Source organism: Thunnus thynnus, chromosome 18 (assembly GCF_963924715.1).
Source record: "Thunnus thynnus chromosome 18, fThuThy2.1, whole genome shotgun sequence".
Classification (NCBI taxonomy): domain Eukaryota; kingdom Metazoa; phylum Chordata; class Actinopteri; order Scombriformes; family Scombridae; genus Thunnus; species Thunnus thynnus.
Window position 1 is genome coordinate 8,218,684 of NC_089534.1, and position 124,042 is coordinate 8,342,725.

The 124,042-nt window shown below is 38.8% G+C and overlaps 5 protein-coding genes across 11 annotated transcripts; 3 read left to right on the forward strand and 2 right to left on the reverse strand.

The window, feature by feature from the left end:
* The first annotated feature begins 6,904 nt into the window (after positions 1 to 6,904).
* Positions 6,905 to 43,916, forward strand: snap25a (synaptosome associated protein 25a). 2 transcript variants are annotated; one of them, XM_067572511.1, is made up of 8 exons: positions 6,905 to 7,060; positions 23,311 to 23,454; positions 25,416 to 25,457; positions 30,350 to 30,398; positions 33,780 to 33,897; positions 39,279 to 39,398; positions 40,707 to 40,851; positions 42,330 to 43,916. In XM_067572511.1, exons 2-8 carry the CDS (start codon positions 23,383 to 23,385, stop codon positions 42,396 to 42,398), a joined length of 615 nt encoding a protein of 204 aa, XP_067428612.1. In that variant the 5' UTR covers positions 6,905 to 7,060; positions 23,311 to 23,382; the 3' UTR covers positions 42,399 to 43,916. The 2 variants fall into 2 exon arrangements, with proteins under 2 accessions (XP_067428612.1, XP_067428611.1); XM_067572510.1 differs by lacking the exon at positions 33,780 to 33,897 and adding an exon at positions 34,122 to 34,239.
* A 2,572-nt stretch (positions 43,917 to 46,488) lies between these two features.
* Positions 46,489 to 51,685, forward strand: LOC137169664 (uncharacterized). Its single transcript, XM_067572964.1, has 2 exons — positions 46,489 to 46,667; positions 50,206 to 51,685. The coding sequence occupies exon 2, from the start codon at positions 50,215 to 50,217 to the stop codon at positions 51,109 to 51,111; it is 897 nt and encodes a 298-aa protein (XP_067429065.1). The 5' UTR covers positions 46,489 to 46,667; positions 50,206 to 50,214; the 3' UTR covers positions 51,112 to 51,685.
* Positions 51,686 to 55,851: 4,166 nt separating this feature from the next.
* On the forward strand, positions 55,852 to 79,151 carry LOC137169310 (uncharacterized). Of its 5 annotated transcripts, XR_010924437.1 has the most exons (4): positions 55,852 to 56,134; positions 71,707 to 72,782; positions 72,936 to 76,609; positions 77,908 to 79,151. XR_010924437.1 is itself a non-coding variant. In XM_067572397.1 (2 exons), exon 2 carries the CDS (start codon positions 77,917 to 77,919, stop codon positions 78,793 to 78,795), a length of 879 nt encoding a protein of 292 aa, XP_067428498.1. In that variant the 5' UTR covers positions 55,861 to 56,134; positions 77,908 to 77,916; the 3' UTR covers positions 78,796 to 79,122. The 5 variants fall into 5 exon arrangements, 4 of the variants coding, with proteins under 4 accessions (XP_067428498.1, XP_067428496.1, XP_067428497.1 ...); XM_067572397.1 differs by lacking the exons at positions 71,707 to 72,782; positions 72,936 to 76,609 and having other exon boundaries at positions 55,861 to 56,134; positions 77,908 to 79,122; XM_067572395.1 differs by lacking the exons at positions 71,707 to 72,782; positions 72,936 to 76,609; positions 77,908 to 79,151 and adding an exon at positions 58,967 to 60,254 and having other exon boundaries at positions 55,863 to 56,134.
* Positions 79,152 to 89,670: 10,519 nt separating this feature from the next.
* On the reverse strand, positions 89,671 to 98,742 carry LOC137169255 (saccharopine dehydrogenase-like oxidoreductase). The gene is made up of 12 exons (XM_067572333.1): positions 98,416 to 98,742; positions 97,699 to 97,811; positions 97,525 to 97,605; positions 97,199 to 97,328; positions 96,111 to 96,160; positions 95,408 to 95,538; positions 94,597 to 94,714; positions 91,813 to 91,932; positions 91,319 to 91,375; positions 90,816 to 90,927; positions 90,574 to 90,655; positions 89,671 to 90,415 (listed from the first exon to the last, which is right to left on the reverse strand). Exons 1-12 carry the CDS (start codon positions 98,603 to 98,605, stop codon positions 90,319 to 90,321), a joined length of 1,281 nt encoding a protein of 426 aa, XP_067428434.1. The 5' UTR covers positions 98,606 to 98,742; the 3' UTR covers positions 89,671 to 90,318.
* A 1,903-nt stretch (positions 98,743 to 100,645) lies between these two features.
* On the reverse strand, positions 100,646 to 121,505 carry cnstb (consortin, connexin sorting protein b). 2 transcript variants are annotated; one of them, XM_067572170.1, is made up of 11 exons: positions 121,273 to 121,505; positions 114,236 to 114,825; positions 112,567 to 112,676; positions 109,700 to 109,730; positions 108,234 to 108,320; positions 107,972 to 108,077; positions 107,073 to 107,094; positions 106,919 to 106,988; positions 106,217 to 106,485; positions 102,921 to 103,065; positions 100,646 to 102,784 (listed from the first exon to the last, which is right to left on the reverse strand). In XM_067572170.1, exons 2-11 carry the CDS (start codon positions 114,321 to 114,323, stop codon positions 102,576 to 102,578), a joined length of 1,137 nt encoding a protein of 378 aa, XP_067428271.1. In that variant the 5' UTR covers positions 114,324 to 114,825; positions 121,273 to 121,505; the 3' UTR covers positions 100,646 to 102,575. The 2 variants fall into 2 exon arrangements, with proteins under 2 accessions (XP_067428271.1, XP_067428272.1); XM_067572171.1 differs by lacking the exon at positions 121,273 to 121,505 and adding an exon at positions 116,563 to 116,635.
* Between the last annotated feature and the right edge of the window lie 2,537 nt (positions 121,506 to 124,042).

Here is a 124,042-nt window from a genome sequence, read left to right on the forward strand (position 1 = left end):
GCTGGATGAGACTGAGAGCTATTCTTCATGCATGTCTTTGTTGATGTGCATTTGTTCACGGCTCAGCACCCCTGTAAAGACAAAACCGCACAACAGGCCTGCAGGTAAACACGATGAGAAATGAAATACAGAATTGTAACAGGGGGAGATACAGAGACACAGTCAGTTACAGTTATGCTGTGAAATATTATTGTGTTTAAACACATAAATACACACCAATAATCAGTGCTACAGTGGTACATTTACTCATGTATTGTATTTAAATAAACATCTATATTATACTGCTTTAAACTTCTACTCCACTACATTTCAGAGGGAAATAATATACTTTTTACTGTATTGCATTTAAATGACAGCTGTAATCAAATTGCAGGTTATGCTTTGAAAAACCTATAATGAGTTTCTAAAATATGATGCATTGTTATACAGTAAATTAAACTACCAAACAGCACCGTTTGTAAAAATGAGCTGCAGCCTGATTAGCTGCCTCATTAAAGGAACCCTGTGGAGTTTTCTTGTAAACAAACAAAAGTTATATTTGCATTCAATGTTTCTCATCAGAAGACATTGTCTGTGTCCTTGAGGTCTAACAAACCTGTTGAGTGCGTTTCCTTACTCATGAAACATTTGTTAATGCCAGTTTTTCAATTATTTTTTAATTCTGCATTGTTCTATGTTTGCTGGCTTGCAGTCTCCTTCTTCCTCGCCTTCTTTTTCACTTTACTGCCACTAATGTCCAGTCAGTGGAATAGAGTGAAACCATCAGCAGGAATGTATATTGCATTTATTTATGTAAGATTATTGCTCCATAGCACTACTAGTGGTCAGAAACTCCACAGAGTCATTTTAAAATGTTGCTTAAATTCAATAATCTGTAATAACGTATGACATTCTGCCTGCATAATAGTTTTACTTTTGATAATTTAAGGGCATTTTTCAGATAACATTTATGCACATATTCTTATGTAAAGTTTTTAATGACTTTTAACTTTGAGATATTTATTGTACTATTGCTGCTTAAGTAAATGATCTCTTTCTCCCACAACTGCCAATAATCTGCTGATAATCAAGATACACACATTTACATTATTTTAGGTAGTACATGTGAACTTTATGTTGCAAAACTTAATTTTTTTATTATATTAAGCATACACAAGACATACACGGCTTTTTGTCAGTGAGATTTTACCAGCGGTGGAAGAAATATTTAGATTCTTTACATAATTAAGGTTGCAATACTACACTGTAAAACAATACTAAATTAAATAATAAATAAATATTATTGATTATTGCTGATGCATTGCTGTGTAAGCAGCATTTTAATGTTCTAGGTGGGCGGGATGGAGCTTATTTGAACAACTTCATATTCTGCTGGGAAGTTTATTCTATAACAAAAAATCATTTTTTTTAAATAGATAGAGTATATTTTGTGTGTAAAATCTTAATCAGCAACTAGTAAGTAGTGTTAGTTAAATGTAGTAATGTAAAAAGTACAATATTTCCCTCTAAAATGTAGTGAAGTTAAAGTACTTTACTCAGTGCTATTGTATTTTATACACGTGGGAAGAGCACCGAGAAATTCGTGCAAGCTTAATCAGATGGAACATGTCAACACGACAGCCAAATCATGTATGAGATGCACGGTCGTGACAAGCTCTCCAAAGTCTGATGAGAAAGAGGCCTAACAGTGTGTTTGGTAGGATGGCTGAGGACTGATATTTGAGGGAGAGGAGAGAGAGAGAGAGAGAGAGAGAGAGAGGGGCAGATTTTAGTGCTGAGTCACAGCAAGGCTGCTGCTGCAGCACCCTCCCCCACACCAAACCTCGCAGCCTGCCTTCATCTCTCATCCTGCCCTCTTTTTCTACACGCACACACACTTTTACACACTATCCCCTCTCTGTGCATCCTATGGAATATGTTCTCCCTCCGTCCATCCTTCTCTCTCTTCCTCTATCCTCATCTTTTATGTATACGTCTGTTTTGGCTAGGATTTTCTCCTCTCCGGATCTTCAACACCTCTTTTTTTCTGTTTTTAGTCTGTGCCTATTGTTTTTTTTTCGCCTCGTCACTCTTTCACAGCTCACCCCCATCCTCTCCTCCGCCCACGTTCCTCCAGCCTCCCACCTTCCCTGTGAAGTTTAATTAAGAATGAAATCAGTCAGAGAGAGAGAGAGAGAGAGAGATCAGAGTGCGCAAGCTTGTCTGCTACAGAGTTGATAATGCTGCAGCTAATCTTCTCCTCCACTTGCTGTGTTTTGCTCTTTGACCGAGACGGAGCACCGCTAAAGCCACGCTCTCCATCCACTGAGTTCCCCAGACACTTCACACACACACACACACACACACACACACACGCACACACACACCTCCTTGCAAATAACACTCTGACTTCAAAGGCCTCTTCTGAAAAGTTAGACATTCTCTTTAATCTCTGCAAAAAGTGAGCCAGCTTTAATGAATGAAAAGGAGCAGGAAAGTTAAGAAAGGACGAGTTGTTAAAGACATCACTCTCTTAATGACAGAGTTCGGTTTAGTTGTCTTCCTTTCACTAATCAACATTTTACCACAGTATATACATTGAAATGGGTAATGGGAAATTTTGGATTAGATGATGACTGAGGCTAGGACAAAATACTAAATGACACTTACACAATCTACAAGCCAGCGCACTACAAACGCAAAGTATTAAGACTTCATCAGATGGTTCAATCTGGAGCTGCTCTGTGGAGAATAAAATGTGACAGATAAGCAGCAGAAGTGCCGGGGGGATGTATCCGGCAACAAGCTGACAATGCCTGGTTCAGACGGCTGATAACCCTGTTAGACAAAAAATAATGTTCATTTAAAATTGTCACAGTATTAATAGAACGGTATTTAAAATGGGATTAATCTGAATCAACTCTGAGTAATATTTTCTTTCGAATCCGAAACCCTGGGAGGAAAAAAAAGTCGATATTTTTGGATTAACGTGCTGAGTCATTGGAGGACGTGTTTGGTGGTAAAAATGATCTATTTAAAATGATGAGCTTGAACCGCATTATGTAAAATGTAACAAAAAATGGGATAAATTATTTCATTCTGTTATTTTCTATGGATAGCATGACATTGCATGAATGTATGCACCCATGTACTGTAAAAATGAAAAAGTACTGTAAATGTTTACCTGTCATTATTTCAGTATTTGAGTATGTCAAATATTCAAGTATTCTTGGGGATGCCCTGGGGGCCCGGATCATCAGGGACCCTAAGAGTTCCAGATATGTGTCACTGAGCTTTTGTATGTTGATTATCTGCAAAACTGTTAAACATTTTTATATTAACAATGGGTCAAATGACTACTTGTGTATGACAGGGGTCACGCTCTTAGTGATTAATCCACAGGGAATTATCAGCCACCTCTGCAGTTCCCCTCAGCTGTACGGCGCTTTATAGCGTCTTTCAGCTCGTTGTTCTGGTTTTCCAGCCTGCAACTTTACCAGCAGCTGCTGTCAGTGAAAAAGTTCTGATAAACCTACTATACGGTACCAGCCAACCACTAACCAGCAGAGAGGCAAAGTTAGCAACTAGCTGGTGAACATAGCGGAGCATTTAGCCACTGAAAAGACAGATATTTCTCTCAGGAGTTGGTGGAGACCTAAACAGAGCTAAAAGGAGAGGGAATATTGGACTTCAAGATATAGTTAAAAACAACCAAGATTTAAAAAGTGTATTGTAAAAATGTGGCTTGAAACTGGATAAAAGGTCAATTTATGACAGCTTCTGGCAGACAACCACAACGCTGACACATACGCAAAAGGGATATGACACCATTGATTACCGACCAAATGAAACGGACCGTTACCTTGATTAAAATGACAGATTTCTCTGGGTTTGAACATTATCAGAAACATTTGGGATAATGTAAGTACACAACTCAACAAAATATATATAACACATCCAGTCATTTCTAGACATTTTAAAAGTTACATATTGTACCTTTAATTAGCTGTGGTGGGTCATCTTGACTTAAAGTGCTGCTAATTGTCTTGTCTGGATTTCAGAGAGATCATCACTGTTCATTATTACAGTATATTGACTATAGTGAATGACACTCATCAGGCATTAAAAAATACATTTTTGCTCTTAGCTGTGATTTAGTATCAATCAATGTGGGTAAAATCTGGCCTACGATCAGAACAGGCATCCTAATAAATTCTCTTACTCTTAAATAATAGTGAAATTAAATCATATATTGTTGCACGGGGCCCCCTGGGCCTGCTTCAGGGACCCCAAGAGGCCCACGAGCCTCAATTTGGAAACCCCTACTGCTCTAACCTGAGCCTGCACGGTCTCTGTTGCCTCCCTTCAAACAGAACCACAATGCTCCACTTCCATCCACTCCTAATTTGGTTCGTTATGCTCCTGTAATATTGTTTTAGGGGAGAGCGAATGAATGAAGGGACCTGTGGATTCATTCTCCTCACTTTCTCCACACACACAGATCTGAGCACACCCAGAACACAACACACACACACACACACACACACACCTCCCTCATTGACATACATGGAGTCAGTGCACACACACACACACACACACACACACAGACTTCCCCTCCTCGCTTTTCGTCTCCTCTGGCTCTCCTCTCCAAATGGATTTTTCATGCAGAGTTATCATTATCATTAATTTAGGAGACAGGTTCGCTTCAGAGCAATTGAAGACACATTTGTTACAGTGCCAGGCAGAGGCAGCGGCTAGAGGAGCAGAGAGGGGGGACATTCCCACACTGGTGAGTCCACAGACGATTCAGTGTGTTGAGAAAACATCAATCGGCCCCATTCTGTGTGTTTGTCTCAGTAATTGATCAGAAATACAAACCTCCAGTCATATTCCAAGTGCTTAGCATTTCACATTCTTCACCTCAGAGAGTATTTTGTGTGAGAATGAGAAAAAGATGAACATACATGTTCTTATAGCTACAAATAAATGATGGCTATATTGAAATCTGACATATATGTGTGTGTCTTTGTGTGTGTGCCTCTACATATATAAATGCCATGTTCACAGATTTGCTACCATGCAGGTTGAAGATGCAGAAAGAGGCAGCACTCTGTCAGCTGAGTGACAAACACAGCAGATTGCTTCTGGGTGAAGTCAGGCTGCCTTTGTTCTTCTCGATAACTGACAGAAAAAATGTGATGAATGGCACGTTTTGCTGATACGCAGGAGCTGCTGCTCATGTGGGTCGGCAAGGTCCAAAGAGTGAACTGTTTATCACACTGAGCTACACATAATCTTGACTTATAAAAGGTCTGGAGATGTATTTTATATTTTTGTTATTGTCAGCAAATCTAAATAATTTCCTATAACAGGAGTAGATTGTATATTTGCCGGGGACTATTTTCAGCCAGATATGGTGAGCTAGTGAATATTTACAGCAGTGGGGCAGTGTATGTGGGATTGACACAAAATAAACGACAGTGTCCATGTTCATCATAATGAAGGAATATGTCAGACAGAGCTAGTGTGGCTCGTTGATGTGTTTTTAATAGTTTTTGGACAATGGCTGAGCTCAATGGCACAGACCGATGAGAACGTCAGGCTTTGGCCACACAGACTTACAATACTTGTTAGTGGGTTAAATTTGCTGTTAGTTTGGGTCTTTTCATGGGATTTGTTGACAATAAGAAAAATACTGAATATCATCAGACTTATCCTTTAAAACCTTGGTGATGAAACATGTATCTGTGGAAGAATACGTACTTTACAGCAGCTCCTTAAATATATTTAATACATTTTCAACCTCATACTGTAAAGCTGAAAAAGGAAAAAGGACAACCCTTATTATGATTTGAGATACAGTGATGATACAGCAAAGTACCACACACAGCAGGGCACCCATAAGCCAAATAAATGTCCTCAAGGTCATTAGGACTGGAATACATTTGTCTAATATATGCAAGCTGTTTAATTTTCTTCAAGTTACTCTGCTTATTTGGGAAAGCAAAAGAATCAATGGTTACCACGGTGGCTGGATTTATTCTGAGGGGAGCAAAAATGAGCTGCTGGGCCTCTGTTAACCTCCTATTCCCATCTGTGCAGTGTATACAGTTTTATATGCTGGAATATACATGCATGCATCATTTAGGAATATGCACAATGAAAGTACAGTATCAACTGTAATAATAAAGGTTTTAAAACTGGATTTTGACATAAGGACCCTTGCAAGGTCAGCCCTCACAATCAGGATTATACGGGCATATTCCTAAACAAATTATAATTGATTAACTTACCACAAATTGATTGCACCACAGTGAGTATGGGTCTTTGCAAGGCCCCTTTGGGGGTCTGTGGACCCAAGCCAGTTGCACACTTTGCCTGATTGGTAATCCAGACTTGGTTACTGCAGGTGCTGAAGTATGATTAGTCATGCTGGTGGCAAACGTCTTTGACCAGTTGGATTGCTTTGATTTAAAATGATAGTTCCCATAAAATTCCCATTGATGCTGGATGTGAGACCAACTTTATGAACAGTGACAGTGCATAGTGTGACAGTGCATAGACTGATTTTGCAGAAAGACGCAGTTACATTGCAACAACTCAAATATCTTGTGAGAATTTGTGGGGTTAAATGGTGAGAGCTTCAAACCAAGATAACCTTGCATAAAGCACTAGACATGTATGAATGTATGTAAAACTAATGTGATCATGAATAATGCATATACAGTCTATATCTGTCTTGCCTGTAGTTGCATAAACATACACCAGCAACATTTCAAAACATCCGTGCAGCTGCCCAATATAACAAAGACTTTTTTTGAAGTCTCTCTCTCTCTCTTTGACAGATATCTATTAAAAGCTGCTGCTGACGTCAGAGGTGTCCGCCATCTTTGAGAGCTGCACTGCTTCCCCCCCACCCCCCACCCCCTCCCATTCAAGAAGAAGTGAAGAGGACTCAGCCGACGCACAGTGCCTTTGCAGCATCCCAGTTATATACAGAGACAGGCTGGTATCGGTTAGCTCGTGAAATACACAGATATTTCCTCCCTTACTGACTGCGGGGCACCGACAACAGGCTCAGGTAAGAGAGAAGACACTTTCTATTAGATTTACAATTCATGTTTTGTTTTTGTCTTTTTTTAAAAAATGGGATGCCTTTTGCGCATTGAAGCAGCAGATGTTTGTTATTTGTGAAACGTGCTCTGTGGATGTCTGCTTGTATCCCGCAATGCCAGCCTGAATGATGGTGATGCTTTTGGGTTTCATCTTGTTTGGGAATATATATCGCGGATAATTTGCAGCCCCTGTTAGAGGAAAGAGGAGGGTGAAGGATGGAAGGGGGGAAAAGAAGGCAGTGAAGGCAATGCGTGACCTCCTGGGTGATAAATCTCAAACGCGCAGTGGATTGCTGAGAGGATGGATGCAGTGCGCTATAATGCGTATATTGAATGTGGGCGTTTTCAGTGTTTCAGCACCTTGGACAGCACCAGAGCCTCGAAGCTTTCACCTACGTGAAGGAAAACACACCGAGGAGGCGAAATACATGTATCAGCATGTCGATTATGTGTCCAAACACCGCATTGTTAAGGGGTGCACGGTCTGTGCCACGCAGTCCTCCCAGCCATTTTTTTTTTTTTTTTTTAGAGGGAATTGTTTTCTTCACAATCAATGTCGCGGCTGACTGAGAGAATCATCTCCCACCTCAAAGCTGAGAGGCAGCAGGTAGACTGCTGATGTCGCAGCAAGATGGTGAATCATGAATCAATCTGTCGCACTCTTGTCAGACAGTTAAAAAAAAAAAAAAACAGCATCCCCGCTGACAGAGAGGGGTACATTCAGGGTGAATGCGGTGGATCTGGTGTGATTGAGAGAATGTCATTTAATAGTAAACTGCGCCATGGTGAAGTCGGTGGGAGGAGGGTAGCAGATATAAACAGGAGGGAGGAGGGATCCAGCTACAGGAACACGTCGCTTCCTTTTCTTTCTTTCTTTCTTTCTTTTTTTTTTTAACGCAATGTCTTTGCATCACACGCGGCAAGATGACTGTGACCCAGGCTTGAGGGGGACTTGAAAATATCCTTTACGAGGGGTTTCAGGCGAGAAAGTGGGGAGACGAGCGCCGAGGAGGACCGCGGTGAAACCCGCACTATGACACCAAATTCCCCCTCCTCCTCCTCCTCCTCTTCCTCCTCCTCCTCCTCGTCTTTCTCCCCCCTCAGTATCCCATACATCCATCCAGCAAGCCGTCTCCGTGGCGACGCACATCACTGTCAAAGAGCTGTCTGTCAACCTCGCATGGCGCACAATGTGCTAAATTGGTACCGGAGCACTCCACATGCGCAAATGCTAAACCTACCAGCTTGGATTGCTGCATAATATGATGCAGATAAAACACTTCATACACACTATATATTAGAAAATCATTATCTGTGTTACCTCAAATGACTTGCAAATTTAAGAAAAAACAATACCTGTCTGTAATCAGTAATTTCTCCAATCTGACCCTAGAAATTCACTCGATATCTGCAGGTATATGGAAGTTTGGGTGGCAAATAATAATCGGTGTCTAGGTTTTCAATGGTGAATTGACGCCCCTGTGCTGCCTACTGCCTGTCACGCACGGCGCACATTACCGTGCCTGCTACCAGGAGGAACCCGAGCCTCGTGATGCAGAAATCCGTTGCTCAAAAAACACTGACAGAGGAGACAGTTATTGTTGGGTTTGACAATGCGGCACATCAGATTTGGAAGTCGTGTTGATCTCTGGCGCACTTGGAATTATTGTAAATGACCACATGGGGCTGCAGGCTGGCTGGCTGATGCTTACTGACAGATGCTGTCACTTGAGGGTTGATTGAGTGTTTGCCACATCACTGGAAGTCATGCAGTTGACACTATGTCATGAGGATCATTGACCAAAATATAGTATGTTACTTATAATTATTTTATGATAACCTGTATTGTAAGGATAGAAGCAAACACATATGAGCTTATATCTAAAGGAAGAATACAAGTTTTGGACTCAGCTTTGTATTCATAACAATGGCAGATTATAGCCTACACTATATGGAGAGCACAGAAAAGCCCCTAAGGATGCTCTGGTTACCATGACCGCTATACCATATCACGTTATGCGGCTTGCACTGTTTGGACTGCAGAGAAGGAGAGAAACAGGGAGGGGGTGGTGGGAGAGGGGGGGTGGGGGGGGAGTGTGGGTGTCAGGCCTACTGCACACACTGTGGAGAGAGCTGCTATCTGGATAAATGGTGACTCACAACACCATCACCAGCCACTGATTGTTTCTCAGAAACACCCTGGCAGTTTTACGCTCACTTATTGTACTGTTCTGAAACGGAGCCAAAGCCGATGTGATCGATGCTGGTGAACATCGAGCCGGCTGGATGGCTGCGCATTGCGTGTTTTGGTGCAGGTCTTATTTGTTTCCCCTTTCTAGAAGCTCCTCTCTGATTCAGACTCTCAGCGTGGAGCTTCAAGTGATGATCAAGCCCCAGTTATGCAATAAGACAGAGAAATGGGAGACCAGCATCGTTTTTTTATGGTTTGAATTTTAAAAAAAGCCAAAGAAAAAACACATCAGAGAGGTGATTCCTTGAAAGGTCTTTAACAGGCCCAACACAAACATTCACCCATGAATTAGCAGCTATACATGTTAACCTCATACCATAGACATGAACCCTCTCACACTGGTCTTCAGTGAAATGAGACATATTTGAGAATCTTATTAAGGCTGTTTCACACTAAGCAGTCATGTGCAAAAATAGGTGTTTTTTTTTTCCCCCACATGGCAGGGGGAGTGAACGTCATGTTTCATTCATGACTGACAACGCAGCAGCAAGGCCAGGTGCAGAATCACAAGAAGCAGCTTACAGTACATTTGGGTCTGAGTTCAACTTGCAGCTGGAGATGCAAAATGACTGTATCTCTGGAAGTGAAAAGTATTCATAGTTCTTTGCTCAAGGGCATTGTTAAAAAATGCCCTTGAGCAAAGAACTAGACCACTGTCTGCTCCCTCCTTTCTAAAGTGTTCTGGTTGGGAATGTGAACTAAAAGCTGAACTGCTGCGGTTGTTTCTTGCTGTCAGAGTGCAGTTCAGGTTTTAGCTGCGTGACAAACAAAATCATCTTCATGGATTCAGCGGAGCTTGTTCTGTTGCTGTCGCATTAATAACTCTGAGATGTCCCGAATGATACCCTGTGGTGGTCAAGTATGCTGTGCTTTCTCTCTCTCTCGTCATCTTTTTTTTTTTTTTTTTTCGGAGTAGTGAAGCCTATTCTGGGTCCACAGTCTACAGCCAGAGGAGACATGGCTGTTGTCTGGGATTACCACGGGTTATTATGATTATGATTGTGAGGTTATTTTATGACTTTTGCTGGACGGTCAGCATGTCACAAGTCTCCCAGGTGGCTTAACCCTTAAGAAAGATGTTTTTTAGCCGCATACTCTTTATAAGCAACATACAATAATATGATTAAAAGGTTAAAGGGGCATTTTAAATGGTGCGCAAAACTGTAAAACAGATGACAGAAACATGCAGAGATAAATCTACTGACTACTAAGGACTAATGAAGTTAACAGAACACTGCTTTTCTCAATAGTCATAGTCAATAGTTAAAGATTTAGGGAAATGAGCTTTAGAGTTAGAGAGTTAGATGAAAGGTTTGATACCACTCTTACAGGCATGATTGATATCAATCTTCTCATATAAGCAAGAAAGGGAATAAACGTATTTCTCAAGATGTCAAACTTTTCCTTTAAAAGAAACAGGACTTAGAAGAGTTATTTGCAGAAAAAAATGTCGTTTTCTTACAAGTGAGTGTGACCTATATGAGAGCGATAGCTAAGTGGCAGCAAAAATGGCAAGTAAGGTTGAAAGGTAGGGTTGAGGTGTCGTTGTGTCCAGTCAGCCCCCGCGGGACAGGCTCTCACTTTCTCCGAGACACGTAAACAAAAACAGAGAAACAAAATGCACGGTGAGAGAATGCAGCAGCACATTTCTTCCCTCATCAAACCACATCATGTATAATTTTTTACATTCTCTTTTTCTGCGACACTTATATGTTAGCTTACTGTTTTAAGAGTAAGCTCACGAACCACTTCAGCTAATTATCGTGTACAGTAGAGACATAGTTCCAGGTTTTTATCTTTGTTCAGCATTTGAGATGTTGCCTTATAAAAACCAACCAGGTTGATACAACTGTCTCATTGCATTATGTTGAGTAGTTGGAGGTAAGTTGCAGAAATGAGCAACATAATTGTCAAAAAATCCTTTCAGAGCTTGCACCAAAGTCTCTAAATTTAGCTTTATTTACCTTAGTTTTACCCCAACTGCAAGTGATATGACAGCCACCAAAAAGTTAATATTATCTCCCAAATGATGCTCTTGCTTTTGAAGCATTTCTGGAAAGGAAAATCAAAAAAAATCCACCATCATTTTTTCCCCTTTAAAGCCACATTTATGAGACAGTTATCTGTGAGGCTGATCCACTGCGCTGTCAGGCACTGTCATCTTTCTGCCATCTGTCCCCGCTCCAGCTCTAACAGGGTTAGATTATTATTCTTTTGATTAATGAAAGGAATTTAAGGGGAGAAAATGAAAGCGATTAGAAGGAGAAGGAGTGGGAGAAGGGAGTGAGTCGGAGAGAGACAGAAAATAGAAACATGGAGAATAGAACTATGAGTGAGAGAAAATGGCAAAGTGAATGATCATATTATGAAATAGTATGAATGCTGTCTATTTGAGAAAACGGCATAAATGTCTCAAATAGAGATGGTTGTATCTAGAATATATGTACTATATATTGAAGACAAATACCAGATCCCAACCAGAAATCAGAAGTACCTTTATGTCTGAAGAATAAACTGTAGGTCTCAGTGTACACACTTGTATATGTGTGTGTGTATGGTGCAGACAGCTTCAGTTTCATATTGATCTGTAGCTTCCAACATATCATTTTCACCACAGAAATAGACACGACTTTAGAAGTATTGTATTGTAAACCATCTTGACACAACTAAAGCTTCCATTTCCAGAATCAAAGCATGTATAGACATCTTATCCCTGCATCAGTGAAGCATAAAGTCACCAATTAATCTGCTTGGGTCAACATGAATACGCCCTCCGCTCTCTAGATTACATGGCATTGTGTGCTCAGGTGCAGGGATAATACGACTGAGGACATATCAGTCTTCTGCAAACACTGTGCGGAGCGTGGAGACGGGTTTTCATTGAAGGATCAGTAAAGGGTTATGTGGTTGTTTTTTGGTGATATTGTTGCTGTAGGTCCGTCGGTTGGGTTGGGTAATTTATGATGCTGCAGTGCAGCTGACCGGGGTTGTCGGTGCAGGTTAGCCTCTGCAATGCTTTTACATAAACCTTAAACAGCAGGATATCTGCAGGATAGATGGTATTTATAGGATCTGTGATTGATTATTTCATGGGATATGAGATTTGTCTTATTTTAACGTCAATATATGTATGTACTATTACTGCATCATAAAGACTGCATCTATTATAGGGCATAATGGCATGCATGGTGTGATGTATTATGTATTCTCCATCTGGTGTGAGTTTGTAATGAATCTGGTAGCTACACAGTCACTGCACAACATCTCAAACCCTTCAGTTTTTACCAAACATTTGATCAGATTTTTGTTGTACTTGTCGTAATCATTCCATAACATGTTGGCATTAATGCCTACAATGTATAACATGTCTTACAATGCCATGTGAGCAATGCAGAGTATCAGTGTTATCAATTATTGATTATTTTAGATTGACCGGCACTGGAGGTCAACATTGCCCCCTGCAGCATTTATAGCAGGCTATTCAAATATGACAGTATTCACTTGATTTCACTTATCATTCACTGTAGTTACTAAATCATTTAAGTCATTTAAAGCAAAAAGGCCCAAATTTCACTGATTTAAATTTCTTAAATGTGAATATTTGCTGTTTCTTTTATAATATTAAGATGAATATCTTTCCGTTTTGGATCGCTGTTTGGAGATGTCACCTTGGACTATTTTCTGACATTTTATAGACCAAACAAATGAATTAGTAATGCAAATAATCATTAGTTCAAGCCCTTTATATGTTTGATGCATATACATAACATGTTTATTGAACATATCAGATAAACATAAGTTTTAAGTTTTAAGAAGGCAGCAGAGGTGTCATTTGATATTTTTATGATAGTGTATTCTGTCAGAAGGTATTTTTCATCCTCTGGGTGCACCTAATTGCTTTTTAATGTCTTTGTTTTTACGACTTCTCAAATATTTAATAGGGCCTTACATGACTCTGAAGTGGCCTGCCTACTAAGGCTCATGACCATGAATGAAGCAGAGACTCGTATTAAAGCGCTGAACGTATCCAGCTGGACTCTGAAATAAATGTCTGGGGATCACTGATTGGAATTCTTCCCTTTAGTCACCGGATGGAAATGCGCTATAATCCTATGTCGTTAAAAAACTGTGACCAAAAGGGTAATGAAAGTCATCAATATTGATTAGTGCATAACACAGTGTGATGGTCTGTTACTGGAGCATCACTAAAACTTCAGAAATTCTGTGTATGCAATCTGCTGCTGGCTTGAACGTTTCCTGCCTGGGATTCCATCAAACATGCAGATATAAAAAGGACATCTGCTGCATTTTTCACCCGGAGAGCCTTTGCATCTCTCTGCCCTGACGTTTATTACGTCGTAAAACACGAGAGGTTGTGCTTCTAATTCAAAACAGGCTGCAGAAGCCTGTACAGAAATTGCTTTGGTGATTGTTGGTCATATGTTCATCTGCCCCGTCGCTCTCTAAACCGCCCCCCTCCCCTCCCCCCAACACCCCATCTGAACACTTCCCACTTCTTCTCCTTTCAGCTTTACTGCCAACAACAGCCCCTGAGCACCCCTCCCTGTCATGTTTTGCTTGTCAAATGTCATATCTCCACGGCCCTCTAGCAGCCAAAACGTCATCTGTAATAGCCGCACGGTAATGAATGTGGCCCCGGGTGCTCCCGTGGGCGAGCAAATGTTGCAGCCAGAACCCCTTTTACCCGGGGAGACCACAGAGGTGACTGTAAGCACGACGCTGAAGGGCGTTGGCGAAGCTCATGTTTGGTGTAATATGCTTTGCATACTGAATTATGGCGTTAATATAGCATATTTTTCTCCTAGCTTAGAATAAACTCCTCAGTCTGTACCACTGAGATGTTCTTGTCTAGTCTACCCGTCTATTGTTCCTGCTGCTGCTGCTGCACTCGCCACTTGTTCCCAAGGAGCAGTGAGCTGGCTGATAAGGAGCCATGCAGCTAAGCATCAATGAGGAGAAGGATGGAAGGGGGGGGGGGAGTAAGCCTTAAAACACAAGGCAGGCTTGCCCTTTGCTTACCCTCAGTCTATCTGATCTCTATTAGCAAATGCAGCCGCAACGCCACCTTGACGAGACAATAAATAGGATGATGGAACTGTTTTTACGTCGGTGCTGTATGATAATGGATGAATTGACAGTTTTTACATTGACATACACGCAGGTCATCTCGTGGCTATCCTTCAAGCTGTTTACAGCGAGTAGCCACTCTGGAAGAATAGAGTGTATGAGAGTAGGTGTGTGACTGGAATACTAAGTGAGTAACCTGACATCAGCATCTCGCTTTCTGTAATTTTGCCCTCGACACTTCCAGAAAGCTGTAAACTGTTCTGGCATCCCAGAACCACACTCGCTATCCATAATGATGAGAAACTAAAAAAAGACTACGGACATACATGGCCTGCAACAGTTCATCTTAGAAAAATGCGGTGGGCATGTATGGAATATGTCTCGTAGGATTTATTTATGTGTTGTATAACAAGCCTTGTAGGATACTTTGACCAGATTGTGTTTGAGTGTTTGTATTTCTGTACATTGAAATGCAGTATGTGGGGTCTTCATCTACCCAGTGGTTGTGGTTTTTATGGTGATCACAGAACATGGTACAACAAGCAATTTATTCATACATTCCTCTATATTATAAAGCTGTCTCCCAGTGCGTCTACTACCCCTGTGTTGCTTGACAAACTGCTTTGGTATTTCTTCTCATTTCCCACTGAATCCTCAAAAACAGACAAAACCTCACTAGTAAAACATGTTTCAGGAAAAGGTTGTTGTCCTCGGCAACATGCTGTTGTCCTGCCATAGGCAGCCTCACAGCAAGGACTGATGAGTTAATGCTTAATACTGCAGCATTTAGCATAATTTCTAGACAGTATATTTTAAAAATGGATATAGGTCTGTATGCAGATTTGTTTTTGATGTGTAACATGACTTGATATGCCTGCTGGAATTTTTTTTTTATCAGTGGTGGAGTTTTGAAGCACTGTTTTTCCCAACCTTGTGTTACTTGTAGAGTTGCGACTAATAATTGTTTTCTTTATCGAATAATCTCATAATATGGTCCATAAAATGTAATAAAATAGTAGCAAATAGTAGAAAATGCCCGTCACAATTGCCCAGAGCCCAAGTTGACATATTCTAATTGCTTGCTTTGTCTGACCAGTGATCCAAAACCCCAAAATATTCAGTTTAATATCATAGAAGTCCAAGAGAAACAGCAAAAACCTCACATTTGAGAAGCAGGAACAAGTGTATTTTTGACTTTTTTCTTGCCTTAAATGACTTAAACAATTACTAAATTATTAAGATTGTTGCCAATTAATTTCCAGATGACCAAACAAATCAATTGAATGAATAATTGTTTAACTTTGTAATTCAAATGTCTAATGACCCCTAGAGGCTCCTCTCAGGGCCACAGTGGAGAAGAAAAGCTGCAGAAAGTCACCTGCCTCAGTGAAGCTGGAGCTTTTGAAGTGTTACCCTGCACTGTTACGTGCCTCCACCTCCTGGTCTTTAGCCATGTGTTTCTGAGATCTGGATGCTCACAGTGGGGCCAGATGAATAAGTGATGGGGTCTTGGACTTCTCAGGTCAATAATGCATGGCATTCTTTCTAGAGCGGGCCACTGGGATGTTGCTCTAACACTTAATGCTAGCTCTTCTGAGGAGAGAGAGCTCCAGCTGTAGTGACACTTGGGCTTGTTGTGTAATGTTACATCACTGTTGTTATTATTCAGGCTCGCTGCGGTTCCTGGTAGAGTAGTGTCATCTCATTGTCATGGTAATAATGTGTTGAAACGTCACCAGAGAGTTGGGAAAAAGAGGCATTTCAGGGTACTACTGTATATTATTGTTCTTTTGAGCCCTAAAAATGGCTGCCATAATTTTTATAGCATTATATATCTTTTTACATCATGGATGTCATCTGTAGCCAAATGACAACTCAACTAATTTTAAAGGAAACACCCACATGATCCATTTGAGTTCAGTGCTTTTGTCACTGCAGTCTTCTGTAAGGAGCGATAACAGCCAACGGAAGACCTTCGCAATTAAGTCGTTTTATGTGACAAAATTTATTTTCCCAAGGGTAATTCACATCAATCTCTCATCTGTTACTGTGCTAACTGGAGCCAGGTGGCTACTTTTAAACTACCAGAACTTTAAATTCAGTTATCGTAGTGTAAATGCAGCATTAAATTTGCTCTGAATATTTCTCTCTTTTTGAGTTTTGGCAGCAGAGCAGAAACAATGAAAACATGCAAAAAAAAATAAAAAATCAGACGCTATTTCATCTCATCTCTGTTAGCCTGAGAGATATTCTTAAAATCACCCAAATGTATTCATCCCACCTGAGAGATGGAGTGTATTTAATGTGTTTCAGCTCTTCATGTCCTCCGTCATTCGAAAAGATGGAGAGAAAGTGTGTGGTGTTGGGACAGAGACGGAGAGAGTCTGAAACTGAAACTGGAAAGCAAACAAAATGGCAGCCAACACACACACACACACACACACGCACACACATAGTGAGAAGAGAGAGACACACTCATCCAACTCTGTGTGCATGAAACAGTGAAAAACAGTGATCTATTGTCTCTCTTTGCCACAAACCACAACAAAGCTCCATCTATACCCTCACAACAATATTCTATCTCATATTCTTTGTCTATTTTTGTCTGACCTGTCTGTCTCGGTCACACAAGGCGGCGATAAAATAGGCCAGTAAAGCTCTGTTTTGTAGCAATAATAGCTCAAAATTCATAAAAATTTGCCTCAGTTTTCTGCATCATAAAAATAAGAATTAGCAGTAATTTTCTGCTTCGTGTAGCAGATTTACTGACAGAACCCAACTTATACTCAGCACAGATAACATATTACACTATAATACAGTGTTTGGTACCTTACTGATACACTACATGTCCAATCAAATGAATTTGACGAATGAAGGTTTAATCCAGTTGGTTTACTTTAATGCATCTAAGCTTGTGTGAGCTCTTTTTTGAGCTTCAACCAGATTCACTTAATACAGAGAAAAAAATACAGACAGATAAGCAGCAAGAGAGGAAAAATGGAAAGAGGGGAGAGAGAGAGAGAGAGAGAAAATGAAGGACAGAGGGGAGGAAAGATAGTAACAGCGACAGGAGAAAAAGAAATGAGAAAGTGTTGAGGTGGAGCAGCTGGTAATCTTCTCCAGGTAGAATGTGATTGGACAGGGTATGAAATATGCCGTCCTCCGGGGTTGGATGTGTGGGGAATGGAAATAAGGGCATCTTCATATCTTTGTTGTTTTTTCCCTCCATGGTGATCATACTGTAGTGTCGCTCCTGAGGTAGTAAACACGGTGATGGATGGATGGATGGTCAGCCAGATACATTATATGGATTTTCCATTAAACATTCATGGAAGTTATTTTGTGCTACAAAAAGTGTAGTACAGTATATAAATACAGGTGTTAGCCATGTTTTATTGCTCAGCCAATTATTCAAAATACTGTTGATGAATGTGCGGTGTTAGGCCTTACTCCAATAATTGCCTGTGAAAGCCTGTGATAACTGCCACAAAGTCATAAATCACGTTTTACAGCACCTTTTCTACTGCTATAAATTAAATCATGTTGCTAATCAGTAAACCTCACCCTGCTACAACCCCTGGGGCAACATGGATGTAATAAAGTGTGTGTGTGTGTGCATGCATAGACAATACTTGGACAGGTTTGTGTGTTTAGTGCACCGTTTGCCTAGCTGTGTCATTTTAATAACTGTGAGCATGATTTCTTCTCCCCATTCGAGCCTTTAAGTTCCAGTTCTTTATTGCCTCCCTGTAGGATCAGGGTCAGAAGGTCACGGTATAACACATGATGACAACAGGACAGGAAGATGACAGCCTGTCAACACAAAGACGCACAAATGAGATAGAAATGATAGTTGTTGATTCTCTACATATTTCCTTTCAATACTGTGTGTGTGTGTGTGTGTGTGCGTGCATGTTAGTATATTTACTGCATATGGAACAAGGTCATTTTGAGCCACCAGATGTTCGTTGTTAATTAGATTCAATCAGTATCTATAGCATTCACCACAATGACTGCACTGTCGCTTGGATTGTACCTCATTTGGACAAAAGTCTAATGAATACATATAAATGTACATTAATTAATTTAAGTGACAGTCACAAGTAATTAAATTTCATAAGCGAGGCAATACTGTAGTAGAGGCAGTTTCTAATTACCACATGACATTATTATGATTATAAAAACTTGAATCTTTTGCAGCTGCTAAAAACAAATCACTTCCGTTATATCGATTACTTGTGGAATTAGAGCAATGGGCATAAACTGTGAATGTCTGATTTATGTCTGCTTAATATCACAAATTTTATATTATGAGGACTGTTTTTCTGGTATAGTTATGATGACAATATGGAACATGCACATGACAGGGACTCACAACAGTGCAGATTTTCACTCAAACTGCTGACAGCCAAATATTTTTTTGTAATTAATTAAAAAAATGTAAAAGCTTGTCTCAGATGGGCAAGCCAACATGTAATCAGGTGGGAATGTCCAGACACATTTGTGTCATTTGAGAGGGAACAGTTCATGGATGACAGGGCAGCCTGTAACTCAAAGGTCATCATTTGATCCTTGTAATGTTATCTCTCTACGGCCATTTCATTCTGTCAGATTGTCTACCTGCTCAGTTACTGCAAGTTGCTCTGTGGACAAATGCTCGAAATGGCATTTTAGCTCTGCATGAGTACATGAACACGTTGTTACTCGTATTGCAGTAAAGGATCAGAATTGAACAACACCGTTAGTCTGGAGACAAAGTCAGAGCTGGTACCTCGTTTCTCACCTTTATGGCTGTTGATCGGCCAGAATTGATGAGTTCAATGAATGTCGATAAGATTTCTTGGTTTGTTTTGATAACAATAGATTGTGTATCGGAGATCTCCTGGGCAGCAAATTTACTAGATGAGAGAGCAATTCTTAGCATTATCCACGCAGCACAAGTTGCTGTACTGTAGATATCTGGAATTTAATGGGAAGAGTGGAGTAAAGGAAAAAAAACACTCAAAATTATGTCATTAAATATAATTTTTTGTTGAACTGTGTTGCTTTATTTGCATTTATTGATATCTTAAATACAAAATGAGCATCAATAGATATTAAACAAAGTCAGATTACCCATAAAAAGGGGCCAAATTTTAGAAATCTTATCTCATGGCTCCTTTGCCCCACAAAATAGTTAATGATAAACAAAAAAGCATGCTGTTTCCCTCAGCACATGGAACTTGCACAGGTATCATCACATGAACAAAGTACATAACTTTGGTCATTCACAAATGAAGGCTGTGAGATATGATTGAAAACTCATGGAAAAGTTAAGTAAATGAACCTTAAATTTTGAATATTTTCCAAAGATATATGTTCCCAAGGTTACGAATGAACCTCCGTGCTTAAAAACCAATGTGCTTCAAGCAAATTATGTAAAAATAATCAACAAGCTATATGAGATACTTCAGGAACAAGTTAACTGAATGTAATCTGTCACCCACCGTGTAATCTTGGCCTTTCTATCAGTGAGAACGTGTGCGCTGAGCCTACATGCGCTGGTGAACATTATCATAAATTTTCTACTTTAACTGTAATATAATCTGACCCCAAAACATGCGCACTGATTAATGCATTGATTATACAAGCATGTTATTACATAATGTCTGCTCCACCGTCTCATACTCCTGAAAACCTGATGATGAACTCGTTCCAGTGCCGAGACAGGCAGCGCTGGGGGGCAGCGAAGATGCAAAATGTGAAGCTTGTAATTGAGACGTAAAAGTAAAAGGTCAGTGCGGCCTGTTAAAACTTAATTGCCTGAATTTGGTTGCATAACGGGACAGGCAGGCGATGGCCTCTCTTCCTTCAGCGAGTCATTCTGAAGTGTGTTTTGAATCCGACTCGATTCAGACATTAAGCACTGCACTACACGGTCCACTTGGAGGTTTATATAAGCCAACATGGCCGCCGCTGTTGTGAAGAGGTGCACGAGAGTGAAAGGAGAGGAGAGAGGGAGAGAAATCAGAGTAGAGAGAGCTGGAATAAACATGATGTATGAAAAAAAGGACAGTTAATGTACTTTTACGATCTGCCGTAGTCTTTAAATGGATCATTTCTGATTCAATGTACAAATTGTATCCGCATCACAGTGGAAAGATCTTTGAGTATGTCAGCAGTTTTCTTACCAGAAGACCTTCAATTATGTAAACTGGCCTCTTTGATATAAAGGAGCCTGTACACAGAGCGGGTCTACATCATTATGATACAGCTGTTGATCTGAGGACGTCTACATGATTAAATGCATCCATGGAGATGAATGCAGATGGATACGTATACTGCCCAAGGAGGCTTTAATGATTCAGACCATGACGTGCTGTGATATTGCCGTGGCAGTAAAAAAAAATGGCTTCATATCCTGTGTATGTGCGCCGAGTGCATAGCCAGCAGATGTTGTTGTGAGCATTTCTGGACGCACAAGTGGGTGAAGCAAACACAGAAGGTTCAGCTGGACCTCTGAGACAGAATATCAACCAGACTGCTCGCTCAGTCACTAACATGAGACACGTCCAGGTGGGCGAAGCCGTCTGTCCAAGCTGATACACAGACTCTCACTCCTTACTCGACCAGTTCTTACCTGACATCTTGCTTTAGGATTTAGACTGTTTTGCCTTTGTATTAGTGATGATTGAGGATAATGATACTGTAGATTTCTTCATGTTAGTGTCATTTCTCAGTTTGCTTTTTGTAGCAAGAATGAGTGGCCTTATAAAGACGGTAGAGTTCTGTGTGTCTTCCATAATTTCTTTATGTAAATAGTCATTTATGAGTTAAGTACATTAGCGTTTCAAGTTCTGCAAGAAGTGACTGACACACTGTTGGTTTAGGTGTGTTGTTCGCCTATATTTATGAGCAATGTATATTCTATACTAGTAACCTTTATCAATGACAGAATTGGGGTTTTTTTAGGGTTGTCACCAGGCTAGAAACCTGTTCAAGCACACTTGGATCGCCTGTTTTGCAAATCAAGTTTGTACATTTGTTCCTTCAAATGTAGAACTATGTACCCCGAGTATCCAAAATTTACATTTAAACAAAACATGTCACATCATGCAATATAAAGAAAGTTTACATTTCCTCCTTTTTAATTACAGAATTTGTACTGTTCCCTTGAACCTGTTGTTAACTCTCATTCTTAGTAGTTTTCTTCTTGGTGGATGTTCTATTTAAACCCACTTTTACCTTTAGTTTAGGCTGAAGTTGTACCTGAAACTATGAGAAACTACTTATATATACATCTGAAGAGTGCTTATTATATGCCTGTTATGGTACATCTATGAAAATGAAGTGATGTGACACCAAATAAAATTTTGTATAAAACCTCCACTGACTAGGTCAGTCTAAAGCTGCATTAAGCAATGTTTGACCGTTAGGGGGCATAAAGACTCAACAGCGCTGTGAAGACAATTTGCTTATCAAGTTGTTAATAGTTATGCCATGACGCTACAAAAAAATGAGACAAACCTAGAGACTAAGACTAAAACCTTTGTGGAGCTGCAGTTTGGTGTTCATTCTCAGTGGGATTGGCACCACTAGTAATATTTCAGTCATTTTAATTCAGTGTTAATATAAAAAATATCTCTTAATGAAGCTTTATTTACACATATAGTCTTTTCAATTGCTTTAGACTATGCATAAAAAATATGTTGCTCCCTTTTTCAGCTGTCAGTGATTCATCATTATTCCCCCTGGGTAGCAAAGGCCATTATTTAAGTAGGATTAGCTGCTTAGCCAGAAAATGGTGGGAAAGAATTATATTTGATTTTTAAGAAGTTTAAATAATTTGTCATGTTAAACTTGGATGCTAGTTTGTAAAGATGTCTTGTAGCCAAATCCACTGATAATCTCTTACTCATCTGACACATGACAAGTCATTTCATGATCATTTTAGCGTTAGCTCCCAGTAATCAAGCATCTAGAAATGCCCTACTGTTTTACTTGTGATACTAACCTCTCATGACCTGCAGAGGGGAGGAAAGGATCATGGCTACAGGGATAAAGAGGGCTGTTTATGTCTCTGTGTGGCTAATCCTCCAAAATCCCAGTCAACCCTGTCTGAGACTAGCATTCCTCTGCAAACATCAGCCGCCTGTTCCCTTCCCATTCACTCCCAAACAAACAAACACCGGCTTCCTAATCCTCCATCATACCGCCTGCAACAGTAAACAGAGACTTAAGAGACAGCAGCTCCCAACTGGTTACCTTTTGGTTTTATTTGTCCATTTTGTTGCATGCCCCTTTCTTTTGTTCTATAATTTTTACATTTTACATCTTGTACTTCTGGCTGTTGTGGTTATCCAGAGTAACTTGATGCCAGTGGGTAGGGAGGAGGGTATCATCTTGCTCAAGGGCATCTTGACAGGACACGTGCCTGATGATGGATATATTTAAATTAAAAAAATAAACATGGATTTAAACGATCAGTCTCAGTTAGTCTAGTGTAAGTCATAAGCTAATTAGCAAATGTGAGTAAGTGTTCATAACATGTGCGTTCTCTTTGTGGCTAATCCTTTAAATTTCTGGTCAACATCGATCTGTCTGAGCCTGACATTCCTCGGCAAACATTGGCTTCCCACTACTGATGCTGCTGTCTAATCCTCCATTTACTGGCAACAACCGTTCAGAGAGCTCAGAGAGGTGTAGAGAGAACATCACGTATGATGTTGTGGGTTTGTGATCTCTGGTGCATGTCAGGGTAAAGGTACCCCCACCATTACTGAACAGTGATTTTGAGAGCTGTTTGAATTGTGAACTCAGGTATTTGCACTGCAGCATCCTGCAAACATCCAGCTATCTGTCCTGAAACCTTTGTTTTATGTTTTGTCTCTCTTCCAGTCCTCCTCGGATTACTACTAGGATCTTTTCTTCCCTGTTGGAGACCATCTCCACCCCCCACATCCAGCAGCCATGGCAGATGACGCAGACATGCGCAATGAGCTTTCAGACATGCAGCAACGCGCTGACCAGCTGGCCGATGAGGTGAGAACAGCACGCTCGCTTTGAGTTTTGATGGTGCACAGACATGATGGCTCACATGCACTTACTTATGCACATACTTATTCACAGGGAGCAGACTTGAGCACACTCCTATGCATACAAATAAGAAGCACACAGACATTACAGAGACATGCCTGACAAGTGACAGCTCCTAAAAGTCTTAAAAGGCAAATATAGGGTGTAAATTTAATTTCTGCATATAATGTCAACTGTTTGTAACAAAAAAACACCCCCTTTTCATCAATTTTTAGAACCTGAAAGCTATTTTATTAAAACAAAAGCCTCAGTTTTAACTCTGAGCAATCTCACAATATAAAAGATGTTTTCAAAATGTCTTACAAAACAGCTGCTAATGTAGTTCTTCAGTCCTTAAATGTATAATAATAGAAATTGCCTCGGGCTGTGACTGTCTACATGTTTGCGTGTGTGTATATGTGTGTGTGTGTGCAGGTGAGAGTCCACCTGCATTTGACTTTACATAACTCTGCACGGTCACATCTTGAGTGTGTGTGTGTTTGTATCTGATGTGTGAGTGCACATGACACAAGTGTGCACACTCACAGGCATGTTTCTGTACAGTGTGTCCCTGTTTATGTGTAGGAAGCTTGTGAGTGTGTGTGTGTGTGTGCGTGTGTGTGTGTCAGCAGCAGTCAGAGTGAGAAAGAGAGAGAAAGCCTCAGTCATGGCCCAAAGCAAAACTGCCCCTCCAGCTTCACATATGACTCACACTGGCACAGATGAGCAGAATATTAAACACACACACACACACACACACACAACATAGGGCATGCACAAAATGGCGGCATCAGAATAACAGTTTTTTTCGCTTCTGTTGCGTTGATTTACATGATCCTCTCAAATCCACAGAGAGGACAACAGCTCATGTAATGGCCATCAAAGAAGGCAAGTGCTGAAATGTCAGTGCAAGGGAATTCTGGTCCCTTGACTTAAGATGAGAAGAGAAAGATAAAGGTGAAAAACAGGAAAAAGGGGGTAAAAAAAGAAAGATGAATTTGTGGGCGAAGAGGCAGATGAGGAGTAAAAGAACTGGCTACTGCAAAAATGGCCGCTCAAATCAAGGCTGTGCCCCAAACCCCCCCCACCCCCCCATCTCATCCTTCCTCCTTTATTCGATTCCTTACCCAACCCCCTCCCTTCTCTATCCCCCACTGCTCCGGGGGATCAGCCGTGCTCGCAGCGAGCACAGCAAGGCGAAGCTGTGTCATTGTAAGAAGGACGAGATATCACAGAGCGCCGTCCCTGCCGAGTGGCTCTAGCTAGCAGGCTGTGCTCTGCAGCCTCACGCTTCTTAGAGAGGGAATTGGAACATGCAGCTACTTATCTATCACCACACAGGCTAATAATAGACATCCAACAGTCAAGAAAAAAGGGATAGAGAGGGGTGATCAAAGCGTGTAGTTATTTTTATTCACAAAGCTGCTGTATTCTTGAGTAAATTGCTGGTGGATTGCTAGATCTCAAACGTGCTTAAAAGCAATTTAATTTTCGATTATCATCCCAAATCCAAATCAGGGTCAGGAGACACTCAGTCGATTCACAATGTGGAAATAAGCTTCTCGCAGATCAGTCTGCTACCTTCAAAATTCCCTTCATAAAGTCGGGCATATTCAAAACTCACAGGGCAGACAGTGTGAGTTCATGTTCGGTTCATGTCGATAAACGTCAGATATTGATCCTTTTTGTGTCCCGCTGATTGTTCAAATTGACTGTGATACACGCTCACTTATACTCAATTCAATGAACATACAGTACCAGTCAAAAGTTTGGACACACTTTCTCATTCAAGTCAATGGGAAGGTGTGTTTTAGAACATTTGTGTCAAACAGAACAGTAAAAATGTTCCTTTTGTTGTGACTGCAGCTGTTTGAATCTGCCCTGTAATCTCAAATTGGAAACTAATTGTATTTTTTATGCTTCCACAGTCACTGGAGAGCACCCGTCGTATGCTGCAGCTGGTAGAAGAGGTAAGAGAAACTCATAACACTTTGAATTACGGCTCCTCATTGATGTAAAAGTTTAATTTACAGTTCACAATTATAGTAATAAAATCTGAGACAAAATATGACACAGCAGGAAAAAGAAATTAATGTAGTGAGACTGGAAGTCAGTCATGACTCAGATACGCTTTGGGGCAAAATCCGTCTGTGTGTAGATGGACTGAAAACAGCAGAAATAAGAATTTACTGCATTTGTTGTTTGGCATAATCAGGAAATTAACTGCTGAACAGAAAAAATGCAACACCCTGTTAAATTCTTACAGTTTAGTAATTTGAATGTTACAGCTATGAGGCTATTTAATTTTGTTCCTGTCTTATAATTTTGTCATCGTTATTAAAATGTTCATTTTAGAAATTTGTGAATATAGGGAGCACTGAGTAAGAACAAATGTTCATAATTTCTCAGTGTGTAGTTGGTTTCTCAAGTCCTTAGTTGCAAAATAATTATACATTAATTCTAATTGATGAATTTTACATAATAATAATTTTGGTGATGTACCCACACATCATTATGCAGCAAGTTATATTTTAATTTTGAACTTGAGGGAGCCAACATTACCAAGTTGCTACACAATGTCCCCATTATTCTCTGTTCCCAACAAAGAACACTATGCAATCCGTTAACAGACAACAATAACTGCTTGATAGAGGAGCGGAGCTGTAGGAACACACATGAAGCAAACCAAGAGGAAGACAGTGGGTTGTGTTGCTGGGCAGAGCTGAATCTGTCTTGGTACAGCGAGGACAGTAAGAAGCTCCAAGTCTTTAGTTTACATGGTTGCACTGTCGTCATCTGTAAGAGGAAGAAAAATAGCGGTGAACTGTTGTTCTCCTAAGACAGAAAGATGTATTTATTTATTCTTAAATTTTTCTATCTGATCATTCCTATCTGGTATTAGAGTATCTGGCTTGCAACAGGGCTGAATGCAAGGAAAGTGAATAAAGACTTGTGTGATTTTGTCTCACACATTGTTAAAATTAATGACTGACCTGGCTAATGGACAGTGCAATTTCTAATCATTTTTTGCAATTCAGAAAAGAATTGTTAGATATTTAAGGAAATATGCTCATTTGCCTCCTTGCCGAGCGTTACATGAGAGGATTGACGCCACTCTCATGACTTTATGCTAAATACGAGGCTCAAGCCAGTAGCCGGTTAGGTTAGCTTAAAATAAAGATTAGCGGCGGGAGGGAACAGCTAGCTTGGCTCTGTCCAAAGGTTTAAAAAAGAAACTCCTACCTGAATCTCTAAAGCTAATGATTTACATGGTCTATATTTTTTGTTTAATTCTTAAATGTAACCCAAAGTGTAAAAACAACAAGTTGTAGTTTTACAGGAGGTCAAGTGTCTCCAGCTAGCCTTTTCTTTAGACTAAGCTAACTAAACCATCTCCTGGTTGTAGCTTCATATTTAATGGACAGACATGAGAGTGGTATCGATCTTCTCATCCGACACTTGGCAAGACAGCAAATAAATGTATTTCTCAGAGGGTGGAACTGTTCCTTCCACATCTTTCCTGCTGTGTGTCATACCAAAAAACATAATTCTTATTAGTACAATATTTGTTAGATTCATTGATAATGGGTGACATCCGACACTCAAGTATAAATCAAAACCTATGTTGTAGATATCTGTGACTTGAGTGTTTTTCTGTTTTAACTGCTTGAGTGATTGCATGAATAGCACATTAAAGGAAATGAACTAACCATAGGGAGGATACACACACATGCACAGATACTGTAGATTGCTATTTGCTCATGTAACATTCATGCCGACAAAGAACGGTGTATTAAACTAACAGTAAAGGACAAGGAGTGACACACCAAAAGCAGATGGAAGGAAGGAAGGAATAAAAAGGGAGAGTGAAGGGTAAACGGAGAGAGGTAGAATGGATGAACAGCTGGGGGAGGGGGTATCTGACAAGCTCCCGGTGCAGATCTCAAGGTCATATTGATCATCAGTCGACATATCTCGCCAAGCAGCTCCACCCTACGACTGTACTGCAGGCAGGGAGGGGTTGAAGGCGAGGCAGAGGCAGACTGAGGAAGAGCGTGAGGATAAAGTGTACAGCTCCTCCAGTTTAATGGACAGCCAGAAAGATAAGGAGGGCACTGAGATATTTTTCTATATCTGGAGGGGAGGAGGGGGGGAGGTGGGGGTTGAATAAAAGTTTGATAAGAAAACAACAGCCGTGAGGTGAGAAAATGGTGGCGAGTGAAGAAGACACTGAGGAAAAGAAAGACAGAGGCATTCAACTCTGTGATTATAGTTTCATAGTTTAAATGATTCCTCTTGTTGCTCATTGCTATGAATATATGCTATTAACACTCAAATAGCTAATATAAAACTGGCATTCCTTTTAGATTTTGAATTTCTGATATCAAATACAAAAGCAGATTCTTATTAAATAAACTTCCACTTTTTCAAATCACTGCACACCCTGATTACGTTTGTTCTCTGAAGCTTTCACCTGGAAGGTTTACACTCGAAGCACTTCTAAGCAATCGATTAGTGCCTACATGGTCACGTCAAGCAACTCAGCTGTAAAAGAGTGTTTATCGCCATTAAATAGCCAACTACCGGAGCTTGGTTATTCCACAGTTTGCCCCGCAGCGGTTAGCTCGCTGTTTGCTTTGGCTCTTAAAAACAAAGATTGTTAAGAGAAATGCAGGATATTAAAAATTATCATTGTTTACTCCACCAAGTAGTGCTCTTTACTACAAGGATGTTTTTTAAAAGCAAAGATCCTTAAGAAAAATGCACAGAAACATTCTCATCTGATGATGGACAGTTGCCAACCTGGAAAATATTAACATTGGAGGAATCATTTAAGTTGCAGCAAACACCAAACACAAACCATGATCTCCTATCAAAAGCAAAAATCCATCATTTGACATATATGAAAATCTTGCAGCCCATCTGTACATAATGCTAAAATGTATAAATCCTTTATGGGATCATGGTTGATTATTCCTCGGAGTTTCCCCAGGGACACATTTCAACTACTTTGGGATTTCTCCTGGACGGAGGCGAGCACGAATTATAATTTATACACCAGAATTTCCTTATTACTCCCCTCTCGCCTCCTAAACTGCTGATGAGGCGCGTGTGTGTGTTGGTGTGCGTTTGTGCACGCTAGAGTACATGTGTATGTGTGTGAGCACACAGACACACTATAATCTTATTTATGCCTATCAGGCCGAGCCAGGTGCTACATCTTAGTGTGGCGGTGCTGCATTTCTAAGAGGCAGAGAGGAAGAAGAGTTGTGCATAAGCGAGTGTCGCTATCCGCTGCCTCCTCACACTCTTTTTTTTTTACCAGCATGAAAACCTGCAGCCAACCCAGCCTATCAGTGACTAATAGCTTTAGTGATGAATGCTCATGCAGGCTCAGCTGTTCGGATGTTTCACAGTCGGGGAGGAATTAAAATAAAATTCTGAAGGTTGAAGGAAAACTAACAGACAATCTACATTTTAAACGTGGGGAAAAAAGAGAACATGTCCTACTCACAGGTTACAAGCAATACTAATTAATGGTCCAGAGGTCTGACGGCTGCTGACGAAGGCTGACTCTCAGATGGAGGGGGTGTTGGGATCCTTTAATTAATTGTGTCATTTGTATACGAGGGAAATCCAATGGCAGGGGTTCTCATTTTAATGGGAACTCTCCTTTGCTGTCAGCGTTATTATTGTTAATCTCCTGAGGGCCATTTTCAGGTTTCCTGCTTAAGGTGTAACGGCCAAATGACCTTTGCCCGTTCTAATCAATAACCAGCCTACGTGCTGATGTTGGGGGAGCAAAATATTCTAATTTTTTTCCTTCAGGAGTATGGAGGACCACAAGTGTCATGGAAATAGTAATAAAGCATTTAATTAATTAGTAACTAATTGTACAATAAAAACAGGAATTAAATTGGTTTTATTGGTTTAATAAATTGGTGCCCAAAGTTAGAATTATGCCTACTAAAACCTATAAAGCTCAAAAGATACTTAACACATTATATCTGAATTGTTTAATCTGTATATATACGAAAATGTAAAAACAACAAATGTGGTTTTATGGATCATTGCATGCTAAAATGTTTTTTGTTTTCTGTTATTTTTTTCACCAGGCCAGTGACTAGCTGGGGCCATGTTATCTGTTTTCCTCAACTTGCAGTCGTTATGCTAAAATAAGCTAATTGTCTCCTACATATAAAGCATATAGACATAAACATGGTATGAATCTCCCCATCTAACAATTCAGTTCAATTCAATAGGCTTTATTGGCACGAGAGTTTCAAGAACAATGTTGCAAAAGCATCAAAATAGAATTTGTCCAAATATTTGGACAGTACAAAATAACAATAATATGAACATTAACACAACATTAAGATCGATATGTATTAATTATATATACATATATATAAATACACTAACTCTAACTAATTCACTAACTCTTAGCAAGGATATGAGTAAGTCCCAAAATATCACAGTCTTACTTAAATCGTGTGATGTATACAGTAACTCTTCTGCTATGATGCTTTGCTAGCCAGGTGGTTGCTAGCTGAGAGTTTAGTTGTCTTCAGGTTGTGTGTTTTATATCTATAGAAGAATTTAATATCATATAATGCAGAATAGAGAGAAAGAGCAGGGAAGAAATTAATAGTTTTCCAACTCTGCACAAAGAAAAGAGGAAAAGGAAAATGGTGAAAAGTGGAAAGGGGAAATGTGACATGGATATAGCTTATGGCAGCACATATTTTTCAGTCGCCACTAATTCTCTACGGTGTTATAGCCTCATTACTGACCTCTATTTCATTTTATTTCTCCTCTCTCCCTCACCCCTCCTTGCTACCTGCCTGTCTTTGGGGAGTAGAGCAAAGATGCCGGCATCAGGACTTTGGTTATGTTGGACGAGCAGGGAGGTAAGTCTGCAAGAGGAGAGATGGCGAGTTCAGTCATTAGCTACATACATATTAGTAACTAAGCTATTAACAGTCAAACTCTGGTATAATAATTATGTGTTTAATATAATTGATATATTTATTACATATGGTATGAAAACACTTGTGAATGGATGGATTGTTTCATATGCAGTTGCTTGTTTTCTTTGAAATGCATTTCCAAACTAATTCATTTTTTTCCCGTTTTTTTTTTTTTTTTTAAAGTAATATCTCCTTTGTTTTTTATTTAAAGCATGGTTTATTTAAATTGCTTTTGGTCAAGGGTGCCAGTTTAACTGTGGGGATTTTTTTCTTACTTTCAGCTTCCTTTAACCTTTGTTTCCTTTTGCTAACATTTTTCTTTTGTTTTGCTAACTGCTTTTTATTTGCGAGCGTCTTTTTAAAAAAAAAAAAAAAAAATCATTAGCTAACAAAGACAACGAAAGGAAATCTTGAAAGTGCCAAAAACATGAACAGGTCCAACGAAGAATAATTAAGCCAGCCTCTGCAGTGCCAAAACCCTACAGCTCAACATCAAGATAAATGATTTCTTGTCCAGAATCCAGTCGTGTTAACTTGTTTTGCAGCAGGTGGCAGGGTGACTTCTAGCCTGATCTTGGATCTGTTTGTGCAGTAATCATCTTCATTAACATTTTGGATGCTTTAGGCTCAGTAACCTTGAATTCAGTACTAACAGATGTTACATTTTAACACACCATTTACCGCTAATGAGTCTTATAAATAAATAAATGGCAGCAGAAATGCCACATCTCTATAAATATTATATGGTTTTGCTAAATTCTTATGATATTGCAATTTGGCCAACCTGTCTCTGGCCTGATCCTGTAAATATTACTGGTGGCCTACATGCTCAAACAGGTCTGAGAAGGAGGCCCTGCCACACTGCTGACAGTCCAGAGGTGTAAAAATGCAAGAGGTGGATAAGAGAAACGATCGATTTAGCTGGTAATGACAAAATATTCAATCACTCCTCAATCAACCTGTATACTGCTTTGTAAAATCCCTGGTTGCATGTAGTTTGTCAGTGAGTGAGCCAACATACAATACATGGTTTATAGTGTGCAACATCAAACAGTACATATTGGCAGTGTGAAGCTATGAAAAGGTACCTTATGCTTCACTCGGCTCTAGGGAGGAAATGGGCCCTCAGTTCTCCCATTTGCTGGATGGCATGTTAATCAATTCACCAGTCCTGTAAAAGAGCCTTAATTGCACCAACACAGTTGTTCACTCAGGGAGATGAAAGCTCCATCCCTCCTCTGGCCATCCATTTATCCCCTCATCCCTTGTGTCCACAGTGTTATTCTGCACCCTCAGGATTGCTACTTCAAAACCAATTGCAACGGCTGACTGGACACACAGGCAACTGTAAGCCTGAGCTGACCTCTGACCCTGCATTATTGACTTTTGTGCGGGCAGTAAAGCCTGTAGCTCTATAGCACTTGATACTGGAGACAGTTATTAAAGGGTGTAGAGGTTTGATTTTGGTGATAGAAAATATAAAACCTTTAGCCACTGACCATTTTTTCTTAACAATCGCCTTTTATTGAGCGAAACATGCTCAGTGCTGTTACTCTACTTAACTCTAATACCACTGACTGAACAAGGATCCTTTCTTGGTTGAATATATTTACATAAATGCATGCAAACCTGGGATTTTACAAATCTGAACAAGTCAATGAACTAGTTTCTGAATCCGCTCCATATTTGACTGTGCCTCACCCTTTCACACTCTGCCTGCACCGTATTTCCTTTTATAACAGTCAGAATGGAAATTCTTTGTGCTGTGGAAGAAAGCCACCAACACACCATCCACCACATCAGCATGACAAAGTCCCTGACGCTCATAAACCAGAATCCAATCATACTTAAAAATCCTCTCAGTTACCTTAATGTTTGCAAAGCCAGACAAAGCAACACGGGCAGTTTTCAGTTAGAGAGGCGAGTTTTAGTCATTTCATTGTGACAGGAATGTTGATCACTGTAATTAGTTGCCATTTTAGGGTGTCTTAACTTAAGGGTAAGCCCATAAAAGCCATGTATCTGAATGATTCTACTAACTATTACAGTTCGTAAAGTGCTGCTAGGGCTTGGTCAGACCTAAGCACATGTACCTAACAAAGACACATTTTGCCTTAAATTAGATGGATGTACGAACAGCAAAAATGAGCAGCTTCAGCTCAGCCTAATTCTTACTGGTTGTAGATCAGGAGAGAGTTGAAAAAAGACCTGTCAGTGTTACAGGATTGCCACAGTAAACAGCTCTCAAGGGAGGGATTTTTTTTTCCTTTGGACTGATGGAATATAAAAATATTTTCTCTGAACTCAGTTACAAGGATTTGAACTCCAAGGGAACAATTCCTACTCTCTCATTCTCTGACTTTGACACATAGCACGTGTTTCAAGGGACCGTTAAAGGAATAATTCAATATTTTGAGAAATATGCATATTTGTTGTCTTGCCACTAGTTAGATGAGAAAATGATAACACTGTCATGTCTATACAGTAAATATGAGGCTACAGACAGGAGCTAGTTAGGTTAGCTTAGCATAAAGACTGGTAACAGGGGGAAACGGCTAGTCTGGATCTGTCCAAAGGTAACAAAATCTGCCTACCAACACCTGTAAAGCATTACTACGTTATATCTAGTTTGTTTAATCTGTAGAAAGACTGAAGTGAAAGGTGTCTCCGCTGGTAAAACCACAACATGTCGTTTTCAAACTTTCTTTTTGTACAGATTAAACAAACAAGATATAAATAGAGCTTTAGAGGTGCTGGTGGGCAGATTTTGTTACCTTTGGACGCAGCCAGGCTAGTTTCCCCTGTTTCCAGTCTTTATGCTAAGCTAACACCTAAATTTTCCTTTGTGGGATCAATAAAGTTTCATTTTATCTCTTATCTTACATTAAGCTAACTAGCTGCTGGCTGTAGCTTCATATTTACCGCCCAAATATGAGAGAGAGTCATCAATATTCTCATCTAACTCTCAGCAAACAAGTGTATTTGCCAAAAGGTCAAACGGTTCCTTTAACATCAACGTTAAAAGATTTCTACTTTCTACTGAATTCCACAAGTATATTAAGAAATTATATTCATGTCATTATTTGAGTTTTTGTGCTTTTTATACCATTCTCTGGCCAAAAATTCAGTAAGTGCACATAATCTTATTTTTTCCCACCAAATCGATACACTCAATATAAACCCAGTTCAGTCTTAATCTCTCAGCCTGACACACACAAGCACATACACCCAGTTGATCAGTTGCTGCTCATCATAAGTCATATTTCTGTCAATCAGTCAATGAAATTCATTCCACTACTGTCATCCCTTTGTCCTGACCAGAGCAACTCGATCGTGTTGAAGATGGCATGAACCATATCAACCAAGACATGAAGGAAGCCGAGAAAAATTTAAAAGATTTAGGGAAATGCTGTGGGCTTTTCATATGTCCATGTAACAAGTAGGTACTGACAATGTGCCCCAAAGGTTCTTTACATATGTGGTGGCGTCCAGTTTTTCCTCTTTTGTTTTCTTTTTTGTTTTACTTTCTTTCGTCACAGTGAGTGTCTGAAGTTGTTGTCTTCTCTCCTTTGTCCTCTCTTTATCTCTCTCTTCCTCTCCTCTTCCTCCTTCTCTCTTCTCGTGCTTCGTTCTGTGGGGGATAAATGACTTGTGTTTAATCAGAGCAACTGGAGCGCATCGAGGAGGGAATGGACCAAATCAATAAGGACATGAAGGATGCAGAAAAGAATTTGAACGATCTAGGGAAATTCTGTGGTCTTTGCTCCTGTCCATGTAACAAGTAGGTGCTGCTTGCCTGCCTGCCTGCCTGCCATTCAAAAATTAGAATAAATATCTGAGAAACAAAAAAATAACCGAGGTAGAAGTGACATCATGATGGTGATCAGCCAATAGTCCGCTCTGCTCCTGCTCCAAATGAACACTGACTCTTCCCCTTTCACATCCATACGAGGTGGACACAGGAGGCCGTGATATGCTTTAAAATGAAGTCCTTCACACACACACGCACACACGCACACAAACAGTACACTTTAAGTCGAACTGAAATTTTGATTCTCTGCACTTTTTGCGTAAAGAAATATAACGTAAAATGAGACTGAATGATGTCTGAGAACTAGAAGATGCACTTTCAAGCTCCATTGTGCACAACTGACTGGAGGACATCATAGCCTACGGATGTTGATACAAGACATCCTTTTTCCCCCCTTTACCCCTCAACAAGCACCCAGAGCACTGGTTATGTACCCACAGTGATTTAAGACATCTGTCCCTTAATAACACTCTGAGGATCCATAGTGCTGTTAAGTTTGTATTCCACTCAGAAAGTGGAAGCTAGTTAGCTTAGCTTGCCAGCGTTTGCGCTAATTCCCACTGCACATTACTTTTTGTTCTCCTGCTGAGTCATCGACAGCTCCCACAGACTCCAACACACTCAGTAGTGTTTTTGTCTTGCATTATAGAAAGAGTTTAGCTAACGTTAGCTGTCTCTGTCATGGGTCCTAATGTGGCAAATGACCAGACTGTCTTGACGTTACTCTGTCAAGACACAGGGAGTGTCCACATCCCAGACAGGGGCTAAGCAACAGCTACAATGTCAGCCCCCCATCTGGTTAACTGCATTTGTGGACACAAACTATTTTTAGTGCCTGCCACAAAGATCTTACACCATTTAAATTACCAGTACTGACAATGTCAGTCGGAGCCAAAAATCCACGCCCTCTGGAGAACGCTAATGCAGGGGCGCTGTCACTGCAGGAAAAGAAATAAAGCTTGATTTGTTCGTTTTGGCGACGTACAACAATGATTTACACTGTGTATTGATTTCTAAGCAAAAACAAAATTTAATTTCAGTTCGACTTTAATGCAAATTCAGACAACATATGCAGACATATACTATGGATTATTGCGGGCACATGCAGCAGCCTTGGATTCTTATGGTCGCCATCTCCACTGGATCGGCCTCCAGACAAACAGTAGCTCCACGACTGGCAAGCATCTCGTAGTCCATCAGTCTGAGCCATCGCTACCTGATTGGCTTCTGAGAAGTAGCGCTAATACTTTTAGCTTACAAACCGTGTCATTAGACTCAAACTTCTTTATGTCTTTCTTGCTGCCTTGCACAGTCAAACCACATATGTGCAATCAGACTGCCGAGAACCAAATCTTATAAAGACAAGCTCAGAAAGTCCAGTCCTCAACATAAGCTCTCCTCCACTCAGCCAAGGCCATGGTTCATCAATAAGTGCCTCTATTAACACCCTTATACCAAGTGCTCTTCTCCAAGTGCCCTATACTCTAAGCTTCCACTTCTCCAAACACCTTTATAATGGGAGTCATCTACATGCGGGTGTAGCCATTATGGAAGTCCCACTCATAACATTTCTACAGATTCCTCTTGAAGAGGAATTCTTTTTTCAGTGTTGATGTTGGGTGATGGGACTTCTACAATGGTATCACCATAGCTGTTGGCCCTCCCAACTGTAAACCAACCTAGGTTCAACTAAAAGAGCAGGGCTAGGGCTCCCGAAGCATCTTGGCACTCAGATCATCTCATTGTGTTGACTCCGGCTGGAAATTCAGTGATCTTGGTCCCAAAATGCCTTTGGTCAGCCTGGTCCAGGACTGTTTGACACTTCTCCTCATCTGCATGATCTTTACCACCACCACACCGCTCTAACATCCAGTAGATCCTCACCTTTTTGCAGGCAACGAGACCTTTCTGTTTCCCCTGAACACCTCCCCTCCCCCACCACCATTTTTGAACCACCAAGTGCCAGTGACATGGAATGACTGGCGAGCATGACCCTTTGAATGCTCATGCATGCATGACAGTGCAAGTCATAACAGCAATGCTACACATGATGATGCTAAGATCATGATGCTGATATTAACAATGAAGGTGATGTTGATGATGTTGATGGTGATGATGATGATGATGATATGATGAACAAATACTTTTATGTGTCATTTATTATGAGCAGTACAAAGCCGGGAGGAAAGAAAAAGAAGAAAAACATTGTTGATCAATGAGGGAAAGTTGATTCAGCTTAAAACAGATATTTTAAAAAGATCATAAAGGTCCTGAAAAATCGATTTTGCATTATTATATCTTGTCAAAATGTCAAAGAAATACTTTCAGATATCTCACTGTAAAAACAGCGCAACAAAAGTCACTGTTAGGATGATTGGAGATGTATTTTTGGTGATTTTGTATATACAAAATATGTCAGTTGAAGTCCCAAAGGTATGAAAAATAAAGAAAGGAAAAAAAAGAATGCTACATGACCAAACTGTCAAGTGAAAGAAAGACAGTAAAGATGTCACAAGGAGGCAAAAATGACAGTATCACACATTCAAGGCAAAAGAGAAAAACAGGAGCGATGGGAGCTGGAAACTAGGTTAGGACACATGCGCGGAGAGACATTTTCAGGGATGTAGTCATGTTTCTCTGTACAAAGGGTACATCATGCCACTGCGCATGTACTGTGTGGTACCCTTGTCTTTACATGGCTCGGCATGGTGATACAGCTCACTGCTGCCTCGTATTTCCCTCTGGTTCTTCTGCAGTTTCTCTGCAGTGCCACCTCTCCTGCAGAGCGCTGTGCTAAATTAGCCTTTATCCTGCACTGGCTGTTCAACATTACTGCTCGCTATGTTCCCTCTCCCGCAGGGAACTCGCTCACATGTAGGTCAGCCACATCAGATAGTGGCATGATAGCCTGCTGGGAAGTTGACTCAAACTAAATGCACACATAGATAGATGCTAGAAAGACAAAAGAAACATTTATTTGTTGGATTTTTCCCCACTACTCAAAAAGTGAGACTTTATTCCATCATACGTGCTGCTCATTGTATTTCTGAATCCCTTCAGCAAACTGGCTGTCTATCAGAATAAGCTGACTTTGACTAGACTGCTTTTTTGGTGCTTAATGCCTTGGAATTCTGGCTGTCTGCATGCCACTGTTAGCGGATTTTGATTGGTGGACAGCTCAATTTGCAGGTCACTCAGGGAATGAATTAGATAGAAGGAGTTCACTTTTACCACAGGATCCGCACTACTCGTATGATCGAATCAGATCATCTCAGTTCAATCACAGCAAAGCTGATTAGAGCAGTGCATTACATCAATTCTGAGACTGCAGAAAGGCAAATTGTAAAGGGGAACAAAACTGGATATCAAATGGAAGGAAAGTGATGTGAGAGGAGAGGAGAAAAGAGGAGAGGAAGAGATAGAATGAAACTAACAAATGTATCAGGGAACAAAAGGACAAAAGGAAGAGAACAAGAAAGATGAAAATGACATACAAAAAGAAAGGACTCAGACAAGGGAAGCATGTGTGTTTACCACACTGGGGTGTGTCAGCAGGGACAGGGAGCTAAGCGAAGTCTTGCCTCAGTCCATTTCTATTAATAAAAGCTGAGTAGGAGGCTAAGCTATCGCCATCTCTGATACAGCTAGAATACATCCACACAGCACTCCAAGGTTATACAAAACTCAGCAACTGAGGCTAAATACAGACAAAGAACTGACAGAATATTGGTGAATGGATGGAGGAAAAATATGTTGAGATAAATTACTCAGAAACATCAGTGTTAAACTGATTCGAGAGGTGAAAGGTGTTTGGCTGCCTTGCCATCACAAGTGCCTTAAAATGACTATTATTGCTTTTGGAGATACAAAAATGCTAAAACTATAACTAAAGAAATAAAAATGAACCTCTAACTGTTACCTTCCCCTCTATCTCTGACTCTTTTGTGCCAAAACAGATGCTGAATCTGACGGTGTGAAGTTTGACAGGCAGAGTGAGGTGACATTTACAAAGCCACGCAGCGGAGCTGTGATTGCATATCGTGTTAGCGCAGTTGTATTTGTCAGTACACTTTTTCCTTATTGAGACAGAAGCAGATTTAGATGAATCCCATGGATTTACTAGTGTCGAAATCCTGATCACACTCTTCACTCCTCTGCCTCACCGCTACCTGACATCCCAGCTTGTCCAGAAAAGCAGTGACCTTTTATAAAAAAACACAAAGCGGGGATGAGGGGAGTGGCTGTCAGGACCAGGAATAGTTAACCATAGTGTTATTCTCTGTTAACTTCCTCCAGTTTCTTGTTTTGTTTTGTTTCCTTTTGTCGTTTCGCAGTTTGTTCTCCGCATTAATTGTCGTCCCTCCTAATGATGTGACAGTCCTGTACACTCTGTGTTGTTTGTCTGCCAAAAGCTCGTCTCTTCTCTGTTTTCTGTCACACTGGGACATTCAACTGTGGGAGTGGGGTGGGTTTATCCTTGCAACAACACAGAAGTGCCAGTAGGATGGTTAAAAGATTTAAAAAAAAAAAAAAAAAAGATTCCTAAATATAGCTATTGAAGTGCATGTCTACATTATACAAAACAGACAGATGTGACTTAGCATACAAGGCTTGCCTGATTCTGAACAGTATGTTATATACCTACAAGATATAACATCACACACATTACTATTGTGTTAAAACAGAATGAGCCTGTACCTACTAAACCCAATCTACCAACCAGTCCATGTCTGCTATGCTTTGCTTGACTTAGTCTAGTCCCCACTGTTACTCATATATTTATGTGCTGGATGCATGAAACCAAATAACACCTTTGTGTCAGCTGATCACGCTACATACTGATATATAAACATATACTGAATATGCTGCTGCAGTACCTCAAATCCAAGGCTCTCGTTGTAGATATTGACTAATGGGGAGCCAGCCTGGTTGAGGTAAATGATGAAGCGCTCAGTCAAACTGTTGAGTAACTGTCCCTCCTCGTCCTCCCCGTCCCTGCCGGCGGCCAGGATGAAGAGCGGTGCCAGCAAGGCCTGGGGGAACAATCAGGATGGGGTGGTGGCCAGCCAGCCCGCCCGCGTGGTGGACGAGCGTGAACAGATGGCCATCAGTGGAGGCTTCATCCGCAGGTAAGAGGGGGGAGCTTGAGTTTTACGCATCAAAACACCTAAAGCTTCAAGTGGATGGATATAAGGGAGAAGGAGATGGAGGGAATTAGAGGGTATGCGTTGAAAGAGAATGTATATCGTGTGTCCATGTGGAGGTGATGCAGACATTTCAGGCTGTAAGGGAACCATACCATAAAGGCACCAATGTGAAAGGGAAAGATGAAAGCAACGTTATACAAAATGATTAGAGAAAGAGTTTGATATCTTGGGAAATGCAGTTATTCACTCTCTTGCTGAGAGTTATATTTTACATTTGCTGAAAGTCCTCTAGAGGTCAGTAACAGCCAACGTACAGGTGCAAAGAACACCGGAAAACACTGGAGTTAAGTGGAAATGAGTAGGAGCATAAAGGAGGTCAAGAGATTAATTAATTCTCCCACCTCTTATTTCTTTGTCTTAATAGTGTACATCAGTGTTCCCCCTCTAACTGAACTCTTACTCAATAAGCTGCTAAAGCCTTTTTTTTATTATTCCACACTTAAATTACTTTTAATGTCAGAAAACCAGCTGGATGGTGATGTGAGTTTCCTGATAGTGGTACTTACTGGTGTTGTGCAGAGTAAACACAGCTAACCACCATTTTACTTGCGTCGTGAAAAGGGTTTACCCACATCGTTAGGTCTTACATAAGTCTGTCTCGTCTTAGATGTCATTGTGTTTTAAGTACTTCTATGGGAATAAAGGAATACATAAAGGAATAGTTTGAAATATTTACAGGATATAATTGATATTTTGCGTTTGTTGACAGGAGATTGTAGTTTACATTCTTCTTATTCACATACACCACTGTTAGTAATATAATTCTGTGTTGTCCATTCCAGACAAAGACCCATATTGAATCTCTGTAATATGTAAATGGATTTTTATCTCAATCTGTATTCTTCAAAATGGTATTTGTGCCACTGCAGTCCAATATGTGTTGTGTTATTTCTTATTCCATTTTTTCCCCAAATTAAGACTTCATATAGATCCTTTAAAGGCATTAAAAACAACATTTTAAAATAAGTATTATGAGTATGAATTAATTTAAACTAGAAGAATACAGCAGTAAAATAGAAGCCCAGGAGCCTCCTAGTGTCCAGATGTCTGGTCTGAGGTCAGACTCTGCTTTGCAGAGACAAGGAAAGGATCAGAGGTGAAATATGTATGAGGGGGCCACAGAGGGAGGTCAGCGTGGCAGTTTGTGGTGTGTGTGGCCTGGTGTTAATGCAGACAGCACAATATTTACATCTGCCCCTGCCCTGTGTGTGTGTGTGTGTGTGTGTTTAGGGTAACAGACGATGCCCGGGAAAATGAGATGGACGAGAACCTGGAGCAGGTGGGTGGCATCATCGGTAACCTGCGCCACATGGCCCTGGACATGGGCAACGAGATCGATACCCAGAATCGCCAGATCGACAGGATCATGGAGAAGGTACACACACACACACAAAATGAGATCGAGATTTATTGTACATTATACATATAAACAAAGCTCTATTTAATCAAGTCTTATTGCATTCTGTGGCTAAAGGTCATAAGCCTGAATATTTCCCTTTATTTTTCCTGATTTTCTGATTATTTTACCTGTAATTACTTATTTTATTTCCACTGATATTAAGATAATGTTTAATGATGATTCAGCTAAGACAAAAGTTTCCACACAAGAAACCTTTATTCATCTGCATAAGCCTCTGAGACCTCTTGTGACAGCGTGCAGCAATTTCAGAACTGGCATTCAGATCATATTACACTCCATTCAAAACAAGATGAACTAATATTATGCAGAATGGTACATTAGCACCTGTGGCCCACTACATCCACACAGTACTTTTGTCAACTTCAATATTAAGGAAAACAACAGAAGACTGAATTAAATTTGGAAACAGAAACATAAAAACAAGAAAACAAGCATTTCTCTCAGTGCAAATGAGAACATTTGGGCCAAGAATTTAAAATTCAAGTCATCACTCTTCAGCCCACTGTAGAGCAGTGATTACCAACCACAGGCACTTGTACCTTAGGGGGTCCATTTGTAGTTGCCAGGAGGTGCATGGAGAGAATGTGGCTCAACTTATTTGAAAAAATTGACATTACAATTTGATTATTTAAAATCTATAGGCTCACATGTTGAGTCAGCTTTAACACCTGAACATCACGTGTTGTGATTGTTAGCCAGTGGACACAGAAGTATAAACAGTAAGCTAACTGTAATGGATAAACAGTTATATTTAGCTCAAAATAATGGAAATGGTTTAAATAGTTAGCTAAAAGTGATGGATAAATGGTGAAAAATCGATGTTTGGAATGTTTAACTGAAAGTAATGGATAAATTATTGAAATAGTTGACCCTAGCTAAAACTAATGGGTAAATGGTTAAGCTAGTTTGCTAAAAGTAGTGGATAAATTGTTGAATGTAGAGCACAAGGCTGCTATAATTTAAACAGTAATTACAAATTGGTTAATGAACATTGACTCTGTTGATACAGTTGACTCTTTGCAAAGCTCAAAAGATTGACTGAGATTCTGATCTTATTTTGGGGTCAAGTGGACATGAGGGGCTGTTATGCAGGTCACATATAGCTGATGCCCAACAGAGCTACAGTATCTTCAGTACATATCTTTTCATTACAACTGCAAGAAATACTGATGTTATGAGTCCAAATCCTGCCATAACTACTTAGTTAGGTAGCTATAGACCTGTAATATCTTATTAGGACTACTTGGTTAGATAAAGATTGGTTAAAAACAAATCAACACCACATCTGTTAGGAATGATTGGCGTTTTCATGAGCAAGAGCAGCACATTGTCTTGGACACTGTAAAACTGTTTTCAATAACTCAGCTGAAAATACCAACTGATACAAGCAAACTTATATTCCTCTCTTCTTTCTCCCTTTTTCCTTCACCCAGGCTGATTCCAACAAGACCAGGATTGACGAGGCCAACCAGCGCGCCACAAAGATGCTGGGCAGTGGCTAAACGCCCTAATCCCAGATCTCGATCGTCCCGGTGTCCTGCGCCGCACATCGACAGGCGCTGACATGCTTTCATCATGGTATTGACCTTCTAGGTTTGCACACATGCACATATCACCTCCCCTCCCCATTGTAAATGTTGTTCTGTGTGTCGTCTGTCAAGCTTTTTCAAGATGATTGTCCTCGTAAAAAGATGATTTCTTATACTCCGTATATCATTCTTTCCAAAGGTTGTATATAGTGCTGACTTGATGGCTCTCTAGCTCACATGTGAAGTTTTTATTCTCTTTATCAAAATATATATATATCATATATTATTAAATATCATATATAATATATATATATATACACAAGTACACTGCTCTGGATGACAAGTATATAATAGGAATGCTATACAAGCTGTTTGTTTTGATTCTTTTTCCTTTTCAGTATCTCAGTATCGTCTTAGTAAAACTGTGTCATTCCATTTAGGCTACTGTCATGCCCCTTATTTTGGTGTTGTCACGACAAAAGGGAGAAGACTGACGGAAAAACATGAGTAAAGATTTACTAAGTGACAGTATAAATGAATGGGATCGCAAAGAGCACTTACAATCAAAAGGCAGTCGTTGGTACATTTTCCTTCATTGCAATCATACTGAGTTACTGTTTAGACAATGTGCAACTAGACTCTCTGTAGCTGTATTAGACATTGCATTCCAAGTGATGTGAATTGTGCGTTCTCTGCATGACAAATGGTAGATTTTAGTCTTATAAATAAAACCTGTCTGAAAAATATATATAAAAAATGATATCATGGCAGTAGCAAATTGACAAAACGCATGCTCAGTATTAGGACACAGTTGATCGTTCCATACTCCTGCAAGTTTGCAATAGTGCCACTCTTTCTGTCTTGATATATTTACCAACTGTGACCATCTCGTTGTAAAATAATGCAAAAGGGATCAAAAAAGTGAGATTACGACGAAAAAAACATGAGGACTTTGGGGTTGTATTGCAAAAAAAAATGACCTGTTTTCTAAATGATTATGCAGTTCAGTGATGAAGATGTTGATTATGTGCTGAAAGATGAGGACTGGTTGTGTACTGTAATATAGGTTTTGGATGCTCTGAAAAAAAAATAAACGTTTGCAATGTAAAGCAAAGACGCATATTTCTGAGAGACCTTACTTTTATAAGAAGACTGTATCTGTAAGTTTATTCTCCCCGTGTGGTTTGTTATTGGTAAAATAATGATAATATTGAATAACAATAACTATACTCTGAAACAAAAAAAAAAATACATACAAAAGGGTTTTTTGTTGCTTCTGTACTTTAGAGCTATGCACACCAAATCGCCAAAATGTCGAGTAGTTAGAGTAAGGTGATTAAATACCTAAACCTGAATGACACAATAGGTTAAACTGTGAGATTGATGTCCTCAACGCATGTAATATTAAAGACTCCCTCTCTGTATCCTGTCAGTGTGTGAAGTGGTGGACATTTTGTAGCTAGCTGAATTGATTAAAAGTAATAAACCCTAGTCGCACCCGTGTCTGTCTTTATTGCTCCTGCCAGTTGAGAGGCTTTTCCTGCTCTGTCTAAAGTCCAGGGTGATATTTGCAGAGAACACCACTCAGTTTAAGCATTAGTACATGTAGATTATCACTGATATGGCAGACAGTCCACCCAAAATCCCCTTTATTCCTAACTGCTCTGAGCAAGCATAATCTTTACTATAAATCATGATACACGGACAGTTAATAAGACGTGTGCAGCTGGAGTATTTTTTGGAAGAACAAAAGGACTAAAGGCTAATTTATGGTAGGTCAATCTACACCTCTGATATAAGTTGTTCTACAGAAATTAAAGAGTCGCACAACATTTTCAATTTATGCTTTGGTGAAAGGTTACAAGCTAGTTAAACTAATAAACTAATTAAACAAGGACATTACAAGTTATTTAAAGTTACAGACCAAATTATCAGTAAGGAAGTTCAGTGAAAACTACAATCTCCATGGCGATGTTAGTAACACTGCTCAATCATATTGCGCAACAAAATATGGCAAAACAAAATTCTCCAGGTGCACGACATGAAAGGAAAGTGCAGAGCGACACTTTTTTCTCTTGAAAATACGTCATTTCTGTCAGGCGACACTTATCAAAAGTGTCATGCAACCCACCATAAATCAGCCCTAAGATTCATTATCCATGATTTAGAGTCAATAAACACAAGGCCAACTACAAGTTATATATAATCCTTAAAGCCCCTGAAAACTTGTATTTCATTAAATATACATGACTAAATAAGCAACAATCAAAGTTAAAGTTTGGGAAAACTTGACTATTTGGAGTTAAGAGTTTAACAGTCAAAAACTCAGGTGTGTTTTGATCAGATTTGATGACAGTACAATTTCCTGAGCAACAACTGGCATCAAATTTAAATATTGCTAAGTCTCAATACATTTTCCACCTGTGTCCTACTTCTCTCAAACCACTGAGAGGAGCTCAGACAAAAACACATATACAGAAATCTCTAATGCGAAAGAACTAGTAAGAAACTGATTGATAAAATACGATTTCAGGGCGTTTATAAGTACCAAAATGTGTGCCATAATTTATCATTGACTGGAAAAAGGTTAACTTTACGCATGTGTTCAGCACTTACAGCATATTATGCTTAAAAAGTGAAATTTCACCTGGAATGAAGCAACATTCACCTTTTCCATTTCAATTCAATTTATTTATATATAGCACCAAATCATAACAAATGTTATCTCAGGGCACTTTTCACATAGAGCAGGTCTAGACTGCACTCTTTAATTTACAGAGACCCTTCTACGGGAAGAAACCCCCAGCAGAACCGGGCTCTAGGTGGGCAGCCATCTGCCTTGACTGGTTAGGTTGAGAGAGAAAGAAGCGGGGAGGAGAGGGGGGAGAGAGACACAGAGAAGCATAATAACAACAGTAATAACGATAAAGAAGATAATAATAATAGAGATCTGACTAGTAATAATAATAGCAGGCAACATTTTGCAGATAAATGATTAACTCTTATTTTTCATGTGTATTTTTGTTAGTTTTCCCACTTTGCACCCTCAAATGTTTCACTTCTTGATGATATCCTCACTACCGTATGATCTCAGTTTAATAACACTAACTGTGCCGTAGTTGAGCCAGTCAACACTGAGTAGAGGTCAGGATCACGTCATACGGGGGTAGCCAAAATTTGGCCTAATGGTGGTCCTGTGGAAAGGTCATTATGTATCCAAAATCAATGTTTTTTTTTCCTCTTGGGTGAATAAATGTACAAGCAAACATTGTGTTTTAATGACTAATGTGTCAGGAGACAACGCTGAAAATTGAAAGTCTGACAATACTCAAGGAAAGTCTATATGATCAACAAAATCAATATGTTCATTCTCTTTCGAGCAAATTTCATGCCAATACAGTTTTTGAGATATGATGGTTACACACAAAACACAAGAAAATACAGACGGATGTGGATGGACTGAAGAACAGAAGGCAGAAGGATGGATGAAGACAATCACACAATGTCATGGTCACTGGTGGAGGTAATTTTATAAGTTTATAAGCAATAAGGGCTAGTGGGATACAATTTGTATTGGTGTAGTTATAATCTCACAAACCATATTTAATCACACTGTACATATAGAGGCACAGTAGAAGAATCATAATCATACACTGGAGAAATTTGAGTGTGTTTGTATTACATGTCACTTTGCTTGGGTCTGCATTAAAGTCTTCACCTTTTAGAAAAAATACCCTCTGGAAGAGATCAAGAAATAAGGGTGTAAAATGACTAAGAATAACTTATAAAAATAAAAGGCCAGAAGACAACTGAGCAATAATGGTGTAAAATGATTCCCAATACTTATATATAAAAATTGGATATAATCAGGAAGAATTATGCCAGTACATATCCTGAAACAGCTCAAAAACCTGGTTTGAAGAGTTTTGACCAACAACAAGTGACAGAGATAAAAGTAACATAATAATTGGTCAAAAATTAGGGAGGGTGGATGATAAGGTGTGGCCTAAGCCCACCCAAGGATATAAAAACAGATGCCCCAAAGGAAAACCTTTGGAGCGATTTGGTTCTTTGTAAAAAGTGCTACTCGTTCCCCTTTTTTGCCGGCATTAAAGAACACTTTGCTGCTTGGACCTCTGACTCCCTTTTTATTAAGAGAGAGTTTTTTTTTTTTGCTCTGATACATTTTTCTGCAACAATTCGACACAACAGGATCAGGTACTGACAAAGCTCTCTGAGACAGTAAGTAGTTAAAATTTCATTGATGTGCTCTGTCCATGTAAAGCTTTATATGTAACTGATGGGATTTTAAAATCACTCTGTGTAGCTGGACTCTGCTGTGTTTAAGTAAGAGTTGTTACTTAGACATGCTGTTGCATGTGACTAATGGCTACTGGGTTTGACAGGCTTATTGAAAATAGATGTAAATGAATTAAATGATACCAACAATGAAATGTTGTTTAACTGACTCTCGAAAAAAAAATGAGAGAGAGAAAGGGGGAGCTTGGGTGATCAAGAGAGAGGGAGCGTGGGTAATCACTCATAATACATCCATGATATTCACAGAAGTGAAAAGTGAAAGTTTGTAAAGTTCTTGCACAGACAGTGAATGCACATGAGCCATTAAGTGTTTTCCATACATTGATTTATTTGTGGTGGCCTCCACAATATCAACATTGACTGCCACGTATGGATTTTGTATTTTTTTCTACTATTTAAAAGGGGTAAAATTTTACTTAATTGTCGAGCTGTGCGCACCACATTGGTTGGCTCAGCTCCCCTCTCCCTCTTTCTCTCTCACAAACGCTTTCACAACAGACCCGTCTGTCATTTATGGAGTCATAGGAGTGGCATAAAAAAGAATAAATCTATAAAAGAATAAGAAAATAAATGTGGAAATATTATATATATATTAAATATACCAATTCCAATTCAGTATGCTTTATTGGCATGAATGTCAGATGAACAATATTGCCAAAGCGTCAAAGATAATACAATTCATTAAATTAAATAAAAAAGAACAAGAAAAACAGCAGAAAACATTTAACATGTTTTGTGTATGTGTGTTTACACATGTTTTTTTGTTGTTGTTGTTTTTTGCGTGTGTGTGTTTATTTGACTGTGTTTGCTGACTGAAGATTGATTAGGCTACTCTAACTTTACAATTAGTCCTTTGACCACTCTGTATATGTGTGTGTGTAACTCTACTATATTGTCACATTTACTGTACAGTGCTTGCATTGGCAGGACTATGTAAAGTTGCAATGTGTTGTGGTGACACTTTATAATACAGCCCACGTTTTACAGTGTAATTCCCCATCACTTACCATGTTATTTACTGGAACGGTGTTACTTCCTCATATGAATATGTTCATATAAAATTCTTACCGTTTATTACTGATACTTAAATGAAGAACAAGAGAGTAACAATTGGAGATTTAGAGTGCAACTTCCTGACATTTACTATGTAATTTCCCACAACTTATTGTGTAACTTCCTCGTATGAATCAGTACATATCTATATGGGTGAAGTGCAATAAAATGTTTTTGCCCTTTGCTCATTGCAGTTATGGCAGCATTTTTTATCCATGTGTGTTTATTATGCTTATGTCTTCTACTTCGTTGTATGAATTTGAATAAGAACAAGTCGAGAAATGGGTCTATACTTTTGAAGATTAGCTCCTAGCAGCCATGTTGGTCCAGCACTGCAGCAGCTCATAACAGGCAAATTTACCTCTCTGAAGTGCACAGCTACAGAGGGCTTGTATTGTCATCTGAGGATGAAAAATAACAATTACAGTAATTTAATAATATACATGGTATATATTTAATTACACAATAATAAGGTATGCAGTTAGTTATCGAAATGATTTTATTCCTTAATTACACAGAAACTACAAGGTATGTGCTGTTTTCTGTTCTTACTCTGTAAATACAAACTACTTACTCTATAAGTACATAGCATCAATGGCACATAGTAACAACAGGGGGCGGCTGGATTATGAAGTTTACATTGTTCTCCCTTCCTTACTTAGTTGTTTGGTTTGGTTACCCTTCATGTCACAAACTAACAACATGCACCATGTCACTAACAACATACTGGACCTACATTTTGAACAGACAATGAGGAAACATGATTGAACATGATTAAATTGAATATGTTTCATTTATAACATCTTAACTATATATACTACTGCTCAGTTTCATGGTCATACTGTACCCTGTAAGAACATAACAGGTACCTTGTAGTTAAATAATAACTAGAGTATTAGTTCTCTCTAAATTCTTCCCAAATTTTCCAGATTATTGCCCATTAAGTCGCACATACTCTGTAATAATAGAATAGGTACCTGGTAGTTACAAAATAACTACAGTATAAGTAATTTGTAAGTTCCCAAATTGTTATCTCCTTGTTCCATAACTTCACATCTTGTTCCCTTGTATTGGTACGTACTGCACTAGTACGCCATTAGTATGAAAGATTACACCATAACCAAGGAGTAATTACACTGTACGCTGCAGGCTGTAATGTAAAGCGTTACCCAGATTCCAATAAATTGGTGTGTCCGTTTGATAAAAGACTTCCACCAAGTATGGTCTCTTGTGTCCTCACTCAAGCTTCCTCCAGGCAGCCTCCTCGCTCCTCCAAACAGTAAAAAGGGAAGTGAGACGTCCTTCATGACGGCGACTGAAACAATTTCTGTGTCACCCGAGGAGTGCAGAGATGTTAAATAAGGTCATGAGATGCACCCCTAGTTACCAGCTGCAAACTAGACTCAAGTAAAGTAAATTAGCCTAAGTTCTCCTAACTACAGTTCAATAAGTAGAGATCAGTTGGACATATATAACAATATTTATTGAGGTTAGCAGCAGAGAAAGATTTTTAGCAATTAGACTCAATGGATGTGAAGCATAAAGCGTAGACCTATATGAAGATAGGAGTTATGACAGGGTTCCCCGGAGTCTAGATGCTGGTGGTGGTGGAGCCAGCAGGTGGTTGTAAAACCTTTAGACAAGTCTCCCTGGATATCATGGAGGTAATGAGTTAAGCAACAGTAGATCTGAAAGACAGAATGGCAGAATTGCAACAATAATTAAAGAACGCATCTAGGGACTGGTTGACTGAAGGAACATGGGCAGAAATCTCATTGGTCAGGTACGGTGATGTTGGAATTGTGAATGTAGGGATTTTAACAGTGTGGGAAACAGAGGTGATGAGGCGAAATAAAACATGAGTAAATAGCATTTCCTGTAGTGAAATAAAGGCAGAACACAAGGAAAGAGATCTTCCTTATTGAACTTTCATCAAAGCTTCATTTAGGCGACGAGGACCTGGCTTGAAATTAGTCATGGACATTATTCGCACACAGAATAATGTCCATGACTTGGCTTGGCAGGCTTAGATAGTTTTTATGCTTGTTGTATGTGGTGAACATGATTTGGAAATAAATGCTTCATATAAACTACATGGTGGCAGAAGTTGAGTGTGAGAAAACTGAATTAATGTTAAATCTTTTTGGTTTGACAAGGTCTTTGAAAAAAAACACAGCTCACAGGTAGTGATTGCACAATGAGCCATAGAATCTGTTCTTTTTATAAAGACAGATGACTCTTGGTAAGAACAGTGAATTCAGTGGATCAATTGACTTTTTACTGTCTAACATTCAATGTGAGCAGACACACGGCTCTATGTGGAAAGTGCCCTGAGATTACTTTTGTTGTGATTTGGCGCTATATAAATAATTGAATTGAATTCATGATTTATCTTTCTTTGATGCAGTTATCCACAATGGCATCTACAATACATGGCAACTCCATCACACATCTGGATGTGTCCCTCAGTGTAACTGAGGGGCAAAATCTCCAAGCACAAGGCTACAGGAAAATAAATGTTGATCTGAACAAAGGGGCATTGGGAAAATACATCTACATTTGGTACAAAAAAGAGGATGGTGCTCCACCAATCACCAGGCTTCAAGTCGCATTCAACGATGACATGGCTGTTGGATTGAGAAAGGCAGGGTACACACCCATCAATAAAGATCTCAATGCTGGAGCTGCAGGTGATTACATCTACCTTTGGTACTTCAGAGGGCAGAGTGAGTATGATATTCCCATAATGGACATTGAGGTCACTACAGATGCAGAGGATGAAGGCTGGAAGTTTAAGTCTGGCTGGGAGAGACTGGCCTGTGATCTGAACCGTGGGAATGCAGGGAACTATATCCACGCCTGGGTGCAGAGAGAGAGACAAACATACATCTGTGACGTCACTGCCACTAATTCCTATGAATCAGACATGAAGCTCTTTAAAGATGGTTACACCCGTGTGGATGAAGATACCAATAAAGGTGCACTCGGAGAATATGTCTTCATATGGTACCGTAAGACCACTGACCCCGAACGTGCACTCAGTGATCTGCAAATCTCCACCAATGATTGTCAGTATCAGGAACTTCAGCAGAAAAATTACGAGAAAGTCAGTGTCGACCTCAATGAGGGGACCATAGGTGACGACGTGTACCTGTGGTACAAACAAGGGGGAATAAAACCCATTAAGGCCATCACCGTGCTTGTCAACTCAGCTGCTGTGCAGTGGTATAAGCAGGCTGGTGTGAATGTTATCCAAAGAGATCTCAACTCATTCAATCTAGGCAAAACTGAATACCTGTGTTATTATCGGTGAAGACCTGAGAAAGCCTCCATGGTAGCAGAGCAGAGCATTCTCAACACTCACTGAAGTGGAAAGTCCAACAATCATTTTTCATCTTTTTAAATTTTTTAAAAAATCTTTTTTGTCATCTATAAAACAACTTTTTATATCACTGTGATATTACTGATAATATAAGAAACTATCATTTGTTTACTCTTTAAATGGCAGTTTATTCAACATTGATTACAACATTAATGAAAGATTGAATGTTATGAAACTATTCTGACAAGACAAGATAACTGTATGTGAAGTGTGTTTGTTTCAGTTTGTGTATTTCTACATGTCAGATCAAAATACTGCTCTGTATGGATCGTCCTTTATGATGCTCATGTTTCTTAAAAACATTTTTCATGGTTATTTTTGTCATTTCTGTTTTAGTTTTGGCAACTAATAAGGTATGTCAAAGTTTTTAGGCCCACTGGTGCCAGATTGTCTCTCTCTATATATAATATATAAATAGGTGTCTATTCCTTGTCTGACAGTCAAGTGACAGAAAAGGTGGAAGCTGCTCTTATCATTCTTTTTTTTAACTGATCAAATAACTAAATGTGAAAGATGTCAGTAGTAGTGAATCACTGAGAATAATCACACAACTCCACAGGAGGAACAATCACAGAGAACAGTAACTATTTCAATGTACATATGGGCTTGTGCGTTTTTTGTTAAGAATTATTGTTATTATTTTATGCATTTCTCCAGCATGTATCAATGAACTATTGTGAGAGGGGAGGGAACTGGGCACCACATGGGTGGGAGGGAGGGAGGGAGGGATTACCCCTTGTTAGCTATAGAATGATAAGTATCCCAAACATCCAGTCCAATAATGGATTTTTCAGCAAACTAATTGAATAAGTATTACTACAGTAAATGTTCAAGCAATTTCCTTACTGTTAAGTTGAATGGTATCGGTAGCATCTAACAGTTTATTATCATGAATTATGAAGATATGTATTCAATCTGCTCATTTGAGAAAATGAACGTAACTTTAGTTTATCTTAATTGCTTGAAAGATTCCTAGAAATTGTCTGCCCGGTTGTCAATTGTGATTTGACAGATCATTATTAGTATCGGACTTAACTGGAATGTTTCAAAACTGTTGCCCCCTTCTCGTTATAGTGGGATATATTATGTTATTATACTTTGTTATTTTGTGTTGTTATTGTAACAAAATCTGTTATGTTTTTTCTTTGGAATAAAAACAATTGATAACAAAAAAAAAAAGAATTATTGTTATTATTGTCACACCAGATGAAATTGCACCATTTTAACTATGAATTTTGAGTTGCCCCAAAGTGAAATGTGACAATGGGAAAAAAAATAAGGGTAATCTCCAAAGTTGGACATGTGAGATTTTCACTCAACAGCAACAATAAGAGTCATTGCTGTAAAATCTGTAACAGTAAAGGTCTAATCTTCACTTTGAGCAGCTACAACCTTTAAACACTGCTTTCATGTTAACACATCAATAATGTCACAACTATTATTTTAAAGAACCTTTAACATTTAGATTAACTTTAACAGTCCTCTCTCCATGGTTTAAAGTTTATCATTAACAAATGCAGTGAAATATTGAATTAAGGTTTGTTTTATTGTTTCATTTACATACTGTATGTAAGCAAAATAGTACTTCTTCCACCACTGTTGAAGTATGAAGTTATATTCAATAAGTATTTCCTACTCTTATCTTTGAGTTTCACTTTTGAAGGTATGTGGTTTTGACTTTAAAAGTCAAAGGAGTTCATCATTTCCTATAAAAGGTTTGTAGAAATATACAATCACACTTTTAAATGTATGAAAAATCCAACATTTTATAATTTAAATACACTATAATGATATAATGCCTTATAAACAACATATAGAATTTGTTTTTGAATGCAAAAAATAGGTTGCACATTGTTTTACCAGTCATAGCTTCCACATTTTTAAGATTGTGAAATGGTGACATATCCAACATACAAGTTTTATTTGCTATATATATGTTTAGACCTTGTAAAGTTTTACCATACATGCAACATATCCACATTCTCAGCCTGGGTTAACCTACAGACTCAGAAAGATCAACAGTGTAAAATTTGCATTAGTGACATTTCCTACTACATAGTTGCTCAAAAGCCAAATCTACATCTTTGGACCATAGCACATGTAACTGAAGCTTGATTTAACAATGAAAAATACCACTGCAGGTCATTTAGGCCTCACTTCCTGTTGCACGTTGGCAATACTACAACAGTAAGCTGTTTCTCACTCTTCCTGTTCCTGTTTTTCTCTAACCACAACCAGTGTGACATTGTTTCAGCAGCTGCAGATGGACAGAAAGAGAAACTAAATGAGATTTGAAAAGTGAACTCTTGTCTCTCTCATGGTGTTCTGATTGTAAGACTGACTCTGAGATTCTCAACTTTTCAAATATTACAGTAATCTGAAGAGACCCTTTCACCCTGTCACTACTAAACATTTTTTTCCCTTAATGTTTAAATGTTAAATCTCTGTTGAGCTGTTCTGGAGTTCTGGAAAAAAAGGTTGTGTATTCATGTACCAGTTATTCAGGTGGTATTTTAAAATTACACAAGTTAAAGCTACTGAACAGTAGAATATTCAATTAGTCAATAACAGGCATAATTGATCTGTACTAACTAATGCAGACTAATCTGGCCACAGTTAAAGTAAACCGGCAACTCTGTGTATTTTCATATTTAATGAGTTGGTAAGTGCACAAAAAACATTTTTGATCTATAATATCTTTGGTAATGAAAAAAAATACCGGCATTACCTTTTAAGATGTTGTAAATTTCAACTGAATTCACACTGGAAACCTCACTCAGTGGTGTGAAGCCTCAGAGCTGCTTAACTGTAGACTCTAAGCCAGCCTAACTGTTAAATTAATGATATTTTTAAATATAATTTAATGTTAGTTTTGATGTCAGTATTACATTCATGTCTCATCTCATTTATTGCACTTACATAAAAAGGATTTTTTTTTCTCTCTTTTAGTCAGAAGCTGAATTGTGTTCTTTGCTTTCCAGCACATGCCATTACATCCATGTATTACTCAAGCATGTTTCATTGAAATTTGAAAATTGGCAGTTTGAAAATTGAAAAGAAAGATTTGTACTTATTAAGATTATACAAATCAAAGATACAGTAAATCTTCACTTAGTGGAAAATGACAGGGTGAAGAAATCTTCAAACAAACACAGTAATAATGTTTATAAAGTTTATTGCTTTGCTTCTTCTGTTTCTCTAGATTTCTTTGTGTCTAAGTTTCTCAGAACTTTGCAGAACATGTTGTCAAGTGTGACTTCCTGTCCAACTAAACCACAGGGGAAATAAGAGCTTGTTTTTGAACAACTAGTCCTGCGCAGATCAAAGGTGATACAATACACACATGTTGGTATTCAAATGTTCAGTTTTCAGAGTGAGGCGCTACAGCTTCTCCACCAACCACAAAACAAATATGCAGTTCTGACGTCCATGTCTAAAATATAATGGATGGGTAACTTGTGTTGTATACATTTTGTTCTATTATTTTGGGTCTGTTTTGACTTGTGTCTTGAAGTTCTTTATTTTAGGAATTTGATATTGAAAAAGCTGCAAATGTGGAGGGTACCCACTTGATTTTGTCTAATTCAGGCTGTTGAACCTTCATTTTAGTCTAAGTTGAATTTAACAATGCATTTTTGGCTGACTGACTGGGAGTGAGAGATGTTTTGCTAACATCCAAGTATGGTTAGCCATGGACATAATTCACATACGGTATGTGGGCTTGGATAGCTTTTGTGCTTGTTGTGTGTAGTGAATATTGTATACATGTATGTAGCGAACATGAGTTGGGAATAAATGTTGCCTTGTTGAAGCTTAGATCTGAGTCTAAAATAACACCAAGACTTGTAACCTCAGATTTAATCCAGGATTTTCCCAAGATTATTATACAACATTTCTCTTTTTGTTTTGCCAACTAGTAGGATTCAGTTTTGTCCTCATTTAACTTTAAGAAATTATTGCTCATCCATTTATTTATTGCCAGAGGACAAGTAATAATGGAGTTTAGAGCTGCAGCATCATTTAGTTCAGTGTCATCTGCATAACTATGGAAACATACATTGTGCTCTCTGATGACAAGTATTTTGTTATTGAAAAACCATAAGAATTCTTCACATTGTGATGCAGAGAACTGCAGAGGGTTTGGGAGGAGGGGGGGGTCAGTGTTGAGTAGTGTTGAGTAGCTGGTTAATAGTGGAGATTAATGTTGTAGCGTTCCCAGTGTTCTCTATAATAATCATTCTTTTACATTTTGTCTCAATACTTTTTATGTAAGAACTTTGAATTTCCTTGTTGTTGAAATGTGTTATGCAAATAAACTTGCCTTGCATTGCAACAAGACAAGAAACCAAGTTCATAAAAATGTTCATTAAAAGCTGAGACAGTGCAAACCGGCTGAACATGAAAAGTGTACTGAAGTCAGAGCACCAGTAAACGCTACCTCCAAATAAAAAGAAATCAACAAATAAATAGCTTATTAAAACACATAGAAAAAAGAAAACAGAAACATTGAGGCTAATGCATTCCAACTGTGTGTTTAGTACTTGTTGCATTTTTTTGAATTTGGAGCCCATTTCTTCGATGTGTTTTTGTGTTTGTATTCTGTCCTCAGGGGTCACCATATACTTTTAACCATCTCACTACACTCTGTAACAGCAGACCCTCCCCAACAGAAGAGGCACCCGCATTCTGCAAAAACCTGCCCCTACTCTACCTCTGATTGGCTCTGACCCTGTTATTTTTACCATATAAAGATATGTTTACCCTAACCATCTCACTACACTCTGTAACAGCAGACCCTCCCCAACAGAAGAGGCACCCGCATTCTGCAAAAACCCGCCCCTACTCTACCTCTGATTGATTCTGACTGTATATAAAGAGATGTTTACCCTAACAAACTAACTCCACTCTGTAACAGCAGACCCTCCCCAGCAGATCTAAGAGGCTCTCTGAGACAGTAAGTAGTTAAATGTTCATTGATGTACTCTGTCTATGTAAAACTTTATATGTAATTGGTAGGATTTTAAAATACATACTCTTTGTAGCTGGACTCTACTGTGTCTAAGTAAGAGTTATTTGATAGTAACCTGTTGCATGTGACTTATGGCTACTAACAGGCTTGTTGAAAATAAATGGAAATAAATTAAATGATGCTAATGATTAAATGTTGTTTAACCGACTTACCAAAAAAGATTAGAGAGAAAAAGGGAGCCTTGGGCGATCAAGAGAGAGGAAGCATCTGTATCCATTCATAATGCACTCATGCACACAGCAGAAGTGAAAGCGAAAGTTTAAAGTCCCTGCGAAGACACTAAATATGGATGAGCTATTGGGCGTTTCCCATACATTGATTTATCTGTGGCAGCCGACACATATTGATTTTCTATTTTTTCTACAATTGAAAATGAGTAAAATCTTATTTAATTGCAGAGCTGTGCACCGTGCATTGATAAGTTCAGCAACTCCTTGCCTCTCTCTCTCTCTCTCTCAATTTCAATTTAATTGGCTTTATTGGCATGACGTTGTGGATCAAAGCAAAAGTCACCTATAAACAATAGAATATAATATAGGAAAAGAAAAGAGAAACAAAAGGGAAAAGAGTATCCGACATAGAAATATGTCTTACTTTGTGACATTTAGTTACATATTCTCCTGCCAGAGCTACTGTAGTGCTGTTTTCTCCAAGAAGGTTTGAATTAGTTTGTCTTTTGAAAGTCTGGGATTTTCTGGTTGAATGTGAAGAAGAAATCTTTGTATTTTGAACAACTTGTCTCCAGCATAGAAACAGTGTTTAATCAAGATATACAACAATATGACATTCACAATAGTAATTAATGGAACATATAAAAATAACCATATGTATAATGATGATGTATAATAAGGCTATGTCAAGAAAATTATTGGTCATATTCAGTGATGTTTTAATTATGTGACCCTCAGTTTGTGACATGCAGTCACATATTGTACAGCTGAGTGTGCTGCATGTCTCTCTGCTAGTAGAATCTGTTGCTTTTCACTCATCTATCTTTGTGAAGTTTGGGATTAACAGATTTTAAAAATTCTATTAAGAAATCTTATCAAATTTTTATCAGCAAACTCAACCATATTCTTTTACAACATGTCCCCAAGTACCTCTGTGATGATTTTCAAATTGTTTCACTCCAGCATTGTTTTAATAATTAGATGCTAAACTCATACGCAATATACATGACTTGCTATATAGGCAGATTCCTAAAATTCCATTTAAAAAAGCCATTTTTTGTTGTTTGACACAAAGAGAAAAGGCAGGTGTGCGTGTGAAACACTGATGTATGAATTGTTTGAGTCTGCATTTATTTTAATTCTATTTATAAAGTCATTATTTAATAATCAATGTTACGATGAGAATGTCATATTGTAGGAATGATTAGGCTAATGGTTCATGTCAACATATTTTCTACCTGACACACAGAGATTTTCAGCCTCATTAAACGATATTTAATTAAAAGTGTTTAATGCTGAAAGACAACAGACTCACTTCCTCTCCCTGACTATATTATGTTATCCAGGATGTAGATTCAAATGAGAAAAATGAAAAAAAACAAAACATTTCTGATCAATGATGAAAGTTTTTTTATTAATCAGTCCTACAGTCAACACTAATACAACAATTTAAAACAGATTAAGACTCAAGCAAGCAAGTAAAATCAAAACTTGGGAAGTGATATTACACCTGAATTGATTCGAGTTCAAAACTGTGATGTAGTGTCAGATCAGTCCAATCAGTACAGATTTCCAATAAAGTGGTGTGTCCGTTTGATAAAAGTATGGTCTATTGTGTCCTCACTCAAGCCTCCTCCAGACAGTAATAAGGGAAGTGAGATGTTCTTAATGATGGTGACCGAAACGATTTCTGTGTCACCCGAGGAGTGAGGAGACATGATATAAGGTCATGAAAACACCCCTAGTTACCAGCTGCGATCTTGGCAAAAGTAAAGTAAATTAGCCTAAGTTCTCCTAACTACAGTTCAATAAGTAGAGATCAGTTGGACATGTATAACAATATTTATTGAAGTTAGCAGCAGAGAAAGATTTTTGGCGATTAGACTCAATAGATGTGAAGCATAAAGCGTAGACCCATATGAAGATAGGAGTTATGACAGGGTACCTCGGAGTCTAGATGCTGGCGGTGGTGGAGCCAGCAGGTGGTTTTAAAACCTTTGGACGAGTCTCCCTGGATATCATGGAGGTGATGAGTTGAACAATAGTAGGTTTGAAAGACAGAATGGCAGAATTGCAACGATATTGAAAGAACAGCATCTAGGGACTGGTTGGCTCAAGGAACACAGGTAGAAATATCATTGGTCAGGTATAGTGATGTTGGAATTGTGAATGTAAGGATTTTGACAGTGTGGGAAAGCAGAGGTGACGATGTGAAATAAAACAGGAGGAAATAAAGTTTCCTGTAGTTTAATAAAGGCAGAACATGAGGATAGAGATCTTCCTTATTGACCTTTCATCACAGTTTCATTTCGGAGCCAAAGACCTGGCTGGAAATGAGCTAATTAGACCTTTTTTTTAAAATTTCAGATCTTAACTGATTGAATTCAGTGTGAACAATGTACGTTTGTGCAGTATACATGAACTTCTAAAATATTATTGATTATAGATTCCATAATGGTGATCTATATTTAACAACTGTAATTTTATTTTGTCATAATTATACTGGAGCTCATCTGAAAAGGCAAATTCATGCTGCTGACTTTATGACATATTCTGTTTACTCATGATTTGTCTTTCTTTAATGCAGTTACCTACAATGGCATCTGCAATACATGGCAACTACATCACACATCTGGCTGTGTCCCTCAATGAAGCTGAGGAGCAAGAGCTGCAAGCACAAGGCTTCAAGATAATATATGGTGATCTGAACAAAGGGGCATTAGGAAAATTCATCTACATTTGGTACAAAAAAGAAGATGGTGCTCCACCAATCACAAGGATTCAAGTCACATTCAACGATGACATGGCTGTTGGTTTGAGAGCAGCAGAGTACACAAAGATCGATAAAGATCTCAGTGCTGGAGCTGCAGGTGATCACATCTACCTTTGGTACTTCAGCGGGGGCACAGGGTACGATATTCCCATAGTGGACATTTATGTCACTAAAGATGCAAAGGATGAAGGCCGGATGTTTAGCTCTGGTTGGGAGAGACTGGCCTGTGATCTGAACCGTGGGAATGCAGGGAACTATGTCCACGCCTGGGTGAAGAGAGCGAGACAAACATACATCTGTGACGTCACTGCCACTGATTCCTATGAATCAGACATGAAGCTCTTTGAGGATGGTTACATCCGTGTGGATGAAGATACTAATAGGGGTGCAGGAGGAGAATATATCTTCATCTGGTACCGTCAGACCGCTGACCCTGAACGTGCACTCAGTGATCTGAAAATCTCCACCGATGAGAGTGAGCAGTGGGAACCTCAGCAGCAAAATTACGAGCGAGTCAGTGTCGACCTCAATGAGGGGACCATAGGTGACGAGGTGTACCTGTGGTACAAGCAAGGGGGAATAAACCCCATTAAGGCCATCACCGTGCTTGTCAACCCAGCTGCTGTGCAGTGGTATAAGCAGGCTGGTGTGAAAGTTATCGAAACAAGTCTCAACTCATTGAATCTAGGCAAAACTGTATACCTGTGTTTTTATCAGTGAAGACCTGAGAAAGCCTCCATGGTAGCAGAGCAGCGCATTCTCAACACTCACTGAAGTGGAAAGTCCAACAATAATTTTTCATTTTTAAAAATTTTTTTTTTTAATCTTTTTCATCATCTACAAAACATTTTTTTATATCACTGTGGTATTACTGGTAATATCAGACATTATCAATCGGTTATGGGTTTTATAGCTTAATTTGCTGTCAATCAATCATTTTAAAATGGCAGTTTATTCAACATTGATTACAACATTAATGAAAGATTGAATTTCATGAAACTATTCTGACATCAAGACAAGATAACTGTTTGTGTTTGTAAGTGTGTTTATTTCAGTCTGAGTATTTCTACATGTTGGATCCAAATGAAAATATTTTCATCATTATATTTCCATCACTCTTATCATGCTGGGTTTCCTCAATCTGCCTGAAAATGCCCCTCAGGCTGTGGATACAGTCAGGTCAGATAATTCTTCCCTTAAACATGTCCAAGACACATGTTCACTACTTCTGATGAATGATGTGCAATGTTTCGTGAGTTTCTGAGCACCTTTAGCCCCTCAAAAATTGTGATTAATTGGGACAGAAAACAATACTTCCTTGCATTATAATGGGGCCTTTGCACCACTCGCCTTAATGAATAATGGAAAAGCAAAACTCTGAAAGACTGACCATCAGTCAGGTGAATCATCCTGAACTTCTGTGAATCCAAAAAAGTTCAAAGAAAACTAACAAATATGTCATCATTGAATCAGGAACAAAAAAGTCCTCAGCCAATATACTGTATATGCAAACATTGAAGACAGTCATAAGTTTCTCACTGCAAGTTGAAGTCAGTGACTTTCAGTAAGCTGTTTCTCACTCTTTGACCTTCCTGTTTTTCTCTAAGTGTGACAGAGTGACATTGTTTCAGCAGCTGCAGATGGACAGAAAGAGAAACCAAATGAGATTTGAAAAGTGAACTCTTGTCTCTCTCATGGTGTTCTGATTGTAAGACTGACTCTGAGATTCTCAACTTTTCAAATATTACAGTAATCTGAAGAGACCCTTTCACCCTGTCACTACTAAACATTTTTTTCCCTTAATTTTTAAATGTTAAATCTCTGTTGAGCTGTTCTGGAGTTCTGGAAAAAAGGTTGTGTATTCATAAACCACTTATTCAGGTGGTATTTTAAAACTAAACAAGTTAAAGCTACTGAACAGTAGAATATTCAATTTGTCAATAACAGGCATAATTGATCTGTACTAACTAATGCAGACTAATCTGGCCATAGTTAAAGTAAACTGGCAACTCTGTGTATTTTCATGTTTAATGAGTTGGTAAGTGCACAAAAAATATTTTTGATCTATAATCTCTTTGGTAATTAAAAGGTACAGGCGTTACCTTTTAAGATGTTGTAAATTTCAACTGAATTCACACTGGAAATCTCACTTAGTGGTGTGAAGCCTCAGAGCTGCTTAACTGTAGACTCTAAGCCAGCCTAATTGTTAAATTAATGATATTTTTAAATATAATTGAATGTTAGTTTTGATGTCAGTATTTCATTCATGTCAATTTTTTATCTTATCTCATTCATTGCACTTACATAAAAAGGATTTTTTTTCTCTTTTAGTCAGAAGCTGAATTGTGTTCTTTGCTTTCCAGCACATGCCATCACATCCATGTATTACTCAAGCATGTTTCATTGAAATTTACCTCCCCATGACTATAGTAAGATCAATGGATGCAACATCCTGGCAGTTTGAAAATTGAAAAGAAAGATTTGTACTTATTAAGATTATACAAATCAAAGATAAAGTAAGTCTTCACTTAGTGGAAAATGACAAGGTGAAGAAAACTTCAAACAAATACAGTATTAACTTATACATGCAGTAACTTGTGTTGTATAAATTTTCTTCTATTATTTTGGGTCTGTTTTGTCTTGTGTCTTGAAGTTCTTTATTTTAGGAATTTCATATTGAAACAGCTGCAAATGCTGAGGGTACCCACTTGATTTTGTCTAACTCAGGCTGTTGAACCTTCATTTTAGCCTAAGTTGAATTTTAACAATACATTTTTTCACAAAACGGGGAGCATTTGACTCCCATCAGTTACATTTAAGTCTGGCAGTATTTCAGGGCAAATATGAGCAGGAGGAACAATTATTACAGAGACCAGTAACTATTTCAATGTACATATGGGCTTGTGCGTTTTTTGTTAAGAATTATTATTATTTTATGCATTTCTCCAGCATGTATCAATGAACTATTGTGGGTGGGGAGGGAACTGGGCACCACATGGGTGGGAGGGAGGGAGGGATTACCCCTTGTTAGCTATAGAATGATAAGTATCCCAAACATCCAGTCCAATAATGGCTTTTTCAGCAAACTAATTGAATAAGTATTACTACAGTAAATGTTCAAGCAATTTCCTTACTGTTAAGTTGAATGGTACCGGTAGCATCTAACAGTTTATTATCATGAATTATGAAGATATGTATTCAATCTGCTCATTTGAGAAAATGAACGCAACTTTAGTTTATCTTAATTGCTTGAAAAATCCCTAGAAATTGTCTGCCCGGTTGTCAATTGTGATTTGACAGATCATTATTAGTATCGGACTTAACTGGAATGTTTCAAAACTGTTGCCCCCTTCTCGTTATAGTGGGATATATTATGTTATTATACTTTGTTATTTTGTGTTGTTATTGTAACAAAATCTGTTATGTTTTTTCTTTGGAATAAAAACAATTGATAACAAAAAAAAAAAGAATTATTGTTATTATTGTCACACCAGATGAAATTGCACCATTTTAACTATGAATTTTGAGTTGCCCCAAAGTGAAATGTGACAATGGGAAAAAAATAAGGGTAATCTCCAAAGTTGGACATGTGAGATTTTCACTCAACAGCAACAATAAGAGTCATTGCTGTAAAATCTGTGACAGTAAAGGTCTAATCTTCACTTTGAGCAGCTACAACCTTTAAACACTGCTTTCATGTTAACACATCAATAATGTCACAACTACTATTTTAAAGAACCTTTAACATTTAGATTAACTTCAACAGTCCTCTCTCCATGGTTTAAAGTTTATCATTAACAAATGCAGTGAAATATTGAACTAAGGTTTATGTTTTATTGTTTCATTTACATACTGTATGTAAGCAAAATAGTACTTCTTCCACCACTGTTGAAGTATGAAGTTATATTCAATAAGTATTTCCTACTCTTATCTTTAAGTTTCACTTTTGAAGGTATGTGGTTTTGACTTTAAAAGTCAAAGGAGTTCATCATTTCCTATAAAAGGTTTGTAGAAATATACAATCACACTTTTAAATGTATGAAAAATCCAACATTTTATAATTTAAATACACTATAATGATATAATGCCTTATAAACAACATATAGAATTTGTTTTTGAATGCAAAAAATAGGTTGCACATTGTTTTACCAGTCATAGCTTCCACATTTTTAAGATTGTGAAATGGTGACATATCCAACATACAAGTTTTATTTGCTATATATATGTTTAGACCTTGTAAAGTTTTACCATACATGCAACATATCCACATTCTCAGCCTGGGTTAACCTACAGACTCAGAAAGATCAACAGTGTAAAATTTGCATTAGTGACATTTCCTACTACATAGTTGCTCAAAAGCCAAATCTACATCTTTGGACCATAGCACATGTAACTGAAGCTTGATTTAACAATGAAAAATACCACCGCAGGTCTATTGACATGGCTCTGAATTTTCAGAATTATCGGGCACTTTGTGAATGGGTAAAATATTATTTCCTGTGTGCAGTACGTGGATTTGGACATGACTTATTAGAAATTGTGTATATATTTGATGAACTTTGTGTCATTTAGGCCTCACTTCCTGTTGCACGTTGGCAATACTACAACAGTAAGCTGTTTCTCACTCTTCCTGTTCCTGTTTTTCTCTAACCACAACCAGTGTGACATTGTTTCAGCAGCTGCAGATGGACAGAAAGAGAAACTAAATGAGATTTGAAAAGTGAACTCTTGTCTCTCTCATGGTGTTCTGATTATAAGACTGACTCTGAGATTCTCAACTTTTCAAATATTACAGTAATCTGAAGAGACCCTTTCACCCTGTCACTACTAAACATTTTTTTCCCTTAATTTTCAAATGTTAAATCTCTGTTGAGCTGTTCTGGAGTTCTGGAAAAAAAGGTTGTGTATTCATAAACCACTTATTCAGGTGGTATTTTAAAATTACACAAGTTAAAGCTACTGAACAGTAGAATATTCAATTTGTCAATAACAGGCAGACATATAAAATTGATCTGTACTAACTAATGCAGACTAATCTGGCCACAGTTAAAGTAAAGTGGCAACTCTGGGTATTTTCATAATTTAATGAGTTGGTAAGTGCACAAAAAATATTGTTGATCTATAATCTCTTTGGTAATTAAAAAAAAAGTACAGGCGTTACCTTTTAAGATGTTGTAAATTTCAACTGAATTCACACTGGAAACCTCACTTAGTGGTGTGAAGCCTCAGAGCTGCTTAACTGCAGACTCTAAGCCAGCCTAATTGTTAAATTAATGATATTTTTAAATATAATTGAATGTTAGTTTTCATAAGTGAAATATTAATGCAGCAAATCATTTACCTGACATGGATATACTATTTTCATGTATAATATTTTCATGAATAATGGACATGGCATGTAGGAAATAAATATCACTTCCTCTTTCCACTATGTGGCGCTTGAGAATACCTACTAATTATATGTCATGTTGCTCTATATCATGTGTAGACCACACCATGTAAATTTCATGTAAATCGGATGATGTTTGTCACATTAGGCTGATTTCCTGTTGTCAGTAGGTGCCACTATGACTTTGAATCAATATTGACATGTTGAAGTGTTCAGGCCTGGGGCCTGTTTCAAAAAGTGGGTTTAGTGAAAACTCTTAGCTCGTTCATCCTGAGATGAGGGAAACTCTGGGTTTTCAGTTTCAGAAAGAGAGCTAAATTAAACTTGGTCAGTTTCCGCAGTAACTGACTCTGTGAACCTTAGCTGCTCGCTGGCAGGAAACCCCAACTTTCTCTCTGTCTCCTCCCTCTTACAGAACCAGCCAACTGTTTCATTTCCTCATTCATTCAGTCCGTATTAAAGCGCATTCATTAGCGGAGGTTTACTATGTGTCAGAATCTAAATCCTGGTTGGATATTAGTTTGTTACTCAAGAACTTTCTAAAGTTACTGCTTTTACGTGCATCAGTCATTTCTTTGAATAGCATGTTTTTCTCTCACATTCAGATATTACACGGTGTGAATTCAGCCTCAGCTCAGAATGAACCCTCTGCATGTCCTTCTGCTATAACACTGTGACTCTGTGTACACAAGACAGGTGTCAGTTTGTTAGAGCAGCTCCTGACCTGTCAATAACAGGCAGACATATAAAATTGATCTGTACTAACTAATGCAGACTAATCTGGCCACAGTTAAAGTAAAGTGGCAACTCTGGGTATTTTCATAATTTAATGAGTTGGTAAGTGCACAAAAAATATTGTTGATCTATAATCTCTTTGGTAATTAAAAAAAAAAAAGTACGGGCGTTACCTTTTAAGATGTTGTAAATTTCAACTGAATTCACACTGGAAACCTCACTTAGTGGTGTGAAGCCTCAGAGCTGCTTAACTGTAGACTCTAAGCCAGCCTAATTGTTAAATTAATGATATTTTTAAATATAATTTAATGTTAGTTTTGATGTCAGTATTACATTCATGTCTCATCTTATTTATTGCACTTACATAAAAAGGATTTTTTTTTCTTTTTTAGTCAGAAGCTGAATTGTGTTCTTTGCTTTCCAGCACATGCCATCACATTCATGTATTACTCAAGTATGTTTCATTGACATTACCTCCCCATGACTATAGTAAGATCAATGGATGCAAAATCCTGGCAGTTTGAAAATTGAAAAGAAAGATTTGTACTTATTAAGATTATACAAATCAAAGATAAAGTAAGTCTTCACTTAGTGGAAAATGACAAGGTGAAGAAATCTTCAAACATATACAGTAATAATGTTTATAAAGTTTATTGCTTTGCTTCTTCTGTTTCTCTAGATTTTTTTGTGTCTGAGTTTCTCAGAGCTTTGCAGAGCGTGTTGTCAAGTTTTACTTCTTGTCCAACTAAACCACAGGGGAAATTAGAGCTTGTTTGAGAGGAACTAGTCCTGGGCAGATTACTGGTGATGACGTGATAATACATGCATGTTGGAATTCTAATGTTCATGCATTCAGTTTTCAGAGTGAGGCACCACAGCTTCTCTCCACCAACCACAAAACAAATATGCAGTTCTAAAGTCCATGTCTAAAATATAATGGATGGGTAACTTGTGTTGTATACATTTCCTTCTATTATTTTGGGTCTGTTTTGTCTTGTGTCTTGAAGTTCTTTATTTTAGGAATTTCATATTGAAACAGCTGCAAATGTGGAGGGTACCCACTTGATTTTGTCTAACTCAGGCTGTTGAACCTTCATTTTAGCCTAAGTTGAATTTTAACAATGCATTTTTTGACTCCCATCACTTACATTTAAGTCTGGCAGTATTTCAGGTGTTCAGCAAGTATGAACAGGAGGAACAATTACAGAGACCAGTAACTATTTCAATGTACATATGAGTTTGTGTGTTTTCTGCTAAGAATTAACAGAATTGGAGTAAGTTGGACATGTGAGATTTTCACTCAACAGCAACAATAAGAGTCATTGCTGTAAAATCTGTAACAGTAAAGGTCTAATCTTCACTTTGAGCAGCTACAACCTTTAAACACTGCTTTCACGTTAACACTGCTTTGCTCATTGAAAATCTCATTTTAAGGGGCGGGCCTACAAGCATGATTTGTACCATCACAACTGGTTTGGAGCCAATTGTGGTCCAATATGTCTTTATTAATGTCTGAAGGGGATCTTTAAAAAAGATATAACATTGTTACTGGTCAGTGTTGTGTTTGTGTTACATTTCCCAAATTAAATCTGAATATTAAAAGCATGTTTTCTGTCATATTTTTCAGTAATTCAAATGTCATTTTTCACTATTTATATTAAAACATATGCAAAGGTCATTTTGAACAAGCTAATAATACCATGTTAGTATCTGCCAACAATACATGGTTTAGTGTGTAGTGTGAGTTTTACTAAGTTTGGACCACTTCATATAAAGTACAGTATTCTAGGTATGTTGTATTTCTTAGTTTCAAATTCATAAGGTATGTTCAGATGTATTTCAGCAAAAAACTCATTAGTGAGACTTGCTTTAAATGCAAAACATTCACTTTTTGGAAAGGACTTGCCTTAGTAATTTTTTAGAATATTTTTATTATATGTTGAGCAAAATACATCAAAGCACAAAAAAATGAATTGAATATTTTCAAAGTATCTTTATTGTGCCTTAAAGGGAAATTGGTTTGCAGCCAAGATAGAAATCATAGAAAAGCACATAACACGGTTTCAGTTTAGCTAAAATTTAGATGTAGACTTCCACTTAGATGATGGTTGAATCAAAATTGTATTTAACTAACATTGTTTCAATATATAATCAGCCAAAATAGCTGCAGATGGACTTTTAGATAACAGTTGAATCAGTATTGATCAGTTATGGTTGAAAATCTGGTGTTTATTCAACATCAGTCATAAAGAGCGCTTTAAATTTGGTTTCAATGTTGGGCATCAACGTAGATTCAATACTTCTACATGATGACATTTAAATGTTTCAATCTGATTTTGCTATCTGGGAGGTCATCTGGGACAGGTCTGCTTTCTGTCCTCACTGAGAACACAGGACAGGTAAGGTTAAAACACTTTACTCTGAAATCAGGCAGGTAGGAGCAAATCCACCAACAAAGAACATCAAGACATGTTAACTCTATTTTCACAATAATTCTTCCAGCTAGAAAGCTCTATGTTTGTACCTCAGGGGTGAAAGTGAGTCACTGTAACTTTTTTTTCAGGCAAGAAAGTAACCATGTAGACTCCCAGTATGTGGTCAGTTTATCCCAGTAACACCTACTTGGAAAGTTTCACCGAAGTTGTCGGAGCAGCCGTCTGCTGCTGCTGAGCTGTTCATGTCAGCTATGTGAAAGCTGGCATGAGCCATTTCAATTCGTAGCACATCGTATTAAGCTAGATTGATATTGAAATATTATATCAATAAATTAGGTCTCTACTAGATCGCTGTTATAAAATGGCAGCAATTAATGAAGAAATGATGCTGTTTGGCAGAAAAACTGCTGTTTTACCTTTAGTAAGTTCTGTGACATTTTATGATTTACACCTACCCTCTGGCTATATGTGTAAATAATTAGTTGTTACTTAGAGTTATGTTGCAACTTATCTCTGTAGTGCAACTGCTTTCTGATCTGATTTTAATTTACTGCTGGCTCTAACGTCTCCGTAGTGTTTTGATATCTTGACAGCACCATAACACAGATTCACTGTAAACTGTAAATGTTATGTTATATTCAGTGACTGACAATGAGGGTGGGCTGGCGTGCCAATTCTTTCACATTGAACCTTTAAATACATTTTTTCATGGAAGCAGGACTGTGGATTTTGGCCCCCATCACTTACATTGTAAGTGCATTATGAAGAGATCTTCTAATGGCCAATATGAACAGAAGGAGCAATTAAAGCAAGGAAAAACCTATTTCAGTATTAATTTGTGCACCTTTTTTAAGACAGATTTGAATAATTGTGAACCCATCCTTTAAGGTCAGTGAAAGACTGGGGTTTCAGGATCTTTCCCTAAAGCATATGGTCACACAACATAAAACACATCAAATTGAAAACTCTAAGATAAGATAAGCCTTTATTACTCCCTTGCAGGAATTCTGAAGAATCAACATTTGGCAATTAGTGTCATTGCACATCTTGGCAGGTCATAACTGTGAAATTCCTTTGTCTTCATTTACAAAGAAAAATGTCAACATTTCTATTGCAACATAAGCCACTGTATTTTAAGGTCAGGATCATTATTGTGAAATTTTCATGTAAAAGGCGTATCTTCATTTTTCAGGAAAAGCATCAACTATTCCACCGAACTGCCTGCCCATATCCTCAACTGCAGTTCATGCCCTCAGTATTCCTTCAGCATAAATACCAGTCTACTTCCATTTGCTTTCTAGCAGATTGTCTCGTATGTTTTGCCAAGCCTTCCAGCGTTCTTCGTTCCTGTTTTTTTCTCACTTGCCTGTTCTGTAACAGCTGACTCTCCCCAGCAGATCTAAGAAGCTCTCTGAGAAAGTAAGTAGTTAAATGCTCATTGATGTACTCTGTCCATGTAAAGCTTTATATGTAATTGGTAGGATTTTAAAATGAACTCTGTGTAGCTGCGGCTGTGTCTAAGTAAGAGTTGTTTGGGAGAAACCTGTTGCATGTGACTAATGTCTACTGGGTTTGACATGCCTGTTGGAAATGGATGAAAATAAATTAAATGATAAGAATGACTAAATGTCATTTAACCTACTCACTGAAAAAAATGAGAGAGAGAAAGAGGGAGCTTGGGCAATCAAGAGACAGGGAGTGTGCCTTTTCACAGCAGAAGTGAAAGTTTGTAAAGTTACTGTGCAGATGAATGCACATGTGCAATTTACACTGGCAGCAATCTTGTTTTTAATGTATGTAATATTTGAATCTGATTATCCTGAAATTCTATTTGTGAAGTCATTATTTCATGGTCCATGTTATGATGACAATTTCTCATATACTGTAGGAATGATTAGGCTAATGGTTCATGTCAACATATTTTCTACCTGACACACAGAGATTTTCAGCCTCATAGTAACCGATATTTAATTAAATGTGTTTAATGCTAAAAGACAACAGACTCACTTCCTCTTCCTGACTATATTATATTATCCAGGATGCAGATTCAAATGAGAAAGTGATAAAAAAAAAAAAACTTTCTGATGAATGAAAGTTGTTTTTATTAATCAGACCTATAGTGAACACAAATACAACAATTTTAAACAGATTGGGAATCATTAAACAAATAAAACCTAAATTTGGGAAGTGATGTTACATCTGAGTTGGTTCTGTTATTTGTTCCAGTACAAAACTGTGATGTAGTATCAGATCAGTCCAATCAGCTGCAGCGTCCAATCACTATAGATTTCCAATAAAGTGGTGTCTGTTTGATAAAAGTATAGTCTCTTGTGTCCTCACTCAAGCCTCCTCCAGGCAGCCTCCTCGCTCCCCCAAACTTTAATAAGGGAAATGAGATGACCTTCATGACGGTGGCTGAAACAATTTCTGTGTCACCTGAGGAGCAAGGAGGCGGGAAATATGGCCATGAAAAGGACCCAAAGTTACCAGCTACGAGCTAGGCTAACGTAAAGTAAATAAGCCTAAGTTCTCCTGACTAACATTCAATATGTGGAGATCGTTTGGAAGTATATAACAATATTTATTATATTATTATTTTATTTATTAATGTGAAGCATAAAGCGTAGACCCATATGAAGACAGGAGATATGACAGGGTCCCCCGGAGTCTAGATGCTGGTGGTGGTGGAGCCAGCAGGTGGTTGTAAAACCTTTGGACGGGTCTCCCTGGATATCATGGAGGTGATGAGTTCAACAATAGTAGGTTTGAAAGACAGAATGGCAGAATTGTATTAATACTTAAAGAATGAATAAAGACAGAAGAGAAAAGAGGAAGAGAAGAAGAGAAAAGAGATCTTCCTCATTGAACTTTTATCAAACCTTCATTTTGGAGCCGAGGACCTGGCTGGAAATTAGCCTTGGACATAATTCGCACACATAGCTTTTGTGCTTGTTGTGTGTAGTGAATATAGTAAACATGTATGTAGCAAACATGATTTTTAGTGACTCAATTAGACTCAATGGATGTGAAGCATAAAGTGTAGGCCCAGTTATGACAGGGTTCCCCGGAGTCTAGACGCTGGTGGTGGTGGACTCAGCGGGAGGTTGTAAAACCTTTGGACGAGTCTCCCTGTATATCATGGAAGTGATGAGTTAAACAATAGTAGGTTTGAAAGACAGAATGGCAGAATTGCAATAATATTTAAAGAATGCAATGACAGGTTGGGAAAGCAGAAGTGACGAGGTGAAATGAAACAGGAGGAAATAGCATTTTCCTGTTGTGAAATAAAGGCAGAATGGAAAAGAGGAAGAAGGAAGACAAAAGAGATCTTCCTCATTGAACTTTTATCAAAGCTTCATTTCAGAGCCGAGGATCTGGATGGAAATTAGCCTTGGACATAACACGTACACAGGCTGTGGGCTTGTATAGCTTTTGTGCTTGTTGTGTGTAGTGAATATAGTAAACATGTATGTAGCAAACATGAGAAATACATGGAAATGGAAATGGAAATAAATGCTTCATATAAACTACATTGTGGCAGAAGTTCAGAAGTTGAGTGTGAGAAAACTGAATTAATGTTAAATATATTTTGTTTGACGAGGTCTTTGAAAAAACACAACTCACAGGGAGTGATTGCACAATGAGCCATAGAATCTGTTCTTGGTAAGAACAGTGAATTCAGTGGATCAATTGACTTTTTACAGCATTTATTGTCAGCAGACACACAAGTGTTCAAAAATGTATTGATTTTCTTTATGTGGACCATTTAATTTCAGATCTTAACTGATTGCATTTAGTGGAAACGATGTACATTTGTGCAGTATGCATGCACTTTAAAATATTATTGATTTTAGATTTCATAATGGTGATCCTTATTTAAGAAGTGTAATTTTATTTTGTCATAATTATACTGGAGCTCACCTGAAAAGGCAAAGTCATGCTGCTAACTTTATGACATATTCTGTTTACTCATGATTCGTCTTTCTTTAATGCAGTTATCCACAATGGCATCTACAACACATGGCAACTACATCACGCATCTGGATGTGTCCCTCAATAAAACTGAGGAGAAAGAGCTCCAATCACATGGCTTCAAGAAAATAGATGTTGATCTGAATGAAGGGGCAGGAGGAAAACAAATCTACATTTGGTACAAAAAAGAAAGCGGTGTACCACCAATCACCAGGCTTCAAGTCACATTCAACAGTGACATGATTGCTGGATTGAGAGAGGCAGGATACACAAAGATCGATAAAGATCTCAATGCTGGAGCTGGAGGTGATAACATCTACCTTTGGTACTTTAGTGGGTGCGATAAAGACTACGATACTCCCATAGTGGACATGGATGTCACTATAGATGCAGTGCCTGACAGCCAGAAGTTTGGCTCTGGCTGGGAGAGACTGGCCTGTGATCTGAACCGCAAGGCTGGAGGGAACTGGATTCACGCCTGGGTGAAGAGAGAGAGACAAACATACATCTGTGACGTCGCTGCCACTCAAACCTCCATATTAGACCTCGATCTCTTTCAGGATGGTTACATCCGTGTGGATGAAGATACTAATAGGGGTGCAGGAGGAGTCTTTCTTTTCATCTGGTACCGTCAGACCACTGACCCCAAGCGTGCACTCAATGATCTGCAAATCTCCACTAATTGTTGTCAGTGTCACGACCTTAAGAGTAAAAATTACAAGCAAGTTAGTGTTAATCTCAACGAGGGGACTAAAGGTAACGAGGTGTACCTGTGGTTCAAGCAAGATGAATTAAAAAAACCCATTAAGGCCATCACCGTGCTTGTCAACTCAGATGCTATGAAGGCGTATGACGACGCTGGGTTGAATGTTATCAAAAGAAATCTCAACACAGGCAATAAAGGCACAACTGAATACTTGAGTGTTCACAATCAGTGAAGACCTGAGAAAGCCTCCATGGTAGCAGAGCAGAGGATTCTCAACACTCACTGAAGTTGAAAGTCCAACAATCATTTTTTATTTTTTTTATTTTTCATCGTCTATAAAACAATCTTTCATATCACTGTTGTATTACTGGTAATACTATCAATAGGTGATGGGTTTGATAGCTTAATTTGCTGTCAATCAATTTAAAATGGCAGTTTTTTCAACATTGATTACAACATTAATGAAAGATTGAATGTTGTCACTTTATTCTGGAAAAAATGTTTTTCAATAAAGACAACTTTGCATGTGAATTGTGTTTGTTTCAGTTTGAGTCATTATATTCCCGTCACTCTTATCATGCTGGGTTTCCTCGATCTGAAAATGCCCCTCAGGCTGTGGATACCATCAGGTCATAATTCTTCCTTTAAACATTGGCCTCACTGCTCTGTATGGGTCGTCCTTTGTGATACTCATGTTTCATAAAAAACATTTTTCACGGTTATTTTTGTCATTTCTGTTATAGCTTTGGCTCTGATGTCATCGGAGCAGCCGGCTGCTGCTGCGCAGCTAGTCTGGGAGACATCAGCTGTTCATGTCAGCTGATCCAACAAACTGCATTGGCTCTTGCCATCTATGTGAAAGCTAGCATGAGCCATTTGGCATCGTAGCACATCGTAGTAAACTGGATCAATCTCAACTCAACTCAACTTTATTTATAAAGCACATTTAAAAACAACAACAGCTGACCAAAGTGATGTACAATCAAGATAACAAGTGCTATAAACAACACAATAAAGACACAAAGACCAGTTTAACAGACAAAAAGACAACACAATTCAACTCTCATACTAAGTTAGAACCCAGGGAATGAAAATGTGTTTTAAGACAGGATTTAAAAACAGGCAGTTTGGGAGCCAGTCTAATATGCAGAGGCAACTGGTTCCAGAGGCACAATCTCCACTGTGTTTCAACCTTGATCTAGGGACAACCAAAAGCAACTGGTCAGCAGACCTGATCGATCTTGATGGGACATGTGGTTGTAAAAGGTTAGCGAGATAGGTTGGAGCTAGCCCATTTAATGATTTGCAGGCAAACAATAATATCTTAAAATCAATCCTAAAACATATGGGGAGCCAGTGGAGGGAGGCCAGTATGGGGAAAATGTGCTCTCACCTATGTGTTCCTTTTAAAAAATTAAATGCAGCATTCTGGACCAGCTGTAAGCATGAGAGGGAGGCCTGGCTGACACCAATGTAAAGGGCATTACAGTAGTCAAGTCGGGACAAGACAAAAGCATGTTTAACCCTCTCAAAACTATTAATTCATAAGAAGGACTTGACCCTAGATACTGTCCTTGAGACAGTCAAACAATGTTTTGAAACAGTATCTTTCAGTTTGAAAGGCAGATAGAGTTGAGTGTCATCTGCATAGCAGTGGAATGAGATGCCACATTTTCTAAAAATGGACCCTAAGAGGAGCAAGTAGAGGGAAAATAGGATCAGCCCGAGAATAGAAACTTGTGGGACTCCAGGGGGGAGAGGCACTGAGGAGGATACAGAGTCACCAAGGCAAACAGAAAAACTTCTGTAAGATAAGTAAGATCTGAACCACTCCAGAGCAGTACCTTTAATGCCAACACAATGCTCCAGGTGAGGGATGAGGATGGACTATGGACTATGGTCTACTGTGTCGAATGCAGCTGTGAGATCTAAAAGCATGAGAACAGATAAGTCCCTGGAGTCAGTAGCTAATAAAAGATTGTTAAAAACCTTTAAAAGAGCAGATTCAGTGCTGTGAAAAGGTTTTAAGAAGAATGCAATGTGTGTCTAAGAGAGATTGCATTTGCATGAGTACAATCTTCTCCAAGAGTTTTGAAAGAGACAGGAGTTTGGAAATTGATCTTAAATTGGAGAGGACAGAGGTGTCCAGATTGGACTTTTTGATCAATGGTTGCACTACTGCATGCTTAAAAGTTTTTGGTATAGCACCTGAAGCAAAACTGCTGTTCATAATTGATTGGATGTTTGGTCCAGTAGTCTCATAAATCTTTTTAAAAAAACGAGGGGGGACAACATCTGAGACAAGCTGAAGGACTCATGTGCCCAATAATTTCCTTTAGAAAAGAAAAAGACACAGGCTCAAACAGGTTAAAAACAGCAGGGCAAGTGACAGTGATGGCAGGGTCATAAGAAGGTGGTGTGATGTGTGCTCTAATAGTGTGACACAGAGAATCCAACAACAGAGGAATACAACATATCAGGCCTTGGATACACACACAATACTTGAAAGTACATTGAACGAAAATATAAACGCAACACTTTTGTTTTTGTTCCCATTTTTCATGAGTTGAAATAAAAGATCTAAGACGAAGTTTTTATGGTCCACATATCTGGAGCAAACTCTCAGAAGACATGAGGTCTGCTGCAAATCTCAGTTCTTTTAAATCAAGGCTGAAGACTTTTCTACTTGCCGCTGCCTTTTGATTTATTAAATCAAATTTGAGGATTTTGATTAATGTCTTGCGCTGCATTTTTGCTGCACTGTAACTTTTATTCTCCAATTTCATCTGTCTTATTCTATTTTAGCTTATTTTTATTTTCTATTTAACTCTTTTTAATAGTATTTAAATGTCTTTTTATAATGTTCCTTTTACATTTTGTCTCAATGCCTTTTATGTAAGAACTTTGAAATGTGCTATACAAATAAACATGCCATGCAAAAGGTAAGACAAGAAGCCAAGTTCATAAAGATGTCCGTTAAGGCATGATCCAAAAGCTGAAACAGTACAAACCGGCTGAACTGGGAAAGTGGACTGAAGCCAGACCGCCAGTGAACGCTTGATCACCCACATCCAGATTCAAATCAAAAATTACTTACTAGGTGTGACAGGCTTGTTGGAAATGGATCAAAATAATTAAATGATGCCAACAGCTAAATATCGTTTAACCGAGAGAGCGAAAGAGGGAGCTTGGTCGATCAAGAGGGGGGAGTGTGTGTATTAACTCTTAATACATCCGTGATATCGTCACAGCAGAAGTGAAAAGTGGAGGTTTGTAAAGTTACCGCACAGACACTGAATGCACATGAGCCATTTCTACTGGCAGCGACGTTGTTTTGAATGTATGAATTATCTGAGTCTGCATTTCTTAATTCTGTTTGTAAATTCATTATTTAATAGTCCCATGTTGTGATGAGAATATCTTAAATTGTAAGAATGATTAGGATAATAGTTCATGTCAACATATTTCCTATGTGACACACAGAGATTTTCAGCTTCATTAACCGATATTTAATTAAATGTGTTTAATGCTGAAAGACAACAGACTCACATCCTCTCCCTGACTATATTATGTTATCCATGATGCAGGTTCAAATACAATGTTTCTTTTACATTTTGTCTCAACACTTTTTATGTAAGAACTTTGAATTGCCTTGTTATTAAAATGTGCTATACAAATAAACATGCCGTGCAAAAGGTGAGACAAGAAGCCAACTTCATAAAGATGTGTGTGGACTGAAGCCAGAGTGCCAGTGAACGCTTGATCATCCACATTCACAGAAATTATCTAAAACAACAAATATATAAAAATAAAAACAGAAACATTAAGGGAAATGCACCACAAGTATGTGTTTTATTACTTGTTGCATTTCTTGAATTTGGAGCCCATTTCCTCAGTTTGCTTTTGCTTTTGTAATCTGTCCTCAGGGTGTCATGAATCCCACTAATTAATTGTTATTTTCATCTGGTTTTTGTTCTCATGCCATGTCACTAACTCTCTGTCATTTCAGATCCTACCCATCACTCTTGCCGTGCCAACGCCTTATTCCCTGCACCTGCTTTTCCCCGCCCATCTCCTAACCTGCAGTCCCTCAGTATAAATACCAGATCATCTTGTGTGTTTCACCAAGCTTTCCAGCGCTCTTTGTTCCTGTTCATTTCTGACCTGCCTGTTCTGTAATAGCTGACCTCCCCAGCAGATCTAAGAGGCTCTTTGAGACAGTAAGTAGTTAAATGTTCATTGATGTACTCTGTCCATGTAAAGCTTTATATGTAATTGGTAGGATTTTAAAATGCACTGTGTAGCTGCAGCTGTGTCTAAGTAAGAGTTGTTTAGGAGTTATCTGTGCATGTGACTAATGCTTACTAGGTTTGACAGGCTTGTTGGAAATGGATTAAATTAAATTAAATGATGCCAACGACTAAATGTCATTTAACCGACTCGCCATAATAACAAATGAGAGAGAAAGAGAGAGCTTGGTCGATCAAGAGAGAGTGTGTGTGTGTATTCACTCTTAATACATCCATGATATCGTCACAGCAGAGGTGAAAAGTGGACGTTTGTAAAGTTACCGCACAGACACTGAATGTACATGAGCCATTTCTACTGGCAGCAATGTTGTTTTTAATGTATGAATTATCTGAGTCTGCATTTCTTAATTCTGTTTTTTCATTATTTAGTAGTTTAGTAGTTATGATGAGAATATCTCATATTGTAAGAATGATTAGGCTAATGGTTCATGTCAACATATTTTCTACCTGATGCGGAGATTTTCAGCCTCATTAACCGATATTTAATTAAATGGGTTTAATGCTGAAAGACAACAGACTCACCTCCTCTCCCTGACTATATTATATTATCCATGATGCAGGTTCAAATGAGAGTGGTGTTTTTTGTTGTTGTTGTTGTTTTATAGATTTGGAATCAGAAAGCAAATCAAATCTAAACTTGGGAAGTGATATTACACCTGAGTTAGTTCTGTCATTTGTCCCGGTACAAAACTATGATGTAGTATCAGATCAGTCCAATCAGCTGCAGTGTCCAAGAAAAGCGTGTGATAACTGAATTAATGTTAAATGTATTTAGTTTGATAAGGTCTTTGGAAAAAAACACAACTCACAGGTAGTGATTGCACAATGAGCCATAGAATCTGTTCTTTTTATAAAGACAGCTGACTCTTGGTAAGAACAGTGAATTCAGTGGATCAATTGACTTTTTACTGTCTAACATTCAATGTCAGCAGACACACAATTGTTCAAGAATGTCTTCATTTTCTTTATGTGGACCATATATTTTTTATTTCAGATCTTAACTGATTGCATTCAGTGGAAAAAGTGTACATTGCTGCAGTATGCATACACTTTAATATAATATTTGTTTTAAATAATGGTGATCCTTATTTAAGAAGTGTAATTTTATTTTGTCATAATTATACTGGACCTCACCTGAAAAGGCAAAGTCATGCTGCTAATTTTATGACATACTCTGTTTACTCATGATTCGTCTTTCTTTAATGCAGTTATCCACAATGGCATACATCACACATCTGGATGTGTCCTTCAATGAAGCTGAAGAGAAAAATCTCCAAGCACAAGACTTCAAGAAAATATATGTTGATCTGAACAAAGGGGCAGAAGGAAAATACATCTACATTTGGTACAAAAAAGACAAGAACGAACTACCGATCACCAGGGTTCAAGTCACATTCAATGATGCCATGGCTGTTGGATTGATCCAAGCAGGGTACACAAAGATCAATAAAGATCTCAATGCTGGAGCTGGAGGTGATTACATCTACCTTTGGTACTTCAGAGGGCAGACAGAGTACGATATTCCCATAGTGGAGATTGATGTCACCAAAGATCCACAGGAGGAAACCGTGAAGTTTGGCTATGATTGGGAGAGACTGGCCTGTGATCTGAACCGCAAGGTTGAAGGGAACTGGCTCTACGCCTGGGTGAAGAGAGAGAAACAAACATACATCTGTGAGGTCACTGCCACTGATTTCTATGAATCAGACGCTGATCTCTTTGAGACTGGTTTCAACCGTGTGGATGAAGAAACTAATAGGCGTGCAAGAGGAGCCTTTGTCTTCATCTGGTACCGTCAGACCACTGACCCCAAGCGTGCGCTCAGTGATTTGCATATCTCCACCAATCGTAGTGAATTTCAGGCCCTTCAGCAGCAAAATTACGTGCCAGTCCAAGTTAACCTCAACAGCGGGAGCAAGGGTGACTGGGTGCGCCTGTGGTTTAAGAAAGATGGATCCAAACCCATTAAGGGCATCTCAGTGATTTACAACACAACTCCTGTGGATAGCTATGAGACGGCTGGTGTGAATGTCATCAAAAGAAATCTCAACACAGGCAAAGAGGGTGCAACTGAATACCTGTGTTATTATCACTGAAGACCTGAGAAAGCCTCCATGGCAGCAGAGCACATCATTCTCAACACTCACTGAAGTGTTCCAACAATCATTTTTCATCTTTTTTTTTTTTTTTTAATTGTCTTTCTTTTATCATCATCTCTAAGACATTTTTATATATCACTGTGGTATTACTGGTACTATAAAAAACTACACTACAAACTGTACTACAATCAGTTATGGGTTTTATATCTTAATTTGCTATCAATCATTTTAAAATGATTTTAAAAATGTTTCAACATTGATTACAAAATAATCAAAGATTGTTCTGTCACTTTTTATTCTGGTGAAAAAGCTTTTCAATAAAGACAACTTTGCATGTGAAGTGTGTTTTGTTTCAATTTGAGTATTTCTACATATTAGATCAGTATAAAAAATGTTTTTATCATTATATTACTGTCACTCTTATCATGCTGAGTTTCCTCCATCTTCCTCCAAACACTGGTAACGTTGGGAGCCAGGGCCTAGTAAGAAGGGAGAGGAGCAGCCACTTCACAGGTTTTGAGAATGAAAACCCCCCTTTTTTTTTTTACAGTAAATCCTTTGATTTTAGCACAATCCTGTCCAAGACTTGAGAAAATTCCTAAGCAAAGAACATGCATTGGTGAAAACAAGTGCTGCAATACTGCTCAGTCGCCAAAGGACCCTCTCTCTCTCTTTCTCTCCCTCTCTCTGTCTGTGGATCATCCATTATTCAGAAGGATAACAAAAATACCCTTGAAGGACACCAGATGATAGTTCAGAACACTACAGATTGTTCTGGTTTTTGGAGAGACTGATACATTCTGCAATCATCATGTCAGATTGCCTTTGGTTCATTGGTTAGTTTTGACTTTTTATGTATCTGTTCCCCAGGTGAAATGGGACAAGATGAACCCATGACCTTGACCTAAAAGTGCAGACACATTGGCAGGGATGCAGGTTAATATAGCATACTTGACTGAGCTGTAGTCTGTACAGCAATCTCCCCTTTAACCCTTACTATACTTTTCAGGGTCAAATTTGACCTATTTTTACATTTGAGAGCAGTAAAAACACCGTAAATAACAACTTTTAAAAAAACATTTGTCTGCAGCTGATACACATTTTTATTTTTGAGTGTTTGACCCATATTTATTCAAAAAATACTGTTGCTTTCTTCACATTTAATATAATTAATTTAACTTATGTTCCCGTTTTATGTAACATGGGGCCATTATATAGTGTGACTGTAAATGTTTTTTCTCCATAAACAAAACAAGTAAAAACTAAAGAATAAACAGTTTCATTATGTATTAATCACACATTTATCTGTGATTGATGAGGTATTCATGAATGATTTCTTGTGCAGAAATTTGGAAAAGAGACTAATTATTAAGGAATACTGTGAAGGGTCTGAATATGAACAGTATGTGAGGGTTAAAATGCATTTGTTGTGATATCATATTTTTCCATCACAAAGCTGCAGAATGAGCCAAAGTCTGTCAAATTATATAGAGTTTTTTTTCTTTCAGACTTTATTAACCCAAATGCAACTGGTGCATTCAAGAAGCTGCAGGTTAAGTGTGTAAGTTTTTTTGAGGGATTTCAGCAGTAGAACTCATTGTTAGTTGTCCTGCAGTCAAACCTAATAAAGCTTTAAGAAGAATTAATGATACATCTTTTATTTAAATAAAATATTCTCTCAGAAAATGAAATAAAATACATATACAGGAAAGCAAGCTACAAAGAAACATATAGAAACATATTTTATGCTAACTATCAGCAGATGTTTAATTGACATACATTTGAGATCAAAAGGGAAAAAATATTTTTTAACATTTATTCCTGCTCTTGGAAACAGCAGTTTGACAATAAATAAATAAATAAATATTTGCTCAATATCAACTGACTCACTTTGCAGCTTTCAACTGCATCTCACAGCCTTCCTCAGCGGATGAGGTTTGCTCAGTTGCCATGGAGACAGCTCAGTTGTTATCACGTGAAGTAAGCATGGGTCTTCATTCATGTGATGACAAGAGAAAGCTAATAAGTAAACTTGTGTTAAGATTTTCCACAAACTATCTTTGTCGCATGCTCTTAATAAAATTAAACTAATGTAAGGTCAATGAACGTCATTTAACCCTTTGATTGGTTGCTCTTGTAGGTCTAAGCATTGCAAAGTATATGTACAGATACACTCTATATGTGAAGAGAAGACTACATTTTAATTTTTGTCCTATTACTCTCTACACTTTAAAACCTTGAATTAACAACAGGTGAATCTTACTGGCAGTGCTGTGCATGTGTAAACTTGCAGGCTGGCTGTTCTGTCCCGAAGGTAAAGGCCCAGACACACCAAACCACCATCAACAATCTGGCAGCGACAAAGGCTGACTGTCACTTGGCCAAAAAGTTGCACTTGAACACACCGCAAAGACTGCAGCCAACAACCAACTAGCACGCACATTCTGCACCTGCATGAGAGGAGATAACTTTCCATGCCAGCAGTTGGCGATAGTCTGTATTCATCATTCAAAAAGGGAAACTGGAAGATAGATAGATAGATAGATAGATAGATAGATAGATAGATAGATGGATAGATAGATAGATAGATAGATAGATAGATAGATAGATAGATAGATAGATGGATAGATAGATAGATAGATAGATAGATAGATAGATAGATAGATAGATAGATAAGTTATTAGTTAGTAAAATTGCCTTGCAACGTCATTTGACATGTATAGTGGAAGCAGGTAACCCTGGCTGAAGAGTGAAGCTAATGCGGAAGTGCCTTAAACCTGCATTCTTTCTAATAGCCAGCAGGGGGCGACTCCACTGGCTGCAAAAAGAAGTCCAATTGTATGGAAGTCTATGAGAAAATGACCCTACTTCTCACTTGATTTATTACCTCAGTAACCATTTTCCTGATGAGTTTATGGTCTCAATCTCAGTTTCAAGTCTTCGTCAATACAACATGATCATTTTGTAAACTATGGTCCGATTTAGAGTAAAATAGACAATAAAGCAGGGTATTCTTTAGAGTGTGGCTACCTTGTGATTGACAGGTTGCTAGATTAGAATAGGAGTATAGGCATAGCTGCCACTATTTTAGTGTGTTAGTGTGTGTGAAAATTAATTGTAACATTTTAGTCGCCTAAAAAAACCTTGTTCAGGCTGAGGTTGTACTAAAAAACCCACTATGGAGTCTCATTTTAAGCCTGTTTTTCGCTAGCCAAAATTAGCATTAGCATTATCACGGTTAACCATAGACTGCAAATGCACTGCGCAGTCTAATCCTAATGTTGTTAGCTGCTAGCTAGGTTAGCTCCACCCTCTTGTCCAAATATGGTCACTTCTGGCTCCAAAAAATCCAAGATGGCATCGGTCAAAATGCCAAACTCAAGGATTCAAAACGGGAGTCCACAAACCAATGGGTGATGTCATGGTGGCTACGTCCATTTTTTTTTTTTTTTTTACAATGGTACAGGGATGTAGTTGGGGTAAAAGAAGAACTACAGGCTATACCTGTAGTGGTGCCTTCAAGGACAGTCAAAGCTGGGTCTCCTAAAACACTGCGCCTGCCATGTTATGCTAGCGACAGGGAAAAGTAGATGCTACAATATACTACTAAATACATTAAAATATCAGTATATTTGGAAGAAAATTTTCATGATACGTGGCCGAATATCATGCTGTAGAATCAAATGCAACAGAGTGTGGAGGAGGAAGCGGCCGTCTGAGCTACGTTACAGTGGCAGCCGAAATAGAGGCACCGCAGCCGGAGAGGCTGCTGCAGCATCAACTGGTGCCTGCTCGGTGAGGATCATGTCTTTCTCCTCTTCCTCCAAAATAGGTAAAAGAAACAACGTTTGGTTTTGAAGTTTTTCATGCCTTTATCCACGATTGTTTCCCAAACCAAGCAGAAATGCAGACAGAAGACTCCGAGGTTTTTGACTGTCCACCAGAAGCTCTGGCAGCATTCAGGCTTGTGTAATGTTACAGCTCTCAGTAAGTTTGCAATGATCCACATAACTAACTCCAGTCTGCTGTTTGTTGTATGATCCTTGCACACCAGTACAATATATCCAGACTTGATGAGGAAAAACGTTTTGTAAATGAAAATAAGACTCAGTAAAGTACTCCTACTTTACTGTAATCACCGGCTCCGTTCCATAAACACACCGTGAGTAGCTGATTGGACGGGACGCACGCAATGCATTCTGGTTGTTGTAAGATTTCCCCTTAAGAGTGGTATGGAGAATCTACAGCCTTTTTCTCAGTTTCCTCTAGTCATAGGGCACCAATTTCAAAAATAAGTCCACATTTCTACTAGATAAAGTAAAAGTAGATCGGTAACCTAGTTTTAAGAAATCATCATATTCACAGTGGTGAATTTTCACTTTAATAACGGACCAATGACTGACCTCAAAAGGGTCACATACACACTAAACAATGACAATATCGGGCATTGATGTAGCATTTTAGTTTTTGTTACAAACTCATTGATTTCTCTGAAAGTACAGCTATGTTCAGTGGTAATGTTCACAACCTGTACAAGGTGTTATTTTGTAGCAGCTTCTCATGACCTTAACTTACATTTGATTCAGTAGAATCGTTGATGTTTTTCTTTGTAAATGAAGACACACCTGCTACTTGGGAATTTCACAGTTATGACCTGCCCAAACATCTGTTGATTCTTGAGAATTCTCTCTGGGGATTAGTGTGTTCACTTTGTGTGATATGTGTTGAGTGACTGTGCGCTTTAGGGAAAACTGATTGAAACCACAATCGTTCACTGACCTAGAATTCAGGTAGTTAATTATCTGCGTTGTCACAGTGGAAGGGTTGCAGAGAGATGTGTACGTGCATGCTCCATCTTTCCGCAGGCAACCCCTCGAGCTCGAGCAGTGAGCACTCCGCATTTTCTACACCTACACTCCCTCACTGCCTAATTTGTCATTCTGTCCTTCTCTCACTCAGCTCTCATTCCCTTCAGACTCTCCTGGCACCTCCCTCCATTCTACACTGAGTTGTGTCTGCGGACTCTCTCTCTCTTTCTCTGTCTCTCTCGCTGACACAGTCTGGGACTCAGTTTTGTCGGAGTCAGCAAAGGAAGCCCGCAGAAACAACAACCTCCTGCAACACACTCACATCTCATACTTGCGCTCATTCTCATAAACGAACCAATGCTTTGCCACAGTCATATTGCAGATGTTCACTTTTATAACATGCACAGAAACACAGAAATATGTACATAAAAGTCTTTAACATAAGGGTCACACAAGATCATTATAAGACTGATATGTGTTTGATATATTTATAATTACATAAGTAAATTGAGTGCATTTGAAACATTTATCTCTATATAATACTGCCTGCAGCTTTCCTTTGCATTTGAATACAGACTGTAAAGGTGTGTCACCCTCAAATCAAATCAGTTCATGAATTCAATGGGCCAGAAAATGTTGAGAAACCATTAAATTAGCTAGTCCACTCTGGTTTAACAGGCACCACGTAATAAATGCAGTTACATGAGCCAAATTTGTTTCGATTTGATTGAAAATTCCTAGAAAAGTAATTATGTGTTAATTAAAATGATGAGATAAGATGTCCTGTTTACACTCTCCACAGTGGGTGAATAAGACGAAGGTTCTTACATGCACAATATATTGAATGCAGCAGTGTAAAATGATGTGTAGCTTTTGGCACTATAACTATTACATATGACTCCTTTGCTTTCTACTGAAATGATAGTTTCATTAGAAGATACAACTCCTCCACTTATTTAATGACAGAAACAACCCCCAGCACCTGCCATGATTCATAATCTAGTAATCTCACATATTTGTAGTGTACATCACTCAGATCAAGTTGTTGTGTTGTTGTATGTACAGAAAGGGCATAGATGTTCCATGGATGTCAGTCAAGAGGAAACAGGTGTCGGGGCTATTAAAGTTGTGTACTACTCCTTTTAAAACTGAATATTTGTTTTGGAATAGGCCTGTTTACACTGAAGATGTTAAATGTAGTCATTTGTAATTGGATTGGGTTATTATTCAGATTATTAATCAAATAAAAGGCTTTGCATAAATGCAGGCAGTCATATTAACTGGTGTAGTCAGTTGCTGGGATGAAAGCCTTGTGGAGTATCTTTTACCTGTGTGGCACATCATTGCCTTAAACCTCAGACTCTTTACTATTAACACGCACATTGTGCTGCCATACATTTTCCAAACCACAAAAACTACATTCAAAGTCTCCCTTCCCTCACAAAAAGTGTTCATTGAACTGTTTGGCCTTCACCGTGCAGAGTACAGGTGTACGTGCAGAGTCTGACACTAGAAGCCTGTTTTCACATTCAGCCGCTGTTTTGTAGCTACTGTTTTTGTCATGCTCGTGTACCCAAGCATGATTTGTGACATCACAACTAGTTTGGAAGCCAATCGTGGTCCAATAGGCAATATAGAGAAGTGTGATGTGGAAAGTTGAAGCCTCCAGTGCAGTAGTAAAAAAAAATGTCTTAAAACATGTCTTGGGGGGATCTTTAACATTTAAATGTGTTATCTAAAGTGCAGGTAAATGTGTATAAAATGAGGCACAAATCAATCACACAATTTGTGATCAGTATATTCCAGCAATTTAGTATTGTATTTGCATGAAGTTGTGGGACTGGTGAGAGAGAAATTTTAAAAAGATTTCCGCATTTTCGATCCCCGAATGGGTCAACCCCCAGAAACACTGGATCCTATGTGTCCTATAATACAAGTGATACAGGTAAGCTGAACTGGATGTGTAAAATTGCTGGTGAAAATTGGGAAATGTAGGGGGAGCACAGGGGTTCAAGAGGTTGTATATGGAGGTCATGTGTATGTAGTGGAGAGGGTTAGAGGTCAGAGAATGAAAGCAAAACAATCTGCCACTGCCTGCTTTTATAGCAAAGGAGGGGCTGAGTGGGATGGAGGGAAGCGATGGAGAAAGAGGAGGAGGGGAATCTTATGAAATGCTACAGTAAGTTGTGTTATGTGAACATAAAGAGAGAGAGGGGGAAAAACACATCATCCCACTGGAGAGGGGGAGGAAAAGAGGCCAAACAGAAACAAAGCCAGACAGAAAATGAAACAGAAACACAATGAAAGATTCAGAGAGAGGACACAGACTGTGTATAGTGTAGTAATGTGTTAAAGCTATTTGTCTTTTTTCTTACATTCTGAATCATTATACTTGTGTTGCATACTTTGTACAACCGAGGTAATAATGTAGATAATTATGGTCAATTAATTCAATCATATATTAAACCAGGTTGGAATAATATGGCAACATTGTTTTAAACCTCTGTCTTAGGGGTCGTTTTTAGCCATGCTAGCCGCACATTGGACGCAGCACATCGCACATCGGACCACCACATTGGTCCAGACTGAAACATCCCAATAACCACAAATAACCACTGCATAGATTGACATGAAATCTTTGAACAGACATGAGGTTGACATTTGTGGTTTTGAGGTGAAATGTCTCAACCACAGACTATACATAAAGATGGATGTTGAGAGGTGTAACATCACCCACTGGTTTTCATTGCAATTGGTTTGAGGGTCAGGGTTGCTGCTGATGGTTGATGCCATCTTTTCGGTTTCCCTGCGGTTGCCTTTCACACTCTGGAAACATGCTCCACTACCTGGAAACACCAAGCGGTGAACACTTGGGCTAACATTAGCTACTTTAAATTGTTCTGACAGGGCAGATAATCAAGTGACATTAAACTCAATGAAATATTGCGACATTTGTCTGACTCAGTGCGAGTCCCGAGGCCAGGGAGAGCAGCAGGTGAGCCAACTGTCAATCACAGCTGTCAATCAACGCCCACACGGCTGTGATAATTTCTAAAATGACACCAGCACACTAATTAGAGGGCCTGAATTAAGAGATTGAGACCATAATGACTCGTTAAAAAAATTATTTACTTAGTATTTCTAGAGAGAAGTTGAGGCTTTTTGAATGGGAGTCTATTGGAGCATCTAGTGGTTGTCGATGGCACTTTAATGTACTTCTGCATTGACTTCAGCCTCAAGTCATGGTTGTTGCTGCTTGATCTCAACAAGTGTAGAATTGATTATTATGAAATTTGGTACAGACATTCATGTCCCATTCAGGATCAATTGTTTGGTGATCCAATAACTTTCTATCTAGAGCCATCATCAGGTCAAATTGTCCGATACTTTGTTGTTTTTGTTATGTTTTTTACAAAATTCCTGCAAATTCCTTAGCATTCTGAACATGGTAAATATTATACCTGCTAGACATCAGCATGTTAGCTCTGTGATTGTGAACAGGTTAGCATACTGATGTTAGCATTTAGCTCAAACCACTTGAGCATTTGATGATTTTATATTGTTTTAGTTATGTCACAAGTTTCCTCCCTATACCATTTTGAAGCAATTTTAGTAACAGGTCATTTTTTTTAGATTAAGTCAAAAGCTTTTTTTTTTCAAAAAGAGCAAGAAAAATGTGTTATTGTTGTATTTCTTGAACAGGATGTGAAAGTGGTCTGTGGTTTAATAGTGTTGTCTAAAACCAGTCAACTATACTGAATAATTACACTGTAAACATTGTACAACAAGCTTTGGCAATACTGTACTAAATTATGGTGTTGCCAGTAAAGCAAATGTGAATTTGAGAGTGCAGGCAGATCATTAGGGGAGACAGATAGATCCAAAGGAAGAGGAGGAGAGAGTGGAGGGGAGCAAGCTGAGGTGAGGGACATGACATGAATATCTGCACAGCCACAATGGCGGACTAGAGATGTGCAGGGGCAGATGAGAGGGGTGGGGCTGCTCTCTCCTATGCAACCACTGCAATCTCTCCCCCTCTCTCTCATTCTTATACACTAACATAGGTCAAAAATACCACCCCACCCACCCCTCAGACAGCCCCTCATCACACTGTACTTACAAGCTATTTAACACAGAAACTATTCCATTGACATTTTCTGTCAGCAGAACCTGTGTTTTCATTGTGCACACAGAGCTGAAACCAGCTTTCCGTGTTTGTGTATTTCTGTTTTGTGAGAGGGAGCTGTTTTATTGGAGTGGTGGTGACAGCTGGGGGGAGGGAGGCAGATGAGACACAGAGAGGACTCACCATGACTCACGAAGAGAAAGAGTACAAAAAAAAGAGAGACAATAGCTGCCAGCTCTTTTTAACCTTGATATCTGATTCACAGATCTGAGATGTCTGCTACCTAACAATAACCTCCCTGTGATCGCGTCCCCATTTCTCCTGATTCTCACAGAGCATCCACGGTCTTTTAATTAAGGCCATGCACTGTCTCTGCATCCTCAAAGGCACGAAATGACCTCTACTGTCATGTGAGGCTGTGCAGTGTAAATATTTGTCATGGAAAAGTAGCTGGGGAAATACTGACACCTAGTGGTAGCAAAGGGTTTGGTACAAGTGAGAGGAAGACTGCAGCCACAGGTTATTTATTACATGTGTGTTTATCCTTGTGAGGATACAAAAACAATAGATAATCATTGTAAAATGTTGTCCAAATGGTACAAAGAAAGGCCAAGCATGGTTTAATTCTTTTATCTATTAATCCATAATCCATCCTCAACATGCTGTTTTGTCCAAATATCACATATGGAAACAGTCATTACAATTTTTTTTCTTCTGCCTTCTCAGCGTACCTTAACTCCACTCTTGTCAATTTAGATTTATGCTTTGGTTTAGGTGAGGGTTGATGTATAATATGTTTAAAGGTTTGCCTTAACAACTGAAACATGTATATAAAGCAGGGAATGTACAGAGTGCATGTATTCTCAATTAATTTGATTAATTAAGCACAAAGACCAGCCACTAATTTAAAATAATGTCCTTGATGTACAGCATTATTCCGCCTCCAACTGACATGTCGAATCCACCGCCTGTTAACTAGCCCAGTGGTTCCCAACCCGTGGGTTGTGGACCAATACCAGGCCACAGAACATTTGGTATCAGGTCAGGGGGGTGAACTATATGATCAGGCAAAAAATCTGAATGTAATTAATAAATATAATAAATTGTGCATTATTTGTGCATTAATTACTTTGAACTTCATCGCCAACAAGTCCACAACAGAAAGCAGATTTTAAAATATGATGTCATTCATCAATAAGAGAAAAAATTAAAGAGCTTGAGAGATACTTTGGAGAAAGTACAGATAAATGTGTCTCCCATATGTGTGACTTAATATGCACCTTAAAAACCCTATAATATCCTAAATAAGCCAACCATTCCCCACCAGTTCCACTGCAGAGACGCTGTCCATATAAAATGATGCAGTTTAAAAAAGGTTGGGATTGAATGTAATACGTTTGTAATAGAATGAACACATCTGTGTTAAAATACAACCCTGTCTCCAAGAAATGTTTATATTCTATTAATTTACAACAGCAAATATGTTTTTAAGAAACATAATATCTGCATAATCAGGAAACATTAATAAAGGCATCTGCCAAGTAACAAAATGCTAACACATATCACTAAAATGTTCTTCATTTGTTTTACTTACAATATCCACTATTGCAATAAAATATCCACTTGTAGCAAATAAAACATGGTAAAGCTTTTTATGGTTGTGTTTAGGCACTCACAGGGGTTGTTTAAGTTTAGGGAAGGATCAAGGTCTTGGATTAATATTGAAAAAGTTAACAGTGACATGAAGAATGAGACACAACGCTGTGTCTTCATTAACAATTAACTAAAACTTAACTACATGCAGGACTCGGGATATATGAATATAATAATATAATAATATAAATATGAACCATGTGGACCATGTTGGGTGGAAATGGTGCGGAATACCAGTTCGGCTTGATGCTTTAATCTGAATTAAACTGTGAGACACAATAAAAATGAGGCTGTGTAGTGCTTTATTACATGATTGATTGAAAATCATATTTAAAATATATAATAAAACAAATATACAGTAAAATATTTTGTAATTATCATCATTTTTAAAGCTTCAAATATCAAGTGTTTTTTCATTTTTTTGTACAGTAAGTACAAATTTACCTGCCGTCTATAATACAAAACTTAATGGACTAGATAAAGTTTGATAAAAACTACATTGCTTATTTTCACAAGTGCATAGCTGACAAGTCTGATGTAATCAACTTTACTGATGAAGATATACTTTCATCTCTTCATTTGGCAAAACAGTAAAACAAGAGAAACAAAAACTGTCTACTGATGAAAAAGTATTTCTATTCACCCAGATTGAAAACACAAGGTCATTTCATTTTCAGCAAAGGCACAGCTGGCCTCAGTGGGTGGCAGTCAGTGTGGGTTCACAGTGTTTTCTGAAGTGTCCTTCAGTGTTTTAGTTACCGACTGTCACAGCACACTGACCTCTGACGAATTACTGGTTATGTCCCAAAACCAGCAAACAACAGTGTGGTACTGCTGACTGAATGACAGGTAAGTCAACATCTCCTGTGAATATCGGTACAAATACACTGTGACTGCAGAGCGGCCTTTACAGAGGCCACTGTTAAAAGGCTACTAGTAGTTTCTCACTGAGAACTTGATGCTGTGGTTATGGAGGCGGTCGATGAGACTGGTTTTATAGAAGGCGGCTCCTGGAGTGTACACCCCTCCCCTGCCAAGAACAACAGAGACATGAAGAGAAAAGGTGGGATAGTGCTTAACGGCAAAGACATAGTCAAACATAGACCGTATGTTACACAGAAAGATGCAAAATCTTTCCGTTTATAGAGGGGGAAAAGGTAAACGTAGCATGAGAAAAGGAAAACTGACCTCCTGGGGAGAGAGTGCAGTTCATTCAGCAGGGTTACTGCTGCTTGTACCATAGTAGACACTGTCGCTACATAACCAGGCTCTGTGAAGAACAAACACACTAACATGAAGCTAACGAGTAGCAGAAATGTCCATACATCTTCCAAAATATTGTTGACTGCACAAAATACTGTTTCAAGGTACTACTTACAATATGTAAACAACAGCATATAATGACATTAGCCCACGTGTGGTGCTCCTACCTGCTCCTATGACCTGGGTGCAGATCTTAGAGTTGGGTCGGCCCTGAGAGGGATCCGTGCCCTCTGAGTAGCCCTCTCCGAAAAACGTCAGGCTGAAACAGGTGTCTTCTATCTGAGAGGGGAGAATGAGTGACGACAGATTAACTGAATGAGCGAGCGACTGACTGGGTGGACCAATCGATGAGAATCAAACAGGGTTTAACAGCACGACATACTGGACAATACAACACATCAATACATGTTTGAGGTCACCAGAGAATAGTTGTTACTACAGAGCACGCTGTCTTTTAAATACAGTATGAGACAGAAATGTAAAATAAAGACAGCAGTAGTTCATTACAACCACTTTTACATTAGCAATACTACCTTAATTACATCGACATATGTTCTTGCTTTCACTTGATTTCAGAGCTCCCAAATGCATGAAATGTAAATTAAATCCATTTTGCAAGCTGCTCAGGCAGCAGGCAGAACTGTTAATGTACTTAAATCAACTCACTTACCTGCTTAATGGTTGGACCGGCCTTGCTGAACAAGCCAAAGGAGAAAAACCGCGGAAACTTTGGGAAAGACAGAAACCGAATATCAGTCACTTGTACACGACTCTACAAATTAACATTCAATATACTGACTCCATTTACACTCCATACCTCCTTTTGCTTTTGCTTGAATTGCAGTGCAGATAAATGAAACGTTTTAACTGTATAATCCATGTTGTTTTGAAATATTTCTCTACTTCCAGACATCAGAGTATCACAGTTGTTGCCAAAGTCTACTTCTGCGTTTAACATGAGTAGCTGTGTGTAAGCCTTTCAGCTAAACACCCACACCTAACTGTGACATTCATCCACATTCAAACGCTTGGAATAACCATCTGAAGTCTTTAAGATTTTTCCTGCCTTAAATCCACGTCCAAGAGGAGATTATCTGCTTTGGGCAGCAAATGCAAAGGTAGACGATTAAAAAAAAGAGGTTGTCTGAGGAATGATGTAGCTACCGTGGTGAGGAGTTTCCTGCCCAGGCTGAATTTGACCAGACACCAGAAGAGCAGTCCGCCACAGAAGAGCTTCACTACAGAGAAGAGGCCACCAACCCCGACGTAGGCACTGTACTGGATCTGTGAATGGAGGACAGGGAGAATATGTAGATGATAAAAAAGGGAAATTAAAGGTGACAGAAAGGTAAAAGATAACAGATGCAGGTGAGGAGGACAAGGAGAGATGAAGGGAAAGTGGTGAGTTGAGAGGACAGGAGGGAGACACACGGATGAATGGATAAGAGATGAAAGTGAAGTGATAAAAAAAGGAAAAAAAGGGAGGAGGGGGTGTAGAAGTAAAGGAGTAAGGAAGCAGGGGTGAGGAAGAGGACATAGATGTAGGTAGGAGAGTGAGAGGAAATACAGAATCAGATTAAGGCAGGAGGAAGGAGGAGAAAAAGGGAAACAACCAAGGAGGGAGGGAGGGCCTGATGAGATGTCAAAGGGAGTAATGAGCAGCGGGGAGGAAAGTGATGAATCACTACAGATGACTCATCATATTTCCACTCAACTGGTAGATGGCGGCCTAAACAACATAATGAGATAGTTTCATTAATGCCCACATCTCTGGCTGTGATCAAAACAGTGACAGCTGCTGGAATGGCTGACCTAGTTACAGGTACAGGAGGGAGAAACAGGTTTTTGCTTTTCATAGCCAGGATGCAGAGGCCACCACGTAGTCAAGATAAAGAGGAGTATGTGTGCTAAATATTAAAACTCTTTGTGTCATTTAATGCAGCGTACCAAACTGTGTTCCTGAGGGACACGGAGAGTGCAGAGATATTATTGGTTCTTAATCTTTCTGGTCCTGAGGCACGCTCAGGCATAGCGAGACATTTCAAAGCATGGCTGGTTATTTAATGCCTCGAACAGGGCATGCGAAATTATTGATTACATGGAAGTGTTGTCAAGTGTTGTTTGATACCCCAGGGTTGGAGAGCACAATGAGCTGTTAGATGAGGAAAAAAATTCACATTAGCTTGAAGGATGGGGTCGTTGTAACCTTGTTAAAATGATTGCAGATATAGTTTGGGGAGCTGTCTTGGTCAGGTCTCCCCTGCAAAAGAGATTTCTTACCTCAATGGGACTTTAAATCTCTTTTTGCAATTTGCACTTGAGCTGCATCAACATCACAGGCAACATGTTACTGATGCAGGTGCAGTTTAATAATATAACATATAACACAGATTATAGTTAAATTTGTTCACATTGTAAATGTTTAAATTAAGTCAGTAGTAAAACAGTAGCAAAAGTAAAGAGATGCATTCAACAAATTTGTGTTTAAAAGAGGATTCTACAAGGTAGCTTTAACTACAACACTATAATAAATAAGGAGACACATGGGGCCCAATTTTGTGCCGGCGCAGGGCGCAAAGCACAGTGGCAAACTGCTATTTTCCTGCTGCGCACTGAGGTTAGCTCCTCAATTGTTTGATATCTTGGGGATCTCAATCCAGTGGGACTCCTCAATCTTGGTGCCAAGAACAAGAGCGCCTCCGCTCGCCTGCTAAGAGCAGATCGAAAGCTCACTTGTGTTCCACAATATTTTGTCACTTTATTTGGTGAACGTGCACTCATATAATCCTCCCTGAAATCAGACAAAGTCATGTTTTGCTCCACTTTCCTTTTACTTTTTTTTGTTTGGTTATGACATTGATACCTGCAAGACTAAATAATTATTATTAATCATTAACAAGTGATTCTGCACAGCATCTGTCATCCACAACAGCTAGATTCCTCTTTACAGCCAGCTGAAGACGTCAACTGCAGTCTCTATTGGGATGATGTTGTGTGCTGTTAAGGCACAGTTCCACACGCCAGATCTGCTGATTAAATTTTGTGCAATAAGCCCCAGATTGTTGCAAAATAACCACAGAAAACTCTATGCTTATATGCACACCAAACTTGTTGGCCTGCAGCTCTGCATTTCAGTCATAATACAGGTAAACGTGTGGCTGCAATGAGCAACGTGACATTTTATTTATGTAAAAGTGTTTTATCTTAAAAATCTCAATTCGTTTGTGAATCATTTTCAGGATTGTGTGTATGTTGCAATATTAAGATTAAATAAACAACTATTTTGTTCCCAAAATGTCAGCAATTATTTTAGCATGTATAACAGTGAAATCTGATTTAAACTTTAAAAAAAAACATATAATATTTAGTAATAAGTTCTAATTTCATTTTATATTCGGTACTACAGTGGTATTTAATTTCAGGGGGTTATTATATGGATCACTATGATGCAGATTAAAATCCAAAATTATTACACATAGAAACATGGCGATTACTGGATCATCAGCATGTCCAGAAAAATGAATTCAACTTGAATATAATATATATACTCTTGCCAGCATATTTTAGTTGCTGTATTCATATTTGAAACTTTTAACGTCCTAGTCAATAAAACGTTTCCTCTGAGGAAAACTCTCCACAGGATTCCCAAACTGTCAGTGTGTCATGACGGGGAAAGCCCTATGTTTAAAAGGGAAGAAATTAGCAAACATATGATTGATCACGATTGTCACAGCCTCCAACACGCCCACCTATAATGTATGATAATGTATTCTTTCTGATCCCACCCCATATTGAGGTGCGCCTGGCACACCTGGCCACAAAAATACCAAAAGTGCACTGGGCCCACACTCATTGTGCAGGGCGCACTTGACTGCGATCTGCGCCGCACACCAGGTTCACAAAAATAGGGCCCATGGTCTCAGTTCTTGTGTCATTATGGGATCTTACTGGTGACTGGTGCTCCTCCTCGTAAAGGAAACGCTGGGTTCTCTTTACTACCGAGGGGTCAGAACCCATAAACGGGATGGCATACTGCTCAATCTCCTTGCTGAAAAACACAAAACCCCTGGACGCACACACACATACATACATATGCACAAATTACACAGAGATAAAGAAAAGTAGTGTGGACTCACCAAATCTATCTCTGGGCTTGCAGCATCAGCACAGTAATATTCAACACAAGCTCATTTCATCCATTGATAGTCCTCTAAATCCGCCTCTCCATCCCTGCCAGGCTCCACGTTCCAATAAAATCTCATTACACTGGATGTAAGTCAGTCTGCCAGACAGTAATAGTCTGCAAATCGCAGCTATCTCGTGAAAGCTTTTTACCTCCAAATGTGCTGTATTTTTAAATAATGGCTTACAGTTGTTTATGGTGCTGAGAGTAAATCTAACAAGTCAAAAAGAAGGTTTTCATTCCAAAACATCATTTTATTTATCATCTTTAAACAGAACATTTGCACCACAACGTTATTTGGTGATGATTGCATTTGCTCAAACAGCACTATGTTGTAAATTAAGGTATTATAATTGGAATAATGTTCCATTTTTCAATTTGGAATTAAACTACTGAAATGTAGGTCAAATGTAAAAAACATACATCAGTTTCGGTGGGAAAATCCCTCCCTGCTGTGCACTGAGGGACACACCTAACCCCATTTTGTGACTTATCGCTGCCAAGCCCCACATTCCAATAAAAACGCTATTACTCAAAATAAGGAGATTTTGCCAGACAGTAATTGCTCAGTTTTACCTCTTTTTTACTTTGGCTCCCAGCACAGGCAGCGGTTTGTGGCCAAACTTCTTCCTCAGCTGGCGGAGGGATCCGCTATCTGCGAAGCCGTACACAGCAGACTGCCACGTGGCATCGTGGCCGGACAACCCCTGCGATGGTTGAGACCACTTTTAATTGTGTCATGGTGCAGAAAACCAACGCTAACCAAACATCCCTTTCATTTCTCCTCATTGAAGCTTCAATATGAATAGACGACTAATGTCTACTGATTGACACATTCAAGTGACCTGAGTCTAAGTAGGAATACAGAGACTGTTGGGATTGAACCTGACCTTTGGACTTGTGATTCTGACAGGTCACCTGTGGTGGGCTAGTTTTCTTGGACCCGGCACATAAGTTTTATTTGGAGTAGCCTCAGTCAGCCATTCCTTCACTTCATGATCCAGACTAGTGTTTGCTGAGAGTCATGTTTTAGGAATTTGTTTCTTTTCTACTATCGCACTCAGTTATAGTAGTGTAAATATATGATATCTTAATCTAAAATGTACTTTCACTGAGTGCCTGTGTTGATATTTACTGAGTGTGATTAGTCACATCCTTAACTACCGCTGCGATTATATCAAACTTACAACAAAACACCCATCACTTTACTTTTTAAAGTTTAGATAAAGTGACTACATTTTCCATCATGCAGTGCAGAAGCTGTAGTTGTTCAGACTACCTCAGGCCCGCTGGTAATTGCCAGGAAGCTCTCCACCGCTGTCAGCGTTCCTGAAATCAGAACAAATCACACACAACTTGCAGTTAAAGGACGATCACAATATTTCAAGTCTGTCTTACAATAACAGTCAGATCCCAAACGAACATTGAAACATGTTTTTCTTGCTGTAATCGTTCCTCTTGTTTATACTGACCATTAGAAGATCTTTTCATAATGCACTTCCAATGTAAGTGATGGGGGACAAAATCCACACTTCTGTGCAAAAATGTATTTAAAAGTTTATTTGAAGTTAATATGAAGCTTCAGCGTCCAAATGAGTCAAATCAAGTAGATATCTTTCAACGTTAAAGTCTTTTTACTGCCAACGTCCCTTTTTTTGTTACTATACTTCCACCGCAGCTCAACAGGGAAACACTGTCCAAGGAAACACAAAGAGGGAATGTGACGCTAAAAAGACTGTAAATGTGTCAGATATCCACTTGATATGACTAACTGAGACTGCTGAAGCCTCATATAAGCTTCACATCAACTTTTAAATGCATTTTTGCACAAAATGACACATTTGAAGGGGATCTTTTAATAGCCAGTATGAACAGGATGAATGATTACAGCAAGAAAAACCTCTGTCAGTGTTCATATGGACACCTGAAAAAAACCCTGAAAAATTATGATGCTATCCTTTAAAATTCTAAGTATATAAAATACAGTCAAATACATGAGTTCAACTTAACAATAGAAACAGATATTTTACCACTATTAGACTTTGTATAAACAGCAATAAAAAGCATATAATTTATTGTTCTCCTTGGTAGGGTTTTGATATGAAAAATGTATTTTTTATATGTGGAAATTGTGAAGAAAATATAAAAATAAACAAAATTCCTTGCAAACAAGATGACAATCCAATATAAAGGCATTCAGCTCAGTCTAGTGTTGTACACCCTTATATACTGAGGACTCAGACAGCACATCAGATTTTTTTAACTTTTCATCCTGTTCAATGAACAAACTATTTCCAGGCTTTTGATTCACAGACACAGACTCGAGTTCTTTTAACTACCAGATGAGCCCTTTTTTTTTTTTCCTACCTTTGAACTGCCTCTGTGTGTAGAGAACACCCAGGTCTGCGGGTATGGAGTCGAAGCCACAGCTGCCAATCACATACACTCCTCTCTCCAAGGCTTTAGCATGGTACTCTAGCTGCATGCGCTCTAGGAACTGCAGAGGGCAGGACACACACATATGCACAAAAACAAGATTCATTTGACTGTTTGCACACAGACGCACAGTCACAGATGCAAAATAGACCTTATCAGTCTACTTGAAGTGCAGTAATGAGCACCGCAAGCTGTGAGACAAACACAGTGTGTCAAAACAGCTTGAAAAACATGGAAACGGACATTTAACAACCTACCTGAGGTTCCCCACAGATGTCTATGTAATGAGCTCCGTTTTCTATACAAGCTTTGACCACTGGTTCACCGTAAAACCTGTACTGAGATGAGAAAGGCATCAAATATGTTAACCACTTGTGTGATGTATCAACTCAAAGTTTTATCCCCTGATAACACCTGGATAAAATACTTACCGGTCCTACACAGTTGAGAATCACCTGGCCTTGTTGGCACATGATGGCCAGTGATTCCTCAATAGACACATCAGCAACTATTATTTCAATGTCTGTCCTCAACTCGGGCATCGCTGACAAAAAGAGGGAAAAAAGTGAGTGATAAGGTTTCACTGACCTTAATGTAAAAGTCAAAACCACCACATACAATGTAGGCAGTCTGAAAGGCATTCTTTGGCCATCTTTATTTATTACTAATAACATATTCATATAATAATATTATTATAACTAATTGCTGCATTTCTATTTATTCACTTTCTCTTGTAAATTGTATATTTATCGTGTATTTTAAGTGCTCTTGTGAGTATGTGGTAAAAGTGTTATGCATGATATAAATAAAGGCTGTCATCATTATCATTATTATATATAATTATCATTATTATATAAAAGAAAAAATGTCCCTTTTATCAGTCAGTCAGCAGTGTGCTTCACTCCTCAGTGACCTGACCTACTGTCATGTCTTAGCAGGTTTGGAGCAAAACAAGAACTTAGAGGTCAAGTTCAGGATTGTTTACTTACAGCTACATATCAAACCAGAACAACAACAACAACAACGACAACAACTCTACTGCCTCTGTCAGTCAAGTGAGTACAGTATCCTGCGGCAGTTCATAGGCTGACAGCAAACACTCTTGTCTCAGTTAGCTACAGTATCGTTACACCCTGTCAAACACATACACAGCCTCCCCGCGGCGCGTTTCAACACTTCTTCCAGCCGCTGTCTGCTTCTCCCGGCCACGGCCCATTTCAGAGAGCTGCCTCCGGGACTCTCAGTGGCGCATCGGGCGACTTCCTCCACAACAAACTGCCCGGTGAACCCAGAGGCACCGAAAACAATAATGTGGTACGGTCTGGCAGAGGCTGTCATTGTTTTAAGTTCAAGGTCCCTGGTAACCGTAGTGTGTGTCTACATGGTAACCCTAGATTTGTGAAAGATCTCGCGAGAGTGATAATTTGAACCGAAACCATGATCTTTTCGTCACCCTAAACAAGTGTTTTGGGGTTTTTTGTGCCTAAAACCTAACTAGATTTAAACCACAGCGCTGTCACATCATAAAACATAATTGTTTTGTTCAATGACAAACAACACGCACAATAAAGAAACAACGCGTTCAAATCTCGCGAGAGTTCCACAATCTAAGATTACCATATAGACACGATCCCTGGGGTCGTGAACAGATTTTTTTCCTCCCAATCTTTATTGAGAAAAACATTCAAATATACAAACATTATATTCGTCTGACTGTATATATATACACAGTGCTCAACATAATGGTATACAAAGAAACAAGAATATGAATTCATATAAATAAACAAATAAAAAATAATAAAAACAGAATTGGGGTAAATAAACTTCATAGATGTATAATTATGATAAGAAAAATATACGTTATTCTTCTTTTAAGAGTTCACTGTACAGTTTGACAGTTTTATTACTTTTTTAGTGTTTATAAATTTGAGAATTTAATTTTTAAATTTAATTTGATTACTTTACTTGGCAGGGACAGTGCATATTAATAACAGTGAAATCAGGGGTAACTTTTGTTATTTTGCATTTATGTGTGTGAAATTTACCATATAAAATCAATAAGTTAACAATGTTATATTTGTCATGTTCAAAATGTGTAATGACATCTTTACACTCAAATTTAACATTATAGTTAGTTTTACACAATACATAATCTTTCATTCGAGTCCAAAAAGTAACTAAATGTGTTCAATGGTAAAGATTCTGGTTCATCATAGCAAAAATTACATTTGTTTTCAAATTTTAAAAAAAAATTGAAGAAATATAGATTTGTTGGCTATATACTGTGTAACATTTTGATGTGTACTTCTTTAAGCTCATTAGTAATACAGAATTTATAGGTAACATTAACAAATAAAAATTTAAATTTGACTTCGTTGGTGTGTTATTTCACCGTTTATTGCATTTGTAGCAATAAAAAGTCCTCCTCCAACACCTACACCCATTAAAGAGTAAACAGGTTAAAGGAACAGTAAATTCACCTGAAAATTCTCTTGAATTATGACAAATTAAAGGAAAAACCGGTACAGGTCTGAGTGCTTGACCCCTACAGTGAGGGAGTCTGGGGGCTCTGTTATGCTTTGGGGGGCATTTTGCTGGCATGGTTTGGGTCCACTTGTCCCCTTAGAGGGAAAGGTCACTGCAAATCAATACAAAGTTGTTCTAACTGATCACCTTTATCCTATGATGAAACATTTCTATCCTGATGGGAGTGGTCTCTTCCAGGATGACAATGCCCCAATTCACAGGGCAAGAGGCCTCACTGAACAGTTTGATGAGTATGAAAATGATGTGAATCATATGCTATGACCTTCACAGTCACCAGATCTCAACCCAATTGAACACCTATGGGAGATTTTGGACTGACATTTTAGACAGCGCTCTCCACCACCATCACCAAAACACCAAATGAGGAAACATCTTTTGGAAGAATGGTGTTCATCCCTCCAGAAGAGTTCAGACACTTGTAGAATCGATGCCAAGATGCATTGAAGCTGTTCTGGTGGCACATTGTGGCCCGAAAGCTTACTAAGACACTTTATGTTAGTTTTTCCTTTAATATATCTATCAGTATGCTGAATACAACACTCAGGTGAGTCAGAGGTTAGCTCTAGGCCCCCCATGCAGTGTGACTGCAGCAATATGTGGATGAATTTTCTAGACTAAATATTGTTGATTCTGTGGTGTACAGTGACATCTTGTGGCGAAGTTGAGGTACTACTCTATTTGTGGCCAGAGCATGCAAGTAACAGTCAAATTTTTAACAAAATATCTTAAATAATTATACAATTATACAAATTATATTTAAAGGTGTGACTCTTTATAGCCACCCTCCAAATAAACCACCAAACAACTAAAAAACACACACTCACACACACACAATGGCAAATGTTCCTTATTTAATTTTTTTTGTATTCCCTTGTGGACACAACATAAATATTGAAACATATAAAGGTGGATTGCATAATGCAACACTTGTTGGTAAACAATATCCACAGTGACAATACAGAGGTAACATTCATCACTTTGCAAATATCTGGAGCTCAGGAGGGGAGATTAAAAATCCGTTGAAATCAGTAAACAAAGCAATGGATAAAGGAACATGCTGATTTTCTCCATTCCAATAAAATGTAGTGTTTACAGGCGTAATTTCTGTTGTGCTACCTGTGCCAGTCAGGAAACACAAACTGTTGGTCCATAAAGCTCTGCTTTTGGACAAAATGATACTAAAACAGCGTAACACCTGACATTAAACTTCCAATGCAGATAAAAGAAGCCTCAAGATTGTGTTTGTAACCCAATAAAACATTTAGAGCCAGGTGTAAATAAACACATGAACACTCAGTACAGATGAGTTCTATTCACAGTAATAATTTACTCCATCTTCAATTTATTGTTATTCATTGTTCATTTATTGTTGATGTACTTTTGAATGTGAGCTGGTGTCCTATGCAGATACAATCCACACACGCATGCTTTGGGCTTTTAATATCAGGGTGTAACTGTTTGCACACTGCAGGAGGAGTCTGGATATGATCATAAATCCAGATGCAGAACAGGAATTTTGTTGTGACACACTTAAGGATGAACATGAAAACACTGGAGCACCAAAAGTATAAACACAGCTGTAAGAGCCTGAGTTTGTGGAGCGGCTGTAAGATGACTGTACTGCATACTGATGACTACGCTGAAATGCATTGATGTAAGGTGTCAGACTTGATGTCTTCATACCGAGATCTGCACTCTTCCTGAACCTACACGTACAGCATCATTCATATAGGCTGTGCTCTGTTTTTAATAGGGCACTTTGTACATATAACAATATCACATATAAAGTATAATCTTCATGAACTGGTCGCCTTAAGATGGTAGGAGGAATGTTGAGAGTAAGAACTTGTACTGAGGTAAAAATGCATTTATGAAATGATCCTTTCCAGGATAATAAAGGCTCATCTGTATCTGGAATCAGTGTTTTGTAAAAAATAACAAAATCTTTCTGTCCTTTTTTCAAAATGTGTTACACCTGTATAATATGTTTGATATAGCTGTACAGCCCTATGGTATATTAATTTAGCAGAGATATTAATATTACAAAATTAAAAGGAAAAAAAGAATCATTTGGCCCAATCGTCCAAAAAAAAAAAAAAAGAAAACAACACACACGTATGATCCTAATGATTATAATGACAGCTTCTCTCTGTATAAGTCAAAATAAAACCAAAACTGGACAGAACAATAAAGCTTCTGGAACAAAAAAGACAAAATTATCTACAACCACTAACTGCTACAAAAGAGAAGGAAACTAATACACAGATAAACTATTTTTTTCTGTTAAAATATAAATATCATTGAAAGTTGTGAGCCCTCTTGTGTGGTCTCTGTAAGGGTCAGTTTAAGATGAAATATCCACACAGACAGTAGTAAACAAGAGTTTTCTTTTTTTTTTTTGAACTCTCATTTCACAACATGCACACGTCATGACTTTTTTTTTTTCTTCTGACTTGAAGAAATGTGACAGTTTTTACTGTTTGTTGTTGCTTCGAGCACCCGGTCAGTTTTACATAAATCTTTGTCCGTTTTCATCAAATTCACAAGTCTTAGCGAGCCAACGAAGGTGAGCTCTTTTGCTGACTGTAGAAGAAATCGAAGCATTAAATAATCTGGATGGCAGCATCAGATTACTGCCTGTATGTCCCAGTCTAAGCTCAGGAACTCTCTCGGCTTCACCGTCTCTCTCCCTCTATTGTACACTGTCCAGTATAAAACAAATGTTTGACATAGCTCTTGTCTGGATTACAGATGAAAGGGTCTAAGTCCGGAGGTGCAGCCAGTGTCCGAGCCCTTCGAAGAACCTCCGCACGTTCATGACATAGAAGTCGACGTTGTGAGTGAAGTCGGTGCAAATGTTGGAGTAAGTGTCCACCAGGGTGCAGTAGAAAGCGGTCCCGCCTATGCTGATCACCACGGTGACCAGACACAGCAGCAGCAGGATCAGGCAGGAGTCTCCACCTACCTCATCTACACAGTAAGAAATAGAGAACAGATGTAATATCCTTCTTCATGGTGTCAGAATATTATGAACGTTTGTCTCATTGCACACAGATTTCACCAGAGTACAAGAATGTGTTGACATTATAGATGAGCTAAACTGTACCTTGTTCAATGCCATCGTCTGGCTCACTGAAGCGAACTTTGCGTTTGGAGCTCTGTTTCTTTGCTATGTCGCTCGGGGGAGGCAGTCCGTCCAGCGACGCTCTCCTCCTCTTCAAGATAGAGACCAGACCATCAGGGCAGGAACTCTAAAGGACAGAAAACACAGAAAGGCTAAGTCTGCTTTCCTATAGTCAACAAATTACATTAAATACATTCTGAAATGAAGCTATGTATGTTTTAGAAAATTACTGAGTCTCTTTCAAAGATTGATATCTTCAGTAGCAACCAATGGGCAGCCAGAAGTCACACATTGTTGGTTTTGGTCTCCTAGGAGTGGCCAACAATAACAAAAATAAACATATCTCCAGCCTTCTACTTTGAGTAAGTGCAAGTGGTCAACAAGCATGTACAGTATTATGACTGAACTTCTGAACTATGCTGTTGTTGGCCGAAGAAGGCTGAGGTTGACGTTTGTCTGTCTATAAATCTCATACATACCTTCCTGCAACAGATCCACACTGACGTCCTCTCTCTATGGATGTTAAAGACAATACTAAAAGATTCTGTACAAAATATTATTCAAGCATATCTAAATTGCTTCACTAATTAATGCTGGCTTAAATGATCTATTGTTAGTTGTATAATATTGCACAAAAGTAGTCAAAAGTGGAATTAATATAAATATTAGATTATATAAAGAGGTGGACATTCATAAGTCAGATAATACCTGCATCTGGGATGTTGACAAGTCATGAATAACCAGGTTTTTTATGTTCCCAAATATCCCAAACATGATTAAAACCAGAATAAGACTCATAACAGGCATAAAAAAGTACTAAATGACGGACTACATGATGTTTATGACATGACAGAGATCCAGAGGTGAAGTAAAGTTGAATGAAACTAAATGTAACCTAAAATATTATGAAAAAATACCCATAATTTGAATAAAATGTTAGAATAAAAAGATAAATCCCCTCAGGGGCACCAATGGATGTCTGGCCTAAAGGGAAATGACAAGAAAAGGCCTCTGTTGGAAAGATGCAACACTGAACACGCATTGAACCTCTGATCAATGTTCAAATTGTAGTTACACTGTACGGTCAACAGAGGTCAGTAATAAGGGAGACATGATCTTAGTAGAGCTTTAAACACCACCCAATCTAATGAAAATCTTTTGACCCGATCATAATCTCCAAACAAACCACAGAGCAGAAACAACAACACGCAGCACAGTCATATGCTGACGAGTGAAACTGAGTAATTTCTCAAGCTGTCAGCCTCATCTGCTTCCATAATTTATAGGTCAATTATTCAGCGAGGTCAGTGGGTCAGTGGCATGCTGGATATTGCGCTGGCAGATTGGCAGATTGGGGTGTCATGTCTTACTGTTAGATTACAAGTTAAGCCCCTGTCAAATCAGGATTTTGTTTTCAGTTTTACCACTGTGAAAATTGTGATGTCAAAGAGAAAATCCTGGTGCGGTTTGAGAAGACTGACGAACACAAAGCAATATCTGTGAGTGCGATCAGGAGCAACTTTCTCCCACACCAGATGTAAGCTCTGGCACCCCTCCATAGAAAATTGATTCGGTAAAGATAATAAAGGTGAATGTGAAAGCAACCACAGCTGAATTTGTGGTTAAGGAGAACATTATTTTGAATATAAAGTATTATATGGGTCCACAAATTTCACATTCAGTGTCTCCAGCTGTCTCCAACTACATCCGTAGCATTCATTTATATATAAATAAGAACAAAATTCATTTATAATTCATAAATTATTGACAGTAACTGTCTATTAGATAAATAAGGCTACATGTTTGAATCAAGTTGTACTTCTTTTGAATATATCATCAACAGTCCTGTTTTTGATCGAATATTGGAATCAAAATGTAAGATATTCACAGTTTTGTTGAAGCAGGATGGTAATAACAATCATATAATAATACAGGAAGCTGTCAAATACAAATAGTATTTACAGGAAGATTTTCTAAAGTCATAACTGTGACACAAGGTTGTATAAGATAGTGGTATTGATACATGGACATTAGCAGAGGCTCTGAGTCCTGGCTGGTCGATTGCCAGATGGAAATAAACTGCAGCAAACAGCTGAACCAACAGAAACATTCTCAACTACAAAGCAGCATAAAAAAATTCACCATCCACAACCGAAGAACATGTCTTTCATATATTTCGAGTGTTTTATTGTGCTCTCCCGGGCTTCTGAAAGGACACTGTGGCCTTTTCACAAATCACACTGTCAACAAAGTGATCTATTATATAGGCCATAAACTACTGCTGCCGCTGCCACTGCTGCTGCTGCAGCTCAGTTTTGTTCAGCAGGTCGCTGCTTTTGCCAGCTGAGGACTGAATGAGCATAAGCTGCCAGACAAAATGGCCTGTTTTGTGGCTTCACATGTTTCTGTTAGTTCAGCCTGTTTGCTAATGTTCATTTTTGTTGGGAAAGCCACCAGCTGTGTACAGGACTAATTGCCTCAGCTGATGCGTCAACACCGCTACCACACCACATTTTGTCAAAAACTACAAATGATTCCTAAGTTTGATAAGAGTTTTTTTTACTATGCTTTCTATTTTGGCAGACTGAACTTCATCAGGATTTCCCTTTTATAATGTTACTAAGAAAGATAGGTAATAGAGTGCTTGAAAAAAAAATGGGACTCACTGCAAAAGAAAGGAGTACCACCCATACCCCACCCAGTCAAACCTCAACTGGATTGCATAACATTCATGATCCTGACCCCATCAAGCGAGGCCTTCTTGTTTGGAATAGCTCTGATTTCAGCCCCACCTCTAGGAAGAACCAGGCCCCTTCAGCTCAGAGTTTCAGCCAGGACATGATGTCTTGTCTCTGGCCCCGGCTCAATAATCTAGCACATTTGGCAGAGTAGATTTCCTAAGTGTCAGGCCACACCAGTGAACATGGGTGGGGGGTTTTTGAACGTAAAGAGAGATCGGCGATGATCTCACAAAGGGACCACAGAGATCATCTGTGGGAGTGTCCCAGCAAAGACAAAGAGCTGTGGGTCAGGACGTGGTGCTTGAACAAATAGAGTCTCATTTTATGCAGGCGCAAAGTGTAATAGACACTAAAAACAAAAGAGATCAGGGAGAGGAAGGAAGGAATGACATATGCATGCATGGAGAGGAGAAAGAAAAGGAAAGAAGGCAGGAAATTAAGATGAGGAAGATCAAGAGATGCAGGGAGAAATGAGAATATCAGATGTAAAGACAGACAAACACACGACAGACCAGCAGATGCAAAGTGTATTCGTACCCCTTCTGAGTGGGACAGCTTGGCTAGATCCTTGTCTGAAGCCTGGGGGACTCCCGTTGGCCACTCCACCTTCACCTCCTCCTCTGGCGTCTCCTCACATGGCTCCGCCTCCTCTTCTACTTCCTGCCCCTCCTCATACGCCTGTTCTTCCTCTCCATCCTCTTCTTCATCTTCCTGCTGGTGACCTGTCTGCGGTAACGACAGCTCCAATTCTGAGCTCATGCTTTGCTCTTCTTCTTCATCCTGGTGTGTGGTTTCAGGCTTGGTGACTGAAATATGGAGGGAACAAAGGACATTTATTATGAATTTCTGATAACTGATTTTTAATCTATTATGCACAAGCCTATCGGTCGGTTGGTCTACCACTTTGTTGCACACTCAACACTGTTTGTTACTTGTTACTTTGTTTTATAACTAAATACTTGCAAACTAAAGACCTTCCATCACCAGCCTCAACTATACCTTGTGTTTAGTGCTAATTCCCAGATGCTAACAAGCTAACACACTAAACTAATATGGTCAACATGGCAAACATCACACCTGCTAAACAACAGCATGTTAACATTGTAATTGTAAGCATGTTAGCATGCTGACATGAGCATATGAGTACAGCCTCACAGAGCTGCTAGCACGGCTGTGGACTCTTGTCTTGTGTATTCTTTTGGTATTTTCTACTGTATGCAGAAAGTAATACATGTTTACCTGTTTCATGACAGGACTCTGGTGTCTCCTTTTTGCTCTGAATGTCTTCCTGCGTTGTATTCAGTGTGTTCTGTTGAATCAAAGATGAACAGTTGGATGAAATGTCTGATATTGATCTAAGATCAATATAGGAACGGGAGGGTTCACGTCTTACCTGTTCCACACTGATGGATGGTCTGAGTGATGCCAAAGAGAGGAAAACAGAGACAAAGAAACAAGACAGAGGAAGACCAGACAGAAAAGAGGAGAAAGAGAAAACAGAGAGGGACAGAGGAAGAGACAAGGTTAACATTGTGTGACTTAGCATATTAAAGAGTTTAAATATTCTGCAGGCCTTTATACGTAACAGGAGTTGGCATCAGATCTCAAGCTGAATCAAATCCACCTGCACGCCTGTGGGCTGCAATAACATACCACAGGGGTCACAGCATAGGTGGGACACAACAGCGTCTGGCATGCAGACTTGTGGTATTTGTCTGTCTAGCGGAAGTCACTTCCCTGCGGAAATCTTTTCTGCTTGTCAGAAATACTGATTTTCCCATTCAGTCCCATGTGTTTCTGTATCCTCAGTGTGTCTTCATGCATTATCAGTGTGTTGGCCTGCTCTGTGACTCTTTAGTGCATCCAAAGATTGTAGCTGATTACACTGAAGCAAAATGGGTGCTAAAAGGTTTTTGCCTGTGGGTAATGGGAGGAAATGTGAACGGCATGAGAGGAATCTAGTTCAGATACTGAGAGTAGTTTAGTATGGGGATGTCTGCTGTCTGTGAATGAGCTGAGACATGAGAAAACTCCACATCAAAGACACAAATTTCCTGAATACATGCATTAATGACAAAGAAATGTTGAAAAGTGTGGAAAGTTTGCTGTTGCCTCCGATCCCCGCCCTGGGAAAGGAGTATTTTGGCTGTTCACAAGATAAAAAAGACTGTTTATCAATTCATGTTTCTCCCTCATGGATCTATCTGCCTCAGCAATAAAGGACAGGTACATCAGACACAAGAGCGCCTTGATTACATCTGATACATTTGTGCAGGTGCTGTGATGACTTACCCCAGGTGTGTCCTGCAGATCTGGCTCAGAGTCTCAATGTGTTTCTGACTGATGTCTGTATCAGCGGGCGAACTGCTCTCAGCGTTCCTCTCCCTCCATTGGCTCTCTGGGAACACATGTGGAGTACAAGTGTGTGCAAAATAAGTGCATTTGCACTATTTTTCCTCTCTGTCTCTCACACTCATTTGGGAAAAACCCTAATAGCACAGAATCATGTTTTGGTTTTAAGTCACTAATGACAAAAAACAGATGCATGCAGTACCCCAGTTCTCCTGCAGGCCAGCGAGGTTGGACAGCAGACGTTCGTGGTAGAGCTTCTCCAGCTGTAGGAACTGGATGGCCCATTGGTCTGGTGTCATTCCCATTTAAAGACACAACTCACACTAGTATGAAACCAGTAAGATTTTACACATGCAAAAATAGAAATGGATTTATGAGACATGCAGCACACATTTTAAAAATTGTTTCACAAAGCATAGGGGCTGCTAAGAGAGAAGACATTTATTCGTCAGCAACTAAGCTAAGACAGCAAAAGAATATATCAATATACTACTGGATTAAAACACACATTCAGCTCAAGTCAGCACAAGCTTTGATTTGTTACTAAGGTAACAAATAAATTACATTTTGAGCATTTTAGAGAGGCAGTTAAATAATAACTTCAGCAACATTATAAGCAAGGAATAGCAAAGAGTAGTTAGTATGCAAACATTTTCTAATGTCCTGATGGTGGTGCTAGAGGAAACATTAAGGGATCAACAAATTTATTAGGATTCATTCTGAGGGGATTATAATATGATCTGAAAATAGTGTTATCTACACCAACTGAAGCTGTACTAACATAACCGGTTGTGAAACTAGGTTACACAAATGTTTGCTGCGGGTTAGAGCTGTTTTTTCTCTGTTTAAGCAAGATGTTGTGTCATCTCAATAAAAATGTTTCCCAATCAACACCCCCGATCGTTGTTGTGCACTCAACGTTCACAGTCTGCGGTGCTTTTTCCTGCCAGACATGATTCTCTTTCTATGTCATGAATCCTCTCTAGCCATACGTTAAGCCTTCTCACTGTTTCTGTCTCTCTTTCTCTCTCTCTTCCTTTACACAAAAACATGTAAACACACACCGTCCTCCTTGCAGCCAGACCAGCTGCTGTTGCCAAGCCGACAGCACAAACAGAGCCGGGGGGAAACTACTAATGCAAGCCCTCAAGGCTTTCAGCCAAAGTATGGGAAACACCCAGAAACTGAGATAGAAAACTACAGATAGAAAACGACAACAATGAGACAAACGCAGATCGGATTGACAGAGAGATAAACATCTAAATAAACAGAGAAAACATCAATAATTGAATTGAATATCTAATTTTGTGCTTACTTTGTCTGTATCTCTGTACCTTTGTCTCTTTAGAGTCCCATTCAAAATGCTTTGGCCTAAATCAGACCAGAACAGTCCCCCCGATGGAATAAACAACAACTTGTAAAGCTCCAAATCTGCTCTGCTTGACGAATCCCATCGAAGGTAACCCCCCCCCCCCCCCCTTCCCCTCAAACAACACAGATGGAAACACTCCAAAGTGGAGAGTGGAAAAATCTCTGCACCTTTTTTTTTTTTTTTTTTAATCATTACGTGTGCTAGTCTGGCTTAGTCACGACTCAGCTGGAAAATACTAGTGATTGGCAAATGTCACAATGCATAAAAACAGAAAAAGGAGGTCAGTGAAAGGATACAGTCTTCTTTGACTGAGTAGGCCACTGCAATCTGAAAAGACAGATAAGGGAGTTGATTAACAGGAGGTGCTGATCTTTTGTGTTACCGTAACTTAAAATAACAAGTCATGTGACATCATTTCAGGATGAAACACCGCCATTAACCCACGAAGCATCAAAGCAAAGTGTGACTTTAAACCGCGCCGCTGCTGTGCGCTGAAAATGATGCTGTCAAACACTAATGAGGCTCCTCAACCAAAAGTTGATGGGTTTTTTTGTTTCACTAAATTCCTTCAAAGACGGGGATCACATGTTAGCATCATACCAAGAAGCAGAGCCATGCGGACAACCTTTGAGACATGAAGTCACATGCAACTACTTATGGTCCGGATTAACATGTCTCTCTCGCTTTTTTCCCATCAGACACTTTTACCTTTGTCTCCACAACCAGTTGGCTATATCACTGGTTCCCAAACTATGGCATAGTATTTAACTTTTCATGGTACCCACCCAGGCCTACTTACACACACATGAGCACCATTTTCAGCAAAAAAATGACACCACTGATATTTCTTATAAGAATTCTGTTGTTTTTAAACAAACAAAATTGTGCTCTCGAGCTGGCACTATTACTGCGTCTGATAGCTTTTTCCTCCAGATGAAGCACTTAACTGTGCGTGCGTCAGTTAGCTTCTCGTTCCAATGAAAAGCTTTAAGCCAAGTAGTTTTCACTGCACAGCCTGATTTAGTTGTTTTGGTTCGGCTCTGGTTTGGTTATCTCAGATAACATTCGTGATAGCGTTTGTTTGATTTCTGTTTTCTGTGGCAAATCTTTCCGATCCTTGCTTGCTCTGACGTGCATTAAATGTCGGAAAACATGTTGTGTTACTATGTCAACTGGCAACCTTAAGCTGTGATGTCACCGCCAATATTAACTGTGCACTAACAGCATCATTAAGAGGGTTTTTGAGAGAGTTTTTTAAGTCTGTGATTTCAATGTTTATCGCTTATTTCTTGTAAATGAACAAATCTTGCAGCACCAGCGGTCTGTTTCTCCTCCTCAGATACTCAGTTTAGTTTTCTCTGACCCTAACTTTGTGGAGTACACCTCTGTCTCTTCAACAACCTGCAGTTCATGGCTATTTCTTAAGAAATAGTTATCCATAAATATGAAATGAAATATTTATCAGACCCTAGCTGTGATATGTTTGAGCATTTTTATGAACGTATTACTGTCAGTGTCCGTTACACAGGAGACATGTAAACAACAACCCTGCCACCTTTACACTTAGTTAGAAAACATTTACCCAGTAACTATAAAGACTGTTCAGCCAGTTTGAGTTTGAGATGGATGAGTTTATATGTGTAGCACTCTTTGAGACGAACCACAAAGTGCTCAGCATGAATAATAATGCAGTTTTCTCTCTGTGTGCATGATGGTCTGTACATTGAATCTCAATAAGAGATGTAAGAATATGAGCCGCTCCCATTGGATCAGTGGATCACACATTCACAGAGATAACAAAATAGACCGAACGTCTCACTTTTTCCACATAAAAGGAACCTGCTTCATCCACATATATCAGTTCTCTTGTAATTTAGTGGGGTTTTTTCTCCATTCTCTTATTTAATTGATTATGTTTGCCTTTGTCGGTGTATCCTGCATTTATCATAATCATGATTTACCAAGACACAAACCTTCCATCAAACCTACAAGAGAGCTCCTCTGCTGCTTTGATTTATTGTTGACTGACTTGTTGTTTTGGTATCTTTAGTTTTTTGACGAGCAAATTTAGGACATGAAATATTGGGTACATAAAAATAGCAGTTGCTAGCAGATATGACCAAATATGGACCTTTATGTCTCATAGAGTATAATAGACATGTTTTTTCTAAAAGTGGGCCTACATGCTGAACTTATTACCAGATACTCCACTGTCATGTGCTGCATTAAATGAGTTGTGCAGCCAGCATATTAATTGCTTAATTCTGCGAACCTTTTAAATTAATTTGTGCCACATGTGACTCTTAGTTACATGAGTAACACGTCATATAATTGCTTTTGTCAAATGAGTCTGATTACACTGCATTGCCTCTCCTTTTCTTTTCTTGGTTTTTGAAGAAAAACAGCTCTGCCTTTGTTCCATGATTACTGGAGTTGGCAGCAAAGCAAAATAAACTACAAGCTTCTCAGGCCACTGGAGTAGCTGAGACAAATTAATCATTTTGTCTGAGTGGTGTTAGGAAAACGTGGTCTACGTAGTGTTGCATGAGCAACATGAAACCACCGATCTTCAGCTGCGATCCTTTTCAACTTGAGACAGAACAAAACTATATTTATCACACATCTAATTAGCATGTCTTTTTGAACAGCGTAATTGTGATCTAAGGGAGGGGAGGCGGCATCAGACACAACACTAGACAAGTGAACAAAAGAGGGGAGGGTTACCAGTTCAAATCTCTGTGCTTGCAGAGTAGAGCATGTTCTCTTTTGCTTCATTTCCTACTGCGGATGTCTCCTTGAGCAATGCGGTTGCAGGGAACGGATAAGGTTTTCAGTCAGCAGACCTTTTTAAATTAAGAACCCAGTCTTCTAATATCACATCTCTAACAAGCTATTTTGATGTGTTTGAGGAACACCAGCTGTGGGACTTGTTTTAACAGACAAAACGGGGACTTGGGAATCAGGTCACACGGGAGAACTGCCGTTCGCAAACATGCCGTAGATGTATGCGTACAGAAACATATGTAGTTGCATACACACCCACACATGAAGCCGTTCAGTCTGACTAAATAAAGGCACATATTCCCTCTGGATTTGAGAGATGAAAAAAATCCTCCTGCTTTCTCTCAAACATTCAACCACACACACAAACACACCTACACACCTGGTGCAGGGAGTGTGGCAGCAGCGTGTAGTCACTGTTTTCTCCGAGGGACTGCAGAGAGGCCAGCAGCTCTGTGCTGGGGCCCGGCGGTCCATCTCTAGAGACACTTCCTAGAAAAATACAAACACAAGCAAACAACATTAGAATGAAATGTACCTAATGTTTCAGAAATACACCTAAATTTGTAAACTCTATCACAGTATCTTTGCTGTGTACTGCATTTTCCAGACCAGTCAGCCTCTAAAAACAGTTGTATAATGTCTTCTGTGGCTATGGAGGAGCCTTGTCGACTCTGGGAAAATAACCCTGATGATGTCATTGTGATGTCAGCAGCATATGCTCAGGGAGACAACTTAATGTATACCAAACACTCTGCATTACAAACAGGAGGAATGGAGTTTGAAAGACATGGGCATTTACCAGAGAGGACAGGTCTCACAAAGCTGCTATTGGTTTGCATTATGGGAAATGTAGGATCCAGATTGCTATTCCTACATTAAGGAATAAAAATCAGGATATCTTCATATCTCGATATTTCTGTTGCAGAAAAGGAATAAAATACACTTGCTCGCTTGCAAAGACGTGAAGATTAATATCATTTTCGTGTCTGCACAGTTAAATATGAAGCCAGTTTGCTTAGCTGAACATAAAGAAATTAGAAACAGGAAACAGTCAGCTTGACTGTGTTCACAGGTAACTTTAGGAAGTCACTGCACACAACAGCCCCATATAATGTGTTAATTAGTAAGCTTTAGAGGTGCTGGTAGACAGATTTTGTTAGTTTTGGACAGAACGAGACTAGATGTTTCTCCCTGTTTCCAGGTTTTATGCTAAGCTAAGCTAACTGCTAAGCTGTAGCCACATATTTACTGTACAGACATGTGAGTTGTATCAATCTTCTTATCTAACTCTCTGTAAGAATGCAAATAAGCGTATTTCACAAAATGTTAAACAATCTTTTTAACCAGCTTATTAAACACCAATAACTATTACACCGATTGTTACAACACACTGACAACCAGTGTGCCAGTCTGCTACCTTGTGTGTGTGTTGTGTGTGTGTGTGTGTGTGTGTGTGTTTGTGTGTGTGTGTGTCATGGCAGCCCCAGAAGACGTGGTAGATGCTAAAGCCGACTGACAAACAGGCTGTTAGCTCAGCAGGTTGCCATCGGTGACAGCCTGTCAGCTCCTCGCCTGCAGCCATTACTGTGACAATTATTCGCTATTAGCTGGAGTTGTACACTGCAACTGTTACATAACATAGCTTCTCAACTCCAGCTGTGTAGTACATTACAAACATCTAAGAGTATTGGCGGTGGCTTTCTTACAGCTTAGTATCATCCTGATCATCTTAAGCTCTGGTTTTCCAGCGCACTGTAACAGTATGTGGGAGAATTGTGGTCCACAGATGGATGATGAGCTTTGATTTGTTCTGAAAAGCTTTCAGTCAGCTACTGAATAATGTGTGTTGTCAGTCTAATGTGTCTCTCTGCTGATTTATAAAGACAGTCTAGGGTCATTTAAAGATGATTAACTATATCTGTGAGGCATTTTAATGAATGAGTAGTGCATTTTATTGTGTCATTACCATCCACTTTAGCTGATACTGCAGGAAAAAATACAAATTCCATGAGGTGCACATGGTGTAAAATAAAATAGACATATTGTACCTGTCACACTGTTGATGAACACCCCTTCCTCTTTCTGTGGAGTCGCAGTGTCAAGACCTTTCGGCGGGTTGGAGTTCTTGTTACCCATCACCTCTGTCACCTTGTCTTGTCTTTTCCTTCGAGTAAATGTTCCCCAAAGGCTGCTCTGAGACCCTCCAGTGGGCTGCCGCTGGATCTCTTTTTTTTTGAGGGGGGCCCTCACTGAAAAAAAACCTTTCGGACTTTTATCTGCGTAAAAGAGCTTCCTCTGCGTGTGATAAGCAAATTACTTGGGAAAGTTTGTGTTGCTCTAAGCTCCCGGAAAGGATTCAAGGGCGTCTCTAGCACTGGAGAATGAGGTCTCTGCAGGTTTGGTTTGCGATCACTCTTAACGGAGCATGTGATTTAATCCTCCGTCACCTCTCCTGGGCGGTAAAGGATAGAGAGATGTGAAATGTCCACCATAGTCCACAAAGGACTTAGACCGTTGTGGAGGATGTAGGTCCTAGTTGTTGTAGACTTTCCCCAGCCTCTGTGTGGTTTATTATGCCTTTTATCTCCCCTCTTACATGGAGGTATCAGAGTAGCTTCCTTTGAATGTTCCCAGCAAGCTGTCAAGAAAAATTGGGTACATTTTGAGAGAAAGAACATAACATATGCCTCATGCATGCAGTATGTTCTGAGAGGGAGAGGACACGTAAACAGAGAAAGAAGAGAGAGTTGAATGCAAAGAGAAGCAGCATTATTGGTGAAATGGCAGTTATGTCATTGACTGAAAGGGTTTTCTTTGTGTCTAAAGCATGACTGCCCATTGAGGCATGGCAGAGTGCTCCATTCTGAATAACTCCAGGGTTGAAAATAACTTCATAGTAGTCTATGGAGTAGAATGATTAGTAGTGAGTATGTTACAGCACTGACAGACAGAAAGCAGATACTATTTATAATCTTTTCTTCCACATTTCTCTACCATGTTTAGATGTTTAGACATTTTTCCAGGAGCCATCAAATGTGAACGTTGGTTAAGCTTGCTGAATTTGTTTTTTAATCGAGAAAGGTGAATATTTTGTAATTTGGATTCAGGGTAAGAAGGGCACTGAGTAATGTGCATTTATTAATTTAATTCCCCAGGGATTTGTGAATGTGATTTATGTTAATTATGTGGCTGCTGCAATGAGATGGAAATTTGCCCTTTGAACAGAGGCCACCTTGTAAGCAAAAATCAGCCCCAGTAAAGTTGTCTGTGTTGAAGACATTGGCAGCCCTGCTCTGGTTAGTCCAGATATGGATTACTGCAAACTATCATAAACATAAGCTTCTGTCAAGATGTAATGTGAACACACCAATTCAAAAGAAGTGATTTTCAGCCAATCAGCTGATTTTTTTCAGCCTTTTATTATTTTTTCATCATCATCTGTCATGTCTATGTACCGCTGGACCAAATCTTCTCCACATGTTGTAGAAGCCTCTAATGTATCCCCAAGCAGCAACCTCCAGGGCTGAAAAATGAAGCTAAAGCGGAAGTGCCAAAAACCGCAGTTCCTCAAATGGCCACTCGAGGCTGGCTCTAAAACCAAGTCAATCCCCATAGACCACCATGTTAAAATGCCTAAAATAAACATGTTTACAGCCTGGAACAAAAATTGGCTTTGGTCTCTATGGCTAATTTCTGCAATCATGACAACAATACAGGGAGTGAATTTTTATATAACTGACCCGTTTAAATTTGTTTGTTGTCAAAGGCAAGTCGCTACCACGGCGACAACGTTGGTCAAAAATAACCATGGCGTAACCTCAGATTCACAGAGTATAAGCATAGCTGTAGCCGTCGCTATTTCAGTGTGTTTTCATGAAAGTAAATTGTAACATTTTTATCGCCTAAAAAAGTCTTGTTCAGCGTTTGGTTGTACTACAAGACCCTCTAAGGAGTCAGATGTTCAGTTTTTTCCAATAAGTACATTTTGTTTTAATGGTTTTAAGCCTGTTTTTCGCTATCAAAAAATATCATTAGCACTAGCATTATCACAGTTAGCCCTAGACTATAAATGCACTGTGCTAACCAAGCTAGTAGCTGGCATTAGGGTCAGCTCCACCCTTTTATCCAAATATGGTCACTTCTGGCTCAAAAAATCCAAGATGGCAACAGTCAAAATGCAAAACGGGAGTCCACAAGCCAATGGGTGACGTCACATCCATTATTTTTTACAGTCAATGTGTATCCCCCCCAATATTATTACCAGATGATGCTGTTTCCCCCCTGTTTCAAGAGTCTACAACCACGCTAGCAGCTCTATGAGGCTAAACTTAGACACTTGGTACTTTCAGCTAAAAGCTAACATCAACATGCTAACCCCATGTCTAGACAGCAAATGTAGTGTGAGCAGCATGTCAGCAGGTGCAGTGTTGAGCGTAGGTCAACCGCATGTTGGAAGTACTCAGAGTCTTATACACATGACTGTAGTGACGGGCATAAAACGGAGGAAAGTAGCATAAATGAACACTTCAGGTTGCAGTTACACCCATGAGACGCAGCTGAGACACAAGCTTGCACAGAGCTGGTGCAGACAGCTACATAGATTACAACGAGAGCCTATCTGTTGCGTGTGACACAGGATAACATGTTCACAATGACAATGCTAACACGCTGCTGTTGCAAGTAATGTTTACCAACTTAGATTTTTACATACGCTTACTAACATTTGCATTAGCACTAAACGTAAAGTACAGCTTAGGCTGAAGGGAATGTCATTAGTTTTGCAGGTATTCATAGACGAAAGTATTTAACAAGTAGAAAATCTGACCTGATGATGCTAGAGGAAATGTTACAATTACAGTTACAGTTAATCCTTTGAGAGACATGAATGTCTGCACCAAATGTCATGGCAATCCATCCAAAAGTTGTTGAGATATTTAAGTTTAGTGGGCTGTACGATAGACAGACTGGCACTGCCATTGCTAATCATGCCCCTAGCATGGTGAAAAAATCTTAAGATTTGAGAAGCTGGACTAAACAATTAATCATAAAAAATAACTGCCAGATTAATTCATAATGAAAATAGGCTGTTAGTAGCAGCCCTACATGGTTCAGAATATTACTGCAAACTAATTTAAATTGTAATAAGTTTTCTGTCAAGGTGAAATGTGAGGGGGGGGGGGGGAGTCATAATCTAAGAGCTATTGGGCTAATAAGCAGATTTCCAGCCATATGACTTGTCTGTTTACCATTGGACTCATTAGTATTCTCTGCATGTTGTAGAACAACTTTATTTACCTTCCCAAATTCAGCACCTGATGATGCAAGAAAGACTACTTTCAGCCCCAGGAAACCTACTCATATATCATATATTGCATGAAATAGAGTATGTTAACATGGAAGCCAAAGTCTCCAATTACAAGCCTTTAGCTGCTGTTTTTATCCAGATTAACAATGCTTGACAATGTCGGATTTAACATCTTGCCTACGGACATTTCACAGCAAGTTCACAAGGGTTTACCTGTAGCTGTCGACAAAAGGCTGACATTATTGGGATGAGTGACCTTTTACAGGGTTTTAACAGTCCTGTCACTTTGATTATTTCCATAAGAACATTTAGAAAAACCTGTCAATTTTCTTTTACAGAAGTTCCAATCTTCTTTTTTTCTTGCATTATAGATTCAGGGAGAGTTCCCTGTTTTTCCCACAACAGATAAACACCTGCATATATCTGTCTTGGCCTCTCTTGTGGGAACCAAATCACAAATGCTTGCAGTTTTGGTTCCACTTTATACACAAGCTCCTCTACACGCTTGCAAAAAAACCATGACTTCCTCTCTCCGCAGCATCAGTGGAGAATGGATAGGCAATGGCTGACATGCTGTAGATAAATATATTTCCGCTTCATGAAACCTACATTTTCAGCCTGAGTGGTCTGAGGGCATGAAAGCTGTGTGATACTATATGTTCACACAGCATGTTAGCAGTCATGTGAACATTGTGAATTCTATAACGTGGAATGTGACACAAAGTGCAAACGCTGGGAGCGGGGACTGACTCATAGGATGTGTAGAATAAAGCAGGGACACTAAGACAAAAAAATCAAATTGTACTTAAATACATTATGACAGTTGCAGGTTTGCTCCTACACTATTAGGTTTCTCCTGTGAATTGATGCATTCTATGTAAACTTGACTGTTTTTGCTCAAAATCATTACTTGGTAAACATTTAGTACCATAATACAAATTACAAGTACTTAACATTACTGCTGCCCAATTCTTCTTCATATCTTTCAGGCAATCATTAGTCATCCATTCAATTACAACAGTCAATTTCATTAAAGGAATAGTTCAACATTTTGGGAAATATGTCTTTTTTTGCTTTCTTGCCCAGAGTTAGGTGAGAAGATCAATACTGCTCTCATGTTTGTAAAGCTAGAGCCAGCAACCGGTTAGCTTATTTTAGCATGAAGACTAGAAACCAGACTGGCTGGTTGTCCAAAGGTAAATATAATAACCCTTTTCCATATATATGTGCTGGCTTGACTTGGTTTGACTAAGCGCGACAGGGATCTGCATCTCCATTACAAGAAGGCTACCTGCTTGAAGGTGTGTCTTTAAATGATGATGCACTTGTCTTGAGTTGATGATGTTTACTGTTTACTCAAGCCTCCAGGAAGTGTGCCAGGTTGTGACAAGTGGTCAAAGGAGCGGCTGTAAAATGGTGGACACATTTTTTTGAGCATCACAACCCCTGTAAAATGACTAATTTCACTATCAGAATTTGATCCATTCGGTCCGATAACATTTGGAAAGTCTAGAAGAGCCACACAATTGAATCATTTTATCCCCATTCAAGTCAGCAGACGGCTAAATCAGAAGTTAACCAGCTCATTCCTGAATGATGTCGAAGCCCATTTGACGCCACTGCAAACTGCATAGAGGCGGGTCGGGCGCCCTTTGACCAGACTTTGGAGATTGTCCATCTTGGGCAAGACTCAGAGTGTTTAAATTGGAAATGGAAATGCAAATCAATACAGCACAGTTTGACTCAGCAAAGTGCCAATGGAAAAAGGCCATAAGTCACTGCAAACGGCTGGGAAAGAGTCTAGCTCATAACCCACTCATAACACTTTGTACAGATTAAAAAAATCAAGATATAACTTTGCTAATTAGAGTTTTAGAGGTGCAGGTAGGCTGATTTGACCTTGTGACCTTTGGACAGAGCCAGGCTAACTGTTTCTCCCTGTTCCCAGTATTTATGCTAGCTAACCGGCTCCTGGCTCAAACTTTGTGTTTACCCTACAAATATGAGAGTGGCATCAATCTTTAAATAAACTTTTCCCAAAATGTCAAACTACTCACTATAACACAACTTGAACATCATATTAGCCTTCTTTACCACATAACAAAGACAAAAATAAAAGCACACATGACTTCCATATCCTGTACTGCCTTAAGCAAAGTTTTTGATTTTTCAAACTGTACAGAAATAAGCTGAGAAGAGCAGCTGCCTTTAATGTAGAAAAACACATAAATCTGAAACATGCTGTGTAAATTTGCAGCAATATCACAATAATCTACAAGAATAATATACTGAAAAATGCAGAATATGGTCATTTGAATTTATTAATTTTGCCTATTATAATATTGCCTACTATCACCCTTTAACATATACTGAGCAGCTCACTGAGCAGAGCTTGACAACATCCCTGTCAGACTTCTCTTCACACCACCTGTCACTCAACCGTATTCACACCAAGTCTTGTACTTTGTGACAACTGTGAACACTAAAGCTTACAGCTGCAATCTGCAGAAAAGCTCACAGGGGAAAAATAATGTAGGCAGCTTTTATGTTTCTGCACTTCTTTCTACACTTAGGCTAACTGTCTAATTGGTTTCAATTATGATTCTGATTCCTTGATTATGATTCATGCTCTGGATTATTGTAATGTAGCGTTTACATGACTTGGCCAAAACATGATTGCAGGGCCTCAGGGTGTCCAAAACCGCCAGACTTTTAACCAAATCACGAAGGCATAATTATATTTCCCCTATTTTAAGCGTCTCTTCACTGACTGCCTGTCCGTTTTAGAATTGATTCTAAAATTTTACTCTTGACTTTTAAGGCCCTGCTTGGCACCGAGCTACCTGGCTGAGCTTCTAAATCATTACTCACCAGCCTGTCGCTTGAGATCCTCTGATAAGACCCTGTTAGCTATTCTCCAATCAAGGCTGAAAGACTAAGGGTGACAGTGCTTTTGCTGTTAAGACTCCAAACCTTTGGAACAGCTTACCAGAGGAATTTAGACGAGGAAATTCACTGCCTTCTTTTAAATCGTCTCTCAAAACCTACTTCTACCATATGGCTTTTGCTTAATTATTTTACCTGTTACTTATTTTATCTGTTACTTTTATGTGTTACTTTCATCCATTATTTTATCATTACTTTTAACTGTTTTATGCGTCATTTTATTTGTTGACTGTGATTTAATATTTGATTGTTTTCCTGCTTTCTTTTATTTGTCTTGTTTTGAAAAGTGCTATATAAATAAAGGTATTATTATTATTATTATCATTATTATTATTATTATTATTATCATTATTCCTGTCTGTTGATGAAACAAATGCCGCACAAGTGGGCGGCTGCGTGCGCGTGCGCGTGCACGTGTCTGCGTCGAGCACAGTGAACATGTGCGTCGGGGGCGCGTGCAGCTGACGCTTTAGTACACTAGGAAGCCTCGCGCCTCAATTAAAGGTTGTTTTTTTCCGCTTACATCAAATTTTCATGAGTTTCCCCCCTTTTAAACGTTACACTCACCACATGGAGCTTAAATGCGCTGTAACAGCGTGTCTGAAGTAGGTTATCGAGTTTATTGCGTTCATTTTTTTATCGTTTTATCACTATTATAGCAATTCCTATAACACCCTACTCTTCATATAATAAGTGCTATGTTGCCATCCGTCTGAAATCCGTTGAAGCTTTTGATTGACAAGGGAAAAAACAACATAGAACCTGTTTATGTAAGTTAATGTCACATGTAAAAACGGGACATACAACACAGGACATGAGGATGGAGATACTCACTGCTGGATGGTGTCTGAACATCAACGCCCTGAAACAGCGTCGCGGTGTTTTCCGCTCTCCCTGTCGGCCTGCAGCAGGAGCCACAGAGACCTCAGCCTGCCATCTGTCCGTATCCGACACTCTCTCATGCTTCTTGTTTACGGTCCAATCCGGGGATTTTTTTTTTCTCTTCAGCTTCCCCCCTCGTTGCAAAAATATATATCCCTACATGTCATGTTTATTTATTTATTTATTTATTTCGCTCAAGCATGTGGTCGAGGCTGCCATCTTCTGGCAGATGTGTCATATTGGCTCCTTGGCTGTGTGTCAGCAGCGGTTATGTAACAGCAGATGAATGAGGCGGTCATATGATGGGGTGTTAAACTGATAAACCGTGCATTGGATTACAAGGGAAATAGTAAACATGTGCATCGTCTTTATGTTTTATTGTTCCTGTTACATAAACAGAAGATGGGAGGGCGGGGGAATTGAATTTATCATACGATGAGGTACATGTCAGACAATCACTATGCTTATAACCCCTCCTCAACGACAATAATACAATGTAAGCACAGTTTGACAAAGAGCTTAACAAAAAATAAGATTAACAACAAGATAATTAAACAATACCAAATGTGACAAAAAAGATGAATAATACATATCAAATAATAAGATATACAAAATCAGGACATCATAATGCCAATATTATTAAGGCGTTTAAGGCCCATGGAACTGTTGCCAACATCTCCGGACGTGGTCGCAAGAGGAAAATTGGCCCGAGATTGAACAGGAGGGTCGCTCGAATGGTTGAGGAAGAACCAAGGAAAACTTAAATACAGATCCAGGCTGATCTTCGAGTTCAAGGTACAATAGTTTCAAGTCGCACCGCATCCGTCGCTGTCTGAATAAAAATGGGCTCCATGGTAGAAGACCCAGAAAGACCCCACTTCTAAGAGGGAGTGGACTTTGCCAAAATGTATGTTGACAAGCCACAGTCCTTCTGGGAGAATGTGCTTTAGACAGATGAAACAAAATTAGAGCTTTTTGGTAAATCACACCAACCCTATGTTTACAGAAGAAAAAATGAAGCCTTCAAAGAAAAGAATACCATGCCTAACATTAAACATGGGAGGAAGCTCAGTGGTGTTTTCGGGTTGCTTTGCTGCCTCAGGCACTGAGTGCTTTGAATCTGTGCAAATCAGAAGACTATCAAGGCATTTTGGAGCAAAATATACAGCCGAGTGTCAGAAAGATGTGTCTTAGTTGCAGGTCATGGGTCTTCCAGCAGGATAATGACCCCAAACATACATCAAAAAGCACCCAAGAGTGGATGAGAGGAGAAAACGTTGGACCTTTCTGAAGTGACCTGTTATGAGTCCTGATCTGAATCCCGTTGGACATCTGTGGAAAGAGCTGAAACTTGCAGTTGGGAGACGGCAAGCCATCAAACCTGAGAGAACTGGAGCAGTTTGCTCAAGAAGAATGGGCCGAAATACCAATGGAGAAGTGAAGAAACCTTATTCAGAGTTACAGAAAACACTTGACTGCAGTTATTGCCTCCAAAGGCTGTGCTAGAAAATATTAAGTTAAGGGTGGATGGATGGATACTTTCAACTTAATACAGAGAAAATTTAGGTTTTTTTAAAAAAAGGTGGAAGGGTATCAATACTTTCGGCCACGTTTGTATGTACTTTTACTTAAGTAGGATTTTTCATGCAGGACTTTTACTTGTAATGATGTATTTTTACTTTGCTATATTGGTACTTTTACTTAAGTAAAGGATCTGAGTACTTCTTCCACCACTGTGTGTAAATCTATATAAAACCTTGAGAGTGTCACACACACTAACATCTTTATGTCTGATCATTTCAATGCAATGCCTTTCTAGAAAGAGTGGATTTTAGAAGAGCGTCAAGTAATGGAGAGCCTCTTGGGATTTTAATTCTTGAATAAGAGACAAATACTTCTTGGTTTACTGTAGCAATTGTTTAAGTCCATCTGAGAAAAAAAAAATGTGTTCAAAATGCATTAAACATGAATGCATTGAATCATTTAATGACATTTAAATCTACTGATAATGATAACATCACACTGATACAAGATATTTTAAACGATGATCTAATAATCATTTTATTACTACATGTAGCACCATATGTATTTTTATATCTGAAAAAAAATCAGAAGACGTTATTCATCTGTATTAGCTTCACATAATCAATTAAAAATACACAGCTGGTATGTAGGTTTGCAAAATTAATGACATTTTAATTTATGTTAACAAGATTACGTGATATTATCCAGCAGTTATCCACATTATCAGTTGCTACAAGGCTTTTAGTTTCCTTTGCTATCATTAAGATTCACAAAGTCTCAGAGGCAGAAATGGCACAACCATTTACCTTTTCCCTTGAGATATAAATATGAATGGGATGATATTGTTCTTGCGTTAACTAAATTGATAAAATACCAGAATCTTCATCCTGATATAGCTTCCGTTGTTTGAACTAATTAAAGAAAGATGAATTCATTTTTCCAAAAATTTCTATTCAGCCAAATAGGAAATAGTACTCACGCAATTACAGATTTAAATGACCCATGGTGTGTGTGTGCCCATATTTACGAGTGTGTGTGTGTGTGTGTGTGCGTGCCATTCATCCCCGTCCCCTCTTTTCTAAATCTGAACATACAGAGAGGCTATGAACTTAAAATAAGGCTAAACAATGAGGAAGTGGAGCAGAAAGAGAGGACGGGCAAAGTCAGGGAAGGAAGCATATGTGTGGTGTGTGCGTAT

What these genes read in the sequence shown, in the direction of transcription:
- snap25a (XM_067572511.1), top strand. Translation starts at nt 23,383, where the DNA reads ATGGCAGATGACGCAGACATGCGCAATGAGCTTTCAGACATGCAGCAA. An exon ending in TATGTTGGACGAGCAGGGAG is followed by an intron (nt 30,399 to 33,779) that starts GTAAGTCTGCAA and finishes TGTCCTGACCAG; the next exon opens with AGCAACTCGATCGTGTTGAA. An exon ending in TCGACAGGATCATGGAGAAG is followed by an intron (nt 40,852 to 42,329) that starts GTACACACACAC and finishes TCCTTCACCCAG; the next exon opens with GCTGATTCCAACAAGACCAG.
- LOC137169664 (XM_067572964.1), top strand. Translation starts at nt 50,215, where the DNA reads ATGGCATCTACAATACATGGCAACTCCATCACACATCTGGATGTGTCC.
- LOC137169310 (XM_067572394.1), top strand. Translation starts at nt 71,716, where the DNA reads ATGGCATCTACAACACATGGCAACTACATCACGCATCTGGATGTGTCC.
- LOC137169255 (XM_067572333.1), bottom strand. Translation starts at nt 98,605, where the DNA reads ATGACAGCCTCTGCCAGACCGTACCACATTATTGTTTTCGGTGCCTCT. An exon ending in ACATCTGTGGGGAACCTCAG is followed by an intron (nt 97,329 to 97,524) that starts GTAGGTTGTTAA and finishes TGCCCTCTGCAG; the next exon opens with TTCCTAGAGCGCATGCAGCT. An exon ending in GGAGCCAAAGTAAAAAAGAG is followed by an intron (nt 94,715 to 95,407) that starts GTAAAACTGAGC and finishes GTGTGCGTCCAG; the next exon opens with GGGTTTTGTGTTTTTCAGCA.
- cnstb (XM_067572170.1), bottom strand. Translation starts at nt 114,323, where the DNA reads ATGGGTAACAAGAACTCCAACCCGCCGAAAGGTCTTGACACTGCGACT. An exon ending in AGAGTCCTGTCATGAAACAG is followed by an intron (nt 106,486 to 106,918) that starts GTAAACATGTAT and finishes TCCATATTTCAG; the next exon opens with TCACCAAGCCTGAAACCACA. An exon ending in AGACGATGGCATTGAACAAG is followed by an intron (nt 102,785 to 102,920) that starts GTACAGTTTAGC and finishes CTTACTGTGTAG; the next exon opens with ATGAGGTAGGTGGAGACTCC.